Below are 141,849 nucleotides of genomic sequence, written 5' to 3'. Positions count from 1 at the left end.
GCAGCCTCTTTGGAAGTCAGATTCATGGTAACTGTTCTGAGGTGTCTCTTTGCTCTGTCATTGCTGATTACAGAGAGATTTGTGCATGAGAGAAGTGCTTTTATAATCTCAGTGGCTGCATGACTTGCTCACTGATGACACAGGCTGTTACTGGAGATTTGGGGCCTCTTGGAGTGAGTCTCTCAGGCAGAGGAAAGGAAGGATTCCAGCAGATGTTCAGAGATCCTGAGACTGGGCAAGGCCGACAGAGCTCTGAAAATATTTATGAAATGCAGGGGCTGCTAGCATAAAGTTCCTCTTAGGTTTCTTTTTTCCTCCCCCTTATACAGTTCTATTTTGAGTCTCTGTACTTGTTGGTCTGGGAAAGACTGAAAGCCACCACCCCGAAGGCCTTCTGATGCAGGGACTGGAGGGATGCACCTGCTGCCATTTTCCAGGCTGCTGGCTGGCCCCTCTTCCCAGGATGGAAGCTGTGAGGACAGAGCCAGGACAGCCTATCCACCAGTAGAAAAAGCCTGGTCTGCATGTTTTTGTAGTTGCCTGATCTGCATTTGGTTCTCAACCTACCACTCAGAATTGTGCTTACTTAACCCCACTGAGCCTCAGTTTCCCTGCCTGAATAGCTGCTGGAGTCACTTTTAGGGAGGTGAGTCATGTAGTAGATAATGAGGTTCGAGAGCAAACCTGGGTTTTTATGTAGATTTTACTGCTGAAATTTCTAAATCTACTTTGTTGTGTGAAAGTGAAGTATCTTGGTTCATAGGATTGCTGAGAGGATTAAATTGAAGCAGACACCAAGTCTGGTGTCTGGATAGTGTTACTTCATAAATAATAATAGTATCTTAGCACTTGTCTTAACCCATTTATTTTTCACACAACCCTATGAGGTAGGTACTATTAGTACTCAGTTTTACAAATGAGTGCTAATGATGCAGGACAGAAAACTCGACCTGTCACACAGTTACAGGTGTTTTTTGTTTCTTAAGTTTTTGTTATAGAAAATTTCTAAAACAAAAATAGAATATACAGTATACCTCATGTCCTCACTGACAGCTTCTGCAAATACCAACACATGGCCACCCCGCTATCTGTCTGATACTCCCACACAGGACATCCTGTAGGCACAAATGTGGTATTGAGGCCAAACAGGAGATGGGGTTTAAACCAGCCAGTCTAGATCCAGAGGCCATTCTCTTTATCATAAAAGTCTGTTGCTTTTCAATAAATGAGGATTTCCTTCTCCCTACGCTCCTAGTAAAGAAACCTTTACTGCCCAGATGTGTTTGACCTTCCTTACCTGGTAACAGTCACAGTGAACAACCTCAGATGCATCTTTAGACAAGTTTGGCCTTCCTTCCTGGTAACTAACGTGGGGCACAGTCTACTCTGTGGCTTGGAGAAGAGGAAACTTGTCCTTGTAGCCATTGAGGAGAGAGCTGTGTTTTGTGGGCTCCTTAAAACATTTCAGTGTTCTTGGCTTAGAGATTTTGAATAGGATTTGAAGAAAGCATGAGTTTTTTGAAGCAAAGACGTTTAGAACTCACTTTCTATCCAAATGACCTTAATCGGGCCCCATAAACTGAGCTGCAGGTGCCCTACATCTATCAAGTAAGGTTAATTTTACTATCTAGAGGATGTTGGGATGATAAATGGAAATGTGGAAAGGGCATAGCAGTGCGCCTAGTACATTGTAGGTGCTCAGTCAATGGCCATTTCCTTCTTTCTTGCCACTGTGTTCAAAATCTCACAGAACATAAACGTAGGCCTGCTGCCCAAGGCTTTACTTGGCAGAGTAACATAATACTACACTGTATAATACATCCGTTAGGTGCTTTTGAGTCTTCCTTTCATCACTGTTTTCCTCTTTCTTGTCCTTCGGGAGACCTAGTAGATTTGAACTGGATTTTCAAAAGGCAATTACTAGGCAGACTTGGTGAAGGCAGGCTGAAAATGGACTTTTAAAGTTAACACAACTTTGATGTGAGCCGCCACCTGGCAGGAATGAGATGCCAATTTACTGTGGACTTGCTGGGTGGAATTTTAACAATTCTCAAGGTAAATAGTACTCTCATGTGGGTGTAGTAGGTAATGATTTGAGACACTAGCTTCCAAATTATTCCCAGTTATTCAGTGGTTTCAAGGCAAAACGGAATGATTTATTAGGAGTTTCACAGAAAGTCATGCTGGGGTTTGTGCAGTAGGATTTGGGACTCTTGGCTTTCAGAGTCCTCATTACTGAGGTTAACATTTCTTGAGCATATTCCAAAAGAGAACTTGGGTTGGAAACAAATAGAAACCATTGTCATTGCTTTAGAAAGTGTTGTTCAATGTATTTTTAAAAAATCATAATTCTAAGATGTGTGCTTATTTGCCTATTCTCTGGCCAACCCAAATCTTTGTGATTCATCATTGTAGTCACTTGGGGTATGAGCCTTGGTGTGAAGAATCCAGACCCAGTCTGCCTGTTAGTGTGACATTGGTCAGTCTTCTCCTATGGGTATGTTGGACTAGATTCTCATAAGAGCTCTTGTATCTCAGAGAATCTGTGAATGCAGAGTTAACAAAGAATGGATGGCCTGTGTAGAGCTCAGAGAACCAGCAGCTCCTGGGAACAGGAAATCTGAGGATCTGAGTCTGAATCTGAGATAGCAGAGTTCAGTTTGACAGGCTCTGAGGCCACCAGCTATAATTCCTTCTCTGTTAGCTCAAAGGTAGAGGAGCATGCACCCACCCATCTTTCATACATCCTTCATGAGGTCATAGGAAGAAAATCTGCACCCAGACTCATCTGTAAATTGGAGATGCCAGCACTTACTGTCTGTTGTTGGGAAAATCAAATATGATTGTCCTTCTCTCCCCAAAGAATCTTATTATTTACTTACTAGAGGTAGAAAAATAAGTAGACCTCTTGAAATTGTAGCTCTTAGACTTCTTTGAAGAAGTCTACTGTCATATTTATGTGTACTTCCTACAGCTCTGCCTTGACACGTGTGTCTCCTGTTCATGTGCCTAAGAATAAATGAAGTTTCTTTTTTCAGGAACATGTCCAATTCTGTGTTCTCAGCAGTATTTGCCGCAGACTATTGCTTTAACATTAGAAACAAGGTACAGAATCTTTGGATCAGGGAAAATATGAGTCGCTTCTCCTAAGTCCTGGAATATAGGCACTAGAACTGAAGAAGGGTTTACATGTCCTTTGGGTTCTTGTCCCTGTATGCATGTGCTTCAAATATCAGGCGAGCAGCTGTGCACATGAGGTTTGCCTCACCCACTCTGTTGGGCTCTAGTTTTTTTCTTTTGGGTCTTTGGAGTTCAGTAGGCAGTTCTATTCTGAGTGTTTCCACATTATTGTTCATGGCAAGCATTTCTGATTTTGGTGTACTTCAGTGGGGTCATCTCTGTTATCGTCCTGCCTGCCTGTTCTTTAGAAAAGAGCCAGTCTCTTCAAAAAGCTTTTAATTTCCTGAGCTGTTGAATGATGGCTTGAGGAACGTAGAGCCAAGTAATATCATGGTTAAGGCTGTCCCCTGGCCTTGGCATTTACTCCCCCTAGTTTCATGAAGGTTGTCTGTGTTTGAACTCTGGTAGGAAACTTTTCTCCTTTTCTCCAATTTTTGAATATTCCTTTTCCAATTGAAACAGAGCACAACTGGTCCCGTGCTCATCATTTTAGCTCTTTTGGAAAGCATAGTAAGTCTTTTGGGATGAGTGAGCCCTAACTCCCAAGGCACCAACTAGTTTAGAATGGAATAAATTCAGACAGACCACTCTGAACTCCTTTGCAAAACCCTCCACCTTGAAGTACTTCTGCCTCCAACTGTATTACCGGTTCCTTTGAAGGCCTGCCCATGTTTGTTTCATTCATCTGGATTCTACAGACATTGCCTCACACAGTCCTCCCAGATTGGATTTTAAAAGACACTGCAACGTCTACAAAGACATATTTAAAGCAAAGGTGTACAAAAGATTGAAAATGAAAAGGTGGAAAAAGATATGGCAGGCAGATGTGAACAAAAGCCAGGGCAGCAGTTCTAACACTACAGAACAAGGTGCAAGGGGTGACACATGCTAGTAATGTAATTAAAAAAAACCATGGCTGTGGATATGCACGTTGATAATACGGCTTCAAAATACATAAAGTGAATGACTGGTGGCAGACCTATGGGGAAAATACATTGTTTAGCTGCAGTTTTTAAGATTCACCTTTCAGAAGTTGATAGATCAAGCCCCTGCAAGGAATAAACATGCCAAAGATTTGAATAATAAAAATTAGCAAGCTTGATCACATAAATACAGATCTGTTCACTCAACTTAGAAGGTACATTTTTTAAGAGCTCACATGGCACATTAAGAAAAGTTGGCTTAATTTTAAAATTTGATGAAAAATATAAATACACAGATTCAAGAAATTCAATGAGCTCTAAGAAGGATGAACAAAGAAAACCACATGTAGGCACCTCAGAGTCACATTTCTGAAAACCAAAAATAAATGAGTGAGTGTGGAAATAAGACAGGCTTCAAGCATTAGAAGAGCAACACCTACCACAAACTCAGAGAAAAAAACCCAGCTCAACAGCTCTTTTGCATTTCTCTTTCATTGTTTACTTTAGAGATATTTATGGTGCGGTAATATGTGCCAGGTACTGTTCTTGGCACTGGCATACACCAATGAGCAAACCACACAGTATTCCTCTATGTAGTGTACATACTGGCAGGGGATGTGAATATACAATAAGGTAAAAAGCATTTCTAAATCTGGAAAAATTAGGGACTATTTTTTTGTGAGTATTTTATAAGGAAATTAAGAGTATAAAACCAAATGAGATAAATGGAGCAACAACAGCAAAAGAATGTATTGTATGATTTAGAATGAACCCTTTTATGGTCATATTTCTGAAGTTAAGGTTTCAGAAATACTGTCAGAAGTTGGAGGTGACAAAAGATGGTAGAAGGTGGCAAAAATATTCTGATTTCTTACCCTTTTATTATCACATAAAATGTCTAATTTTGATTTCAACAATTAAACATGTTCACCATCACTAATCATTGGAGGCATGCAAATCAAACCACAATGAGATATAACCTCACACCTGTTACAGTGGATTTTATCGAAAAGATTAAGGATAAGTGCTGGAGAGGATGTGGAGAACAAATGGAACATTTGTACATGATTGTTGAGAAGTACAGGAATTGTGGAAAACAGTGTAGAGTTTCCTCGAAAAATTAAAACTATATGATCCAGCAGTCCTACTACTGGATATATATCCAAAGGAAATGAAATCATTCTGCCAAAGCGATGTTTGCACTCCCATGTTCACTGCAGCATTATTCAGAATTGCCAAGAAATGGAATCAAGTAGCCAATGGATAGAGAAAATATGGCTTATGTACAAAACAGAATACTATTCAGCTCTAAGAAATCCTGTCATTTGTGATAGCATGGGTGAACCTGGATGTTACTATGCCAAGTGAAATAAGCCAGGAACAGAAAGGCAGATGTTACAAGATCTCACTTATATGTGGCCTCTAACAAAATTGAACTCATAGAAGTAGAGTAGAATGGTGGTTATCAGGGTCTGGGGAGATGTTGGTTTAGGATAAAAAATTTCAGGAATAAGTTCAAGAGATCTGTTGTAAAAAATGGTGATAATATGTTGCAGGTTGGCAATATAGTTGACAATGTTATTCTTGAAAACTGCTGAGTATATTTTAAATGTTCTCACTGCAAAAGGTAAGTATGAGAGGCAATGCATATGTTAAGTAGCTCAATTTAGCCATTCCAAATGTATATGTAATTTAAAACAGCATGCACATGATAAATATATATATATATGTAATTTTATTTGTCACAACTAATAACCATAAGAATAAGACACAATAAAGGAAACACAAGTTCTGTACAGTCATACACACAAGTCGTGTGTGTGTGTGTGTGCTATATGTTATATATATATCACAAGCTATATACAGTCATGTGTTGCTTAACAAGGGGATCTGTTCTAAGAAATGTGTCATTAAGCCATTTTGTCCTTGTACAAACATCATAAAGTGAACTTACACAATCTAAGAGGACTATGACATCATGGAGGCAATGTAATCTTATGGGAACACTGTTATATGTGGCTCTTTCTTGACCAGACAAATGACAGAAACATCATTATGCAACCCATGACTCTTGTAATTTATTTTAAACCATTGATGGAAATAGTGTAATGTAACAGGATGAAAGAAACAAGACCAAACATAGCTATCGTACTTGTAAGTGTAAATACCCTGTACATACTTATTTAAAGAAAAAGTCAAATTGGATTATATTTAAAAAAAAAAACAGTATATGCCTTATAAAAAGATACACCTTAATGTGAATTGAAAATGAAAGAATGGGCAAAAATATATCTGTGATGATTTAGGGGGAAAATAGCATTAAAGGAGAGCTCAGAAGAAGATTCACAGCTTTATATACTTAAATCTGTAAACATGAAAAAAATGAAGTTGTCAAGAAAACAAAAATAAGCATGTCCTAACCCATCAGATAAAGTCGATTGGGAGCATAAGAGATAAAGGATAAAACATAAGAGATAAAGGATGCATTATGATGATAAAGTTATTCGTAATGCAGAGCTAAAAATTTTGAATGTGTGCCAGTGATAGAATTGTTCCTGAGAGAAGTTACAGGAAACACAAGGAGTGACAGAAACATATTAGTAAGGGGGACTTTATATCACCACTTTCTGTCCATTGACAGGGCAAGTGAATAAAACATAAGGGTTTAGAAGACTCAAACAATGTAATAAAATACATTTTGACTCATGTATCAAATTCTGTCCCCTAAAGCAAAGTCTGTATTTTTTCAAGTTCCAGAAACATCTACAAAAATTATGTTATTTGTATACTTATTTGATATTAGTCTACTTCCTCTAAATCTTGAGCTCCATGAGATGAGAATGTCTGTCTTGTGAACTCTGTTTGCCCAGGAACTAAAAGAAATGTCCAATAAATATTTTTGAATAAGCAAGGAATGGATAATTAACAAAGGAAAAATATGAATGACCTGTAAGATCCTGAAAAAAAAGCACAACTATATAAACAAAATTACTTTTGTTCAAATAACAATAAACTACTATTTTATCCATCAACTTGGCAAAAGTTTTAAGTAATAACATGCTTAAAACTCTTTGCTTTTTGTATAAAGAATATCTAAATTTTCAACTCTTCAAGGTGTAAAGAGGAACAGGAAATACAAATAGTTCTTTCCCCTTCGCATTCCCCGTCTTGCAAACATGCGAGGTAAGTCACAGCCTGTAAGGAACAGCACTACTTCATGTTATGTAAAATCCTAACTTCTGTATTTCAGTGGGTGGCATCTCGCTAGGCAGGCTGGCATACTCTCTTAATAGACCCACACAGAGGTCAACTGACTCCTGAACTGGGGTCCCAGGACCTCTGCTTAACTGCTCTTGTCCATCACTATCAGTCTGCCTGCCCCACTCTGCTACTATCCCCCAAAGGACTGTCTCCCCAAGGCTGGTATTTAATTTATTGCTGACATGTAAACTTGCTGCAAGGAACCAAGAGCATATTTTCATCTAGAAATGAAGGTGTATGTTTTGTAGTTAGAGTTCCAGACTACAAAAACCTATTCAAATTTTGGAAACAAAAAGATGGATAGAGAGAAACTGATTCAGTCTCCTACCTCTTCCTGTATCACCAGGATAGATTCAGATTACATATCCAGCATTAGGAGAGTATACAACTGAAGGAGGTAGGCTTCAGGTGCTGTGTTAAAAAACAGAACAAAGCAAACAAACAAACAAACAAAAACAAGATAAAAAGGATTTCAAGATTCTGCATCCAAATATAGACATCTTGTTTTTTCTCCAAGTTATGCTTGAAATTTGAACACCGTCTGATATTCTTTGACCTGGAGTACTGAAATGCACTCATCTCAGTTTCAATCAAATGGTGATTTGCCTCCATGTGCAAAAAGTATCCATGAGAGTGGAGCCCATATTCCAGCTCTTATTTGGCTAAGAATGATGAAAACCCACACGTCATGTTAAACTGTTACCGCCCCACTAATTCCCAATGCCTTGGCTCAGATTTATCATTATTTAAGATAAAGCCTGAATGAAGACCTCTGGTTAATGATGGTGGCTTGAATACATGCTCCCTCCTAATGGTAAAACAACAGTAAGAGGGGAAAGAGATATAAAATCTCACACTAAAGAGGAAGGGAGCCGAGGTAAGAGCTAAAACATTTGGGAAGATGAGTGAACATCGACTGAGCAGACCTGAGAACCCTGAATTATGAGCTGCAGCAGGGGCACCTACGAACCAATCCTCCTTTCACTGGAGACCCTCTAGGGCTCAGGAATTGATAGAAGCAGATTCTTTCAGAAGTGATTGTGAAGATGGAGCTAGAAGAAAGAAGATTGATGAAAAGTCAGTCTAAAATCTCATTAGAAGCCCAGATTCCTTCTCCAAACTTGGCAGAAGGCAGGTGATTCATACTCAGAGGGTAACACAGGGTCTTCTGACAGGGCACGAGGTATAGTTGGAGAAATCGGATTTGTACTAAAAATGTGAGGCTGAAGTGATATACATATCAAATACTGAGATCCCTAACATTTTTTTTTCTACACCTGGCTCTCAGAATGTGGCCAGGAGCCTTATACCCTCTGATGGAAAAGTAGAGGCATCTTCTCTGGGGAGCTTAACATCCCTAAGAAAAATGCCATAAAGACACTAACACTGAGGCTAACCAAAGAAATGATCTATTTGGATTAACCTATAGTAATGCCCCAGGTCAGTAAGTTCCACCAAGCTCACCTGTGAATACAGAGCCTTTCAGTGCCCTTAAAAACAAGCAGACAGGTAAGGATCACAATACACTTTTTAAACAACATAAGCCAAAATAAGGAAACTAAACAACAAGGAGAAGGAAATAGAGAACAGAATGAACAAGTGAATTATGATTGCTATGTTGGATCAAAGTAGATTTCCTAATGTGGATGTAAGTATATTTTAATATGGTTTAAAAATTTTCTTTTCTGCCACACTGGACAAAACAGGCTGTGACTGGAAGGGCTGAGAAAGTTAAAAACTAAATATATACAATTTAAATAGGATTCCTGTTCAAAGGACAATCATAGTTACTTGGCCCATTACAGACTGAATAAAACATGTACCATCTTCTGTGATATAGTGGGACTCCAGGATGCAGGAAAGCAATGTAGGAGAGGCACGCAACTGGAGATGAGCTTGCAGTGCTGATGCTAAAGCAACGGCATGATCCAGAGGATGGAAGATTCCAATCCCAAAGGAGGTTTCGCAGCCACTGCTCTTGCCCCTTCCAAGTTAGGCTTGGGAGTGGACATTGGCCCTCCAAGCATCACAGTAATTGTAAGAATGAGTGACTGTACACACATTTTAGTAGTTAGACTTTTGCATTTTTAAAGTATGTAAAACACCCTATTGAATGAACACATAGTGTTTCTTGTTTGCACTAAACTCTATAATTTAAACTACTAATTGCCTGTGGGCCAAATCCAGCCTGCCACCTGTTTTTGAACAGATGGGGAACTAAGAATAGTTATTTCTTTAAAATTAAACTTTTATTTTGCAATAACTGTAGATTTACATGAAGTTGTAGGGAATAATACAGAGATGTACCCCTCCCTTAGGATCCCCCCAAGATTAGTCTCTTTAAACTACAGTGCAAGATCCTAGAATACCCAGGACATTAGCACTGATGCAGTCAAGATGCACAGTTAATTATGCAGGGCCTCTCCGGGTCCCCTCCAGAGCCCCTGTACCCATGAATCTTGTCTCTATTTCTACGATGGTGTCATTTAAAGAACATTATTCCAATGGAACAGGACAGAATGTAACCTTTGGGATTGACTACTTTTTTTTCAGCATAATTCTTTGGACACTCCTCCCAGTCTTGCTCATCAGAAGTTTGGGGTTTTTCTATTGCCGAATAGAACTCTATTGTATAGCCACCGCACTTTGTTTTTTAACTATTCTCCCATTGAAGGATATCTAAGTTGTTTCTAGTTTTTGACTATATTCAATAAAACTGCTGTGAATATTCACATTTTTTTGTGAATATAGGTCTTCACCTCTCTGGGATAAATGATGAGGGGTACCAATGCTGAGCCATATGGTAGTTTCGTATTTTTAAGAACCCGAAAACTACTTTTCAGAGTAGTGACAGCACTGTACGTTTCACCAGCAACAGGATCCTGTTTCTCTGTGTTCTTGCCAGCATTTGGTATTATCACTACTTTTAAAATTTTTACCTGTCCTGGTAAATGTGTAGTGATATCTTACTACAGTTTAATTTGCATTTATCTAATGGCTGATAGTGTTGGACATCTTTCCATGTGCTTATTTGCCACCTGTATATTCTCTTCAGCAAAATGGGTCTTTACATTTTTTAACCATGTTCTAATAGGATTTATATATTTATTTATTTTGCTACTGAGTTTTGAGAGATCTTCATACATTCTAGATGCTACTCTTTTGTCAGATATACAGTTTGCAAACATTTTCTCCCACTAGGTTTTCTTGTCATCCTGTTATCAGGGATGTTAGCAGAGAAAATGTTTTTTATTTTGATAAGTACCAGTTTATCACTTTGCCTTTTTTAATGGATTGTGATTTTTTTCCCATGACATCTCAGAACTCCTTGCCTGACCCTACACCCCACAACTTTTATCCTGTGTTTTTGTCATAATTTTTTTTATAGTTTTATATTTACTGTGTAAAATATAGTGATAAAATGATCCATATATAACTAGCTAATTTTATGATTTGTTAGTTATACAAATGTTAATTTTTATATGCAGTATGAGACTTAAGTCAAGGTTCACATTTTTACCTACAGATGTTCAACTGCTCCAGCACAATTGATTGAAAGGTCATTACTCCTTCATTGAAGGTGTTTGTACTTTTGTAAAAAATCAGTTGGGCATATGTGTGTGCTTCTGTTTCTTAGCTCCTCATCGGTACCACACAATCTTGATTACTCTCCTTATACAGATGGTCTCTGTCTTACCATGATTCAAGTGATGATATTTCAACATGATGGTGCAAAAACATACCCATCACACTATTGTTTTTTATGTTCAGTACAATGTCTAATAACTTACATAAGATTATCAATACTTTATTATAGTACAGGTTTGTGTGAGGTGATTTTAATCAACTGTAGGCCAAGTATTTTGGGCATATACAAGGTAGACTATGCTAAGTTGTGAAGTTTGGTAGGTTTCTTTATTTCATACATTTTCAACTTAGGGTATTTCCTTCTGATTATAGGTTAGGGGCTAGAATAAAGTCCCATCGTAAATTAAGGAGCACCTGTATATTAAGTCTCAGAACTGGGTAGACTAGATCCATGTTCATGTTATTTCTTTATTTCCAAATTTTTTTTTAGCTATTTTAGTTCCTTTACTTTTCGATATAATCTTTAGAATAATCTTGTCTGTGTCAACCAAAAATCTTGCTGGGATTTTGATAGGAATTTTGTTAAACCTGTATATCAATTTCGGGAGAACTAAGATTGTTACTGTGTTAAGTTTTCCTTTCCATGGTATGTCTATTATTTTTTAAAAATCCTTGGTTTCTTTCATTAGTGTTTAAAAGTTTTATAATACCTAACACTGCACGTTTACACTGGGGAATTTAATTTATTTGAGTGGTTGTAAATGGATTATATTTTTAATTTCAATGTTCACATATTCATTGCTGGTATATAGAAATATAATTGATTTTGTATGATGTGGACTAGTAAGTTCATTTCTTAGTTCAAGGAATTTGTAAAAATAGATTCCTTGGGACTTTCTATTAAATAATCACATCATCAGCAAATAGAAAAAGTTTTGTTTCTCTTTCTGAGCTATGTATCTTTTATTGTTTTTTTCTTCCCTTATCATATTGGCTAGAATTTTAAACACTATGTTGAATAAGAGAGGTGATAATGTACATCCTTGCCTTATTTTTTGATTTTAGTAGGGAAACCATTGTGTCTTTCACCATTAAGCAAAACGTTATCTATAGGTTCTTTGTAAATATTCTTTATGAAATTTAGGGAGTTCCCTTCTGTTCCTATTTTTTCTGAGAGTTTTTATCACAAACAAGTTTAGTTTTATAAAATGCTTTTTCTGAATTAAATGATGTAATCATGTGATTTTTTTTCTTTTATAGTCTTTTCATATCTTTTGGTGAATTACATTGATTTTTGTAGTATTGAACCAGCCTTGTAGCTCTGGAATAAATCCCACCTAATCCTGGTACATAATGCTTTTGATATATTATTGAACCGTTTGTTAATATTTGTGTTAAGGATTTTTGCATCATATTATACTTGATCTTAGCCAAAAGGCCAAGAAGCAATGATTTTTGCATATGCATGAGAGATTTTGGTTGTGTGCACTCTCTCTCCTTATTGTCTTTGTCTGGTTTTGGTATCATGGTAATATTTTTTCATGAAATGAATTGGGAAGTTATGTTCTACTATTTTCTGGAAGAGGATATGTAGAATTTATGTTAATTCTTCTTTAAGCTTTTGTTAGAATTTTCTTGTGAACTATTTGGACCCAGGGATTTCTTTTTTGGTAATTAAGTTACAAATTAAATTTCCTCAATATTTTTAGAATTATTCAAATTATCTATTTCATATCGGGTGAGTTGTAGTAATTTGTGTTTTTCAAGGAGCTGACCCATTTCAACTAAGTTTCCAAACAGGTGATTGCGTTCACAGCATCCCTCGTCATCCTTTTGCCTTCTGCAGGGTCTGCAGTGAGAGTCCCTGTTTCACTCCTGACACTGGTAATTCATGCCGCCTTCTTTTTTTCTTTGTCAGTCTTAAAATTTGTCAATTTAATTAATGTTTTAAAAGAGACAGCTCTTTGTTTCATTGATTTTCTCTGTTTTTTCTGCTTTCAATTTCATTGATTTCTTCTCTTCATTATTTCCTTCCTTCTGCTTCCTTTGAGTTTATTTTGGTCTTTGCCAGTCCTAGATTCTTGAGATGGGAGCTTAGATGACTGGTTTGAGACTTCCAATTTTTTAAAATATACGCAGTTAGGGGGTAAATTTCCCTCTTAACGGCTTTAGCTAGGGGTATGGTAGGGGGTCCTCACCACTAAGCCAAGGTGGTTACCCTGACTCTCCACTAGGCTGCCTCTGGCCCCAACCTGGTGGAGAGGGGTGGGGTTACCTGTTACTATCCCCCAGGAACTCCCACTGGTCTCCTGGATGCCTCCTCACTGCCATGCTGGCCTCTCTCTGATGCCTCTGGTGGGTTGGGGAGAGAGAGGAAGTCCAGGTTCTACCTTAGCCTTTGAGGGTATGGGTGTGACCACAGCTTTTCCAGTGGAGTTTGTCTGGATTGCAGTGATTCTTATCTAACAGTTTCCTGTCTTTTTTGTCTTCACCTAGAAAGACGAATTTTCCTGAGGCTTTTTTGTTTGCACCTGTTGCCAGCTTTTCAGCTCCAGTTCTGGGATGTTTGGGTGTGTTAGTTGTAGGGAGGGTTGCTGTAACACAGCACTAAAAACGGAGGGACTTAAACAACACAAATTTATTGTCCCACGGTTCTGGAGGCTAGAAGTCTGAAATCAAGGTGTTGGCAGGGTTGGTTCCTTTTGAGTGTTGTAAGGAAGAGTCTGCTTCAGACTTATCTCCTTGCTGCTGATGGTTTGCTGGCAATGCTTGGCATTCCTTGCTCTGTAGAAGCATAGCCTTGATCTCTGCTTTCATCCTCTCATGAGACTCTCCTGGTGTGCATCAGTGTTCAAATTTCACCCTTTTAGCAAGGACATAATTATATTGGATTAAAGATCCATTGTATTTCAACATGATCTCATCTTAGCTAATTACATCTGTAATGACCCTGTTTCCATGTAAGGTCACATTCTGAGGGACTTGGAGTTAACACTTCAACATATCAATTCAATTTATGAATTTTAATCCATAATTATGAAGCAAAAAGAAAATCCAGGATTCTCTCTTCTAGTTTCCTGGGTCCTGAGGACTCTAGCCAGTCTGCCTTCTTTTTTGTCTACCTTTCAGTCATCTTGTGTGTATTTTTTATATAAGTCCAGAGGTTTTTCATTGTACTTAGCAGGTAGAATACATGTGAGGGAAAAACACAACTTGAGAATGTGTGGCCTAAGATGGAACAGAGAAATATAAAACAAAGGCACTTCTATTATGAGTCCCATGACATACACACATGGCTTCATTCATCTGGAAGGTTGCCTGCTTCCCAATCTCACTCTCTCCTCAGAAGGGGGTGCTTAACTTTCAGGGCCTAGTACAAGATGAAAACACAGTGTCCTTTCTTCAAAAAATGTTTAGGAAGCCTAAGAAAGCAATAGTAGAGAATTATACCAAGCATGGCCCTTCTAAGCACCAACCCTGTGTGACTGCACAGTCACACTCTTGTAAAGCCATCCCTGCCTGTCCTTCTACTTACTGCTCACTCCTACTCATCCTGGAAAACTCAGCTTAGATATTGCTTCCTTTAAGAGATTTTTGTGCATAACTCCCATTTTCCGCTCTTTCCCAACATACATACCCCCCAGGTAGGGTTATGATCTTCTTTTGAGTTTTCACAATGCTGTGCACATGCCTCCAATACTGCATGTGTTTTTAAATGATCTACTTACGTGTCTGATATGCATTTGAGAGCTCCTTGAGAGCAGGAGGTTCCTTGCTCAACTTCATACCTCCCAAACCTACTTTAAAGATGGATCAGTTTATCAGACAATCTGTAAATGCTTCTGAACTGACTGCTGAACTGAATGAAAAGAATGGCAAACTGGTGAGCTAGCTCTGCTCTCACTTCTCCCATCTCCTCCACCTCCATCTGGGTGGAAGTGTTCCTGCAATCTATGCAAAGCCAGACAATTTAGGTGTTAAGTCAGCTTTTTTTTGCTGCTGTGACAAAATGACCCGACCAGCACAATAGTAAAGGAGGAAGGGTTTATTTGAAGGCCGGCTCCATTCCTCAGGGCTCAAGGCGAGGTTGAATATCAAGGCGGAAGAATGTGGCAGAGGGAAGGAACTCACATCATGAGGAAACAGAGAGACTCCACTCTCCAGATACACAATATATACCCTATAGCCACGCCCCAATTCCTCGCCTCCTCCAGCCACACCCTACCACTTCAATTAATCCCATCAGGTATTAATGCACTGATTGGGTTAAGACTCTTACAACCCAATAATTTCTCCTCTGAACTTTCTTGCCTTCTCTCACATGTGAGCTTTTGGGGGACACCTCACATCCAAACCATAACATTAGGACATTCTTTAAAATTTATCTAAAAGTATTTGTCTTTCCAAGTGAAAGGAAGTCTAGTAAAGTACAGGAAGGGGAAGGGGAGAGGGGAGGAAGGAAGAGAGGGAAAAGGGGGGAATCATGAACTGAAATTGATTTCCAGAGTCAACTACTATATACATAGTAGTTGTCAGGATGAACCCAACTACTGTGTATAACCATAAAACTTTTTTTTTTTCTTTTTCTTGTGGTGCTGGGGATTGAACCCAGGGCCTCATGCATGCGAGGCAGGCACTCTATCAACTGAGCTATATCCCCAGCCCACCATAAAACTTTAATAATAATGAAAAATCATCTTTGTAAAAACAAAAACAACTGTGTTTGCTGGTATGTCAGTCAGTGAACATAAAATTGAAAAATGCCATCCATGTATATTATTCAGTACTGTGGGCTATTGTCTATTATCTGAGCCAGTGCCTGACACTGGCAGGGTCTCAGTGTCTGGAACGAATCACAAGTTAGGTAAAAGCACATGTAGGCATCTGCATACCTTTCTCCTCCTCTGTTCACCTCTTTTCGAAGTTATGGTGAGAACCGGTGAAGGTGAAAGTCTGGTTTCTACCGCAGCCTTTGAAAGTGTGAGTGTTGTGGGTGTGGCCACAGCTTTTTCAGTGGTGTATGGTCCAGTTGAAATACTGGTTTCTTGGTTAATCTTATCTCATTCAAAAAATTTTAATCACATTGGTCTTATGGCACTTTTTGGGGGGGCGGTTACCAGGAGCACTCAATCACTGAACCACATCCCCAGCCCTAATGTGTGTTTTATTTAGAGACAGGGTCTCACTGAGTTGCTTAGCACCTCACTGTTGCTAAGGCTGGCTTTGAACTTGAGATCCTCCTGCCTCAGCCTCCAGAGCCACTGGAATTACAGGCATGTGCCACCACACCCAGCTTATTGCACTTTTTTTCAGTTCTACCTAGTAGTATTCTAATTTATTTTGTCTTTTGGTTGTTTTCCTAGACTTTACTCTCCAATATATTTTATAAATCTTTATACAGCTGAAGTTTTATTTCCACAACATTTGGAGTACATTATAACATTTAATAGTATCTAATAAAATATATTAATTTTCTCCAAAATAAAGATATACTTGGGACAGTAAATCTTTTCTTTAGTACTTGTACTTTCAGCATTAAAGAGTGACTGAACTACTTATGTTTTCCAAGGTCTGATACTGTTCTTGACTCCTTTCTTATTATAATTATTTTCAGAGTTTTGTGTGTGTATCTGTATAGGTTTACGGATATGTATATGTACATGAATATACATACGTACACATGCATAGAATTATGTATTCGCTCCTTAAAAGTTCTTGGGTGCAATGCTTATTAGTATAAAAACTGTGGTTATAAACTAAGCTTTGTATATAGCAAACATATTTGAAGCCAAAGAATTGTTTTGGTTTGATTACTCATAATTTTATACATCGAAATCACTTGGGAGTGATTCATCAGATAATTTATTTCAGCCAAGAAATATGTTTGGGATTAGAAGAGGTTTGAGATCAATCAACACTGACTCTTGGAAGATTTTCTTCAAGCATGAAAAGGAGGAATTTCAAAGCTGTAATGGTCTTGTTTTCGAAAACAAATAAAACCAAAAAAATCAAACCAAATGGGAAGAGTAGTAGCTCAATACTTTTCTGCACTGTCATTTTAATTTTATAAAATTTTGAAACAAAAAGAGATTTGTTGTGCACATTTCAAGTACAACATGAAGTATACTTAATACAGGTCCCTTGATTCTTTTTTTAAAATATTTTTTAAAGATGTCAATGGTTCTTTTGTTTATATATATGCAGTGCTGAGTATCAAACCCAGGGCCTCACACATGCCAGGCAAGTACTCTACCACTGAGCCACAACTTCAGTCTGCATCCTATCTTATATAATAATTTTAGATAGGTATTGTCATCAGAATATTTGTGTTCCCCCACAATCACACATGGAACTCCAATCCCCAATGTAATAATATTAGGAGTTGGAGTGGTTAAGAGATGGCTATGTTACACATTGGAAGGGATTAGTGCCCTTGCAGAAGAGCCCCAAGGGCTTCTGCCATTGTGAAGACACATAACTGGTGCTGTCTATGAGGAACAGACCCTCATCAGATATCTAACATGCTGGTCCCTTGATTGTGGATTTCTCAGCCTCTGGGACTATGAGCAGTAAATATCTGTTGTTTATAAATTATCTGATGTAAGGTATTTTGTTTTTATTTGTTCTTTTTAGATATACTTGACAGTAGAGTGTATTTTGACATATTATACATACCTGGAGTAAAATTTATTCTAATTAAGATCCCATTCTGTGGTTGTACATGATGTGGAGTGTTATGGCTTGGATGTGAGGTATCCCCCAAAAGGTCATGTGTAAGACAATGCAAGAAGGTTTAGGGGAGAAATGATTGGGTTATGAGAGCCTTAACCCAATCAGTGAGCTATCCCCTGATGGGATTAACCTGGTGGTCACTGAAGGCAGGTGGGGTGTGGTGGGAGTAGGTGAGTCCCCGGGGGCATGCCTTTACAGTAGGCATTTCCTGTCTGGAGAGTGGAGTCTCTCTCTCTCCGCTTTGTGATCATTATGTGAGCTGCTTCCCTATGCCACACTCTTCTGCCCTGATGCTGTGCCTCACCTAGAATCCCCAGGAATGGAGCCTGCTGCTGATGGACTGAGACTTCTGAAATGGTGAACCCCCCAATAAACTTTTCATCCTCTGTAATTGTTCTTGTCAGGTCTTTTAGTCACAGAAGCAAAAAGGCTAAAACATGGAATTTCATTGATGGTGTATACATATATGAACATCGGAAAGTTATGTCTGATTCATTCTACTGTCTTTTCTATTTATCCCCTTTCCATTACCTTCACTCCCCTTTGTCTAATCCAGGGAACTTCTATTCTCCACACCTGCCTTCCCCAACCCCAGCCCCCTGCTTATTGTGCATTAGCATCCACATATCAGAGAGAATATCCGGCCTTTGGTTTTTTGGGGATTGCCTTATTTCATTTAGCATGATAGCCTCCAGTTCCATCCATTTACTGGCAAATGCCATAATTTTATTCTTCTTTATGACTGATTAATATTCCATTGTGTATATGTACCACATTTTCTTCATCTGTTGAGGGGCACCTCGGTTGGTTCCATAGATTAGCTATTGTGAATTGAGCAGCTATGAACATTGATGTAGCTGTATCTCTGTAGTGTGCTGATTTTAAGTCCTTTGGGTATATGCTGAGGAGTGGGATAGCTGGGTCAAATGGTGGCTCCATTCCAAGTTTTCTGAGGAATCTCCATACTGCTTTCCAGAGTAGTTGCACCAATTTGCAACTCTACCAGCAATGTATGAGTGTGTCTTTCCCCCCATATCCTCACCAACACTTACTGTTTCTTGTATTCTTTATAATTGCCATTCTGACTAGAGTGAGATGGAATCTCAGTGTAGTTTTAATTTGAGTTTCTTTAATTTTAGAGATGTTGAATATTTTTTCATTTATTTGTTGACCATTCATATTTCTTTTTCTGTGAAGTGTCTGTTCAGATCCTTAGCACGTTTATTGATTGGATTATTTGTCTTTTTGGTGTTAAAGTTCTTGAGTTCTTTGTATATCCTGGAGATGAATGCCCTATCTGAGGTACAGGTGGTAAATTTTTCTTCCGTTCTATAGGCTCTCTCTTCATATTCTTGATTATGTACTTAGCTTGAAGAAGTTTTTTTCATTTGATTCCATCCCATTTGCTGATTCTTGGTTTTACTTCTTGTGCTTTAGGAGTCTTGTTAAGGAAGACTGTTCTAAGTCAACATGATATAGATTTGGGCTACTCTTTCTTCTGTTAGGCACAGGGTCTCTGTTCTAGTGCCTCAGTCCTTGATCTACTTTGAGATGAGTTTTGTACAGGTTGAGAGATAGGGGTTTAAGTTCATTTTGTGACATATAGATTTCCAGTTTTCCCAGCACCATTTGTTGAAGAGGCTATCTTTTTTCCAATGTATGTTTATGGTGCCTTTGTCTGATATGAGATAACTGTATTTAGGTGGGTCTCGGTGTCTTCTATTCAGTACCATTGATCTACATGTCTGTTTTGGTGCCAATAGCATGCTGTTTTTGTTACTATAGCTCTGTAGTACAGTTTAAAGTCTGGTATTGTGATGCATCCTGCATTACTTTTCTCACTGAATATTACTTTGACTATTCTGGGCCTCTTATTTTTCCAATTGAATTTCATGATTGCCTTTTCTATTTGTATGAAGAATGTCATTGGGATTTTAATAGGAATTGCATTAAATCTTTGCTTTTGGTGGTATGGCCATTTTTATAATGCTAATTCTGCCTATCTAAGAACATGGGAGGTCTTCTGCAATTTCTTTCTTTAGTGTTCTGTTGTTTTTATTGTAGAGGTCTTTTACCTCTTTTGTTAGATTGATTCCAAAATATTGTTTTGAAGTTATTATGAATGGTATAGTTTTCCCGATTTCTCTTTCAGTGGTTTCACCGCTGATGTATAGGAATGCATTAGATTTATGGGTGTTGATTTTATATCCTGGTACTTTGCTGAATTCAGTTATTAGTTCTAGGAGTTTTCTGGTGCAGTTTTGTGGTCTTCTAAATATAGAATCATGTTGTCCGCAAATAGTAATAGTTTGAGTTCTTCTTTTCCTATTCATATCTCTTTAATTTCTTTCATCTGTCAATTGCTCTGGCTAGAATTTCAAGGATGATGTTGAATAAAAGTGATGAAAAAGGGTATCCTTGTCTTTTTCCAGTTCTTAGAGGGAATGCTTTCAATTTTTTTCTATGTAGAATGATGCTGGCCTTGTGTTTAGCATATATTGTTTTATAATGTTGAGGTTATATTCCTACTATCCCTAGGTTTTTTAGCATTTTGAACATGAAGGGGTGCTTTATTTTGTCAAATGCTCTTTCTGCATCTATTGAGATAATCATATGATTCTTGTCTTTAAATATACTGATGTGATGAATTATGTTTATGAATTTCTGTATTCTGAACCAATCTTGCATCCCAGGATGAACCCCACTTTTTGTATGCGATTTGGCAGAATTTTAGTGAGAATTTTTGCCTCTAAGCTCAGTAGGGATATTGGTCTGAAGTTTTCTTTCCTTTCCGCTTTTATCTGGTTTTGGTATCAGGGTGATACTTCATAGAATGAGTTTGGAAGGGTTCCCTCCTTTTCTATTTCATGGAATAATTTGAGGAATATTGGTGTTAATTCTTCTTTGAAGGTCTTGTAGAACTCAGCTGAGAATCCGTCTGGTCCTAGGCTTTTCTTAGTTGGTAGGCTTTTGATGGTGTCTTCTATTTTATTGCTTGAAATTGATCTGTTTAAATTGTGTCTGTCCTCCTGGTTCAATTTGGGTAGGTCATATGTCTCTAGAAATTTGTCAATGTCTTCAAGATTTTTCTCTTTTGATGTATAAATTTTCAAAGTAGTTTCTGATTATCTTCTGTATTTGTCGTGTCCGTCATGATATTTCCTTTTTCATCACAAATTTTAGTAATTTGAGTTCTCTCTCTCTCTTCTATTGCTTGGCTAAGGGTTTATCAGTTTTATTGATTTTTTTCAAAGAACCAACTTTTTGTTTTGTCATTTTTTTCAATTTTGTTCCTTTTGTTTCAATTTCATTGATTTCAGCTCTGATTTTAATTATTTCCTTCTTCTGTTTTTGGTGTTGATTTGTTCTTTTTCTAGGGCTTTGATATATAATGTTAGGTCATTTATTTGTTTGTTTGTTTGTTTGTTTATTATTTATTTTTATTTTTTACTTTCCTCTCAGTAGTACCTTCATAGTGTCCCAGAGATTTTGATATGTGTATCACTATTCTCATCTGCCTCTAACTATTTTTTTATTTCATCCCTAGTTTCTTCTGCTATCCATTGGTCATTCAATAGCATATCATTTAGTATTCAGGTGTTAGGGTAGATTCCATTTTTATTTTATTGTTGATTTCTAATTTCATTCCCCCATGATCTAATAAAATGCAGGGTATCATCTCTGTTTTTTTTTGTATTTGCTAAGAGTTGCTTTGTGACATAAGATATGGTCTATTTTAGAGAATGATCCACATGCTGCTGCAAAGAAGTGTATTCACTCATTGATGGATAAAATATTCTATATATGTCTGGTAAGTCTAAATTATTGACTGTATTATTTAGTTATATAGTTTGTTTAGTTTTTGTTTGGAGGATCTTTCTGGTGGTGAGAGAGGTGTGTTAAAGTCACCCAGTATTATTGTGTTGTGGTCTATTTTGATTTTTGAAATTGAGAAGGGTTTGTTTGATATACGTAGATGCTCCATTGTTTGGGGCATAAATATTTGTAGTTGTTATAACTTGCTGATGTATGATTTCCTTAAGCAGTATGAAATGTCCTTTTCCCTTCTGATTAGCTTCAACTTGAAGTCCACTTTATCTGATATGAGGATATAAACCCCTGCTTGTTTACATGATCCACATGAGTGATACGTTTTTTCCCATCCTTTCACATTTAGTCTGTTGATGTCTTTGCCTATGAGGTGAATCTCTTGGAGGCAGCATATTGTTGAATCCAGTCTACCAGTCTATGTCTTTTGATTGATGAGTTTAGGCCATTAATATTCAAGGATATTATTGAGAATCCCCAGTATTTTAAAAGAAATAGTCCTGTATAGCTTTCCAGAAATAGAGCAGTAAACTCCCAAATCCATTCTAAGAGGCAAGAATTGCCCTGATCTAAAGTGAAGTTATGATAAGAAAAGACCAATATTTGTCATGAATACAGACCCTGTAGTTCCTAGCAAACCACATGTAGCAACATATAGAAAGAACTGTACATCATTTCTGTGGCTTGAGTGTGTCTCCAAGGATTTGTGGGTTGGAAGCTTGATCCCCAATGTAGAATTAGCTCCAGCTAATGGGAGATAATTGGGCCAGTGGGTGGATGCCTTGCCCTTCGTAGTGAATAATGCTGGACTCAGGATAAGTTAGTTCTTGTGAGAGCAGGTTGTCCTCTGAATCCCTCTGGCTTCCTTTCTTGTCATGTGACTCCTTCCTCTTTCTCCTCTTGTGCTGCAAAATACATCATGCCATGCAATAACCAAGGGGGCCCTCACCAGAGCCAAGAAGGTAGAGACATCATGCTTTTGAACCTCCCAAACAGTGGGCTGAATAAACTTACTTTATAAAGTACTCAGCCTCAGGTATTTTGTTATAGTGATAGCAAATGAACTGATGAAATGATCAAGTAAGAGTTAACCCCAGGAATGCAATATTAGTTTGTCATTTTAAAAAGTTAATATAAATTCCATATTCATAAAGACAAACTCTTGATAGACACACAAAAAGCATTTGACAAAGGCATTTACCACCCAATCATAAAAACTTCCAACAAACTAAGAATAGGTAGGAACCTGAAAAAAAGCATCTCCAAAAAATCTATAGTTAACATCACACTTAATGGTGAAAGATTCAAAGCTTTCTTTTAAGATCAGGAACATGGCAAACACTTCTCACCACTTCCTTTTAACATTGTAATATTGTTTCTAGCTAGTGCAGTAGGTATTATAAAGAAATACAATGTACCCAGAATTTTAAAAACTGTATTTATAGACAACATGATCTAAATACGTAGACAATTCTAAAGAACACAGACAGACATATACACACATACCTACTAGAATAAATGAACTCAGCAGGATCACAAAATATAAGACCAATATACAAAAATCTAAAGTTGTGAAATTAATTCCATTTGTAATAGCACCAGATAGAATGATATATTTCCAATAAATTTAACAAAAGAAGCATAAGACTTACACCCTGAAAACTGTAAAACAATTCCAAGAGCAATTTAAAAATCTGACATAATGGAGAAATTTACAAATTGAAATACAATATTGTTAAGATAGCAACTCACCCCAAATTGGAATTCAATATAGGTCACTTTGAAGAGAATTGCCATCTTAATCCCTATCAAAATTGCAGCAGGCATTTTTATTTTTTGTAAAAAAATGACGAGCTAACAAACTGACCCTAAATCTTACATTGAAATGTAAAGCATTCAAAAACCAAAAATAACAAAATCATCTTGAAATAAGGAGGATTTTAATTTCTCAATATCAGAACTCACTGTAAAGCTATGGTAATTAAGACTGTGTGGCAATGGATAAGGAATACCATAAATCAATGGAACCGAAATGAGTCTAAAAATAAACATTTATTCTTTTTTTAAAAAATATTTTTTAGTTGTAGATGGACATAATATCTTTATTTATTTTACCTAGTGCCTTGCACATTCGGGGCAAGCACTCTACCACTGAGCTACAGCCCCAGCCTCAGCCCCAAACCTTTATTCTTGAGGTTGATTTTCAACAAAGGTGACAAAATAATTCAAGGAAGGAAAGAAAAGTGTTTTCAGCAGATGGTACTGAGATGATTGGATGCCCACTTGTAAAAAATTGAATCCAGATGTTTATAAAACACACAAGCATTAACTCAAAATGGGTTATAGACATAGTTTAAAACAGAACTAAAAAAGTTTTAGATGAAAATACATGGGAAAATCTTCATAACTTTGGTCAGGCAAATATTTCTTAGATATGAAGCCAAAAGCATGATCCATAAAAGAAAAATATTGATGAATTATATTTCCTCAAAATTAAAAATGTATGTGCTTCAAAAGATACCATTGAGAAAGTGAAAGAAATCAGAAACTGGAGAGAATATAGCAAATCATATGTCGAATAAAGGACTTTAAAAGGTATAAAAAATTTCTTCTAAGTTGACAAGAGAATTAAATTATAAAGTGGGCAAAAGACTTGAATGGCCATTTCACCAAAGAATATATGTGGATGGTCAATAAGCATATAAAAAGATATCATTAGTCATCAGAGAAATGCAAGTTTAAACTGGAATGAAATATTACTTCACTCACACTGAAATAGCTATAGTAAAAAAGTCAAGTTGGGTGCAGTGGTGTGCTTGGGAGGTTCAGGCAGGAGAATGGCAAGTTTGAGGCCAGCCTCTGCAACTTAACCAGACTCTGTTTCAAAATAAAAACTAAAAAGAACGGGGCGTAGCTCAGTGGTAGAGTGTTCCGAGGTGCATCCCCAGTATTATGGGGAATAGGGAAGACTAAATAACAAGCAAGGGAAAGGATTTGGAGAAACAGGAACCCTTACCATTGCTGGTGGGAATGTAAAATGGTACAGCTACTTTGGAAATAGTTTGATAGCTTTATTTTCAAAATTAAGCATAAATATACTATGAAACTCAAATTCTATTTCAAAGAAATTATTCAATAGAAATAAAAACATACAGTCATACAGAGACTTGTATGTCAATGTTCATAACAGTTTTATTTGTAATAGCCCTAAACTGAAAAGTCCATCAACTGATGAAATGGATAAAAAACACATGGTTTATTCATGTAGTGGAATACTATTGAACGATAAGAACAAAATACTGATGCATGCTACAATATGAACCACAAAAACATTATGGTGAGAGAAGCCAAGTATAAAAAGCCACTTATTACATGAATCCGTTTACATGAAATGTCCAGGTTAATCTCTATAGTTCAGTGGCTGCCTGGGGTTGGGCATGGGAATAGCAAGGGACTGCAAATGGTCCCTAGAGATCTTTCTTGGGGTGATGGGAATAATGTAAGTCATTTGTGGCAATGGTTACGCAACTCTTTAAACTTAGTAAAAATCATTGAATTATACCTTTGAAATGGATAAATTTTATGATATGTAACATAGTACTTAATAAAACTGTTAATGATTAAAGGACTTTAACATGTAGTGACATACTGTCCTCAAAAAATGATAGTATTCTTTGAAGATATATTTGATCTTCTGGGCCCAGACCTAATGCTGCAGAGGGAAGGATGGCACATGCTTAGGTACACTATACTAGGTACTCTGTGTAGATTGTCCCCTTTCATCCCCATAATTCTCCAACATGGGTAGTAGTATTATTCCTGTTTACAGACAAGAAATGGAAGCTTTATTAAGGTCATAGGGCCATGGCATGGGAAGCCTGTCTCCAACACATCTAACGTGTTCTGACGTACTGTCAGCCTTAAAGACCTAAACATTCCTACTCTGGTTCTGGGATCAGTGAGGAAGCTCTCAGGATTTCCTTAGTTCTATACTTGGCCTTGCTGACATCTTCCCTATTTGAAACTAAGCTGACTTGGCTTTTGTAACATGTAGGAAGTTAACATTATCCATGATATGGTTTCTGTGGGAAAATGTGTTCTGTGGTCAGGTCATAACAACCTTCCTATCAGTCCCTTCCATGATAGCATCCATGGAATCCCTTTGGCATACAGAGGGCAGGAGGCTAGAAGAGTGAGGGCAGTGATGAGCAGCAGGGCGCCCCATTCCCTTCCTTCTTTCAACATTCAACTAGAGGCACTTCCTTTTTATTTTGGTTATGTGTATGTTGGACTTGGGCATATGATTCATTTTGAACACTGAATCCTGCTGTTAAGCAAAAATCATGAAAACCACTGTTTTAAGAAAGCAGGTATTGAGTGGAATGTTGAACTGGTGACTTAAAATAAGCCTTTCTTTGGACTTAATGTAATAATCCACAAAGGCAAACTCAACATTAGTCCAGGATATACTCCACATTTGTGTTTTCTAAGACCTATGTAGCCTAGACCTTTATTTCAGAATTTTCAGCCGTGTCTTTATCCTGAAGAGACTGCTTAGACTTAGGGGATTACAAAGATCCATAGAATAGACATACTTTGCACTTTTTCATGGTTTCCATTTGCATAAGAGAAACAAAATTTTATTATTTGTTAAAGGAGTACTCTTTCCCTAAATACACTTTTTCTTCCCATCTTCTAAAGATAACACTGAAAAATGTTTTTTCTTTATGTCTAGACTAGAAATTACTAAGTTATTTAAAAAAGTACTACAAAATTCAATTCTTTTCCACATGTGGGGTTTTTGTGGGTACATTAGTGAATTTGTATGCTTTGGAAATTTTGTCATCAAGCATGGTTTTGTGGAAATAGCTCACCAATGCTTGCTTATAAGAAGTGGTACTGAGAAGTAGTGGAGCTGGGGCCAGGAACCAGAAAGCCAGCATTTCCTTTCTGAGCTTCTTTCTTACCATGATCCTGAGTACTTAACAGCTCTAGATCACAGGGGCAAGGACAGGAGCCCTATTGACTTCACAGGCTTGTTTTAAGTTTAAATGAAAAATGCTGTATGTAGTGTTATGGGCTGAGTGTTGGTTCCCCTCAAATTTGTGTGTTAAATCCTAACCTTTGATGTGATGGTATTAGGGGACGGGACCTTTAGGAAAAAATTAGTTCATGAGGGTGGCACCCCCATGAATAGAGTAGATTAGTGCTCTTAGTAGAACAGACATCGAAGTGATGATTTTTTTTTCTCCATCATGTGAGATTACAGCAAGTAAGAGGCTGTCCCTAAGCCAGAAACCGGGCTCTCACCAGACACCAGATCATCTGGTGCCTTGACCTTGAACTTTACAGCCTCTAGAGCAGTGAGAAATAAATATTTATCATTTAAGCCACACAGTCTGTGGTGTTTTTGTTAAAGCAGCCTTGAGTAAGGAGTGTTTTTGGAAACACTAGGAGCTACACAAATAGCATGGTCATGTCACCTAAAGTGAATAATGCTCTGCATTTTTAACATGAAAAGGACATTTGTTATCTATGGACATTTCAACTTCTCTTTCAGTATGTTGAGATTGTTTCTTTGAAAAGAAAGAAAACCATAAAAGCTATAGGACTTATCTTGAATTTTCTTTCTCTATATAGTAGGATAGATAAAGCTAGAACAGATAGATATATATCCAATTTTTTAAGTAAAAAATAGAATATTGGACTATCTTTCTTATATATTTTATTGTTCATACCATGCTATTGCTGCATATTAAATAATTTAACAAGGTTAATGAGTTGGTATGGGAGGAGCTTATTATTATCTAGTACAAACTTGGCATTTATGTTTAAAGTCCATTGAATTTTGTATTTCTTTATTAATTAAAAACAGGTGATTGCAAAGAAGAATGTAGAAATAGTATTGATTTATTTTTGTTTTTTCTTATTCACATTTATGAAGTAATTAGTACTAACAGGAAAGCATTGATCTCTGACATATATTTTAAGTGTGTACACTGCATATTGTGTCCTTTATAGTATTAAACCAGACATTACAAAGGTAAGTGTAAAAACAATAAAGCCATGACTTTTTTTTTCCTAAAAGAAATCTTAGGATGTTACATAGTTCAAAATATTTAAATATTCTTCATTTAAAAAAAAAAAATCCTTGAGTATACACCTAGTACAACTGAGCTGTACTTGATTCACTGATAGTTGCAATACAGCACTTCCTTTTCTCTCATTCTATGTTGTTACAGAGGAAATGGGTTTTTAGTATACATGATTCAAGTGGGAAAAATTGAATTTTTAATTCCAAACTATTCCTTAGACTAGAAAAAATTCTCTTTTGGAGTAGTCATGTTTATTTTATAGCAATTCTATAGCAGAACAATTTAGTATGTTAACGCAGAAATACAAACAGTTTTATCAAACAAAATGCTCTTTTCTAGCTGCCTTACAGAAATTATTTACTCAAGAAAATAGAACAAAATTTCTCAGCTTCAATACTCAACTTTGTAAATATTTTGCCAGAGCTTTTTTTCTTGGGGTAGGGGAGCAAATAAAAAAAGTTTAAAAGCTCATATATGTCTATTTTGTTTTAGTTTGGTGTATTTATTAAGAGTAAATTCTGTATGTCTTTGCAGTTCATCAATATGTGTATTTAGAAGTTTTTCAAGTTCTTTTGCTCGCTTCTCTTCTTCCAGAAGGAAATGCTGTGCAGCCAAAGAAGCAGGGAAGGAGATATCTGGGGGAGACTAAAGAGAGAAAGAAAGAAAAGTGAGACGAGGAACATAGAGCCTTTTAAAATCTTCATATTTCCAGGCATGCTTCATTCCTGACATGCTGTCAAACATTGCAGCTGGTAATGAACTAAGTCATGTTGAGCTAAACTCCTACCAGTGTAACATCACCACTCATGAATCCTCAAGGAACTAGGACACACATCGCAGTACCATTACCTTAAGAGCTCTAGAAATGAATGTTGTTGTATCCAGCTGCAAACGCAGGGGCAATGTAAACACCAGGGAATTGCCTAAAACTTGCTCTACTTATTTACAAAGCCAGTGATTCCCATCTGAAAATAGGTAACTCCAAAAACATGAAGATTATATAGCTGAACTGGATAAAGGTTTATGTAGAAAAATAAAAAGGATTGGCTTAACACAGGAACCAACTGATACTTGGAGTTAGCTAGTTGGGGAGGGCTGGCTGCCTGGCACTTCTCAGCAGTCAGAGTGGTTCCGTGTTAAGGAGGGCCATGGTGCTGGAATGTATCCTATCGGTCCTATGACAGGTGAGATGCTCCAATTCCATGCATCTTATAAATGTAGAAATGCTATTCAGTTGTTTTTGACTTGTTTAGTGCTTATTTACATAAAATGAAAAAAATGTATTTATGGAATAAAGGACAATATTAGATACTTTTATAATCCTTTATTATTAAAAAATAAAAAGTTAATTTTTTAAAAAAGTTGGAGAAATTTGAACTTTAATTTTCCAGTTTTGTGGTCCCTTCACTGTTCTTTGTTGTTATTTTATTAGGAAGAATGAGACTTTATGAAGTGTTTGAAAAGTCAACAATCTGTATGAAGTTGAACCTTGTCATAAGGGGAATTAGTTTACCAATCTGGTCCCTGCCCAGATGGGATCTTTGCAGGTGTTAGTGGAGTACTGAAAAGTTATCCAAGTTGTTGTCACAATTATAGCTGCTGTGTCAAGTACATTATCTTTACTAGAGCAGCACATTATAGCCTTGGGTGCAAGGCTGCTGTTGATCTGGCAAATGCATTCTTTCTAATATCAAATTTAAAAGAGGATCAGAAGCAATTAGCATTTGCATGGAATAGACAACAGTATACATCATAGCCTTTGCCCAAACTATGTTAATGATGTTGTCACAGTAAATTCTGAAGGGGCCTGGACCATCTGGACAGTCCAAAGACTATCACACAGAACACCTTATATTAACACTAACATCATATTAATAAGGCCTAATAAGAAGTGGCAAGTTTTTCAAAGACATGCATACTCCAGATGGTGAAAGACAAATCCCATACAAAATTCAGGGCCATCACATTGTTTTTAGGTGTCTAGCAGTATGGGGCATGTCAGGACATTTAAGTAAAGTACAAGTGAATCCACCATGAAAATGCTCTGCTTTTGGATGAAATAATCTGACCCATTTATTTAGTGACACAGAAAGCTGGTTCTGGTTTTTTGAGCATGCTTAGAACAAGAAAGGGCTCGTCAGTAGTTTCAGGATAGGGTATGGCAATCCTGCTACTTGCAACTTGTCAGTTCCCATACTAGAAAAAAATCCGTGGTAGAGAAAAATGCCATATGGAGTCTGGCAAGTTTCAGTGGAAAAGTTGCTCCTGCCATGCTGTTAAGTTGTGGCTGAGATAGAGAACTAGCAAGTGGACAGGATAATTTGATTCATATTTTGTCCTTGGGCCACCCCGCTGATAATTTTTTATGGTTGTCACGGCAAGGTTTCTCTTTCATCAAGAGTTACCTAACTTCTGTTGCTGTTCATCATCTCATCTGCTCACAGTAGAAAATGTAGGTGAGTTCCTGAGAGGCAGCACCAACCAGCCTCTTGGTGGCAACTTGATCACATAAAGCTGTGATCAAGCAATGTTTTTTGGAAACATTGGAAAAGGTAATGTTTTATCCTTACCAGAATTGACATACATTCTATGAGTTTGCCTTTCCTACCTGCAGGGTCTTTGCCAGCACCACTAACTGAGGGGTCACAGACTGAAGGGGTCCTGCTTAGTGGTAACGGAACCCACTGTACAGAAGACTAATGATGTCCAAATCCTAAACTCACTGGTTATTAGAATAATGGAGTAGTTAGTAGCTTATCACCTTTTTCTCTATTGCTGGGCTGGATAAATGCTTGCTTTAAATCATTAAAGATCAAAGTTTTTATTGGCACAGAAATTACAAAGTTCCCTTAGAGATTCCCATAATAAGGAAGTTTGTTTAGTTTACTTTATTAGTATGAAAGTCTTGTCTGTTTTGTCTTTTTATGTTTTTATGAACACCAAATGAGCATTTTGAGGTTTTAGAGATCTTAATGGCTTAAAGCTTTCTCTTTCTACTACAATTGGTTAACTCTTACTTCCAGCCTCTACCAGTGCAAGGTGACAGATTCCAGAAAAGTAGAAAAGTACTCATGAGATATAGTCTATTCAGTTTAAACATTTTCGGTTGTGTATTTATTTATTTGTAATTTGTATTCTATATTAGTATATCATGGAGAGTGCTAAAAATTACACAATATACTTTGAATACAAGGGAAGGTGATTACTAAAAGTACTATTTCAGTTTCAGAAAGGAAAAACTCTATACATCTTTATGTTCATATATTAAATCAAAAAATATAATTTCAGCAGAGAATTGGAAAATATAAAAAATCAAATGAAAATTTAAAAATTTAAAATATTAAAACTTAAATTGAGAATCTTCCCTCCCACTTGCTTTATGAGGTCTGCATAATCTGACACCCAAACCTAGGACCATCAAAGGAAAATTACAGGTCAATTTGTCTTGTGAACACCAAATAAAAATTCTAAACCAAATGTTAACAGACCAAATTTAGTGACTGAGTTAGGTTTATTCCAAGAATGCAAAGCTGGGTTAATCTAAAATCAAGATAAAATATTATATTATCCAAGCAAAGGAGAAAATCTATGGTCATTTTAATGGAGACAGAAAAGACATTTGATAAAACCTTGTATCTAGTCATGAAAAAATTTGCAATACAGGAATAAAAGATAATTTCCCTAATCTTTTAAAAGGAATCTACCAAATATCTACAAGAAATGTCATACACAATGGTGAAATGTTGAGAGCTTTTCTCTTGTAACAAGGCACAGGTGAAGCATGTTGCTAATACCATTTCCCAATATTACTGGAGGTACAAGTCAGTACAATAAGGGAAGGAAAAAGAAAAATGTATAAAACTGACATTATTTTGAGTGAGTACAGAAAATCTGAAAGAATCTATAGGACTGGAATAAGAGGCTAGGGTTAATTGAACATTTCAAAGGAAAAAGAGGTTGAGACTCTCCTGTATCATATGCAAAAATTAATTCCAGTTACATTATATATCTAAATTTGAAACACAAAGTTTCTAGAAGATAACAATACTTTCATAACCTTATGACAGTTTTAAATAGGAATTTTCAGAAAACTGAAAATAGAATATCAAATATATTAACTACAAAGGATAAGATTCATAAATTTGAGTATACTAAAATTAGGAACTTCTCATCAAAAGAGAATTAAGAGGCATGTAAGAGTAGAAGAAGGTGTTTGCAATATACATAACCAATGAAAGACTTCTATCCAGAATATATAAAGAATTCCTACTAATCAATAAGAATAAAGGCAATCAACAGAAAATTAGGCAAGGACATTTAACAGACATGCCACGAAGGAGTATCTAAAAATGGCCAATAAACATGTAACAAGATGCTCGACCTCATTTGTTAGTAGAGGAGTATGAATTAAAATCACAATATGATATTAACTATACACTGACCTTAAAGGCTAAAATAAAAAAAGACTAACAACTACAAGTGTTTGAAAGAACATAGAATAAGGAAAGCTCTCATACACTACTTTCTGGGGTATTCATTGGTTCAAATAGTAAAGTCTGTAAATATCTCCTAAAGCTGACCATAGCGATATCATATGAAATAGAAATGTGTATACATGTGCACCAAAAGATATGTTTTAGCAGCATTATTTGTAATAACCCCCAACTAGAAATAAATGCCCATCAAATTAATGCAGAATTAATTATAGCATCATTGTATATTTGTATACAATGGTATTCTATAGAAAAATGTGTAAATTACAGCTACATATAACAATGTGGATAATGATGAATCTCAGAAATGATGTTGAGCAAAATAAGCCAGACATAAGAATACAGCTGGGTGCAGTGGCACATGCTTGTAATTTCAGTGGCTCAGGAGGCTGAGGCAGGAGGATTGCAGGTTTGAAGCCAGCCTCAGCAACTTAGTGAGGCTGTAAGCAACCTAGTGAGACTGTCTCAAAATAAAAAATAAAAAAGGCAAGTGGGCTTTAAGGATATGAACAGACACTTCACAGAAGAAGATGTACAAGCAATCAACAAACATATGAAGAAAATGTTCACCATCTTTAGTAATAAGAGAAATGCAAATCAAAACTGCACTAAGATTCCATCTCACCCCAATTAGCACGGCGATTATCAAGAATACAAGCAACAATAGATGTTGGAGAGGATGTGGGGAAAAAGGTACACTCATACATTGCTGGTGGGGTTGCAAATTAGTGCAGCCACTCTGGAAAGCAGTGTGGAGATTCTTTAGAAAGCTTGGAATGGACCCACCATTTGACCCAGCTATCCCACTCCTCAGGCTATAACCAAAGGACTTAAAATCAGCATACCACAAAGATATAGCCACATCAATGTTCATAGCTGCTCAATTCACAATAGCCTGACTGTGGAACCAACCTAGATGTCCTTCAATTGATGAATGGATAAAGAAACTGTGGTATGTATGTATACACTGTGGTATATATATACACACACACACACACACACACACACACAATGGAATATTACTCAGTCATAAAGAATCATAAAATTATGGCATTTGCAGGCAAATTGGAGAATATCATGCTAAGTGAGATAAGCCAATCTCAAAAATCCAAAAGACAAATGATCTCATTGATAAGCGGATGATGACACGTAATGAGGGGGGAGGGGGCATGAATGGAGGAAGGAGGGACTGTATAGAGGGAAAAGAGGGGTGGGAGGGGTGGGGGGAGGAAAAAATAATGGAATGAATCAAACATCATTACCCTATGTAAATGTATGATTATGCAAATGGTATGCTGTTACTCCACGTAACATGTATCCCATTTGTTTACAATAATAATAAATTAAAAAAAAAAGAAGTAAAGGTTTGCCTTCTCCACCCCCCCAAAAAAATAAATAAAAATAAAAAATAAAAAATAAAAAAGGCTGGGGCTAAATGCCCTTGGGTTCAATTCCTAGTATAAAAAAAAAATACAGCATAGAGAATGATACACTTTCCATAAAATTTACAAATGGGCAAAACTGATGATGTTAAAGGTTAGGATAGTGGTTATCTTGGAAGCAAGAGGAAACGGACTGGAAAGGAAAGGGACACAGTGGGGCTTCTGATGCTGACAATACTCTGTGTATATATAGTAGTTATATCAATGTTTCCTTGCATGATTCAAGTTTCCTATTTAGGATTTGTATATGTATTTGCAAGTGTGTCAGAGTCAGTAAAAATATGCTTTTAAAAAGGCACAAAAGATCTTGGAATATCCGGGGTGAGTCCCAAACACTTGCATTTTGAAAGAGCATCACCAGTAATTCTGACCTGTACTAGAGGTTAATAACCATCGCCTGAAATACTCAATGAAATATTATGGGTCTCTTTTCCTTCCATAGATGTGTATGGCCAAATGACTCACAGACCCATCTTGTAGTCTATTCAAGAAGTGACTTTTTTTTTTAACTACTACATACATCAGCATATTGGTATCAGTGTAAAAGTCATTATCCCTTAAAGAAAAAAAAAAATCCAGCAAGCAGAAACTCACCAGCGGGAATACTTCATCATCACTAACCAAAGGACTTGCCATTTCTTTGGTTCGAAATGTCAGAGGTGGCATAGGAGGCGTGGCACTTCTATTTGGTTCATGATCTTGGCTAAGTCTAAAAGAGAAGGAATAGTTGTCCTTATTGCTACCAAGGGTACATGTTTGTTATGTTGTGAAGGATTTTAATGTTCTGATGTCCAGCTAGGGGAAAACATAACAAAATGTTTAGTCTTTGAAAATGTTTTCTATGAATAATTTCTACTGCACTGAATAGGGTTAGGGATGGGAATCAGTGGTAGAGATCTTGTTTAAAAAAGACTTAGAAGTACTAATAATGATGCAGAAAACCAAAAAATTCCTAAAGACATTCTGCAATCTTTGTTGCCTATATTGCTCGTCTTTCTGTCTTCTGCTTTTGTATTTCTTGGTCATTTAAATAACTGAAGCTTTCTGAGAGAAATCTCAAACACCACTGCCATGGACATTTCTAAACAGACACTCTTTTTTTATTCTCTATTATACTTGACCTTGCTGGTTTTCTTAATAGAACTCTATATATTTTACTGATAAAACAAGTCTCTGTGTAGCAGTAACTCTAATTTCAATAGGGTTTAATAATCTATAACACGTTTTCAGTTTACATATCTCCTAAGCTCCTCCATTTACTAGTTTTGTGTTTCTGAGGAAATGACTTTATCTTGCTGTGACTTTAATTTTCTCACTTAAAAGTTAGGGTTGCTATGACAGTTAAATGATGAATACATGTAAAATACCTAGACCACAATGCCTGGCATATATAAAATACACAACAAAGATTGAATGCTTTTATTTTAAACTCATTTGATCTTCAAAATAATCCTATAGGGCGAACACTATCCACAGAAGAGGAAACAAAAATTTAGAAACTATATCCTTTATCTAATAGTTTATTTTAAAATCAGATTAAATTGCTAGGAAGTGATGATTTGGGATTTTTGACTCAACTCCATGTTCACCTGACATTAAACTCCACAATTTAATAAAAAGCATAGTATGCTTTAATTTAATAAAAAGCTTATGCCAAAATACAGGGTAGAAGATGAGACTGAAAAATACTAGTGAGATTTTAAATTTTGGTCTGCTAACCAGATAAATGAGTAATAAAACAAAGTAACAGATCAGTTTACCCTGAAATTTTATTGAAAAAGTCCCAACAATATGTGTTATTTAGGATTAAATTGCTATCTTTCATGATAATGGGGTTTAAATTTAATAATCAAAGACCATGAAAATATAAAAATCTATCCAATTTAAAATTATTTAGTTTTACTAACATCCAAGTTTCCCATAGGTATTAACCATTTTCATAGCCTTCATATTTTAATTTGACATAGTTAAAAAATCCACATTATATTTCTCTTTTCTTATCCAAAGACCAATCTATCTAGATTTGTTTCTTATTATGCAAACATTTCAAAGCTATGCATACAAATAGCAATAAAAGTTAAGTGAGGCATCTGTAAATTAGTACATAAAAACAAACACAACATGTTTCCCATTTTTACTTATCTTGACATAAATCTTTTCCCCCATTCTCCAAAACCATAATTACCATGGAAACAGAACAGCAAATTAACTGAAATAACACGGTTTATGATGTGCACAATAAGATGAAACATCTCACAATTCAAACAGAATGATAACAGTTGCATAGTACATCTGCATTTAATTTTTGCCTGAACCTTTTAATTTGAGTAAAACTACCATCTATACTTCAGAGCACAGTGGAAAAAACAAGATAATCATAGAAATGATTCAAGAAATATATATATATATATCTGTATTCTCAATTACACAGAGATTTCAGGCAAAGTATTATTTGTTCTAAAGTATCTAAATAATTATCTCAATTATCCATTTTGCTATGGATGTATAGATACAGTTTTATGATGTTAATTACTAAAATTTATGTGGGAACATTCTTTTTATAGTAAGATCAATAAAATGTAAGATCAAAAGGAAAGACTACATTATGAAGTAAAGTGCTTCTGTTTTAAATCAACTTTATATCTGACAAGCTCTTCTTCTAGAATATAGCTATTCAAATACTTCATAAAACCACCCTGCATAAAATGCTACATATATCAATTTAAAAGCTATCTTAAAAATTATTTCAGATGGCTTTTAATATCCCCTCACAAGCTGATCTGTTCAATTAACTTTTCCATGGATCCTATTCCAAGGCCCCTGCACAATTCTGATAGGACCAGTTGTGCTGGGGAGCAGAACTCTTATCTACTGGAGTGTTGAGTCAGCTTTGCAATTTTTAGTCCTCTACGTGTACTGACACCCCTCCCTCCAGTGTTTTCCCTCTAGGATAGGGGATCAACTCCTCAGCATAAAACAAGACCCCATCATAAACTATGCAAGTGTTTTCCAGCCTCACCTAAAACTCCACACAGGCTCCTGATTCTATGAACTGCTCATTGTTTCCTGGCCTAAAACCATTCAGCTGTCTTGCTTCTTTTTGAGTAACACGATGGTATATAATTTTCTCAACTTAGTTTTGGCTTCTAGGTGACTATTCACTCCTTGACAGGGAAACTTGAAAGTGGTAATGACCAATCTGCTGACTTTGTGACTTTTTAGTATTTGAAACGTTTAATTTATTAGCTAGGATTGAAGTCATTTTAATGATTAATGTTTGTGATTATTAAAATCTTTCCTGTACATGATACAACTTTTAAAATCATAAATTCACTTTTAAGTACATATCTCATATAGAGACAAGCTCCATTTATTATAAAACTGATTTATCATTAAAATTAGTTATATATTAATAGTTCTGGATACCACTATGTCAAATTTGCTTGTAAGTAATTGAAACTTTAAAACTTTTAACTGTTAAGGACAATACTCAGAACACCCTAACCAAATTCAACTACGTCTCATAATTTTTTAAAAAGTGCTGAGTAACTATCGTATTGGAAAGTAAATGCTTTGGAATATCCTAAGGTGCTTCGAATTTTAAGTGAGTGAACATTAAAAACATCACTTTGAAGAGGAGTGAAAAACGCAAAAGTTGGGTTAAGTGTGAATAAAAGATTACTTAGTGTACAAATCTTCAGTTAAAAGCAAGAATTTCCCTACACTAGATTTAAAATTTTTGTGGCATGTTATCTTCATAAACCTTTGTCTAAAATATTTTTCCTTCCTAAAATACTCAATAAGAACCTACTGCATTAGTTATTGATATGTAACAGTGACATATATTTTCTGATTATATATTATTGACTATCTGACTTCACGAAGCTGTGTTTCGAGGGAAAGAAATATTTCATTTTTCACTTGCTAAAATTAATAGAGAGGTTTCTGCTTTATAGTTCTCCACTGGTGAGTTCACAGTGTCCTTGCGTCTCAACAACTCTTCCCCATAGTGGGTTCTACATGTAATAATTTATTCAGAACATTTGAAATGCTGTTTCTTTTAAAAACCAGGTCACTGGAGAACACTGAAATCAGATGAGGCATTAAAACAAATTTAATGAAACTTTCAACAAATGAAACTAGCAGGACACAAGGCTTTACAGCGGGAACAGTCGTCCAAACTGCTTATTAAGATAATCTCCTGCTGAGCATTTTACCTCTTATGTTGCTTTCTCTGTCCCCTACTGTCTTGTTTTTGTTAGGCACTTTTAACACATTCTGTACTGTCTGACAAAGAGAAAAAAAGGGGCACTTGAAACAAGAAAAATACTTTTTACAAATAATAAAAGTCACAGTAACTGTCTTTTTTTCTAAATTATAACACCTGGCACCCTCATTTAAGGCTTTCAAAGTTATTTCCACAAGAAAGTATAGGCAGCAGCGTGCTGCACCCAATGGGTGATCACTACAGTGACTGATGATTACACAGGAAGACTCTTTATGGTATATTTAGGGATCTTGTCTACCTTACCTGGGAGTTATTGTTTGACCTACAGAGAACTGAAAGTCGGGAAGCACTTTGTAAAGCGTTTATTTAATATTAGAAAATATATTCTTCTACCCAAATCAAGATGAGGTTCTTTGAATGGGTTTTCAGATATGCTGGACAACACACACGAGCATGTTCACCAGAGAAATGGCTGTGGCCAGTGGCCTCTTCCATCCTCTCTCTACTGCTTTTATAATGCTGCCGCCGCCTTGCCTCCACAACACCCCACCACTGATGCTTTTTTGGGGGTAGTGGTCAATCACCTGAAGAGGGGTTATTAATTTGGCACTTTTGAATGGTTGCTATTTCATGTAGCAGGTGAGTGTCTGTCCTTCTAATACATACATATAGGGCTGGCATGGTGAAAGGAGAGAACTGTGCTACACCTGTGAGAATCTTGAACAGTAACATTTTTTAAATGTCCTGTTAACTTTTGGATTTATCTCCTGTAGATATGCATAGTTAACAAGATAAGCCAAGCACACCTGTCCCCCACAGGAGTATATTTGAGGAAATATCAGATCCAGCTATTAGTCTATTCACCAAAACATACATTTTAGGTCCTATGAGTTACTAGAGAAGCATTACTATTATTATAAATACAATTTTTTAGTAATAATATCAGTAATAATGGCTAAACAACTACTCTTTATCTTAGTCCCAAGACCAAGAAGCAATAATGGCTAAATAACTTAAGAGAAAGAACATAAAGTTATAAAATAAATTAATTGAAGATAATGTCAATAAATGTTTTTAAACTTATGTCCTTATATAATGGAGCTGGCATACCTATCTTCATTTTTTTCCATTTTTATTTGGTTTTGATAGGAGTATCTTCCTGTTTCTTCATAGGAATTTTGATTAGACCATGCTGATTTTCCATTGACATGAAGTTTTGCAAGATCACTTCGGAGCCTTTCATTCTCATATTCCAGTTTGTTAATGGATGTATGCCTTGAATATTCCCTGTTAGTGAAGTCCATGCTCTAGAGAATGAAATAAACTATCATTGAATAAATTGGTCCTTATAAATGATGCATATTTTCTGTGTGTTTGGACACATGGGCTTTATGGTCCTTTCATTTGAGCCAAGAAATGTGGTGTTATTTTGCTCACTTCCTAAATGCTCCTCCTCCCTTCTCCTCACAAGAAGCAGATACTCAGTGACAACAGCTGCTGAACACATTCCCAAGAAAAGCAGGGCACACAGTACTGTCTGTGCTCTAACACAGAAAAGGTTTATCATTCTCCAGAACAAATTGGCCAGAGTTAAAGCTTATGAGTTTATAGGTCTACCTCCTACTGTTGATTAATAATGGAAACAACATATGTTTCAACTTTAAAGGAATATTTTTTCTGATTAAAATAATTCATATCCTTATAGAATCTATGGGATGATATTAAGAAATAAATATTCCATACTATCACCACTCAGTGATAACTGCTAATATTCATCTTTATAGTCTTTTTTTCTATCAATAGGAAATACATATACTCAACAAAAATGTCATTAATTATAATGTATGGATACTTATAAAATTATAATAATCATTACAAAATTATAATATACAAAGAGCAATAAAGTTTTGGAGACTGTTTTTTCCCTTTGAAAATTATATATACTTCAAAAATAAGATTTTTAATGACTGCATCAAAGATGTATAAATGAATTTATTTAACTGTCCCTGATACTGAAGTTTTAGTTTGCCTTCAAAATTATAAATTTGATTTCCTCATGCATAAATCTTAATATGTCTTTAGACAGATTCCAAAGAGTGGGGATCACTAGGATAAATTATATGAATATTTCTGAGGAACTTGATTAAGAAGTGTCATTTTCCCCCTGTAAGTTGGAGAAATTCGAAGTATAGTTTCATATCAATTAAGGGGTCTGTTTTATCACACTAACAATAATTTATTATTATTAACTTTTAAAATGTGCGACCTTGATACATGACATAGTAACTTTATTCATGAAGTTGGGAATATTTTCACATTTTTTTTCTGGCAATATTTACTCCATCTTTATTCAGTTGCCTATTTGTGTTCTTTGCTCATTTTTCCATTAGGGTGTTTGTGTTTTACTATTTTGAAACAATTTTCTAACATTAGGGATAGTAATCCATTGTTTTTTCAGTTGTTCCAAAGTATGTTTTCCATGTGATTTTTATTGTATGATGTGTTTTATCTAGAAAGTTTTTTTTAAGTGAAATCTCTTAGTCTTTTTCTTTTGTGACTTCTTCACTTTTAAATTTCAATTTTCTTTTTATCGTAAAAGCTATTAAATGTTCAATTGCACTCTCTTCTGTTTGTTTTATAATTTTATTCTTTTAATTATTTGGCTTATTCATAATTATTTTTGTTATGAGATTAAAAATAATAAATTATTCCAATTATTCAAACATCCATTTAATCATCAGTGGCTTATACTAAATCCATATAGAGTGGGGTTTGATTCAGGATCATTTTATCCTGCTGATCCTACAGATGAGATTGTGCCAGCATCACACAGTTTTGAGCAATGTAGCATCATAATTAAATTTTACTATCTAGTATGGGATACTCAATTTTAATGCATCCTCAAAATAGAAAGTGAGTATGTTTAAATCACAAAATGAGAGTTTTAGAGTAAGAATAGAGATTTCTGAGTCTTTTAAATTAAATGTTACATGAAATTTCCTAGGGAGTGTCTAAATTTTACTTCTCACAAAGTTTTACAAGATAGTTTATATTCTCAAAATGAAAACTCATAAAAATGCTTCATATGATTCTATGTTGTCCTCCTTATCCTATGATTTGCAATGTCCATGAGTTGCACAGCAGCTGATTAAATAATTGTTTTCTGATTTCAGAGGGTAATATTCTAGCACGAAAAGCATAACTTAAGAAAGCATCTTTTTGACATTCCCAATGTCTGAGGTTCAAAGTCCATAAGCCTATAATGATTATAGCTTAGATCTTTCTTTTTGAAGTTCCTAAATATAAAGTTTTGAGTGCCATTCCTACAGGCTGCCACCCTGTAAAAATCATTTTAAATTTTCTAAAGTTTTTGACTAACTGCACATTGAAAATTATCCACATAGTCTCTTATTAATATCAAGGCTGATAATTTAGTGTAGAAATGTATACATATTATGTATTAAATATGTTTGCCTATTTTTAAAAAAATTTTTATTCAAAGGGCCAAGTCAGCTTACTATACTTTCTTTTACTGCCTAATGCATTATGGAACTTTAGTAAATATGTAAGAAGACCTCATTATTGAATGGAAGAAAATGCTCCAGGAGAGCAAACTGTAAAACGTTTTTACTAGTACATTATAGTTATACATAACACTGGAGTTCATTTTGACATAATCATACATGCCTGGATAATAATTTGCTCTACTTCAGTCCCCAGTACTTCCCTTTTCCCTCTCCTCCTCGCTTCCCCTGTTCCTTTTCCTCTTCTCCACTGGTCTTCCTTCTATTTATTTGTAGTTCTTGAAAAAAATGGTGCTTTATATATATATATATATAAATATATAAATATAAACACATATAGATATGTGTAACATATCTATATATATCTATAAAAGTGAGATTCACTGTGGTATATTCACATATGTACATAGCATAATTTAGTTGATTTCATTCCACTGTTCCTCCCTTTTCTTTTCTGTCCCTCCTCCCTCTTCTTATATCCCCTCCTCTACTCCACTGATCTCCCTTTTATTTCACAAAACAATCCTGGGTGGGTTACATGCTTCTTAATCTTGAAACAAGGTGGTCCTTGAAAAAAGAGCCCTTGGAGGTATTTCCATTAGGCCTTTGCCTTTAGAATTTCTCAGTATTTACTCTTCTGAGACACCATGTAAAAGAACCATCATCTATAATCTTTTGCTTTACAGGAAGGAGGATTGCTCATTCTAAAATTAGAGTAGATTTGCAATAAACAAAGAAGCAGAATCTTATAAAATTTTGCCCTTCAACAGGAAAAATATTAATAAAGGCAAATCTGGGTGAAAAGTTAGACCAGAAACTTATCTTTGGATGAGATTCAAAATATGACTCCAGATATCTGTCACAAGATACATAATTTTAATCGTTTGTTGCTCAATTGAAATTATATTCAAGATTTTTCTAAAAAATTAGATTTTATCTATGACTATTTCGAGTTCAGTGTTGGCTTACAGCAATTAAGAATAATAGTAATGATTTTTAAAAGCCCTTCAATTTTCTAAATATACCATAATTAAATAAGTGTTATGAAAATGATCTAAAAGAATTACACAGGTAATGTATTTGTTTTATATTTAAGAGCATATGCCATTGTTCTTGACAATAGCCTTTTTGAGTTCTCTTGTTTTGTGTTTTTCTTAAATACTCTTTTAGTTATTTCATAACTATATCCCCATGAGGTGTTTATCATTTGAAAATTCACATTAATTAAACTACATCTGTATTTCTTTCTCCATCCTCCCCTGCCCATCCCACTCCCCACCCCTGCTTTTGTGGTAGTACTGGGGATCTAATCCAGGACTTCATGCATGCAAGACAAGTGAGACCAGTATTCTTCCACTGAGCCCCACAGGGCTACCTATGTGTTTCTGATGGGTTCTTTTATTTAGACCTATTATCTGATTCTTATTTCTTTCAAAATTTTAGAGTTCCATAGTTTTAATTCATTTCTTTGTTTTTAGAATGGTAAAATCACCTGGTTACTTACTTGGAAAGGTTAGAATGAGGCCAGTTGAATTACTGAAATGCCTGAATTTTAGCGTTATACATGTAGTGTTTTTCTTTTTAGTTATGTATATTATAGTTTGGAAGCTCATGTGAGAGATAACAAGAAAGTTCAAAGGAGAAATGATTGGGTTATGAGAGCCTTAACCCAAATAGTGAATTAATCCCCTGATGGTGACTGAAGGTGGTGGGGTGGGACTTTGGGGTATATACGTTTTATCTGTGGAGTGGCGTCTCTCTCTCTGCTTTCTGATCATCATGTGGGCTGCTTACTTCCACCACGCTCTTCCACCATGATGCTGTGCCTCACCTTGAGCCCCTGCTGCCTATGAACGGAGACCCCCCAAACCGTGAGTCCCTAAATAAACTGTCCTCCTCTCCAGTTGTTCTGGTCAGACCTTTTAGTCACAGCAGCAAAATAGGTGACTAAAACAATATTCAATAATAATAATAACAAATATTTCTATAGAAAGAAAGATTTTAGTCATACTTTATGGTTAGCATGTTAGTTTATAGTATGTAAATGTAATAATCATTGGGAGGGTGCTGATTTTTATGCCACTGCTTTATTTAGCTAACTTTATGGATATTGAAAAGCAAATTAGTTTTCTTAAAAATTGCCATAAATTCTGAGGTATAATTAATTCAGTAAAAATTGTTACAGTTCTCTTAAAGTAAAATTAATAAGTACAATGATAGGACCAAGTCAATATAGAATCAAAGAAAACTGTCATGATAAACTTGATTATTTGTTAGATACCCAGGAGAAGAATAAAAGAAAACCCCTGTTTTTTCTATGCAGTCAGATTTCAACACAAACTCAATGAAAATATCTCTTGCCAAGCCAGGAGCCTCTTGCTAGTTTTCAGATACTCTTCTAAGTATCTCACGGAGATAGACACCAGGTGATTGTCCCAGCAGAACATTCCCTGCATGAAAACAGGAACTGCGTTGCCTGGTCCATACACTGGTGGCAACTGAGTGAAGACCACCTGCTCCTTCCATCGAATGGGTCCCTTTGATAAACTGTCTCCCCATAAGTGAAAATGAGCAGGGAGCTTCACAGTTAGTAATGCAGAAATATTCTCAAAGCTACAGCTATTTAAATATGACTAATTAGAAGATCAGTAATTTTGATGTCTACAAAGGAAAAGGAAATTATTGTTTTAATGTTATCCAAATATCACAAGTGTTAGAAGGCTTAAAAATAATGATGTAAATATTTTGTTTCTTATTGCCTGAGGTGAAATTTCAGTACCAATTGTTTAAACCTGTGTTTATTTATCCTTTCCAACTATTTCAGAAATAATTACCTTATTATGGGATTTTTTTCCCCCACTTATGGAATTTTAACACAAAACAGAAATGAGTTTTTATCATTTTTAAGAAACTAGCAAAAGTACAACAAAATAAAACAAACCAGGAAAAAGAAATTGATTGATAAAAGTAAAAAATAAATGAAGTGGGTAAAAAAATAGATCCAAAAGCCAATGCTTTTAAATAATAATAAAATAAATAAAACTCTTATGACTCAGAATTAAAACAAAGAAAGAAATAAATGTTCAGCTTTAACATTAGGAATAAGAAAGGGAATATAAAAAGAATATAAAAATGATGAAAAGATTATAGGCTATTATTAATTCATAACAAGGAAAGAAATTGAAATGGGTAGAGTTCCTAGAAAAATACAAATTACCAAAATGAACTAAGAAGTAGTGAAATGTTAATATGCCAAAGAAAAGATAAATGAAATTTACCAGATCTGGATGGTTTTACAGCTAAATACTTTTTAACCTTTACGGGACTGATAATTTCCATATTGTTTAAACTACTCCAGACTACTTATAAAACTAGAGAGCTCCCAATTTATATTAAAAAGCCAGCTTTGAAAAAGGGAAAACTATATACAAATCCCATATATACACACAGATCTTAGTTTCTAAATAAAATATTAACACAGAGAATTCAGGAGTATATCAAAATTCCTAAAATATGACTCTTATGGGTTGAATTTGTGCTTCTAGAAAAGATATCCCCAGTCCCTCATAACATGACTTTATTTGTGGCATAGTGGCTTTACAAAGGTAACAGAGTTAAAATGAGGTCATAACGTGGGCCTTAATCCAACGTGACTACTGCTATAAAAAAGGAAAATTTGAATACATAAGCAGACACACATGGAGAGAAGACAACATGAAGAAACACAGGAAGTGGATGCCCTTGTGAAGATAGAGATACAGAAAGAACACTATGCCAGGAAAGGATTGAAAGTGACACATCTGCAAGCCAAGGAACACCAAAGGCTGCTGGCAAACCATCAGAAACTAGGAAGAGGCAAGGAAGAATTCTCCCATACGGATTTCAGATGGAGCACAGCCCTGATGACTCCTTAATTTTGGACTTCAAGCCTCCAGAATTCTGAAAAATTAAATTTCTGTTGTTTTAAAGCCACCCTGTTCATGGTACTTTGTTATGGCAGTCCTATCAAACTAATACAATAACTAAAGATTTACTCTAGGAATTCTAATTTGGGTCAATATCAGGAAAATCTATTAACCAGTCTATTACACATCAACAAATAAAAGAACAAAACCCACACTATGTTATCCATGCTGATAAAACTGGCAGCAATTCTTAATAAAAACTCTAAGTAAAGCCGGAATTGAATGATTTAAATATTAAATCAGGAACAAATGTTACACTAAGCAAAAATGTAAATTTAAAATCAGAAACAAGAAAATTTGCCAGTGCACACTATTATTACTTAATACTTTCTTGCAGGTTTTAGCAAAATAGTATGAACAAAAACTGTTATGAACAGTGGGGAAAAAAGTGATACAGCTATTTTTGTTGGTAAGATTATATATCTTAAAAACATAAACACCTCTAGTAAAAATCCTACTAGAATTAATAAAATAATTTGGATTTTTTTCTATATTGGAATAGGTTCCTAGATATGGAAAAAGGAAAATTTTCCATTTACAATAGTAACAAGAATTTTTAAATACCTGGGAATAAATTTAAAAAGAAAGGCACAGAACCAGTACAGAGAAAAATTGTAAAATAGTTTAAAAATATAAAATATGAAGAAACAGATGGAAAAACTTACTATAATAAAAATAATAAAAATTCCAGCTGAGTACAATGGTACATGCCTGTAATCCCAGAAATCCAGAAGGCTGAGGCAAGAGGATCTCAAGAATGAGATCAGTCACAGCAATTTAGACCCTAAGCAACTAAGCAACACCGTATCTCAAAATAAAAGATAACAAAGGACTAGAGATAGGCTTCAGTGGTCAGTCACCCCTGGGTTCAATCCCCATGCCCCTGCCAAAAAAGATTAAATAAATAAAAATTAAAATGCCAGATCTTTCTTTTTTTCTTTTCTTTTTTTTTTTTTTTTTTTTTTTTGTGGTGCTGGGGATCAAACCCAGCGCCTTGTGCTTGCAAGGCAAGCACTCTACCAACTGAGCTATCTCCCCAGCCCAAAATGCCAGATCTTTAAAAATTAATATATGAATTTAATTCAATTCTAAATGTAATACAAAAGGAAGTTATGAGGAGAAACTGGATATACTGAACTTAATGTTCATATAAAAATTTAAATTTTGCTCCTATTTTATATTAATTCAAAATTATACTCAAATAGATTGAAGAATTGGATAAAAAATACAAAAATCTTTGAAAAAAACCTCTAAAGATTACGTATTCATGCAGAAGTTGGGAAAATCCTGTTGTTCAAGGAAAGAAATTCCAAAGCTATAAAGCAAGAAATATACATTTTGGACAAATAAATGTTTAAAACTTCATGATGGCAAAAACATATCATAAGCAAACTTATAATCAATAATTAGAAAATTGTTGTTAAAAATTGGAAATAAAAAGACAAATAACCCAAAAGAAAAATGAGGAAAGACTATATCTATTTCATATTAATACAAATTGCCAATAAATGAACAAAACTATGCTTATCTGTACTCAGAGAAATGAAAATTAAAGTCTATTGAGAAATTATAACCATCATACTGACCATGTTAGTCAGCTTTGCATCCATGATTAAAATACCTGATGACAACTCCTTAGAGGAGGGAAATTTATTTTAGATAACTTTTGGAGATTTAGTCAATAGTTGGCCTACTCCATTGCTCTAGGCCCAAGAAAAGGCCATCATTGGTGGAAATGTGTGGTGGAGAGAAGCTTCTCACCTCATGGCAGGCAAGAAGCAGGAAGAGAAAGGGGAAAGGGCCACAGGAAAGATGAACACTTGCAGAGTATAATCCCAGTGACCCATCTAGGGTAGCCACACCCTACCTACCTACAGTTACCACCCAGTTATTCCATTCAAAGTAGGATGTATTGATTAGATCACAATTCTCATAATCTAATCATTTTACTTCTCAATATTTCTGCATTAACACAAGCTTTGAGGGACACTTCATTTCTAAACCATAACACTGACAAAAACTAAAAAGAATAATAATACCTATTGCTGGCAAGGATGAAAGAGACAAAGGTGGAAATATGATTTGATAACAGCTATTAAAATTAAAACATAACCTGTGAATCATCAAAACCACTTCTAGGAAGCCATTCCAAAACTATATGTAGACACCCACACACACGTGTGTGTTTAATAATATTATTCGTTTAGACAAACCTGAAAACAGAGTTAAAATAATTATGAAAAATGTTTAATAAATTTTGATACATTCATATCATGGAATATAATCAAATATAAATAATGAAAAAGACTTGAAGCAGTTGATTTGGAAGAATTTCAAGGGATATACATTTTTTATTAGTGAATAGTAATTATATAGAATAGTGGGTCTGATTGTGGCATATTAATACATGCCTATAACATACTTTCATCAATTTCATTCCCTAGTACTTCCCTTGCCCTCCCCTCCTCCACTCTCTGGCTTCCTCTTCTCTACCCTACTGCTGTGTCTTCTATTTTCATGAGATCCTCCCTGTGCCACATACCTTGTTTTCTTTCTAGCTTCCACATAGAAGAAAAGACATATGACCCTTGACTTTCTGAGTCTAGCTTATTTCATTTAACATGATGCTGCAATATTGGAATAAAAACAAGACACACAGAAGTATGTGATCCTTATTTTTAAAAATGATAAAATCCCTAAATAGGTCTATGACAACACACACACACACACACACACACACACATACAACACACACACACATTAATGGGTGAGTGGGGTATGATATGAATAGAGGAATGGAGGAAAGGGGAAGGGGCAGAAGCAAGCAAAAAGTAACTGCTGAAATTATTAGTACATAAGTTATGAATGAATTTATAAAAATTATATGTATTATACATGAGTATAACTTTTTTCTAGAAAATACGGAAAAACAAAAATATGTCTACTGTCATGTAAAAATATCTATGTATACAGTCAGAGGCAGTTTTGAGTAATGCATATATTATATATTTATATCTCTAAAAGAGCATCCAACTCACCTTTCAAAGAGAAAAGTGATAGAATTCTACACACTGCTTTGTTAGTACTGGATATCTCTGGTGTTCCAGCTGGTATTGAGAATAGACGTGTGGGTAATTACCTGCTTCTTTATATATCTTTGTATGTTTTATTTCTTAAAAAAAAAATGAACAAAACCAAATGCCTATAGGAACCAGAGTGAAGCAGACTCAGAGGGCTGTGATGACCTAGAAAAAACACCTAAAGACATTCAGATGGAGTTTTAAAAATAATACAAATACTATTTTGTGATTTTAAAAATACACCCATGGAGCCAGGACCTTACTTAACTTTTTATGTATCCAGGGTTTAGAAATGAAACATCTTAGGTGATAAGCAGAGTTTTTCATGTACCAGATAAGGAAACCATATATGTCTTACTTTTTACCCATTTATACTCCAATTACAGGATCTCTAACCATACTAAGAGAAGATGACAGAATGCTTCTAGAGGCGTCTACTCGGCTAGAATATGGATTATTATGAGAATAAGTACATAAAATTGCAGGAATATAGTACCATGACTTAAGAAGAGACTGTGGAGTATGACTAATCCAGCTCCTTCACTTTATCACTGAAGAAACTGAGGCCAGGTTAAGCAATAACAATACTCATATCTTATCCTCTTCATTCTTGACTGAAAATCATTTTAAAACTTCTCTCAGGGCAAATATATAATAAACATGGAACACTAGTATTTTGTTAGTACAATGAATTAAAAATTTTCATATAAAAAAAATCAACCACCAACTGTTTCCTAAAACAATGAAATTGAGACACAGAACCTGCTTAAGTTGCCTTGTGCAAATCTGTAAATTCATTCATTCATGTCTCTTTTAATTCAACCAATGTATATCAAAGACTTACTCTACATCTGATATTGGGAGGTGCTGGTGATACAAACAGTAGGACATGATCCCTGATTGCCCTCCAGGGACAAGCTACAAAACAAGTCACACCAAAACACAAACCAAGTGTTGAAATAATTCATTCTAACTCGGGTTTGGGGAGTGGCTTCATTGAGGGGAAGATTGACATTTAAATCCGGCATGTAGGGTATAGAATTTCAAGGCAACAATTTGAGCAAAAGCAAGGAAATATCATGTTTGGCATGTCTGAGAAATGATCAGAATTGAGGCCAACTCAAAAAAAGAAGAAGGGAGAAAACTAGAAATGAAAATGTTCCAGCCTGAAGATAAAAATGAATTCAACTAAAGTGCAAGACAATTTGCCACTCCAACCCTTGCATGCCTCATACGTGGGAAGTGCTCAATAAATGACGTCTGGGTACATTCTGACCACTATGTAATCTCTTGTTCAATTTATTGAATGAATTCAGCATATTACCATATACTGTCCAGGATCTAAATCTCCCATCATTCCTTTTAGATGTGTGTTTTCTGTTCTGATAGCTTTATATCTCATATCTGAGACCTGAAAAGTGAGTAGATAAAAGGTACATGTAAAGTTCATAATGAAAACTCATAATCCTATTAAAGATAAGGGTGCATACAAATATTTTCTAGTTGTGGTGAAGGGAAACACTTCTCCTTAAGTTTATCAACTGTGTACTCTTATTCACCTCTTGTATCTTTGGCCAGCCCCACTGTAAACTCCTCTTATAAATTAAAACCACATACTTATGATAATGATTCACTTACATTTTCCCTTCCAATTCCCAAATTCCATTTCTTATTGCTATTTTCTATTGTATACAAATTATCACCACAGAAATAGTTTAAAAACACACTTAAAATAACACCATTCATTACATTTCTTTAAGTTTTAAGTATTAAAACTTTTAAGTTTTCCAATATATTACACATAGCTTTCATATTTAATTTGTTCTTTCTGCCAAGTTTCCTTCTTTGTTTGTGTCTCCTTCATTTTGTCTTCTAATTTTTTTTCTTTCCCTGATGTTTTCTTCTTGAAAATACTTAGGATTTGGTATCTGTCCTTTTATCTAGGGCTCATTTCTATATAAAACACTGCCTTAAAGACTTACTTTTGTTAATTACCAAAAATATGCTCATTGACAGCATCCAGAAAATACTTAAGAAGATAAAATTGAAAACAAGAATCATTTATAATCCAACTACCCAGATCATTATAACCAGCTTTACATATTCCTTTTCCACACAGGTACCACTGATGCTATTATCCTGCTGGTTCTGTTTTCCTGTGTCTTGTATATGTTAATTACAGTTTAAAGCTTATAACTGGACAAAGGCTGAGTCTCTTCTGTTTTTATAATACACAGGATTTAATAGTCACACTATTTGTGAAGTGATCTTTGTATGCCTAGAAAGTTATTTAAATTTTTTTCAATAAATGTTTTGTGTTCTGCAAACATGTAGATTTGGAGTAGAGAGGCAGATACATTTTGTGTTCTCAATAGCAGACTATCAATTTGATTATGAATAAGAGATTGAAGGAATTTAAAAAGTAAATAGAAAGGAAGGAGGAAAGGTAGGCAGGCTGGCTGAGAGGGAGGGAGGTAGAGAGAAAATAGAAGTTGCTTGTGACATTTCAGCAGTAAGGTACTGTTGCTGTTTTTCCTCAAGCACTAGACTGTGTATTAAGTGAATGTTCAGTAAATACAAACTGATTTTCATGTTAGAGCATCCATTTTTAAATCCGTAAAGGAATTCTTATACATAAAATGATGGGTGGGAAATGTCCCAGAAAAACTGGAATAGAGTTTTGTTTTTTAAATAAAAATGTTAGTGAATATGACATATAGAAAACAACTGAGAAGGAAAAATTTGATCAGCATGTATGTGGTAGGTGCTCAAAATATGGTTACAAGATAATGGTAGGATGAGATTTAGTGACATTACCTTGCACTGTTGCTTACTTCCCTAATTGTTTTTGAGGAAACTTTATGATATCTCACAAAGGTTTTCGTGACCCTACAAAGTATGTTGTACAAGCATTTCTGTGATGCCAAGTCCCAGAAACAATACTAAGCAATGCAATGCTTTTATCAGTCAATAAGGAAGGCCTTCATGAGCACCAAACAAGAACGTGCCCTGGCAAAGAGCTTTCTTCTTGCCTGCATACCTGTTGCTTTGCTAACATTTTTTCTTTTATTTCTAACTCCATCTTTAGCTGTCTTTCCAGAAGGGCAGCTTTCTTCATGACAGTTGCTATAGTGATCTCCTTCTGATGAAGTTCATCTGTTAAGTCAGAGATTTCATTCCTCATTCTTTCCTGCTCAGAGTTGTGGAACTCTTCCTCTGGATAGAGCTGGCTTCTTATCTGCAGCAGATAGTACCAGAAAACATGAGTGAATCCATTTATTTGTAGAGCAGCTCAAAGCTTTTATTGGCCATGTTCAGTTTTCCTATCCTAAAACTTGAAGAGGACCCACTGTACCTTCCTTTTCTGATCTATGCTAAATTTAAAAAAGGCACTTAGGGCTTGGGTTTTAGCTCAGTGGTAGAGCGCTTCCCTAGCATGTGTGAGGCACTGGGTTTGATTCTCAGCACCACATATAAATAAATGTCAATCGACAACTAAAAAAAATTTTTTTAAACCCAAATAAAACAGGTACTAATATGATTCATTTATTTTTTTCTTTCCAATTTCAAAATTTCATTTCTCATTTCTATTCCCTATTATATACAAATCATCATCTACTACTGACTTGACTTTGGAAGGAATACAAAGTATTGTCAAGCACTTTTTAATGGAGAAAAAAGTTGGCTTAAAGATTTTAAATGACCTGCTTAAAATCATAAAACTAGTAGCTTTAGTCTTTAAATTTGGTGTTTTTTTATTTTTAAACTAAATTATGCTGTACTGTTTGTCACAAACTGCTATGATGTTCAGAACCAATTTATGATACATTTTAAGATTAATGTGTCTACGAAAATGGCATTATCTCCTCCCAGTGAACTCTCTTATTATCCTTAATCTTCGCTATCTTTCCATGGTAGGACCCTTTTGATCATCTGGAACTTCTCTCCTTTGTTCTTCCAAATCTAGGCAGGCAGTAAATTCTGTCCGTTCTTTTTCAACCTCTCTTAAATCTTGCCTCTGGCTCTCCATTCCTACTGCTAATATCTTGACCCAGCCTCCTAGCATATTTCTAGAAACCACTCATGGTTTCTAATTCTTGAGATTCAGAGGTAAAATACATAATCACCAATCTCCACCCACCCCCCAAAATCATCGTATATGGGGGAAATAGAAAAATAAATAGGTAATTCTAGCACAGTGCAATAATCAGTATTAGCAGTATGTAGTTGATGGTGCTTAACCCAGCCTGGGGATGAATTCAAAATAGGGTTCCCAGCGGAGAGGGCATCAGACCAATACTGATGAATGAATGGAAACCAGTCAGAAGAGAGAGATGGAGAAGGAGTCCCAGAAAACATGTAGTAAAACGGGGGGGCGGGGGGGGGGGTGAGTGAGCAATGCACAATCAGTGGACTAAAAGGAGTTGGAGTGGCTAGACCAAGTACCTTATGAAGAATAAGGCTGGAGGGGCTAAGTAGATTCCACTCACAAAGAGATTTGCATGAATTTACCCCAAGGCATTTACTTTTAAAAGTTATTTTTTTCATTTCATCTTGAAACTTTTTAGTTTATAACCTCTAAAAAAATAGGAACTGTGTCTCCCCTCTCTTAACATAGCTAGAAAACATAATAATGTCTAAAAATTTAAATAATTCCTCCATATCATCAAATATCCATGAAGAATTCAAATTTAAAATTGTATTAAAAATGTAACAAATGTTCTTTAAGTTCGTTTAATTGAATTAGGCTCTAATTATGGTCCACCCCTTGAAACTGGTGCATATATCTTTTTAAAGCCTCTCTTTATATGTATTCTAAGTACTTTTCATGCTTCATTTTGTTCAATTGCTACAATCTTTTTCTGGTTTGTAAATAAAAACAACAGGTGCATAACTTTTTAGTCACATTCCTGGTGAAAGACAGTTGACTCCCAGACCTGTGATGTGCCCCTTGTGCTCTGCAGCATCTTATGAAAAGGGCTTATAAGATGGTTCATATGTTGGAAAAAACTGGATTTCAGGGAATAATACCTAGAGTAGAATGACCTAATGTGGACAGTACACATGTCCAGAGGTAAATCTAACACTTCACCAGCCTTTATAACACCCCTCTGGTTTTAGTCAGCTTTTGTGCAGCTATGATTAAAAGACCAAAATGAGAACAATTTTTGAGGAGAAAAAGTTTATTTGGGGTTGACAATTTCAGAGGTCTCAGTCCATAGACAGCTGGCTCCATTCCTTGGTACAAGAGGTGAGGCAGAACATCATGGCGGAAGAGTGTGGTAGAGGAAAGCAGCTCAGTACATTACCAGGAAGCAGAGACAAGCCAACTAGAGGCCACATGGGCTGCAACCAGAAAAGCCATAGGGATGGAACTACACAAGCCCTCTGGAGAGCATTATAATGCCATATGTTCCAGATACAGGATGTGGAGCTACAAGGTTTGTTTGCCTAGCTGTATTTAGGTCTTGCTTTAGTCCCATTCCTTCTTTCTGTGCCCCAAATTCTCCTTGATGGGATGGAAGTGTTTACTCTATACCTGTATATATTGGATATATGTAACTTGCTTTTGATTTTTACAGGGGCTCACACTTAAGAGTTTGCCTTGAGTCTCAGTGGAGACTTTGGATTTGGACTTTTGGGCATTCCTGGAACTGTTCAGACCATGGGACTCTTAGAACTATACTAAATGTATTTTCCATTGTGAGATGAGTGTGAGCTTTTGGGGGTCAGGGACAGAATGTTATAGTTTGGATGTGAGATATCCCCCAAAAGCTCATGTGTAAGACAATGCAAGAAAGTTTAGAGGTGAAATGATTGGGTTATAAAAGCCTTAATCCAATCAGTGAATTTATTTTCTGAGAGGGATTAACTGTGGCTGGAAGAGATGGCTCATTGGGGGTGTGTGCCTTTGGGGTATATATTTTGTATCTGGTGCATGGAGTCTCTCTTCTTTCTGATCATCATCATGTCTTGATCTGTCTCCCTCCACCACAGCATTCCACCGTGATGTTCTGTCTCATCTGGAGCCCCGAGGAAGGCAGCCAGCTGTCTATGGACTGAGACCTCTGAAACCATGAGCCCCAGAATAAACTTTTCCTTCTCTAAAATTGTTCCTGTCAAGTCTTTTAGTCTCAGCTGTGAAAAAGCTGATGAAAACACATCTCTTTTCTGATTCTATTCTTATTAATAACATTTTTAGGGTTTCAAAGTTGGATGTGACCTTAGAAATCACACAGTCTTAACCATATCATTTAACAGATGGTAAAGAAAAAAAGACTCAAAGGGAAGAAAACTGACTGGGCCTAAGTTATGCAGTTCCTAAAAGCAAATAAGGAGAGTAGGAGACTGGAGTACAAACATGCCAACCCCAGGACAATGTAACAAGTCTCTTTTCATTTCTGTCTTCAATTTTCTTCCCTTACAGTTTATTTGATGAAACAACAGCATTATTCTGGTGTTTGTCCCTATTTGGATTTTGCTGAGTGCATCCCTGTGGTATAGTTTAACATGTTCTCCTTAAAATGGAACTTTGGAAATGGGAAAAAAAGAATACATTATTATGAAAAAGCAGTGAACTTTTTATTATTTTACAATGTTTAGATATTAAAACAACATACAATACTGCAAAACTTCTTTCTAAACAAGATTAATTTACCTGAATTTCAAATGACTTTTGGCTTTATTAAAAATGTGAAATTTATCACAAAACAAATGACTAAAAATAGTTTTGTACTGGAAAAAGAAAACACTTGCAGGATTCATAATACATGGCTCTTATTGGTTTTATTGCAAGAGAATGAAAATGCTCTCCACAAACACTTCCTAGAAGCTATAGCTATTTATATACAATTCATTTGTTATCTTTTCAGCACAGTATTGAACTATGTAGTGGTCTCCAAGAGCTCATAAAGAGATCTGTGCCTCATATTCTCTTCTTCCATGTCAAAATTGTGTGAAAACAGTAGGTTCTTTATATTATTGAAAATTTTATTACTATCAAATAATCTATGTTAAGAATGGTATAACTATACAAGGCTTTAGTCAATTTTTTATCACAATGCATTAACTGGGAACATCAGTGAAGAACAGTTTCTTATATTTTTCAAAGCAACAAAATCTGCTTCATGGGATTATTTGTCATTAAGTATGAAAAATATAAGAGAAATGATCATTAATTTGTAACACTTTCACTGTACTTAGTTTATATTTGTTCTCTAATAGTCAACTCTTTGTCAGACAGGATCTGTCTTTCACATCACTATGTTTTGTACAAATTAGTAGAATGGTTACAGTCCTACTACATACTCAAAAAAAGGCTGACTGCATACAAACAGCAACTGTATTTATGGCTTTATGCAATTATAACGTAGTCTTAGTTTTAGTTAATTCATTCTCTAAAGGTTTACTTTCATTTATTATGTGTCAAGCCACGTGCAGAGCCACTAGATAATAGTTCTAAACCATGCTTACATTTGTTTGTTTAACTTTTGACAATTGTTTAGATTTTATAGTATTGTATGTTCTGTCTGAACCTCAACTCTAAAGACAAGAGAAATGAATAGTAGCTATGATAAATTCATGGAAAGAAAGGCACTACTAAATCTTACTAGAATAATAGAAGAGGAGGACAGGCTTTTTGTAGGAGAGTAGAGAACGACATACCCTAAGAACAATGCCCAGACTTTCTTCATCTTGTGTAAGAGTGCTTGACACACACACATACACCAGGCACTCAGTGAAAAATGTGGGTGTAACCAAAAACCCTAGCAGCCAACATTTTATGCTTTCTCTGAGTTAGGCCCTTGTTCTAAGCACTTTACAGGCATTATCTCATGGATTTTAACTTAAGGTAAGAGTATGGATTCTAGATGCAAGTTGCCTAGATTCAAATTGAGTCTCTGCTACTTATTAGCTGTGCAAAGTTGGGGAAAGTTACTTCTCTGTGTCAAATGTAAAAAGGGGATAATTTTAGGACCTACTAGATAAGATAGTTGTGAAGAATAAATGAAATAGGATTTGTTAAATCCTCAGAACAGTTGCTGGCAGTAAGGGCAATAAGTAGTAGTTGTTATTGGCTTATTCTATCCCCATCACATACATCTCCTTATGATAAGGTACAAACCATTCCCATTCTAGAAATGAGAATCTTTTTTTTCCTTCAATTATCTTTTTATTATTGAATTATAAGTTATTTTTTTTCTTTTTTTTTATTTTAATTAAAAATCATAAATATACATAGGGCAATGTTGTTTAATTCATTCTGTTATTTTTTCCCTTCCCCCCTCCCCTCCCACCCCTCTTTTCCCTCTATACATTCCTTTCTTCCTCCATTCTTACCACCCTCCTTATCCCTAACCCCAAACCTAACCCTAACCTTAACACTAACCCCTCCTACCGCCCCCATATGTCCTCATCCGCTTATCAGCGAGATCATTCGTCCATTAGTTTTTTGAGATTGGCTTATCTCACGTAGCATGATATCCTCCAATTTCATCCATTTGCCTGCGAATGCCATAATTTTGTCATTCCTCATGGCGGAGTAATATTCCATTGTATATATATGCCACAGTTTCTTTATCCATTCATCAACTGAAGGGCATCTGGGTTGGTTCCACAATCTGGCTATAGTGAATTGAGCAGCTATGAACATTGATGTGGCTGTATCTCTGTAGTATGCTGATTTTAAGTCCTTTGAGTATAGGCCAAGGAGTGGGATAGCTGGATCAAATGGTGGTTCCATTCCAAGCTTTCTGAGGAATCTCCATACTGCATTCCAGAGTGGCTGTACTAGTTTGCAACCCCACCAGCAATGTATGAGTGTACCTTTTTCCCCACACCCTCGCCAACACCTATTGTTGCTTATGTTCTTGATAATCGCCATTCTAATTGGGGTGAGATGAAATCTTAGGGTAGTTTTGATTTGCATATCTCTTATTACTAGAGATGTTGAACATTTTTTCATATATCTGTTGATTGCTTGTACATCTTCTTCTGTGAAGTGTCTGTTCATTTCCTTAGCCCATTTGTTGATTGGATTATTTGTGTTCTTGGTGTAGAGTTTTTTGAGTTCTTTATAGATTCGGGATATTAGCACTCTATCTGAAGTATGAGTGGCAAAGATATTCTCCCACTCTGTAGGCTCTCTCTTCACATTACTGATAGTTTCCTTTGCTGAGAGAAAGCTTTTTAGTTTGAATCTATCCCAGTTGTTGATTCTTGCTTTTATTTCTTGGGCTATGGGAGTCCTGTTAAGGAAGTCTGCTCCTAAGCCAACAAGTTGAAGGTTTGGACCTACTTTTTCTTCAATAAGACGCAGGGTCTCTGGTCTGATTCTGAGGTCCTTGATCCATTGTGAGTTGAGTTTTGTGCAGGATGAGAGATAGGGGTTTAATTTCATTCTGCTGCATATGGTTTTCCAGTTTTCCCAGCACCATTTGTTGAAGAGGCTATCTTTTCTCCATGGCATATTTTTGGCCCCTTTGTCTAGTATGAGAAAATTGTATTTATTTGGGTTTGTGTCCGTGTCCTCTATTCTGTACCATTGATCTACCTGTCTATTTTGGTATCAATACCATGCCGTTTTTGTTACTATTGCTTTGTAATAGAGTTGAAGATCTGGTATTGTGATATCCCCTGCTTCGCTGTTTCTACTGAGGATTGCTTTAGCTATTCTGGGTTTCTTATTCTTCCAGATGAATTTCATAATTGCTTGCTCTATTTCTGTAAGGTACATCATTGGGATTTTAATTGGAATTGCATTGAATCTATATAGCACTTTTGGTAGTATGGCCATTTTGACAATATTAATTCTTCCTATCCATGAACGTGGGAGATCTTTCCATCTTCTAAGGTTTTCTTTAATTTCTTTCTTTAGTGTTCTGTAGTTCTCATTGTAGAGGTCTTTCACCTCTTTTGTGAGATTGATTCCCAAGTATTTTATTTTTTTCGATGCTATTGTGAATGGGGTAGTTTTCCTAATTTCTCTTTCTGAAGATTCATCACTTATGTATAAAAATGCATTGGATTTATGAGCATTGATCTTGTAACCTGCTACTTTACTGAATTCACTTATGAGTTCTAAGAGTTTTCTGGTGGAATTTCCAGGTTCCTCTAAATATATAATCATGTCATCAGCGAACAGGGATAGTTTGAGTTCCTCTTTTCCAATTCGTATCCCTTTAATTTCTTTGGTTTGTCTAATTGCTCTGGCTAGAGTCTCAAGGACAATGTTGAATAGAAGTGGTGAAAGAGGGCATCCCTGCCTTGTTCCAGTTTTTAGAGGGAATGCTTTCAGTTTTTCACCATTTAGAATGATATTGGCCATGGGCTCAGCATAGATGGCCTTCACAATGTTAAGGAATGTTCCCACTACCCCAATTTTTTCTAGTGTTTTGAGCATGAAGGGATGCTGTATTCTATCGAATGCTTTTTCTGCATCTATGGAAATAATCATGTGATTCTTAACTTTTAGTCTGTTGATATGGTGAATGACATTTATTGATTTCCGGATGTTGAACCAACCTTGCATCCCTGGGATAAAACCCACTTGATCGTGGTACAATATCATTTTAATATATTTTTGTATGCGATTTGCTAAAATTTTGTTGAGAATTTTTGTGTCGATGTTCATTAAGGATATTGGTCTGAAATTTTCTTTCCTCGATGTGTTTCTGTCTGGTTTAGGTATCAGGGTGATATTGGCTTCATAGAATGAGTTTGGGAGGGTTCCCTCCTCTTCTATTTTATGGAATACTTTGAGAAGTATTGGAATGAGCTCTTCTTTAAAGGTTTTGTAGAACTCGGCTGAGAACCCATCTGGTCCCGGACTTTTCTTTGTTGGTAGGCTTTTGATGACTTCTTCTATTTCATTGCTTGAAATTGATTTATTTAAGTTGTGTAAGTCTTCCTTGTTCAGTTTAGGTAATTCATATGTCTCTAGAAACTTGTTGTCTTCGAGGTTTTCTGTTTTGTTGGAGTATAGATTTTCAAAAAAGCTTCTAATTATGTTTTGTATTTTACTCGTGTCTGTTGTGATATTTCCTTGTTCATTCCGAATTTTAGTAATTTTTCTCCCTCTTTCTCTTTGTTAGCGTGGCTAAGGGTTTATCAATTTTGTTTATTTTTTCAAAGAACCAACTCTTTATTTTGTTAATTTTTCCGATTGTTTCTTTTGTTTCAATTTCGTTGATTTCGGCTCTGATTTTAACTATTTCCTGTCTTCTACTACTTTTGGTGCTGGTCTGCTCTTCTTTTTCTAGGGCTTTGAGCTGTAGTGTTAAGTCGTTTATTTGTTGATTTCTACTTCTTTTGTTGAATGCGCCCCATGAAATAAATCTTCCTCTCAGTACTGCTTTCATAGTGTCCCAGAGATTTTGATATGATGTGTCTTTGTTCTCATTTACTTCTAAGAATTTTTCAATTTCCCTCCTGATGTCTTCTGTTATCCATTCATCGTATAATAGTGTATTATTTAATCTCCAAGTATTGGAGAAGTTTCTGTTTTTAAATCTGTCATTTATTTCTAATTTCAGTCCATTATGATCTGATAGAGTACAAGGTAGTATCTCTGTCTTCTTGTATTTGCTAACAGTAGCTTTGTGGCATAAAACATGGTCTATTTTAGAGAAGGATCCATGTGCTGCTGAGAAGAAAGTGTATTCATTCTTTGTTGGGTGGTATATTCTATATAAGTCGGTTAAGTCTAAATTGTTGATTGTGTTATTGAGATCTATGGTTTCTTTATTCAATTTTTGTTTGGACGATCTATCCAGTGGTGAGAGAGGTGTGTTAAAATCACCTAGTATTATTGTGTTGTGGTCTATTTGATTTCTGGAATTGAGAAGGATTTGTTTGACGTACATGGATGAGCCAATGTTCGGGGTATAGATATTTATGATTGTTATGTCTTGCTGATTTATGCTTCCCTTAAGCAGTATGTAATGTCCTTCTCTTTATCCCTTCTGACAAGTTTTGGCTTGAAGTCCACATTATCTGAAATGAGGATGGATACTCCAGCTTTTTTGCTGTGTCCGTGTGCATGGTATGTTTTTTTCCCATCCTTTCACCTTTAGTCTATGGGTATCTCTTTCTATGAGATGGGTCTCTTGCAGGCAGCATATTGTTGGATTTTTCTTTTTAATCCAATCTGCCAGTCTATGTCTTTTGATTGTTGAGTTCAGGCCATTAACATTAACAGTTATTATTGTGATATGATTTGTATTCCTAGTCATTGGACTCATTTTTGTTTTTTGACATGATTTGGTTTCTCCTTTATTTGGCTATTCCTTTAGGGTAGTTCCTCCCTTTGCTGATTTACATCGTTGTTTTTCATCTCTTCCTCATGGAATATTTTGCTGAGAATGTTCTGTAATGCCAGCTTTCTTTTAGTAAATTCCTTTAGCTTTTGTTTATCATGGAAGGATTTTATCTCATCGTCAAATCTGAAAGTAAGTTTTGCTGGGTATAAAATTCTTTGTTGGCATCCATATTCTTTCAGGGCTTGGTAAATGTTGTTCCAGGCCCTTCTAGCCTTTAGGGTCTGGATTGAAAAATCTGCTGATATTCTTATTGGTTTCCCCCTGAATGTAATCTGATTCTTTTCTCTTGCGGCCTTTAAAATTCTGTCTTTATTTCGAATGTTAGGTATTTTCATTATAATGTGCCTTGGTGTGGGTCTGTTGTAATTTTGTGTATTTGGAGTCCTATAAGCCTCTTGAACTTGATTTTCCATTTCATTCTTCAGATTTGGGAAATTTTCTGATATTATTTCATTGAATAGATTGTTCATTCCTTTGGTTTGTTTCTCCAAGCCTTCCTCAATCCCAATAATTCTTAAATTTGGCCTCTTCATGATATCCCATAATTCTTGTAGATTCTGTTCATGATTTCTTACCATCTTCTCTGTTTGGTCAACCTTGTTTTCAAGATTAAATATTTTGTCTTCAATATCTGAGGTTCTGTCTTCCAGGTGATCTATCCTATTGTTTATGCTTTCTATGGCGTTTTTAACTTGGTTTATTGTTTCCTTCATTTCAAGGATTTCCGTTTGGTTTTTTTTCAGTATCTCTCACTCTTTATTGAAATGCTCTTTTGCTTCCCCTATTTGCTCTTTTAACTGTTGATTAGTGCGTTCATTTAGTGCCTGCATTTGTTCTTTCATCTCCTCATTTGCTTCCCTGATTGTTTTAATTATGTACATTCTGAACTCCCTTTCGGACATTTCTTCTGCTGTGCTGTCATTGGGTTTTATTGATATAGTATCTAGGTTTGTTTCGGACATTTTCTTCCCTTGTTTTCTCATATTGGTCAGATGTCAATGGGACTCTGTGATGTTGTAGATTTCCTCTATTGGCTTATAGTGACCCTGTAGATTTCCAGTGTATCACCTACCAGCCTTCAGTAGCCAGAAGTCTTGGATTAATTTGATAATGCAGTGCTTCCGAAGAACGCTGCCCCTAGCCCACTACTGGTTCCAGGGAGAGAGACCTGGAGAGGTCTCTTGTTGCCCAGCCCTGGTCCCAGAGGCTGGTTGTAGGTTGGAAGTCTCCACTGGCTTGGGGACTTGTGGCTGGCTCTGTGTAGACCGGCTCTCACTGGGCGGTTTGCCCCGAGAAGCTAGCCTAGAGAGGCGCTTCCCGCCGGAGGGGGACTGGGCTGCTTGGGGAAGTCCCTGGCGCCCTGTGCTGGTCACTGAAGCAACCTGCGGGTGGGCCGGAGCTAGCCAGGGCGGGCCAGAGCTGGCCGCGCTGCTTCTGTGCAGAAGGGCTCTCACTGGGGGGCCTGTTCCGAGAGGCTGGAGGATCTGTCCCTGTGGGAGGAGCCCACTGCCAGACTGCACAGAGCTGCCTGGGGGAGACGCTATCTGCCCTGTCCTACTCTAATAAGCCACTCGAATCCTGGCCTGCCACCCAGCTGAGCTTCGCTGGGTGGGGGAGACTCACCCTGTGGTTCTATCTTAGTCCGAGTCTCTCAATGCCTCCCCTTCTTGAATCCTGGGTTCTGGGGCGACTAGAGATGCAGTCACCCTCTAGTCCGCCATCTTGGATCGCCCCATGGAAAAAGCCTGCAGCTGGAGGGGGACAATGCTGCCTGGAGAGGTCTCTGGCTGCCCAGCCCTGGTCCCAGAAGCTGCTTGCATGTCGAATGTCTCCGCTGGCTTGGGGACTTGTGGCTGGCTCTGCGTCGAGAGGCTCTCACTGGGCGGTCTGCCCCGAGAAGCTAGCCTAGAGAGGCGCTTCCCGCCGGAGGGGGCTGGGCTGCTTGGGGGAGTCCCTGGCTCCCTGTACTGGTCTCTGAAGCAACCTCTTTAAGTTATTTTTATATCCTAGATATAAATCCCTAACTGATAGACAACTTGCAAATATTTTCTCCCATTATGTAGGTTATCTTTTCACATTTTTTTTACTTTTTAAAAATTTATTTATTTATTTTATTGTAAACAAATGGGATACATCTTGTTTCTCTATTTGTACATGAAGTCAAGGCATACCATTTGTGTAATCATAAATTTACATAGGATAATGTTGTTTGATTCATTCTGTTATTTTTTTTCCCTTTCCCCCCACCTCTCCCACCCCTCTTTTCCCTCTATACAGTCCTTCCTTCCTCCATTCTTACCACCCTCCTTATCCCTAACCCTAGCAGTGTGCATAGGCAGCCTCCTTAGGCTTGTACACATGGCTGAGCAACAGTCTGTGCTAGAAACCTTCTTGCTATAAACCATGTCTCACAGAGCCACTAACCCTTTACATTTCATGGGTAATCTCTCACTGGCAGAGTGACACCCCAAGGTTTGTGTTCACACAGAATCATGTCAGAATTATCAGGATGGCAGATTATTAACTTAGGAGAAAATACTTCTACTTGGAAGAATGGAGCTCATTAGTTTCCATACCTTACTTAATTCTTTTTCATGATTCGGTTGGTCTGGCACCACTGAGAACAGTTCTCTCCTTTTCCTTTCTGGATCTTTAGCAGAAGGTGAATAAGATGATTCAAGTCTACAAATTAAAAATAACAAGCAAAAATTAAGCTTAACTGGCCGAGCATGGTGGCAGATGCTTTTACTCCCATGAATCAGGAGGCTCAGACAGGAGGATTGCAAGTCTGAGGACAGCTTCAGCAATTTAGCAAGGTCCTGTCTCAAAATATGAAATAAAAAGGGCTGGGAGATGTACTTCAGTGATAAAGCACCCATGGGTCCAAACCCCAGACCTCCCCTCAAAAAAATTAAGCTCAACTTAATAAGTTGTTATGTTAATTTAGACCACTGTAGGCTGCATAGATAGATAAATCATTATTGTTGGAAACATTTCTAGTTATAGAAATTGCAAGTGCTAATACATTCAGATCCCATAAGTATTTACATCTTTAACTGAATGCAAATAGTTTTAACAGGGAACAAGGGTAGTAATTAATATGAAATTTCAATTATTCATTAGAATTGCCATGTAGAATTGCTTATGTAGATAAGATTTTTGGATAAGAAGAAAAGCCTGCTTCCTGTAATAAAACAGCCAGGGAACCCATTCTAAAAAAGGAAATAACCCAACTTGCTAATGCATTGCAGGGAGCATCTATGTCATGAGTAGAAGGAGGGGAACAACTACTCCATAAATATGCTTAAAAATGATTACAGATGGCAGTCAGATAAAAGGCAACACCCTTTGATGGCTCATTTATAAAATGGAATTGTAACCATATATTAATACTAGAGAGGAGAAGCAGAAACTAGTATAAAAAGGACGATACCCAAAAGAAAGGTTGGAAAAGTACAAGCAAACACTGTTCACTTCCATGTAAGGCACATTGGTAAAATAAAAACCAGCACAACAAAAAACAAAGATAACCAGGTGGGGAAAGCATCAGCTTTCTATTAGAAGTCATACTTGATTATTCCTTTGGAGTTTGGTGTTTGAGGAATATACCCATTTGTAAGTAAAATTTTATATTGCCTGAGTTTTTGGAAAGGTTCCACACATTAAAAACAAAAACCACACAAATAAAACAGAAAACCAAAATCTGAGTAATGATGGAGAAATAACTAATTTAAAGATTAAAAATAAAGGTTCTCTCAAAAGGTAAAAATTGTTAGTGATATCCCTGCAGGATTCATCAATTCTTTCTGATTATGTGTGTGTGTGCATGTGCATGTGCGTTCATTCCACACAGTGTAGAAAACAGAGCATATGAGAATATCATATAAGGTTATCATCTAAGAGAAACCATTGCAAGCATTTTTGGGTATTTTTTTTATATATGTGTAAATAAATATACATTTCTCCTACAATTAGAATACACTGTATACATTAATTTTCAGTTTCCTTTTGCTTTACACTTAGTAATATATTGTGAGCATTTTCCATTTTGTCTGATGTTCTTCTAAAAGATTATTTCAGGATTAAATTTTTAATCCTGAATTATTAAATTTTTCTTATTTGCTATGATTTGGAAAAAGTGAAAAATGAAATTCCCTTTCTCCATTCTTCCTCTGCAATTTCAGGGAAAGCAATGCTGAACTGAATGCTAAAAATCTCATGGTAAACTTGCAAAGTTCATTAGTACGGGTAAAAAATGTCAAACTCCAATTTAGACAGGGGATATAAAACAATAATTATGCTAATATAAGATGCTAATATGAATATATAAAAGAACTATCATTTGTCATGTAGGAAAAGGATGTTTAAATTATTTTAACAACTCAAAATATATCAACCCAAGGTGCTCCTACAACTAAGAAAAGGAAAAGCTAATGAAAATCAGCATTATTGATTAAGGTTTTGAAAAAGGAATGAAGACATTACTGTACTACTTCTATAAAGCTACTGTGCATTTACTCTAATAAACTGGGTTGCTTCACCTTAATACAGACACAAAGAGGAAACAGAGTCCAAATAAGAAACCAAAACAATAAAACAGAGCAACATTCCCATGAGAATAAACTAGAAGGATTCAAAACTTGTAGTGGGAAGGATGAAGATTGATCAGTCCAAAATACAAAGGTAACTATGGAAATTTAAACACATATCATTTCATCAAATTTCAGAATACTAAAAATGAGGTACATCCTCCAAATGATAAAGATGTGGCTTGAAGACCAAAATAAATACCAAATTAAATGGAGGATAGCAAAGCAGAGCAAAAGTTTGTATTTACCAAATATGTGAATAAGTGCAAGAGTTCGGATCAAATCATGTCTTGAAGAAAAGCTGGCAATATTTGGAATTCACCATTGGCCTTGTAAGAGTGCCACACAAAGTGTCTACAATATTCTTCACAAAACCAGAGATAGATACTGGTTGAATGGTGTACTCTTCTACAAAATTTCTTATGTTTCTGGGCATATACATTTGTTTCTTTGTGTGAAGACATTTCTCACTGACTCACCACACTGGAACAGCAGCTTACACATAATAAATAGCCAATAGATTTATATAGTCATCAGTGATGATGATGTATAGCTTGTATACAGCACACTCAATAATGCTGACTGGCTAATAGGCATTCTGCCATCCGTGGTGAGGCATACAATAGGTCACTTTGGAGGATCTTAATTTGCCATTAGTTGTTAAGGACAGACTTCAAAGAAGTGCTAACATGACCCACAACTTTGAAGACATAATTATTGCCTAAAAAACAATAATTATATTTCAATAAAATATCCTTCACCACTTTGCTATTCAATTTTTAAAATCCTATCACTGGTCTAGCATTAGTTTTTTGATTACGAGGAATAAAGTTCTATGCCAATGAACTATTGAAGCAGTCAAACCATCTATTCATAAGCAAAAACACTTAATAATCCTCAGCAGTCCCATTTTCTTTGTGATTATGGAGTTCACAATATCTTATTTCAAAGAGGAAAAATACCTGTTTTAATAAGAACCTTAATGGAATTGAGAAGGTGGTGAACGTGGAGGCAAAATAACTACAGCATTTACAAGTGAGAAAGCTAACATCAGGCTTATGGGCAATAGAAATGAAAAGCATTTGAAAAATAAGGAAAAAAACTTATTCTCTGTAAATATGTAATTGAGTACCAGCTCTATACTATTGGTTTTTATTAGTGCATTTTATTATATGAATGTTTTATTATGGCATATTCATACATGTATATAAGCATACTAAATGTGATACTATAATCATATTTACCCCCATTACTTTCTCTTACGTACTATTGTTTTTATGATATGTATATTTTTTCTTGGTACTAGGGATAGAACCCAGGAGTACTTAACCACTGAGCCACACCCCAGTCCTTTTTATTTTTTGAGACTGGGTCTCACTAAGTTGCTTAGGGCCTTTCGAAGTTGCTGAGGCTGACTCTGATTTTGCAATTCTCTCGCCTCAAGCCTCCCAAGTTGCTGGGATTACAGGAGGGAGCCACAGCGCCCAGCTACGACATACTGAAGAACAAAAGTTCTAAGCAAATTCCTGACTCAATGTGACAAATGTATTCACAGATCAGATCAGAACATGATATATGTTTCTGGGTAAGGAAAACTTTGAATATAAAATAGCCATTTTTTAATTTTAATATTTAATATCATCTACTAATGAACAGTATGTTAATTAAAAATAAATTTGTTATTCTAATTACAAATATAAAACTTAAAAATAAACATGATGTTTTGAATAGTTTCTCTCAGAGTATCAGATATAAAAACTATACCTTTTTTTATTTTCTTGAGCATTTTGGCATTCTCCTATTTTTAATAATTCTCTGTGCAACTGCAATCGTTCCATTTCTATAATTCTCAGGAGATCATCACGTGACTGTAACTCATTTTTCACTTCTGAGAGTCCTGCTTCCATGGCCTGAATAAAACATAAAAATTTTCGATGCCTACTTTTCATTGGTGCATTATTGTTATACATGATAGTAGAGTTAATTTTGACCTATTCATAAATGCATATAACATAGTTTGTTCTATTTCAATCCTCAATACTTTCTCTTTCCCTCCACCCCTCCCTCCCTCTGCTCCTCTCCCTCTGGTCTATTAACTTTCCTTTATTTATAATTGGTGCATTATAGATGTATAAAATTAAAATACATTGTGATATATTCACATATGCACATAGCATAATTTGGTGAACTTCATTCCCTAGTTTTTCTCCTTTCTCTCTCTTCCTGACAAGCAACCTCAATTCCTGTGGTTCCCTGCTTCTACTCTACCGATTTCCTTTCTATTTTTGTGAGGTTCTCTTTCTTTATTTTTTTTTTTCCTCTCTAGCTTCTGCATATGAGAGTAAACATTTGACCCTTGACTTTTTTTTAAATTTTTTTTTATTGTAAACAAATGGGATACATGTTGTTTCTCTGTACATGGAGTCAAGGCATACCATTTGTGTAATCATAAATTTACATAAGGTAATGTTGTTTGATTCATTCTGTTATTTTTTCCCTTCCCCCCACCCCTCCCACCCCTCTTTTCCCTGTATACAGTCCTTCCTCCATTCTTGCCTCCCTCCCTAACCCTAACTCTAACCCTAACACTAACCCCTCCCACCCTCCATTATGTGTCATCATGCACTTATCAGTGAGATCATTCGTCCTTTGGTTTTTTAAGATTGGCTTATCTCACTTACCATGATATTCTCCAATTTCATCCATTTGCCTGCAAGTGCCATAATTTTATCATTCTTTATGGCTGAGTAATATTCCATTGTATATATATACACAGTTTCTTTATCCATTCATCAACTGAAGGGCATCTAGGTTGGTTCCACAGTCTGGCTATTGTGAATTGAGCAGCTATGAACACTGATGTGGCTGTATCTCTGTAGTATGCTGATTTTAAGTCCTTTGGGTATAGGCCAAGGAGTGGGATAGCTGGGTCAAATGGTGGTTCCATTCCAAGTTTTCTGAGAAATCATTCCTTAACATTGTAAAGGCCATCTACGCTAAGCCCATGGCCAATATCATTCCAAATGGTGAAAAACTGAAAACATTCCCCCTAAAAACTAGAACAAGGCAGGGATGCCCTCTTTCACCACTTCTATTCAATATCGTCCTTGAAACTCTAGCCAGAGCAATTAGACAGACCAAAGAAATTAAAGGGATACGAACAGGAAAAGAAGAACTCAAACTATCCCTATTTGCTGATATGATTATATACTTAGAGGAACCAGGAAATTCCACCAGAAAACTTTTAGAACTCATAAGTGAATTCAGTAAGGTAGCAGGTTACAAGATCAATGCTCATAAATCCAATGCATTTTTATACATAAGTGATGAATCTTCAGAAAGAGAAATTAGGAAAACTACCCCATACACAATAGTCTCGAAAAAAAAATAAAATACTTGGGAATCAATCTCACAAAAGAGGTGAAAGACCTCTACAATGAGAACTACAGACCACTAAAGAAAGAAATTAAAGAAAACCTTAGAAGATGGAAAGATCTTCCATGTTCTTGAATAGAAAGAATATTGTCAAAATGGCCATACTACCAAAAGTGCTATATAGATTCAATGCAATTCCATTTAAAATCCCAATGATGTGATGTACCTTACAGAAATAGAGCAAGCAATTATGAAATTCATCTGGAAGAATAAGAAACCTAGAATAGCTAAAGCAATCCTTAGCAGAAAGAGCGAAGCAGGGGGTATCGCAATACCAGATCTTCAACTCTACTACAAAGCAATAGTAACAAAAACAGCATGGTATTGGTACCAAAATAGAAAGGTAGATCAATGATACAGAATAGAGGACACGAACACAAACCCAAATAAATACAATTTTCTCATACCAGACAAAGGTGCCAAAAATATGACCCTTGAGTTTTTGAGTCTGGTTTATTTCCCTTAGCATGATGTTCTCCAGTTCCACCCATTTACCAGAAAATGCCATAATTTCATCCTTCATTATCGCTGTGCAGAACTACATGGTGTAAATATACCACATTTTCTTCATCAATTCCTCTTTTGATGGATTCCATAACTTAGCTATTAGGGGTTGTGCTGCTGTAAACATTGGTGTACATGTATTGCAACAGTATGCTGATCTTAGTTCTTTTGGATTAAACCAATTAATGGGATAGATGGGTCATATTGTGTTTCCATTCCTGTAATTGCAGTGACTCGGGAGACTAAGGCAGGATCAGAATTTCAAGGTCAGCCACAGCAACTTAAGATAGGCCCTCACAACTTAGTAAGACCCTGTCTCAAAATAAGAAAATAGAAAGGACAGGGGATGTAGCTCAGTGGTAAAGTACCTTTGAGTTCAATGTCTAGTACCAAAAACAAAAAAAGTAAAACCCATAATTGACCTTTGAAGAGTAGGTTGTATACTCTCCATATCCAGTGGTTGATGCTCATTTTATATGTCATGATATAAATATTTAAAAATCGTTAACATCTATAAATCAGCCTACTTTTAAACAAACTGATATTTAGTCCTTTGTTTGCTCCATTCCATCATTCATTTATTCAATAAATGTTTACAGAGCTCTTATTATTTGCTTTTGGGATTCAGACACAAAATGTCCTCAATGAGCTTGCTACCTAGTGATAAAGACAATAATATTCATACTTTTAATCAGTAACTAGAAATAACAGCAATCCTGTCGGTCCAATGTTTTCTATTGCTAAAGGGAGAGCCTTGCACAACTGCAAAATCTATTGAGAAGGATCCAGGGCTGGGGATCCAGTTAGTAGATCCAGTTAGTAGAGTGCCTGCATGGCATGCACAGGCCCTGGGTTCAATCCCCAGCACACACACAAAAAAAAAAAAAAAAGAAAAAAAAGAAAGAAAAAAGGATCCAGTTAGGAAAAAAGGTGGAGTCAGGGCAATAATAATGGTGTCACATTCCTGAGCAGGTAGTGGGATGAGTCCCAAAGTTCATCAGGCAAGTAGAAGAAATGCCTGAAACAAAGGATAGTCCTTCCTCTCTTGTAACAGGAAGGAAAGAATAGGAAAATGGAATATAAACAGGTTTATGCATTTGGATACAGGAGATTAAGACTGGTTATCTGTTGGCTTCTATTTTTCTCTGTGAAGTAAAAGGTAACATGATGTGCTGACAGTGGAAGGGAGGTAGAGGTCAGGTATGGGAGTGATTCAGAGTGAAGGTCTGAAATAGTTTACAGTGGAAATGGGAGCATTAGATTGGAGAAACAGTAGGATAGCTAGGCAGTGTTGAGTACCTATTTCAGGTTTATGATCATGGCCTATTGATTGATTTTCTGCAGAAGTGTTAGGCTGTTCTCTAGGAGAATACAAATGGTATCATTCAATATATGGCTTTTGTGATTGTGGCTGCTTTTACTTAGCATAGTATTTTCAAGGTTCATACATATTATAGAACATATCAGTGAATAATATACAATAATATGGATATACCACATTTTCTATTCATCAGTTAATGGATATTTGAGTTGTTCTTACTTTTGGTCTATAATGAATAATTCTGCAATGAAAATTAACACACAAGATTTTAATAGACTTTTAATAGACTTTAATATGTTTTCTTATTCATTAATTCTTATCCCCCAATTCACAATGTCTAGAAGAATAATTATGCAGGTGGTATAGGACATAATAAATTCCCAGATGATTTTCTTTTTTTCCAAAACCTGGAGTATACACAGTTTTCCAAGAGTTCTAAAGGTTTGGGTTCAGTAAAGGGTCTAGTATTAAGCCCCAGAAATTACTGTTGATTTGGAAATAAATATAAAAACAGATTCAAAATGGTGCTTTAAGAGACTTGTTTGGAAAAGTCTGTTTTGAATAGTGGGTATTTTCAGAAGGGGCTAAAATTTGAAAAATGAAAAGAGATGTGAAACAACAGATTATGTAGTAAACAAGCAATTCCATTTGTTGTCAATGTCACCCATTACTATATAATTGAAGAAGGTAGAATTGGGCTCCCTGGTTTACAAATTTCCACCAGGGAATAGGAAACTGCGATAGAAAGTGGGCCTACTTTACTTGAGGGAGGGAGGTGTATAAATAGTTCTAATTCCAGGTCAATAAAATGTAGTTTCGCCATGGGCCACAGTCAACTTAAACTCTGAAATGTGACCATAAAAGAGTCTATTAGTTTATTACTAGTAGTACATAATATCTATGAGTTATCATTTTTAGAAAATAATATTTATGATGAAGTCATCATTTATGAGGGGAAAAGCTCATTAGTGACTTAAATATACAAGTACAATAATGTATATGTTGAAATTGAAACTTTTTATAATATAAATTGACAATAATGATTTGACAGATGAATGAATATACATAACATTTTAATTATAACAGGTAATATTATGTAAATTGGATGTGAAAATGTAAGAAAAATTTGAATGATTTGTCAACATTGATACATTTAGTTGTTTGCTTTTTGTTGTTGGTACTAGGGATTGAACCCAGAGGAATTTTACCACTGAGCTATAACCCTGGGCCTTTTTATTTTTTATTTTGAGACAGGGTCTCACTAAGCTGCTTAGGGCTTTGCTGAGTTGCTGAGGCTGGCCTTGAACTCATGATCTTCCTGCCTCAGCCTAGCAATTCACTGGGATTACAGGCATGTAAGACCATGTCTGGTTAGAATTGTTTTTTACTTTGAATTTAATGTTAATAAACTGTTGATATAAGAATTAATTTTTTAAAACTGGGATGTAGTTTTGAAATTGATGTGATTTTCGTACCAAAGCTAAATTGATTGTCAATTTGTCAAATATTCAGGAAAATGATTAGTTGGTACTTGATTCAGTTACTAGAATACTTCAAGTTAGGTTGTAACAACAAAAGTATGTAAATCTACTCCTTTTCTTTTAAATTTTTGAGACAGGGTCTTGCTATGTTGCTGCGAATGGCCTCCAACTTGTGATCCTCCTGCCTCAACCTTCTGAGTAGCTGAGATTACAAGCATGCACCACCATTCCCAGCTGTAAGTCTTTTTAACTGTAAAATTTTGTAAAATTTAAATATAGAACAGGTATTTCCAATGAATACTTAGCATCTAAATTTGAATAAGTTGTAAGTATAAAGTATATACCAGATATTGAAGGAGTATAATGAAAAATGTCAATATATCATTAGTAATTGTACAGGTTGATTACATGTTGAAATGATAACAGTTTGGATCTATATATTGGAGTGAATATATCACTATTATATTAATTTCACTCATTTCTCTTTACTTCTTTAATGTGACTGACAGGAAAATTTAAATTTTATTTATGGCTTACATGATATTTTTCTTGGACAATGTTGTTCTCATATCTTAATGACACATTAACAAGCAAACAAAAAAAGGTTAACTTTTCTGGCATGAAAATTGAAAAATGCATAAAATTTATTTTTGTCATTAACCTGAAATAGGAAATACTACATGTTAACAAACATGAATGTAGTGTAGCATAGCAAATAAATATACACAATTGAATTAATATGTATACTGATACGTTTCAAGGTTGTAGAAAGAGGAGATGTGATTCATGTGACCATTCAGATGCATCTGGCATTGAAATGTATTATAAACAAAAGAGAATTTTATATATAATAAATGACAGTAATTCAAATTGAAATGGTTGCCTTTTTGCATTTATATGCAAGATATGGAATATTCTGTCATGACAGTTTTGCAAAAGAGAAGATAAATTTCTTTCCAAATATATATTCTGGTTGCGGTATTATTTACCTCTAATTATTCCCATTTGGTAAAATATAAATTTTGTAAAACAAGTTTAAGGCCCATCTGTTTAATTAGGAATTTGCCTAATGATTTGAGAAGAATGGTGATCTTACACCTTCAAATTAACTAACAAATATAAATAATTGATATTTTCTCAGTTAGTATGTATCCTAAAGCATAAAGATGAAACATTAGCAAAATCTGGAAATAAAATGGGGAAAAAGTCTAAATAAAAATATCATTTTCAGCATTTTTTTTAACTACATAAAAAATACAATTTTCCTGGGAGCAAAAATCTTTTAGAAATCTTTAATATTTTTAACAGAATTACTTTTCAAAATTCTTTGCATTAGAACTATAAGAAATAGTCCTGATATATAACATATATATCATGCTCCAGAATAATCTTGTTTTCTTTGCAATATGCACAATTCTTTTGAAAAATATAAAATGGAGATTCTGTGTTTAAATTTAATATTGTCCCTATATCCAAGGATAAATTATTTTTAAATGAATAAAAATTTGTAAAAATATAATATAGAAAAATTTCATCATAGAAATCAGTATAAACATCAGTCACATTAAATTTTATGGAAAACAGCCAACAAGTACCACTAGAGAATTACTGGTGAAGAATATAAAAAAAACAATATTTGCAAAATTTGAAGAAGCATGTCTCAACCTCAGCACTACTGACAGTTTGGGTTGGGGAATTCCTTGTTGTAGAGCTATCTTGTGCATTGTAGGAGGTTTAGCAGCATCTTTGGCCTCTACTCACTCGATGCTGGTAGCACCCTTCCCTTTGTTCTAGCAAGCAAAATAGAATCAGGCCTGGCCAAATGTCATCTGGAGAGCAAAATAATACCAATAAAAAGCCACTGACTTACAGGGAAGTCATAAAAATTAGGCAAAAAATACTGTTGCTTTGCAAACTTTGGGATAAATATTAATAAAAATATTTCATAATTATATTGACTTCTATTGATAACTGGGTTTTAATTTTATTCACATATATTCAGGAATATTAATAAATTATTAAGTACATTAAAATATGCATACATAAGGAAAAATCGAAGCGGGTAGCATGGACTTTTCCTTCATCTGTGCAACCTAGAGAGACCTTTCAGGAGTGTGTGCAAGCTTCTTGAAGTTTATAAAATTTTTGGTGGGTGTAGGTGAAGTCTGTGGACTTGAGTTAGGATAAGCCAGATACGGTAAAGGATAGGCTGACTGGCCAGCAGCTGGTTCACGTCTCCTAACTTCCTGCTACATCTCCAGACTCGCAGGTTTCATGCTTGCTCTCTTCTTGCCAGCAGGAGTGTGATAAGTTAGAAACACAGACAGACATTTATGTGAGAGAGGGCAGAAGTGGTGATTTGAACTAGGAATATTAATTTATTAATGTTCCTTAATGAACACTCTTCCTCTATTTGCAAGTTTTTTTTTTTTTCCTCTTTTAACAGAATTATTTTTCCTCCTTAGATAAAGTTCTGAGAAGGAGAAAGGTGAGGCTGTCAAGGAAATAATTTTGGAAAGTCAGCCATCTGTCAAGAAAGGGAAACACAGGTTATTTTTGTCCTAGAATGTAGGTGCAAGAACAGCCATTAAATATGCCCCTATTCCACACCTGAGCCCAAGAGAAAGGCTGAACTTCAGCTCATAGAAGATGATGCTCTTGGACACTGTAAAGAGAACCAAACAATTCTTTAGGGAAGATTATAGATAATTCAGGTTGGTAAAGAAGCCAAATCTTACTGAAGAAGAGAACCAGACTTGATGGCTGGTCTTGATAATGACATATGTTTCAGACAAAGTAAACAGAACAGAGAAAGACCTGCACAGAGTAGATTTATAGGGACCAGAGCCAAAAAGAACTCGAGACAGAGCAGAGTATTCTTCAGTCTGTGCAGAATAAATTGAAGCCCACAGAAGAATATTTGTGAAGTATCTAGAAACATAATCTCCTCATTCACTGAATGTGAGTCTCCAGCAATACCAAGACAGTATAAAATGCAAGTTTAAGTTGTCTTTAAACAGAAGGCAGGCCAGTTGTTCTATACCCAGGGAAATGAATGGAAAGTAGCCACTAAAAGAGGAGAACACAGATCACACAGAACAGGGTGGGCTGAGGAGCAAACTAAACTCTAGAAGGTCTCCCTGGACAACCTCAGAGCAAAAAAGAAAAGTAAGGACTAATAATACCTCTTCTATTTCTAGAAAATTCTGGCTTCCTCAATGTTAAATATTTGTAGTTTAGCTTCATTTATTTGTTTACATCTATATTTTAATTTGTATTAGAATAATGCCACCTTTCTCAAATAATGCTGGCGTTTGAGATAGGGGAGAAATGTAACTAAGAGAAGCTGGGAGCCTTGTGTTTCCATTCCCTCTCAAATGTGGGGAAAGAGGAACACAGGAGAAGAGCAGATGCTGATAGACAAAGAAATTACAGAACAATTCAACATATAATCCCACATATAATGCAGCAGGGTAGAGGAATGAGTTGGCCCAGAACTAAAAATTGATTCTGGAATTTAAGTGGCAGAAAATACTGGCATGGAATATTTTAGGGAAGAAGTAGTCTGCTCAGATAGTGACTTCAGAAAGTGTATTTTAGGATGGGAAGGGAATACAATGTAGAGATAGACCAATTACATGAAGGAAATGGTAGAAAGTAGCCGAATGTTTACAGATCAGAGACAAAACCAAATAATGTTTCACCTAGCTGGATATTTGTGAATAAGAAATGCACATTTAGTAAGAAAATTGGTAATAATAAATTTTGATGAATGCTATATAATGATTGCAAGAAGAAGAAAAGACAGAAGATCAAAAAGATTGTTAGATTAAGAAAGATCCACCAATGTGGAAGTTACTTCTTTGGTAAATGGTTATGATAAGGTGCTATAGTTAGGATGTTGAAAGTCCCACATACAGGTTTGGTCCCCAGGGTGGCACTATGGGGAGGTGGTTAAAACTTCAAAAAGTGGTGCCTGGTGGGAGACTCTTAAATCATGTGAGGTGTGTCCTTGAAATGTATTGTGGGATCCTGACCCTTTCCTCCCTCTTTTGCTTCCTGACTATGAAATGAGTGGTTTTGCTCTACCATGCAGTCCCACCATGATATTCTACCTCATCACAGGCCCAAAGAGACAGGGTCAACCATTTGTTGCCTGGAACCTCCAAAACTATCAGCCAAAACAGACCTTGTCACTTTATAAGTTGATTGTCTCAGGTATTTTGTCATGGTGACAGAAAGTTCACTAATACTTCAAGTCAACAGTGATAAGTCTCAAGGAATAACTACCATGTCTCTCACTGAGGTTTACCAAATCATTTAACCTTTCATGATCTCCTATGTCTCTAATCCAGGATTCCTGTCAAAGAGGCACAGGTTCAGAGAAAATAATGGGGACAGAGGGTGGTACATGACTAATGGGCCATGTGTTTTAGGCACAGAGGTCTTTAAGGGACCACTGTTATATGCACTGGTAATACATTCTTGGCAGAACCAACATACACTCCAGTGGGGTAAGTACCTCTAGGATAATTAAGTGATAATTAATTACTAGGAGGAAATATGAACTGAATTTTATATGTAACAGAAGACTAGCTTTCTAATTCGTATTCCTGTTGAGTCACCATGTACACAACTCAAAGGCAATATTAGTTGGAAAATGAAAAAATAAATCCTCACCTGGCACTGTCTTTGGTACATTTTCAGTTCTTGTAAGAGCTTCTGATTTTCATCTTGTAACTTATTCCTGCTTAATGCTATTTCACTCACAGCTGATTTTAATTTTTCAATAATGAATTCATCTCTTTCATTGGTTTCACAACTGGAATCTGATTCACATAACAAGTGAGGGCTTTCAGAGCTGCTGTCTTCTACACTCAGTTTTTTACCATTTAGTTGAGTTTGATAATTTTGTGCCTGTTTCTGAAAAACATGAAAACAGTAAATTAAGTGAAGAATATTGTATTTAAGTTTACATAAATATTAAAGAGTGAAAGAAAAGAACTAGTAAAATATCTTTAAATACATTACTACATAAGTGATGCTTGGCTTGTATAATGCCATTATGGTGGTTCTAAAATCTCAGTTTCAGACAGTATATAGAGAAAATACATTTGCATAACCGTGGGACAAAGTTGTAGAGTAGGGAAGGAGCTAGAGGTAGAGAACTCTTAAGCAAGAAAGAAACAAAACATTTTATAGAATAAAATTACCAATGCATATAACAAAGTTTAACAATCTCTAATGAATAAAATTCTATACATTAATAAGAAAAAGACAACACGAAAGAAAAATGAACCAAGCAATTCCCAGAAGAGAAAATGAAAACAGTTATGATATAAATGAAGAGCTGCTCAGCCTTACAAGTACTTAGGGAAATGCAAAACAAATCATACGGTTTTAGATACTTTTAAGTACCTGCCAATAGGCATTCAAAGAGACACCATTTAATGACATAAATAACATAAATGGAATTTTTAAAACGTATTTTACACCTTTATTTTATTTATTTATTTTTATGTGGTGCTGAGGATTGAGCCCAGTGTCTCACACATGCTAGGCAAGCACACTACCGCTGAGCTACAACCTCAGCCCCATAAATGGAATTTTTAAGAGCATCATCCTTTCAGACAAATAGACTACACTCACTATTATAGCTAGTTCATGTCCTGTGGCTGTAGTCATCATTATATCTAATCTGGTTATTTCCCTTTGGTTCTATAAGTAGATTACATGTTGAATGGCACAGGTACCAAGAGTTAGTCTCTAATTTATTCTAATTTAGAGAATTTACCTGAAATTGATTACACTTCTCAGATAATAATTTTTGTTGAGCATCTAAAGAAACGAGATGTGTCTGATACAGTATCTCTTGCTTGTCCCATTCTCTTGACTTTGCTCTAAATTCCTTTTAAAAAAAGGTAGGGGAACAATCATAAATTGATTCATTTGTAGCACAATGAGTAGGGCTTCTGTCATTTGTACATCTTTATTCTGAGGAAAAAAAGTTAAAAAGTTAAGTCTGCTCTTTGCCTACTAGGAAAACAATTTTAAAAAGTACCAAATCATTGATGTTGGATTTTATTATAGGTTAAGTATTCCTTTTCTGAAAACACTTGGAACCAGTGTGTTTCAGATTTCAGATTTTGGAATATTTGCATATGTTCAAAGTGATACATTGGGGATGGGACACAGATGGAAACACAAAATTCATTTGTTTCATATATTCCTTATATACGTAGACCGAGGGCAATTTAATACAATACTTTCAGCATGCCTATGCTTTGCAACTTATCCTAAGAGATCAGGTGTGGAAGTTTCCACTTGTGACATCATGGTGGTGCTCATAAAGTTTTGAGTTTTAGAGCATTGAGATTTCAAATTTTCAGATTGGGGATATTCAACCTATATCTTCTAATTTTTGCTAAGAAAATATGTAATCTGTAACAATCCTAGTGTAAAAATATTAAACATTTTATTTATTAAAATATAAATCTGATAACAAATGATTCTTTTTTATTAAAAATCATAAATTTACATAGGGCAATGTTGTTTGATTCATTGTTATTTTTTATCCCTTCCCCCCACCCCTCCCACCTCTCTTTTCCCTCTATACAGTCCTTCCTTCCTCCATTCTTACCACCCTCCTTATCCCTAACCCTAAACCTAACCCTAACCCTAACGCTAACCCCTCCTACCCCCCATTATATGTCCTCATCCGCTTATCAGCGAGATCATTCATCCTTTAGTTTTTTGAGATTGGCTTATCTCACTTAGCATGATATTCTCCAATTTCATCCATTTGCCTGCAAATGCCATAATTTTATCATTCTTTATGGCTGAGTAATATTCCATTGTATATATATATACACCATAGTTTCTTTATCCATTCATCAACTGAAGGGCATCTAGGTTGGTTCCACAATCTGGCTATGGTGAATTGAGCAGCTATGAACATTGATGTGGCTGTATCTCTGTAGTATGCTGATTTTAAGTCCTTTGGGTATAGGCCAAGGAGTAGGATAGCTGGGTCAAATGGTGGGTCCATTCCAAGCTTTCTGAGGAATCTCCATACTGCTTTCCAGAGTGGCTGCACTAATTTGCAACCCCACCAGCAATGTATGAGTGTACCTTTTTCCCCACATCCTTGCCAACATCTGTTGTTGCTTGTATTCTTGATAATCGCCATTCTAATTGGGGTGAGATGAAATCTTAGGGTAGTTTTGATTTGCATATCTCTTATTACTAGAGATGTTGAACATTTTTTCATATATCTGTTGATTGCTTGTACATCTTCTTCTGTGAAGTGTCTGTTCATTTCCTTAGCCCATTTGTTGATTGGATTATTTGTATTCTTGGTGTAGAGTTTTTGAGTTCTTTATAGATTCTGGAAATTAGCGCTCTATCTGAAGTATGAGTGGCAAAGATATTCTCCCACTCTGTAGGCTCTCTCTTCACATTACTGATAGTTTCCTTTGCTGAGAGAAAGCTTTTTAGTTTGAATCTATCCCAGTTGTTGATTCTTGCTTTTATTTCTTGGGCTATGGGAATCCTGTTAAGGAAGTCTGATCCTAAGCCGACAAGTTGAAGGTTTGGATGTACTTTTTCTTCTATAAGATGCAGGGTCTCTGGTCTGATTCCGAGGTCCTTAATCCATTTTGAGTTGATTTTTGTGCAGGATGAGAGATAGGGGTTTAATTTCATTCTGCTGCATATGGTTTTCCAGTTTTCCCAGCACCATTTGTTGAAGAGGCTATCTTTTCTCCATTGCATATTTTTGGCCCCTTTGTCTAGTATGAGAAAATTGTATTTATTTGGGTTTGTGTCCATGCCTCCACTCTGTACCATTGATCTACCTGTCTATTTTGGTACCAATACCATGCCATTTTTGTTACTATTGCTTTGCAATAGAGTTGAAGATCTGGTATTGTGATACCTCCTGCTTTGCTCTTTCTACTGAGGATTGCTTTAGCTACAAATGATTCTTAATAAGGGTGTTTTCAACAACTTTTTGCATCAACTAGTACTTTGTGACAGCAAGTTTTTTCCCTTCTTTCATCCCCTAAGCTCAGTCACCAAATGAACCTTGTTGTTTAACAATATAGTGTTTGGGCTTAGTGACTACCATGGACTGAATGTTTGTGTCCTTAAGTCTATATGTTAAAGCCCAATGTGCAATGTAATGAAAAGTGGAGAGGGAGGTTTATGGAGGTAATTAACTTACGATGTTGAAGTCAACATGAATGGGATTCATTTCCCATTCATAAAAGATATGAAAGAGCTTCCTCCCTTTCCTCCTTCTGCTTTGTAAGGATACACCAGCAGAAAGCCATTTCTGAACCACAAGGAGGGCCTGCACCAGAATCTGACCATGCTAGCACTCTGACCTTGGGCTTCCAACTTTCAAGAACTGAGAAATAGGTTTGCTGTTAGTGTATTATAGCAGCTTGAACTAATACTGCGACTTTATCCCTTTGTAACTTCCAAATCTACTATCCAAGGAGAAGCCAAAATCAACTCATTCCTGGGGACAGAAAAAGCATTTCAGACTTTAAACAATACCAACTGGGTTACCTGGGAAGGAATACTGGAACTACTTTGATAAAGCATGCTTGGTTCTTCAAGTTTTTGTTCAAGTAATGTAGCCACAGAACGTAATTATCTGTTCACAACTTAATAACATGAGTAAAGGATAAGGCTTTGGAGGTATCATGGCTTTTCACTTTTGCCTAGGAATGGTCATTATATCTTATCTTTCTTTCTAGCTTTCAAGCAACTTAAGGCTAAGGACTATTTATTTTATTACTTTTATGCTTCTCACAGTGCCAGGTACCATTTATATTCCACAATATATAAACAAAAATACAGTATTAGCATTTCCTAGAATTAAACATTTCTCACTAAGAGTTGCAAAGAAAATTACATGGTTGGAAACAAACTCTAGAACTACTAAGTCCATGGCTATATAATTTTGCATATATACATCATGAGTATATTGATGTTTCCAACCACCAATTCAGTAATATTTGTTAAGCACCTAATGTCTACCAGGTACTGTAGAGAGAGGAGAACGTGGAAATGTTTTATGATTAAGTTTTTTATTTTTGAAGAAAAAAGTCAAGAAATGGTAAGGTAGGAAAATGTACACATAAGCAAGTGATTTTACAAATGACAAGTACAATTAATATTGTCACATAAAAGCAATACCCTAATATGTCAAATTGGAACATAGCTCATTTAGCCATACTGATCTGTAATGTTCTAAAGATAGCTGAAATTACTGGCTTGGCTATGCTGGAAAATTTCAAGAATGAAAGTTACATCTTACTGAAAATAAGAATATGGCAATTCATATTTTTCTATACAGAAATTATTTAAAAGAACATTTGGGGACATTTTTATTTTACAAATTCAAAAGGCCCAAAACAATTAGTTAAGGAAACCTATAAATTAGGAAGCTTTTACAACAGTTATAGGTAATCTGAAATTAAGTGATCATATAAGGCCTGAGAAATATGGATACCCCATTCTAAATACGTAGAAATGCCTTATGAGCATAGATTGTCTTTACTAGGTTAATGGGAAACAGTTTATTTAAAGCTTTTGACTTTGATTCTGACACATGGTATAAAAATTCAGTTCAGGAAAACAGTCTTCAGTAATAGTGACCAATTTCCAAAATTAGGCTCTAGTAGAAAAAGGTTGCATTTTCAAATCAATGCAATCTAGATTTAAAATTTTTTTTCTTGGTTTTAACTTTTGAAGCTTTGGGGGGTAACCTTTGCTCAAGGTTGACTTAAGCAGTAAATATCTTTTAGATAATACAAAGACAACATGACATACCCAATCTCAGCTAATCTTGAGAATAAATATTCCTCAACATGCTTTAGGGAGAGGCAGAAGCATTAACTTTCATTCCTTATGATTAGTATTTTTGGCAGAAATGAGGTCAAGAATTGCTAGAAATATTATCTTACTGATGTATCAGCTGGCTTCCCTTCTCATACAGATGTGTTGCCTTCAACACTAGTTAGCCAGTACAATATAAACAATAGTGTAAAATCATGCAGAACCCTAGAGAACTTCCTCCAGGTTTTTGTAGAGACTGGAGATGCTGGTGTAGGCTTAAGAACATCTGTAGCCTTGACTTAGACCTCCGGGGTAAGTTTTCCAAGACTGGAAAGCCTTTTCTGGATCTTTGTGGTTGAGAATGGGTCAGGGTCATTAAATTAGTTTCTAGAGTTTGCTATGTTATTACATTCTTTTAAAGCCCTCTATGAGATCGTTTTTAGTGATTACTAGTTGTCAGGGACTCTATAACCTCAATCTGTAAGATGGTTTTTACCTTATATTAGATTTTTTCTTTATACTGGGGGTTGAATCCAGGGGCACTCAACTACCAAGCCACATCCCCAGCCCTTTCTAAATAGTTTATTTTGAGAGAGGGTATCACTAAATTGCTTAGGGCCTTGTTAAGTTGCTAAAGCTGGCTTTGAACTCATGATCATCCTGCCTCAGTCTCCCAAGCCACTGGGATTATAGGCATGTGCCCCCACACTACGCAAGGAAAATTTTCATCCTTACATAAAAGAGTAAAAAGCAAACTACTTTGTAGTCTTCACCCAGCTTAACTACCACCAACTTAATTTATATTTCTATGACTCTAATACAGGTATAACCTCATTTCTATCTTTTCCTTGTGTTTTCAGGCAACTTTCTGACCTCATGTATTTTAACCCCTAAATGTTTCAGTGTGCCTCTAAATATATATACATATATATTTATGTTTATATTTATATGTATATATATATATGCATATATATATATTTTGCAATGACCACAATATTGCCTATCATGTAATTTTAAGCCTCATTTGCTAATGAAACAATAGAATCTCTGTGAGGCAAATAACTCGTGAGCTTACAGGTGAATAAATGAGTTGGTCAGGCACGATTTAAATTATAAACTTAATATATTCTTCCACTATTGCTGCTCTCTATTGCTATTACTATAGCAGTATATAAATGTTTATCCTAAAGGAAAAACAGATTTACTGTAGAATAAAACTGGAATAGCCCATATCCTACATGTTAAATTTTCAAATGGCCATTAGTAAAAACAGTTACATGAACTGTTTCTATAATTATGTAAGTTAAACTATATCTACATAGTGTGCTTAAAATTTATTTATTTATTTATTTATTTATTTATTTATTTATTTATTTTTGCTGTGCTGGGGATCGAACCCAGGGCCTTGTGCTTACAAGGCGAGCACTCTACTGATTGAGCTATCTCCCCAGCCCTTAAAATTTTTATATAAGTATAAATATATCAGAAGATATTCTGCTATTAATTTCCACTATCATTTCACGAGATTTAGCTTACATAGTCTAGTAAATGTAAAATGTGCACACACAGAGTACTTTAGGGAGATATTAATGTAAGGCTTTTTTTGTCAAAATAATAAGAATGTAGTTCTCTACCAAAAGCCCATGAAAAATCAATCAAATGAATAATCAGTGACTTTATCTTCATATTCAGTGAAAGAATATATGTATTAAGGAGCAATCTTCAGGTATCTTCTAGGATAATTCTGAGGTCAAGTGGTTATACCTGTATTAGAGTCAGAGAGTAAGTACTACATCGTGAATTTTCCTAGAGGGCTAATTTACTTAGTGATAGTCATTTGTATTTGAAGAACTGTATATTATCCAGTAAGATATAAAATTTGCAGGAATTCTAAGGATAATATCCAGAACTTCCTACAAAGTTCTTGCAACAGGCAAGGTTTTTCGGGCTATGATTTACAGACCTTATTTTTCTTTGCTCTTTAAAATACTTTGGAGGAGATTCAAGATGGTGGTTTAGAGGAAGACTGCATTCCTAGTTGTTCCATGGCTTAGGATTCAAGCAGCAGGAGTAATGCTCCTTGGTAAGGTAGGTTAAAGAGAGATTGGACAGAGTATCTTAGAGAATCCAACATTTGGGTATATTAAACAAAGAACAAAAAATACATTAGAGTCAAGCTGATTATAACATTGGCAGCTGCAGGAGTACTGGTTCACCACAGAGAGAGGGAGAATACAGAAACACAGATTTGGTACATAAAAACCTGACACCAGAAAAGAGGCCTGCACTTAGCAGACTTAGAGGCTATACTGTATCCTGGTGCCTGAAAAGTGTTCTGTTTCCCAACTGGCTGTGGAGAGTGAGGTGGGAGACATCTTGAAGCAGCCACACTGCAGCTGCTGCTGCTGTGGGGACAGGGCCATCCTAGCAAACATTATCATATTATCCTGGCAAGTGCCTGACATGTGGCCTAAGGTGTACCTAGCAAAAACAGGAGTCAAATAGGCACAGAGATTATACCCAGGTAGATTCAAGTTGGAAAAGTGAAGGGGAACTCAGTTGGTTTCTCCTTTGAGTCTGGCAGTTCATGAGACTGGGTGAAGTAGGTTGGGAATCTGAATAGGTGGGTTTGAATACTCTCAGGGACCAAGTTCAGGAAGGCTGCATTCCTGGGCAGCAGAGTGTGTGGAGGATTGGCTCCCCTGCTGCAAGTGTGGAATTCTTGGGAGGCTCTTAGGATTCAGACCTCTGACAGAGATTTGCAACTGCCATGCCCTAGGAGTGTATTGATTTAATGTCTCCAGAGCAGATACCACCCAACAACACCCTCCCTCGAGAAAGCCTGATTAGGCCTAAGCACCAGCCACTGGAACTCCCTTATAGACCTCTGTAGCAGCTCCACCCTAGGAATGTACCAATCTAGTCTGTGCAGACAAAACTCCAATTGGTAATACATTCCACTTCATTCTACTTCATACTGATGAGAAGGGAATCTGAGAATTATTTCAACCAGTTTCAGGCTTAGGTCACTCCAACTGGCAGCTCAGAGAGCAACACAGAAAGGGGAAGAGGTTAACAACCCCTAGCCCCTGCTCTCACTCTCACAGCTCAAGAAGAAACAAAAAGACAATTGGGCACAGACATGGACCATCCATTCTCATCAACAATGTTGGCCATTCTCAGTGGAGACGATGCTATCATTTTTCATTAAGAATCTTTCTTTTATTCTTCCTTTTGCTTTTTTTTTTTTTTTTTCTTTCTTTTCCCTGCTTTGTTTTGTTTGTTTTGGGGTGAGAGAGAAAGAGAGAAAGTTCTTGATGGGCTGATTGGTGGACATGTGTGTATATATATGTGTGTGTGTGTGTGTGTGTGTGTATACATATATGTATATTTCTTTTTCTCATTTTTAGCAGTTTTTAATGTAGTTATTTTTCCTTGCCTTGTCTTTTGAGGGTTAGGATTTTTGGTTCATATATTTTAGTTTTGTTTTATATTGTTTTTATTTGTTTGCTTCTCTTGTTTCTCCTCCTTCTCATGCAAACAACCAAATTCTATTGTTCTTTCTTTCTCCCTTTACTTTGTTTATTCTATTTTTTTCTCCTCCTTCCTTATAACCATTACCTGCTACATCTACATCTCTTCTGCATTCTCTCTGTTCACTTTTTGAAATTGTAAACTCATACCATGCTAGCACATTTTCTTTTCCCTTAATTAACTATATCTTTACAATCTTGGTTTATATTACTCTTGCCCCTACTATTAATGCTGATGAAATTATTACTGTGGATGATATAGTTGACACTTGTTGTTTACTTTAAAGCCAGATAAATTCATGGTTATTGTTTTGACTGTTGACAACTGATGACCCCACCATTCCTATTTTCTGTGATAATTAATGTTGATGTCATAGTAGAAACTGGGTGTTTATTTTAATGTTTATTGTTTGCATCAGTTGTTGCTAGTATTTGTTTTGCGCTATTTTGGAGGTAATAGGAACCTTCTCTGGGACAAGTTCACAGGGTAGAGACTCTGCTATTGAGCCAAACTCAACCAAAAGACAGTGCACCTTGATCCACACACAAATTAATCACACTTAATATTCAGGTGTATTTTGATATAAAGAATTCAAGTGACAAAAATCCAAACTAATGAGTAGGCCCCAAGTAGAAACATATAGGTGTGGACACTCAGATTCTACCTATGCAAACATCCACTGCCAAGGCAAAAAGAGAATTAGAACAAAGGCCAAGGGTGCCTATGAGGCAGGGGTCTCAATCTAGATCACTCTAGGAAACTTGAGCAAGTGAAGACTGTAACCTAAAAAGGCTCATACAGAGCATATGAGAAATACCTCCAAAAGGATGCATAAAACTCAACATAGAAATACAAGAAATATAAAAAAAGAAGGTAACATGACATCTCCCAAGGTAGGAGCCAGCAACTGACCCCAAAGATATTGAAGTTGATGAGATATCAGATAGAGAATGCAAAAGAATAACTATAAAAATGATCAATGAATTTCAAGAGAAGAGAGAAAACTGAATGGATGATAGAATCAGTACAGGATAGGAATGAAAAATTCAATAAGGAAATAGAAAAACTGAAAAAGAACCAAACAGAAATCTTGGACATGAAAGACACAATAAATCAAATTAACTGTTCAGTTGAAAGTCTCTCTAATAAAGTACATCATGTTGAAGACAGAATCTCAGAGATGTAAGACAAAGTGGCTGAACCTGAACATTCAGACAATATGAAAGAAAATAAGTAACCATGGTGAGAATATACAAGAATTCTTAGATAACATTAAGAGACTAAATTTAAGAATCATTGGAATGGAGAAGGGTTGTGAGATGCAGGCCAAGGGAATTGATAATTTCTTCAGGGAAATAACAGAAAAATTTCCAAAACTTGAAAACAAGATACAGAAGGCACTGAGAACCCTAAATAGGCAAGATTAAAGAAGAACCTCTCCATGACACATTATAATTAAAATGCCTAATATATATGAGAAGGATAGAATTTTAAAAGTCTCAAGAGAAGAATATGAAGTCACATTTAGAGGTAATCCTATCAGAATCACTTCCAATTTCTTAGCACAAACTCTAAAAGCCAGAGGGACTTGGAATGATGTGTTCCAAGTCCTGAAAGAAAAAAACTGTCAATCAAGATTGCTATTTCCAGCAAAGCTATCCTTCAAATTCAAGAGGAAATGAAAAACTTCCAAGATAAGCAGAAACTATAAGAATTCATGACAAACTGACACTACAGAATTAACTTAAAAAAATACTCCACAAAGAAATAGAAAACAAACTCTATAGTTCACAAATGAATGAATCTTATTTTAAGAGCACCTCAGAAAATGAGGAAGAGGATCAAATTAAACATTATATCAAAAAGGAAGGAATTAACATCTCTTTGTACTACCATCGAATGTAAATGATCTGAACTCTCCAATTAAAATACATAGGCTGGCAGACTGGATTAAAAAACAAAACTCAACTATATGTTGTTTGCAAAAGACACACCTTGCAGGCAAAGACGACTAGTCATAGGCTGAATGGATGGAAACTGATATACAATGTGAATGAAACATGAAAACAAGCAGGAGTAGTTACTCTTATATCTGACAAAGCAGACCAAAATTAATTGGAAGAGACAAAGAAGGGTGCAAGTAATTACATTAAAGAGACACTACTCCAATCAAAGCCTCAGATAGACCCTAGTAAAATAATACTGGGTGATTTTAGCACACCTCTTTCACCATTAGATAAATCATTCAGACATACACTCAGTAAAGACTTCTTCAGACCTAAACATTTATTATAAATCAAATGGGATATAAAAGCTGTCTATAGAATATTTAATCCAGCAACAGCTGACTACACATTCTTCTCAGTGACTAATGGAGCCTTTTCCAAAATAGAACATATTTTAGGTCACAAAGCAACTCTTAGTAAATAAAAAAAGATATGATTTCATCATATCATAATGGTACAAAATTAGAAATTAACATGACAAAACCCTATAGAAACTATATAAACATGTGAAGATTGAATAGTATACTTTTCACTTTAAAAAAATTTGTTCTTTTTAGATATATATGACAGTAGAGTGTATTTTGACATATACATGCATCAAGGATAACTTTTTCTAAATAGGCTCTCATTCTTGTGATTATACATGATAGGGAATTTAACTGGTCATATATTCATAAATGAACATAGGAAAATTATGGACATAATTTCATTTTACTATCTTTCTTATTCCCATCCCTCCTTCCTCCCCTTCATTCCCTTTTGACTAATCCAACAAACTTCTATTTTTCACCCCCCTGCCCCTTATGTGTGTTAGCATCCACACATCAAAGAGAACATTTGGCTTTTGGTTTTTTGGAATTGTCTTATTTCGCTTAGCATGATAGTCCTCATTTCCATCCATTTACCAGCAAATGCTATAACTTCATTCTTCTTTATGGCTGAGCAGTGTTCCATTGTGTACATATACCACATTTTCTTTATCTGTTGAAGGGCACCTAGGTTGGTTCCATAGCTTGGCTATTATGAATTGAACTGCTACAAACATTGATGTGGCTGTGTCACTATAGTATGCTGATTTCAAGTCCTTTGGGGATAAACCAAGGAGTGAGATAACTGGGTCAAAGGATGGTTCCACTTCAAGTTTTCTGAGGAATCTCCACACTGCTTTCCATAGTGGTCGTACCAAATTGCATTCCCACCAGCAATATATGAGTGTACCTTTTTCCCCACATCCTTACCAACATTTACTGTTATTTGTGAATAATACAGTTTTGAAAGATGAATGGGTGATAGAGGAAATCAAGGGAGAAATTTAACAATTCTTTGACTCAAATGAGAACAGAGATACAACCTACAAGAATTTCTGGGACACTATGAAGGCAGTTCTACGAGAAAGGTTTATAGTATGAGTGCCTACATAAGAAAATCAGAAAGATTCCAAATGATTAATATGATGATGCATCTCAAGACCCTTGACAAGAGAAACAAACCAATTCCACAAAAGGAAGGAAATAATTAAGATCAGAGCCAAAATAAATGAAATTGAGAATAAAAAAATATAAAGGGTTGATGAAACAGTTTTTTAATGAAAAGATAAACAAGATTGATAAGCATTTAGCCAAACTAACCAAAAGAAAAAGAGAGAAAACCCAAATCAGTAAAATTAGAGATGAAAAATGAGAAATCACCACAGATATCATAGAAATCCAGTGGATCACTAGGAAATATTTTGAAAATTTATACTTCAATAAATTGGAAAACCTAAAGACATGTATGCATTTCTAGACAAATATGATCTGACAAAACTGAATCAAGAAGACATAGAAAGTGAAATAGACCAATAACTAATAATGATATAGAAGCAGCAATAAAAAGTCTTCCAACACAGAAAAGCCCAGGACCAGATGGATTCTCAGCTGAGTTCTACCAAACCTTTAAAGAAGAACTGATGCCAATACTCCTCAAATTATTCTATGAAATAGAAAAGGATGGAACACTTCCAAACTCATTCTGTGAAGCCAGAATCACACTCATACCAAACCAGATAAGGACACATCAAGGAAAAAAAGTATAGACCAATATTCCTGATGAACTTAGATGCAAAAGAACTTGATAAAATATTAGCAACAACATACTAAGAAGATTATATACCATGACCAAGTTGGTTTTATTCCAGAGATGCAAGAATGGCATAATAAATGCAAATTAATAAATGAAATTCATCACATAAATAGAATTTAGGACAAAAATCACTTAGTCATTTGCCTTTTACAAAATTCAGCACCCATTCATGATAAGAACACTGAAGAAATTAGGGGTAGAAGGAGCCTACCTCAACATCATAAAGGCTAAATATGAAAAACCCAAAGCAAATCTTGTAGTAAATGGGGGGAGGAAAACTAAAAGCATTTCCTTTAAAATCTAGGATAAGACAAGGATGTTTACTCTCACCACTCCTACTTACTATAGTGCTAGAAATTCTAGACAGAGCAATTAGGCAAGAGAAGGAAATGAATACAAATAGGAAAGGAATAAGTCAAATTATTACTATTTGCAAATGATATGATCTTATACCTAGAAGATCAAAAAACTCCACCAAAATACTGCTAGAGCTAATAAACAAATTTGATAAAGTAGCAGGTTACAAAATCAGCATGCAAAAATATTTAGCTTCCTACATATCAATAATGAAGTTGCTGAAAAAGAAATCTGAAAGACAATTCCATTCATACTAGCATTAAAAACAAACACACAAACAAACAAAAAACCCAAAACAAAAAACAAAAACAAACTAACCAAGGAGGTGAAAGACCTCTATAATGAAAACTATAGAACATTTAAAAATGAAATTGAAGAAGACCTCAGATGATGGAAAGACCTCCCATGTTCATAGATAGGCAGAATTAATGTTGTTAAAAATGGCCAGACTACCAAAAGCAATATACAGGTTCAATACAATTCCCATCAAAATACCAATGACATTCTTCGAAGAACTAGAAAAAACAGTACTAAAATTCATTTGGAAGAATAAAAGACCAAGAAATAGCCAAAACAATTCTGAGTCAAAAAAAATAATAATAATAATGCTAAGGCTAAGCTACAGAGTTACAGTAACAAAAACTGCATGGTACTGGCATAAAAACAGACACATAGACTAATACTACAGAACAGATGACACAGAGACAAACCCACACATCTTCAGTCATCTGATTCTTGACGAAGATATCAGAAACATACATTGAAAAAAAGACAGCCTTTTTAGCAAATGGTGCTGGGAAAATGGTTATCCATATGTAGAAAAATAAAACTAGACCCTCATCTCTCACCCCACACAAAAATGAACTCAAAATGGATTAAAGACCTAGGGATTAGACCAGAAACTATACAATTCCTAGAAGAAAGTGTAGAATCAACACTCCAGCATGTAGGCACAGGCAACATTTTCTAAGTAGGACCCTTAAAGCTCAGGAAATAATGCCAAGAGTTAATAAATGGGATGCATCAAATTCAAATGCTTCTTCACAGCAAAGGAAACAACAAGGAATATGAAGAGAGAACCTACAGAGAGGGAGAAAATCTTTTCTAGTTACTCTTCTGACAGAGAATTAATCTTTAGAGTATATAAAGATCTCAAAAAACTTCACGCCAAAAATCAAATAACTCAATTAATAAAAGGACACACAAACTAGACATTTTTCAAAAGAAAAATTACAAATTGCCCACAAATATATGAAAAAACATTCAACATTATTAGCAATTAGTGAAATGCAAATCAAAACTATCACATCAGTCAAAATTTCAGTCATCAATATTAAATATAATAAATGCTGAAGATGATATGGAGAAAAAGGGACACTTTTACACTGTTAGTGGGATTATAAATTAGTACAACCACTATGGAAATCAGTATGGAGGTTCCTCAAAAGGCTAAGCATTGAACTACCACATGACCCAGCTATACCACTCTTCAGTATTTATCCTAAAGAATTAGAGTCATCATACAACAGTGATACATACATACCCACATTTATAGCAGCACAATTCACACTAGCCAAACTATGGAACCAGTCTAGGTACCCATCAACAGATGAATGGATAAAGAAATTATTGTATATATACACAATGGAGTTTTATTTAGCCATAAAATGAATTTGTCATTTTCAGGAAAATGAATGGAACTAGAGATTATTATGTTAAGCAAAATAAGTCAAACTCAGAAGTCAAGAGTTGTATGTTTTCTCTTATAAGCAGAAGCAAGAGAGGAAAAGGAAAAGAATGATGGGGGCAGATCTCAAGAAAATCAAAGGGAGATGATTAGAGGAAAGGGACCAAGGGGTCAGAGGTGGAGAAGGAAGGGGAAAGTGCTGGGGGGGGTGATATTGGCCAAATTAAATTGTTATATTGTATATTGTGTGCATGTACAAATACATGACAACAAATCCCATCAACATGTACAATTATAATGCACCAATACAAACGTGGGGGGGAAGATATTTTGGAACAGAAGGATTGTTAAATTAAGGGTAAGATGATGGCTTATGAAACAGGGCAATGACAACAAGATAGGAAGAAAGGCAAGAGGGGGCATGTGTGGACTAAATTGTGAAAAATAAAGAGAAAGGCAACGACAAGAGATTCCAAAAAGTTACCTACCCTTGGTGATTGGGAGGTACAGAATCATTATCAATCAATGAATTGGAAAATGAGATCATTGGCTGAGGGTGTGGATGCTTGGGTTTAGGACTTGGGAAGAATGAAAGAAACTGAATGGAATAATGTAAGGGTCAGCTTGAGTCCATTCAAAATAACTGAGCAGCACCGGGAACGCAGCTAAGGTCATATAACAGAAATATGTAGCGGAAGCTATGTGCTGTTACATGACTGGTAGCAGGAACACTTCAGGAACATAGAGATGCAAAGAGCTGGTTTGTCTTTTTAAGGCTGGAAAGCTGAAAGAATGAGAACAAGTGCATCGGTGACATCGTGAGCCATTTGGGACTGATATTCTAGAAGTCCTGGGTGACACAGAGTGACTAAATTGGAGTGGGGCTTTACCTTTAAAGAAAAAACCCTGAAACTTCAAGCCCTGCTCTGAAACTGTTTTGAGGTTTTAGTGGGATTTAAGTACCTAATAGTTAAATGGCCACTAAAAGATTTATTAGATATTCGCTTTAACTGACCCCAGGGGTGTCCTTCAATTTCACTCAACCGCTGCAGTTCCTTTGAACTTTTTTCCTTTTTTGGCTCTCCCAAAATGCTGATCTGTATAAATGATGTATAAATCAAAATGATGTTTTAATTCACTAAGTGCTTGAGGGGAAGGTGCACTAAAAAAATCTCCTCCATGAGAGGCTGATCCGTTACCACAGCTGTCTATGCCGCTGTGTGTACCACACACAGCCTCAGTGGGAATCCATCTTTAACACACACAGGGAAACAAAGAAAACATCTTACCTCTAATTTTTGGTTTAAATTGCTCAGTTCAAAGGGCATTTCTTCTTTGTGAGGTAGTTCTTTTCGGTGAACTTTGTTTTGTTTCATCTGATGTAATCTCAGTTTTTCAAAGCTATTTGTTAGTTTGGAAAACTGTAAATTATAGAGAATACAAACATTTTACTATTAACAGTTATTTCTAGATTGATTTCACAACATTTCTTTTCTTGTGTACCTCTTCAAAAATTTAAGTCATGATTTGAAAGTGCAGTAAAGCTTAAATGTTCCAATTAGTGGAGATAGAACCAGTTATTAAAACTCAATTATTGAAGCTGAACATGATTCAGCTTTCATGTAAATTTGGGACTTCATTAACTGCACAGTTAAACAATGATTCACTTGATAAATGTTTTCTTCAGATTTGTTTTAACTGTATGTAGCAAAGCCCACAATTTTGAAAAACTTTTTTCTTACTTTTATTTAGTGCCATCTTGTGTTGACAATTTTATTTCAATGACTCAATCTATAAAATAAACAGCGTATCTTTCATTTATGAAAACCTAACATTAAAGATAAGACTTCCTATAAGCAGCACAGTTTATCAACATCTGTGAGGAAATTTCTATTAAAAAAATTTTTTTTTGTTTATACTTTTTGGGTTGAAATAATTACAGGTTCACAGTTAGTTGCAAAGTTATTAGAGAGAGGTTTTGGGTTTGAAAACTCTTTCACCTAGTTTATCCCAATATTTACATTTTCTTGAACTATAATAAAACATCAATCTCAGGAAGTTGAAATTGGTCCAATATATATGTATAATTTCATGCCATTTTATCACACGTGTAGATTTGAGAGACCACAAGTACAAACAAGATTCAGAACTATGATTTAAGGGTGTAGCTCAGTGGATTGCACATGTGCTTAGCTTTTCTGAAATCCTGGATTCAACCCCAGAACCAAAAAAAAAACAAAAAAAAAAAAAAGGAAAACAAAAACTCTTTAATCACTGCAATGATCTCCTTCATGGTACCCTTTAGAGGCTCACTTATCTCCCTCATCTCCTACCCTGCCAACCACTAATTTGTTCTCTATCTCTATAATTTTGTCACTTTGAGTTTATTATAAAATGAAATCATACAGCATATGACCTATTGAGATTAGATTTTTTCACTCAGTTAATATCCTTGATCTCCATGTATATTTCAATAGATCTTTCCTTTTCGTTGCTAAGTAGTATTCTATGATATGAATTTCACAGTTTGTTTAACCATTCACATATTGAGACTTTTTATATTTTCCATTTTTGGGTTGGTACAAATAAAAATGTGAACAACTATGTCTATATTATCTGATATTGAAGTAACCATTTTTGCTTTTTTCTCACAAAATTCTACTGAGATATATTTCAACTATAACAAAATTCACCTGAATAATATCCTGTTACAAAGCTATAACCCATTTTGTTTACCCTTCTTCAACTGATGGACATTTGAGTTAGTTTTACTTTTGAATATTATGAACAATGCTTCTATGAACATTTGTATGTAAGTTTTTGTGTGGATATATGTTTTCATTTCTCTTGGGTGTATACTTAGGAGTGAAACTGCTGCATCCTATAGTAACTCTAAGCTTAACTTTTTGAGGAATAGCCAAACAGTTTTCCAAAGTGGCTGCAACATTTTCCATTCTCACTCATAATGTATAGGGCTCTTATTTCTCCATATCTTCACCAATACTTGTTATTGTCTGTTTTTATTATTAACATTATTATTATTATTATTATTATTTCTAGTCATGTGAAGGGGTACCTTATTGTGGGTATTCTTTGTATTTTTAGATATATATGACAGCAGAGTGTATTCTGACATATAATACATACATGGAGTTTAACTTTATTCAAATTAGGATCCCAATCTTGTGGTTATACCTGATTGAGAGTTACATTGATTGTGTATTCATATATAAGGATAGGAATTAATTATGCTCTTTTTTTAAATTCCCATCCCTCCTTCCTTCCTTTCATTCCATTTTGTCTAATCAAATGAACTTCTAATCTTCCCCTTCCTACCCTCCCTTGTTGTGAGTTGGCATCCATATATCAGAGTGAACATTTGACCTTTGGTTTTTTGGGATTGCCTTATTTCACTTAGCATGATAGTCTCCAGTTCCATCCATTTACCAGTAAATGCCATAATTTCATTCTTCTTTATGCCTGAGTAATATTCCACTGTGTATATATGCACCACATTTTCTTTATCCATTCATCTGTTGAAGGGCACCTAGGTTGGTTCTATAGCTTGGCTACTGTGAATTGAGCTCCTATAAGCATTAATGTGACTGCTTTACTATATATGCTGATTTTAAGACTTTTGGGTATATGCTGAGGAGTGGGAAAACTAGGTCAAATGGTGGTTCCATTCCAAGTTTTTGAGGAATCTCTGTACTGCTTTCCATAGTGATTGCACGGATTTGCAGTCCCACCACAGCAATGTAGAATGAACCGTTTTCCCCACATTCTCACCAACATCTATTGTTGCTTGTATTCTTGATAATTCCCATTCTGTTATTGGAGTGAGATGGAATCGGTGTAGTTTTAATCTGCATTTCTCTAATTGCTAGAGATGTTGAACTTTTTTACATATTTGTTGACCATTCATATTTCTTTTTTGGTGAAGTGTCTGTTCAGTTCTTTAGCTCATTTATTGATTGAGGTTTTTTTTTTTTTTTTTTTTTGCATTAAGGTTTTGGAGTTCTTTATATATCCTAAAGATTAATGCTTTATCTGTGGTACCCGTGGTAAAGATTTTCTCCCAATCTTTAGGCTCTCTATTCACATTATTGTTTCTTTTGCTGTGAAGAAGTTTAGTTTGCCATTTATTGATTCTTGATTTTATTTCCTGTGTTTTATGAGTCTCATCAAGGAATTTGGTTCCTAAGCTGACATGGTGGAGAGTTGGTCTACTTTTTCTTCTAGTAGGTGCAGGGTCACTGGTCTAATGCCTATGTCCTTGATCTACTTTGAGTTAACTTTTGCACATGGTGAGAATATGAGTTCAATTTCATTCTACTACATATGGATTTCCAGTTTTCTCAGCACCATTTGTTGAAGAGGCTATCTTCTCTCCAATGTATGTTTATGGTGACTTTGTCTACTATGAGGGAACTGTATTTATGTGGGTGTGTCTCTGTAGCTCCTATTCTGTTCCATTGGTCTTCATTCTGTTTTTATGCCGATACCATGTTGCTTTTTGTTACTATAGCTCTGTAGTATAGTTTAAGGTCTGGTATTGTGATGCCTCCTGCTTCACTTTTCTTGCTTTGGACTGCTAGGATTGCTTTGGCTATTCTGGGTCTCTTATTTTTCCAAATGAATTTCATGACTGCTTTCTCTATTTCTATGAATATTATTGGATCCTTTATAAGAATTGCATTGAATCTGTATAACACTTTTGGTAGTATGACCATTTTGACAATATTAATTCTGCCTATCCAAGAACATGGGAGATCTTTCCATTTTCTAAGGTCTTTAATTTCTTTCTTTAGTGTTCTGTAGTTTTCATTGTAGAGCTCTTTCACCTCCTTGGTTAGATTTATTCCTCGGTATTTTTTTTTTTTTTCATGCTATTGTGAATGCAATTGTTTTCCTGATTTCTTTCTCAGCATCTTTATTTTTGGCATATAGGAAGTTAATAATTTTTACATATTAATTTTGTAATCTGTTACTTTGCCAAATTTGTTTATTAGCTATAGCAGTTTTTTGGGGGAGTTTTTTGACTGACATTTTCTTAATGTCTAATGATGTTGAACATTTGTTCATGTGCTTACTGGTCATTTGTCTATATTCTTTGGAGCAATGTTTATTCAAATCTTTGTCCACTTTAAAATTTTGCCATTTATCTTTTTATTGTTGACTAGTACTACGGGGTGGATATGGTCTGAGTGTGTCCCCCAAAGGTTCATGTGCTGAAAACTGGTCCCTGGCATGATGATGTTGACAGGTGATGGAACCTTTAAGAGATGATGCCTAGCAGAAAGTGATTAGGTTGTTGGGGGACCCTGCTTAGTTCCTAATAGAAAGAATTATTATAAAAAGAGCAAGTCTAGCTTCTGAATCTCTCTGGCTTTCTATCCTGCCATATGATCAGTCTCAGGCATGCCATCCATCATGTTTTGATACATCCAAGGAAGTCCTTACCAGAGGTCAAAAGAGGGGCAATGGGATTGCTTGATCCTGGATTTTCAGTTTCTAAAACTGAACTACATAACTCACTTATAAAATTCCCAGTCTCAGTTGTTTTGTTATAGCAACAGATAATAAAATAATACAACTGATAGAGAAATAATAAAACATTATGTTCCTTTGCCCCATTTACAATATAATTATCTTAATTGTTTTCTCTGTTTCAAGAAATGTCTTAAACATTGCTATAACTTTTTATTATCCAACAAGAGAAAACTCAAGAGAAAAAAAATATATTGCCATTTACCCATGTTTTTCTTCTTCCAGTGTTTTCCCTTCCTGATGTCTTCATAATTCTTTATTATTTTTCTTCTGGAAAGAGAAAACCCTTAAATCATTCTTTTAGGATAGGTCTACTGATGACAAATGCTCTGAGTTTTCCTTCATTTGACAAAGTCTTGATCTCCCCTTCATTCCTGAAGGATATTTTCACCGAGCATACAATTCTGTGTTTATATTTCTGTTCTTTCAGCATTTGAAATAAGTTGTCCCAACTTGCTTCTGGCCTCCATAATTCTGATGAGAAATCTATTATATGAATTTGTTTTAAGGTGTCATTTCTCTTGTTGCTTCCAAATTTGCGTTGTTTGTTTGTTTCTCTTATGGTTTTCAGAACTTCGACTATCATATGTCTTGCCACAGATTTCTTTGGGTTTATCCTGTTTGATGTTTACTCAACTTGAATGTGTTTGTTGAATTTTGGAATTTTCCAAGTATTATTTTCTTAAAAATACTTTTCCTCCCTAAACCTCTTTTTTCTCTCCTTCTGAAATTCTGATGACATACATGAATTTTCAATCTTTTGTTATAATATTGCATATCCTCTAAGGGCTTATTTTCTTTTAGTCTTTCTGTTGTTCAGATGGGGTAATTTCTATTGTACTACCTACTGATCATTCCCTTTGTCTTCACCATTCTGAACCCCTCCACTGACATTTTTAGTTTATTTTTCATTTGTAAAATTTCTAATTAGTTCTTTAGATTTCAGTTTATTTTCTACAACTTTCTAATTTTTTATTCATTTCAAGCTTGTTTGCAATTGCTCATTGAAGCATTTTTAATAGCGGCTTTAAAATCCTTGTCAGATAATTCTAACGTCTGTGTGATCTTGACATGGGCATCTGTTGATTGTCTTTTGTCATTCAAGTGGAGATCTTTTTTGCTATCATGAGGCATTTTCTATTGAAACTTGGAAATTTTGAGTATTGTGCTATAAGACTCTGAATTTTATTTAAATATTGTGTTTTAGCAGTTCTGGTCTGACAGTGTTACTGCAGGGGTAATGGGGGACCACCTTGTTATTGCCAGGTGGTATTGGAAGTCCAGGTCTTAAGTTAGCTTCCACTGGTACCTGGGGGAGATGCTCCTTATTCCTGCTGAGTGGGAGTGGGAGTTTAGGGCTCCCTCTAGTCTTTCACTGATAACCCTCTGACTGGAGGATCATGAGTGCCCTGTTGCTGCTTCTCATATGGCCATCAGTGCAGTGATACTGTAGTGGTGGTGGTGGGGGATGGGTTTGTTAGCTCTAAGTGGTGACTGCTCACAAGGCTTCTGGTGATATCAAGAGAATGAGGAGGAGGGATGCCATATTACCATGAAGTGGGTGTAAAAACTTGACTCCATGTGGTTTCCACCGTCGTGATTGGTTCAGGAAGGCCTTGTTAACACTGCTGGTTATGAAAATCCTGGCTTCCCTCTCAGTCTGCTCTGACACCTCCCAGGCAGGGGGCTTAGACTACTTTGTTAAAGCCTGGAGAGGGTGGAAGTCTAGGATTTCCACTTAGCATTTGTTGGTGGGGGTGGTGCTGTTTTACCTGTGTTATTTGGCTGGAGTAGAGCAATAAATATATGAGTGTTTGATCTTGTTATGCTGTCTCCTTCCTGGCCTACTGACTAGAGACAACAGGTTTCTGATAGGGGCTTGTTTGTTTGCACCCATTGGTGTGTCTAGGTTGCTGGCTTCTCTGTTACCTAGTCTGCTGGTATATAAGGCAAAAACAAATCCTAGGGAATTCATTGCTGTGTCATTCTTTGGGTCCCAGGGTTTCCAACCAATCTATCTCTTCTCCCTACTTCTCAGAGTCTTATTGTTTTTTAAACTAATGCCCAAGATTTTTAACTGTATTCAGGAAGATAGGGAAAAGTACATGTAGGCTATCTTTCCAGAAACAGAATTCTCAAATAATTTATATACACAGAATAATTATAGTGTTTTAATGTTTATGTTGTTATGTTTATACAAAAAAAACACAGTTGATTTAGTTAAGGTTTAAATGCTTAGGGTTTCAGCTAGGAAAAACTATGTGTAATTTCATAATCCAAACACCAGTTATGGGGCTGTTACTTAAGTTATAGACAAAATGTCTAGGTAGATTAGGATAGTCTTGTAAGAGCATACCAGTTAAATGGCATCAAACTGTTTAATATTCCAGTTTTAATTGCCAAATCCCCTCCCTGAAAAAGGTACTACGGAGAAGCATTTACTACTTGGGCTCCATTGACTAGATTATCACATATGAAATCTTTGCACTCCAAGAAAAGTTAGTTATAAAGTGAAATTTCACAATCAAACCATATTTCCTATTGATTCATTTCCTAGTTTAAGAAAGGACCATATCTGCTGGATATGAGATGCCCAGAGGACTTCTGCCCTATGTGCTACTATTTGCTAGTACAATGGGAAGATTTAAGAAAGAATTTGGTATCCCTCTCATGACACATGAAGAAGCATTATCACTTATGAAACAGCCTTACCAATAATAAGGTAATGAAGACCAGTTTTAGTCTTTCAATTTCATAATAGTAAGTTTCCACTTTGCAAATTTCCATAGAATTTAAGACTTCCCTATTAGGTAGAAATAACCATGAAAGATAATTTTGGTTTTGTTAATAATTCTAATTTAATTAATCAACAAGCCTCTGAAGACCTAGAAAGCTATTTGTTTAGCCCTGTGCTAACAGTTAAAGGAGTACAGAAGGTATAAAAAACTGATAATTTAGTAAAAGTGACAAAATCAGTATATATAAAACAATGACAGGGGCAAACATGTAATTAAAATATAAGAACTTTTGTTTATATTAAAAACAATCAACTTTAATAAAATTAACAGTTTTATAGGAAAAACATATCAGAGTGATATTGCCAAATTATATTGTTATATTAAATGCATACACGAATAAATAACAACAAATCCCATCATTATATACAATTATACCAATAAAATGTGGAAAAAAAACATATCAAAATATATAACACTAAACTGGAACAAATTTTCTTACTTGAGCTTTTAGGGTTTGTAGTTGTCCTTCATAATTCTGAGTCATTGCTAAATTACATTTTTCCAGACTGTCCAACTTCTGTCGAAGTAACCCCACCTGCATTAAAAATAAATTTTAATTTTGCTTTCTCTAAATTTTGCCTGACAAAATCAGAAAATATACAAAAGAGAAGCAGAATTTAAATAAAACTGCTGCATCAAACCAAGAATAAATATTTGTACTGCAGTTCTTACAGTATCTATTAATAATTAAATTCACAAAAACCAAACATTGCCAGCACTATTCCACTAGGTATACATTATGATAGTGCAGTATGGATATTTAACAAAAGATCCTTATCACCATCACATTTTAAATTAAGATTTAGAACTTACTTACTTTGCATTGTCTTTTTGGGAAACTGTATCATCAATACTCAGGCAAAACCTCTACTAGCATAATTCATTTTTTTCTCCTCCATTGCCTGAAATGTGAGCTCTGCTTTAATGGTCTATTAACAGCTGTTACATTTTTATAAGAACTAACATATTAAAAAGAAAAAGGGCTAAGGACAGTTGTTAAGGATCTGACTTATTAAATTTGTTTGTTTACAATGTAGGTAAGGCACTTCTTTACATATTTGTGTCCTTTCAGGTAAAGAAGTAAGAGAATAATGCCTTGCATATGCCAGGCCTGATAACTTCCTCTAAGGTGAAGGGAAACTAGATCCCCAAAACTAAGGTAACCATGCCAAACAAAAACATAGTTAACTAAGCAAATAACTAGATCCATTGAAAAGCCAATAAAAGTAGAAAAATAGCTGATGAATAAGTTAACTGTTAAAGTTTTAATACATGATTATTAAACATTTCTCTTATGCTTTATCCACTAACCCTCACCACCAAATCCAGACACACACAAGTCAGTGTCAGGTAAGGCATATGGTTTTCCTGAACTTCTCAGGCCTGAGAGTTTTCTCACATTCTGTGACAAGCAGCTTGGCAATGAGTAGCCCAGCAGGGTCTGAGGGAGCTCCTCCAGGGTGGGTGTCTTAGGTGTACACCATACCCAATTCTTCTTTGTCCTACCAAAATCAATTCCTATACCTAATTTTCAGGAAATATTTTTCTCACAGATTTAGAAGAGACAAATGCTCTTGATCTCTGCCTGGAAGAAAGACAGTTTTGATAGCCAATTCTTTGTTTCTATAGCAGCAAGCATTTACATCTTTGTTTGAAGAAATGTTTATTTTACATATTCAGTAAATATTTACTTTTATAGAATGCATTGACACTATATGTCCATCTTCATCAGTGAATATCTATGGATTTATTCTCTATGCTTATTTCATAGTGTATATCAAGTATACTATTTGTTGGCAGAATTTTAAGTAATAAATGCTATAACAGATGCATAAGTAAAAGTATCTATAATGAAAAATGTTATGATAGAATAAATGCTATTTGTAAGAGTCTGATGAATCATGATTAATACATGCATTAAGTACCTCTTGACCTTTCTGATCCAAACAAGTTTGTGCATTTGCCAATTCTTGATCCCGAAGATCTAATCGTGTCTCCAAAGCCCTCATCTTTCTTTCCCAATCCAATTTCTTGTTGCTTACCATGATGTCTATTTGTTCCATTAATTCCTGAAGCTCAGCCTCACAAGGAGAAGCTCTGGCAGTTGTAGAAAAGTAAAGTACACTTTAAAAGACTGAATTGTGGGGGTAAGAAAAAGTACTAATTACTTAACCTAGTTTGATCATTTCTTCAAATTATTCAATTATTTAAAAAGGAAGAAGTCCAAAAACTAGAGATTAATTTTTTACATTAAAATTAAAAGTTAATTTTGGAGCTAGCAGTACATATACACTTAATTTTTTAAAATAACATTTTTTAGAGTGGACTAATTATGAAAAATCCTTAAGGATTGTTACATGTAAGTATATATATATGTACTTCTGTCTCACATGTAAGTATATATATGTACCTCTGTCTACCATACCTTGGGAAGATTTTAGAGGCAAACTGAGACATCAATCATGCTTTCCAGGAATAGAAGAGGAAACCTGAGCTAGAAAGGACCAGATGCACAAGTACTAACTATGCTATCATGCTGCTCCTCAAAGAGAGGGAACTGGGGCATGATGTCTGGAAGAAATTTGTCAGACAGGTGTGGACAGTGTAGCAGAAATCTTTAGATAATGGGAACACTACAAGTGACATAGGTGGCATTATCTTGGGTCTAGAAAGGTCTATTGAGGTTGAAACAAGAGCCTTGGTAACAGTGAGGATTATAGACACTAAAATCTCGTAAGAAGACAGATTGCTAGGTCTTCTAAGTACTGGACACTTTTTCTAGGAAACTGAAGCTTTCCAGAGAGTTCAGTCACTTAGACTGGATAAACAGGTGGATATTGAGACCTCAATTTTAGTCAAGGGTCACAAAAATATCCAGATTAAGAAAGTGAATTATTTCAACATTCATTCCAATGGTGTTGATCAGGCTTCTAAATACATTGTTGCAGCTGAGAGAAGGGCAAGAGGAGAGGCAAGTGCAAAATAATATTTCCTCCATTTAGTTTAATCAAATAAAAAATTTAGGGCTAATTTAGGATTGTGTAGCATTTTGGGGGAAGAGGAAAAAAAAAAAAAAAAAGACCCACAGAGGCCCAAGGTCACACAGCTTATTATTCAAAGAGCTCCCAACTTCCATGCATTCATGTATATCACACAGCAGAAGATGTGGTGTTATGAACAAGAACATGCTTGAAAAATATAGCAGAAATTCATTCCATTGCAGTAGGGTTAGAAACAGGTATTGGAACCTAATGAATTCAGAATTTCCAAAATAATTTCCTAAAATGCCCATATTCACCCTGTTTTATTTAACAATGTGTTTACTGATTTTGATATCAGAGAGGTTGTAAGTACAAAGTACCATTTTGAAGTCTCATAGTAGTCCTAGAATAAGGTCCTAAAGCCTTTTCAACTTTTACTTAAAACCTGAACCAAATCTGAGGAAATACAGTATACTAATTCCTCTATAAATATGTTGATTTATTTGAATTAAAATTATGATGTAGAGAAAAAGAACAGAACTGGCCTGGTGTTCTCAAAACTTTTTTTTTTTTTTTTCTCATATCAGGTGTGACCCTTTCCTACCCATACATTTTGTCTATTTCTTCTACTAGTTTAAGCTCTGGAAAAAGGGGACTTTATCAACCTTGTTCCTCTCTGTCTCACAAGAGCCTTAGCACATAGTAGATAGCAGACCTGAAGCCTCCCCCACCCCCTTTTTTCTGCTGTAAAGCTTTCTCATTTCCCTGCCTTCCTTTGAGTATCTGCCAAATGCCAAATGATGGTGGATGATTCCCTTGGTGGTATAGCAAGCTCTGAATAAATAGCCTTTGCTTGTTCTCATTTGGGTTATCATTACTTATCCCCAAAATACCTTTGTTTCCTTTGATTGACGCTAGAGGTTTTTCTCTACTGTTCTATACTCTTTACCCAGTTGCCTGAAAAATACTAGATATATAATATATGTTTTTTAAATTAATGAAAACAATGAATGACTACTGTAATATTTTCAGACTTTTCAAAATCCTGGTGTCTCGGCTTTGAACAAGTTCTTATTTTTTGATATTCTACTTGAAATGTACCACTCAAGACTTTAACATAACACAATAGATATGGTCTTATCAGCTCAGAGAGAGATTTACATTCATTGTTTTAGGTATCATATACTTTGATTCAACTAGGTAAGAGGCCACAATAGTTTTGAATTTTGGAGGAGAAAAGAAAAAGTGATATAATACTATTATAAGGTGCTTTTATTCTTTTTTAAATATATTTTTTAGTTGTAGTGGACATAATACCTTTATTTATTTAGTTTTATGTGGTGCTGAGGATCTAACCTAGTGCCTCACACATGCCAGGCAAGTGTTCTACCACTGAGCCACAACCCCAGCCCAAGGTGAGTTTATTCTTGTCTAAAATCTTTATTTCTTTTTTCATGCATGCTATGAATAAGTCACTTATTCACTCTCTTGTGCTCGTTTAGTTTCTTAAGGGGGAATCCAAGGGCAGGGCTTTACAGTCATCCCTATTAAATTTCAGCTTCACAGTTTCAGGCTTTCCGCATGGGTCACTGGTTCATTAACCAGTGTATGAGGTACTGGGAAAATGGACACAAGACCAACTGCTGCCTCCACATAGAAAGGGACATCCAAGGAAGGCAGAAGAAAAGACTGATGAATACATTCAGGTGTCTTAGAAAGGAGGAGTCCTGAACACAGACCCAGAACAGAAATTGGGTTATCTCAGGAGTCCTAAACAAGGTAACATCTGACTTTATATTTGGAATTCTGTTTCATGAGAGAATGTCTTTATTAAACCACCCAGTTTTGTGTCAGGTACAGATCTGAGAAGCATTATCTGTTTTATACAGAGAGATATTTACAGAACTTACATATTAACAAAATATGGATATGTAAAATATATACTATATACATATAAAATATATTTCATGTACTAAGTGTGTATATATAAGTTATTGATAAAATGCCATGAAGGATAAAATGAAGGACAGAGTTTTATGGTATTCTATCAAGCCTCCAGTGATTACTTATTTTATTATAATCAGATACAAATCCATTTAATAACTTTGCAACTTTTTCTCTTTCCCACAAAAATATCATGTAAAGCCCTGTAAAATATGATGGAAAAACTCAAATACAAAGCAAACTGCCCACATTCCATCTATTCCACTGACAGTGTACACCCACCAGCACCCACCATGACCACCGTTCAGCAGCTGGAAGGAAGATGGCACTGGTGGACAGCAAAGGCTCTGACGACTACATAAGGGAATAAAGTGGAACTCACTATGAGAAAAATGGGTGCAATGGCTAAACCATATTGTACCATCACTCTTGAAGACCAGAAGTTCAACACAGAAACTGAAAGCACCTTGAAAACAACATAGTGTTCTTGTACCGTGGGAAAGAAGTCTGAAGAAACTACAGCTGATGGCATGAAAACAGATGGTCTGCAGTGTTGTATGCAGTATGTTGGTTCAACATCAGGAGTGGGATGGGAAGGAAAGAACAATCACAAGAAAATTGAAAGATGGGGGATTAGTGGTAGAGTGTGTCATGAAAAATGTCACCTGTACTTGGTTCTATGAAAAAGCAGACAAAAATTCTATCATCACTATAGATAGGGATTAACTGTAAGAATGAAGCTCAGTTCAATGAGCAAATCTCCCTACTACTGCTGCTATTTTTCATTGCTGTGTTCAATTATCTCTTTATCATAAATATTTTACATGCAACTTTCAAAGTGTTGGTTTAACTAGGGTGATCCTTTCAGTTAGTGAGTATAAATGTATTTATGGTAAATAAATAAAAATAAAAATAAAAAAATTCACATACAACTGTTTCTTGAGGTGCCAGCATATTAATCCTATTGACTGGGGCTGGTCTAGTGTGTGTGGGGAGTGGGGACATATATACTCAGTACTAGCAGCCTCTACTATTCCTTCCAGTATGTGACCTAAGATTTAGTCAAACTCAGTTTTACATCAAACTCAGCTTTTCATCAAATTTAATATTGCCTTTTGAACTTACAGTTTTTCAACCTTCTAGTGTGTCTTCTGTTCTTTAGTTTTTCAGAGACAATTTCTAGCAGTTCAGTTGTCTCATTATCATTAAAATCTGCTCCTATGTCTAGTGAAACTTTATAATAAAAATTAAAAGATTTGATTTAACCTCCTTCACATAGCTGCACATTAATGTTGTTCTTTATTTATATATTCATTACTTCCTTTAGTCAAATGCTAAAACTCTCTAAGTATTTTCCTGTATTTCCTCTCATGGATCTTTACAACATCCCTGTAAAGTATGTATTATTTTTTCAGTTTTAGAAAAGTTGAAGAGCTAAAGAAAAAAGAATATCTTCTGAGTCTTCCAGCTTTGGAGACTGGGTGGACCAAGTCTACTTAAGGCACATCAACCTTAGTCCTCATTATTGAGTTGATTCTTAGGAGAAATTCACAAGAGAAGCCTAGGTTCAGGCCAGATTCTTCTGCATTAATCTTTTAATACATTAAGCCAGGAGAGAGGTAGTACCTGAGACCTGCAGGGTGACGGACCAGGATATCAGGATATAAAATTTGGAAATTAAGAGGGATTAAAATAGAAAACTGATTATATCAATGGTGGTAGTCTTGGCAAGTATGTTGAGAAGGTGCTATAGAATGGAAAAGAGTTACATTTGGAATAAAAAGGTTTTTTGCTTATTTAAAAATTGGGTTATTTGGGTTTTATGGGGGTTTTTGCTATTAAGTTTTGAATTTCTTATATATTCTGGATATTAAACTGTTGACAAATGTATACTTTATAAATATTTTCTCCTATAGGTTGTCTCTTGACTCTTGATTATTTCCTTTTTGGTAAAGAAACTTATTTAGTTTGATATAGTCTCATTTGTTAATTTTTGTTTTTGTTAACTGTGTATTCAGTGTCAAATAATAATTGAATGAATAAATGAATAAATAAATAAATCGTCATTGCCCAGACCAATGTCCTGAAGTATTTTTCCTGTGTTTTCTTATAGTAGTTTCAATGTTTTGGTCTTATATTTAATTATTTAATTAATTTTAAATTGATATTTATAACTGGTGAGATAAGGGTCCAGTTTTGTTCCTCCACAAGTGGATATCCAGTTTCCCAAGCACCATTTATTGACGACTGCCCTTTCTCCATTGTACACTCCTTTGTCAAAAATCAGTTGGCTGAAAGTAATGCTTTGCTGTCTTGTTTATTGTTGTCTTTGCATGAACCCTGCCCTACATATACCTTGTCCAGTCACCTGCCACCTGCCAATGTGGACCTCTGGACTGCTCTGATGTTGAATGTCCTTAACTGTCCACACCCCCACCTGACAGAAAACAAGGACTTAGGGTTATTTCCCCCAATTTCACCCACTTTTAGCAGTAAGCAGCTGGGAGATGTTGTCGTCCATTTTCCCACAGAAATAAAATGTAGAAATTGACAGTGTGAAAATATAACAGTGGTCCATTTTATGCTTTGAATATAGCACTTACTTCTCTGCCACTGCAGTTTATTTTTAAAATGGATGTTTCTTTCTCTTACTCTCTCCTTGCTCCTCCCTAATCTCTCCCACTCCCTTCTCAGGGGAAGCAGGATTACCTTTCTTCCCCATCCTAGGCAGATTTATTTGTTCATGAGTACACACCCACCATAGGAATGAAATAATCCAAATGGTACCAGAAGATCTCAGAAATGACTATCTCCCAAATTAACAAGTGAATTACAAATCCAACAGAAAACATACGAATGAAGCCTTTGAATGGCCTTTTTAAAAGCCCACTGTTCCTGCTGATGGGCAGAATCACAGTCTCTGGGAGAGGAATCCCCTGTGTTTCTCCTTTGCTAGCAAAGCAATACGATTTTTTCCTTTTTCTCAAAAAATAAAAAAAAGTTGGCTGTAAATGTGCAGGGTTATCTCTGGGCTCTTTATTCTGTTCCACTGGTCTGTGTGTCTTTATGCCAATATATGCTGTTTTGATTGCTCTAGTTTTGTAGTATATTTTGAAGTGAGTTGGTATATTGCCTCTTGATTTTTTTTCCTCAGCATTGCATTGGTTATTCAGAATCTCACTGCAGTGAGAATGGCTATTTTCAAAAAGCAAATAAAAAGTGCTGGCAAGGATATGGAGAAAGACAAACCCTTTATAATGTTGCTGAGAATTTAGTAATTACTGAATCATGGAGATCATTATGGAGTCATCATGGAGATCAGTATGGAAATGTGTTTATCTAAATCCTGAAAAGAGAATACCATATAATCCAGCAGTCCCACTGCTAGGTATGTACACAATGGGAATGAACTTGTTGAAAAGACACGTGCAATCCCGTATTTATTACTATTCACAATAACCAGGATATATCAACTAAATGTCTACCAGCTGATGAATGGATAAAGAAAATGTGGTATATACATAATAGAATTCTATTCAGTCACAAAAAGCATGAACTCTTGTCATTAGCCACAACATGGATGGACCTGGAGGACATTGCAAAGCAAAATAAGTATAGAAATATAAGCACAATATGATCTCTCATGTAGAATCTAAAAAGGTTGATCTCAGAGCAGTAAACAGCAGAATGGTGGTTTCCAGAGACTGGAGGAGCAGTGAGGAATATGAAGAGGAGAGATTAATCCCAGAGCACAATGCTATTGTTATTTGATAGGAAGAATACACTTTATTTTTCTTTTTAGATATGCATGACAGTAGAAGATATTTTGACATATTGTAAATACATGGAATATACTTTATTCTAAGTAGGATCCCATTCATGTGGTTGTACATGATGTGGTATATTCATATACTAACATAGGAAAGTTCTGTCTGATTAATTCTATTGTCTTTCCTATTCCTATCCCCCACCCTTCCCTTCTTTCTGTTTTGTCTAATCCACTGAATTTCAATTCTCCCCCACCCCTTGTTGTCTGTTAGCATCCACATATCAGAGAGAACATTTAATCTTTGGTTTTGGGGGATTGGCCTATTTCACTTAGAATTTCCAGATTCATCCATTTTCATCCAGCAAAAGTCACAAAGTCATTCTTTCTTATGGCTAATATTCCATTATGTATTTATACCACATTTTCTTTATCCATTAATCTATTGAAGGGCACCTAAGTTGGTCCCATAGTTTAGCTATTATGAGTTGAGCTCCTGTAAACATTGATGTGGCTATGTCACTAAAGTATGCTGATTTTAACCCCTTTGGATGTATAATGAGGAGTGGTATAACTGGGTCAAATGGTGGTTCCATTCCTAGTTTTTTTGAGGAATCTCCATACTGCTTTCCAGAGTGGTGGCACCAATTTATAGTCCCACCAGCAATGTATGAGTATATCTTTTCCTCCACATCAGGAGAAATAAGTTTTGGTATTCCAGGGCACAGTGGGTGAATATGATCAACAATAAACATTATATATCTTAAAATAGAGGAGAGGAATTTAAAGGTACTCCTCATAAAGAAATGATAAAAGTTTAAGATGATAGATATGTTAATTACTTGAGTTGATCACTATCTGATGAGTATATGAATCAAAACATAACATTATACCTCATAAATATGTAAAAACATTATGTGCAGATAAAAAAAAAATTAGTAACCTTTAAAAAAAAAAAGTGCCAGGGTAAGATTCATGGACATGTATGGAGGTACCCCAGAGTAGTTTTGTGGCTGGTGGGCTCTTTACTAAAATCCTTTCAAATATGGGCTTATATACTGACTCTTAAAAAGGCAGACCCTCAACAGATAGACTGCTACAATGACTGTATGGCTTGTTATCCAAACCAAGATTATTTTGAATGTGAGAAGTAATAATTATGCTAGGATACCAGGTGGAAACAGTGATTATTCTGGGCAATCTGGAATGTAAGGTCATCCTACCACTTACAGATCTGGAAAATGAAGGTGGAAAGACAGGTTTATAAAATAGAAAAAAGAAAATAGAGAGTGAATTCAGTTTGGGATATGTGAATAGAAATGAGTCTAGAGCTTAGGAAAGACAAATATGAAAATCATCATGAAAGGAAGGAAGGAGGCAGGAGGTGTAGAGAAAAGAGAATAGACTATTTCATGAAATATGGAATGGTCTAAGAAATGAGTTTCCAAAGGGACTGATAAGCAAATTTTATTAGTTCTTAACTTTTTCAAAATCTTTTTAATGAAACTCATTCTAATATATTACATTTATTTGTCTAAGCTAATAGGCTGTACTAAATATAATTTAACTTTTCCATGGTGACTCACAGACCCTGTTCTGTACATCAAATACTGTACCACACCAGAGACATTAATAAGACCAAGTGGGAGAGACTCCAGGAGAAGTCCCAGAACCCACCTTCATAGACATTTCTGTGATGTCAATCTGTTCTTTAGTCGATTGTCTCTCCTACAACAGTAAAGTGAAAGATTTGTTATTTTAGGACTTTTAGGTCATAGTTTCATGGTTACCCTTCTTCAAAATTAATTATTGAATAATAGATAAAAATAACTTTTCCTCAAGAACTTTTCTTGTCATCCAAAAAATGTTATTTACTGTCATCGTTAGTGTTTGCTGAGTTAGCAGCAATAAAATGCCTATTTTTACTGCTTAATTGAGATGGTGGCTCATATTCAGTCCATTCTTTTCTCTCATTTGCAAGAAGCTTAATGCTGTGATGTGGAGGAGGCATAAACCTCATTATTAAAAAAAATGGGTGCTTAAATATATTTATAAAGACCTCATTCTAAAGCCTTTATCATGACAATAAAGGGAGGCATTAAGAGAAATAAAATGCAATGCCATATCCTTCAAGTCCCTATCAATGTTTTATCAGAATTCTAGAATATACACATTTAAAATCTCATTTTTTATGTTCTAAACAGAGAGAAATACCTACACTAAAGATGAATTTTTTTGGTAATAATTTTTCACATTTCAAGTAACTTCTTGGTGACCAATGGAAGAAAGTAAGAAGACAGTGATAGTGAAATATTGGTGGCACCACCTTCACCTTCAGGTGATTCTTGATGATTATTTGAAAGTATAAATAGCATCACTGTCTTCATAAACTTATGTATCCAAATAATTACTTCACAGTAATATATACAAATATATGATACAATTAATAAAAAAATGATTATTTATACATGTATCACTTGGGCTCTGTAAGCCAATATCTAAGACAATTAAATTTTCTCTTGAAAGAAAGCCTATTTGATAAGACACCAGTGTCAGTACATATGAGGATAGTCATTTATTCTTTGCTATTTAAAAAAATTGGAGCTCTTTCACTAGATCCCAACAGGGAAGAACTAGATAAGAAATGATAAAAACTGTTTTTCCAATACCAGACAATTTTTTGTTTTTTTTTTTTTTTTTTGGTATTGGAGATTGAACTCGGGGTCCTTAACCACAAAGCTACATCCCCGTGTCCTTTTAAAATTTTGATACAGGGTCTGACTAAGTTGCTTACAGCCTTGCTAAATTGCTGAGGCTGGCCTTGATTTTGCCTCAGCCTCTGGAGGTACTGGGATTATAAGCATGCGCCACCATTGTACCTGGCTGAATGTTGGAAATTTCTAATGATCCTCTCGTGCTAGCTGCTTGTGATAATTTCTTAATGTGTTTTTGTAGCCTGAACTCCTGAGGTCCAGATTTCTATATCTATCTACCTATTCAACATTGACATTTCCATAGGGTGTCTAGTTGCCTCTCAAACATCATGCATTCAAAACAAAGCATTTGACTCTCTGCACCAGAGACTTGTTACCAGTCCAGGCCTCTCTTACTGGCACAAAGGCTACCAGTTGCTCAAGATAAAAATTCTTAATGATTCCAGATTTGTTTTTTCCTCAAACCCCCCAATAACAGTATGTCCTACTGGTGCTACTTCCAGTATACATACTAAGCCCTAACCACTTTTTACCATATGATAAAGCCTGGTATAGATTATCCTTATCTCTTGTCAGCTGCTGTAGTTTGGAGATGGCTGGACTGTTTCCCCCAAAGGTTCATGTGCTAAAAGCTTGGTGCCTACTGTGGTGATGTTGAAAAGTGATGGAATCTTTTAGAGGTGTGGTCTAGTGAGAGATAATCAGGTCATTGGAAGTTAGTTCCCATGAGGGAGAGTTATAAAAAGAGAGAGCCTGGCCACTGAATCTTTTTGACTTCTTATCTAACGTGTGATCTCTTCTGTACCAGCTCCCGCCATCATGATGCCATCTGCCATGAGGCCCTCCTACAGAGCTTCCTGATCTTGGACTTTCAGCCTTCAAAACTGTGAGGTAAATATATACCTTTTCTTTATAAAGTGCCCAACATTAAGTGTTTTGTTAGTGTAACAGAAGATGAAATAATAACTACCTTAGATATCCATCTTTCCTTACTTTGATACTAACAGTGCTCTGATGTTATTCAGAGTAGAAATGTACACAGTTAAGAAACATTACATTTCTCAGTGTTCCTTTGAGATAGATATGGCCATGTAACAAAATCTGGCCTGTGAAATGTAAGAAACATTGTCATAAAGTTTTTTGAAAGAGAACTGCTGCAGATGTTGTCAGTGCTCTATACATCCTCATGTTTGCCACTTTGAGACACAGGCCTGATTTTCTGTGGATAAATCCCTTTGGCTGGGTACCTTCCATGGCTACTGGTGTCTTGTCACCTGTGTGATCATAAGAGCTTTTGCCTAGCTTGTCTTTGTTTTCTATCCTTGCCCCCCTATAATCTATTCTTCCCAAGGCAATCAGAAAGAACATTTGAATACAAAAAATGTCATGCAGAATGAGAATTTTAAACAGAAAATGTCACACCTTTGCTCTAAGTTCTCCAGTGACTTTTTACAGTGAAATCCAAAGTCTTTACCCAGGTCTACAATGTCCTGTAGGATCTGGCCCTATTTGCCTCTCTGACTTCACCTCTTACCAATTTCCCCTTGCTTGCTTCTTTCTAATCTAATTGGCCTCCTTTCTGTTCCTTGAAAACATCAGGTATGTTACTGCCTCAGAAGCTTGGCTTTTGCTTACTCCTTTATGTGTAATACTGATTCTCAGCACATCCATGTGTCTATTCTCTCATATTCTTCAGGTCTTTCCAAATGCCTCCTTCAGATTTATTCTGTAACTCTTTATTCCCACAATTTGCTTATTTTTTCTTTGTAGCAGCTAGTACCATGGCTTCTAGTATAAAGAAAATCTTATATACATAAAATCTGCTATAATACGCATCCTCCCACAGATGATAAGCCCCATGAGGTTCCTGAAATCATTGTGTAGCCACAGTATCAGCCTTGATCTACCAACCGTAAGAAAAATACAAATACTAATTTATTTGGGCATTGAATTATAATACTCTGGACTTGACTTAAAATTTGTGTTATAGTAGGCCTCTTCTGACATTGCTCCATCAGGAGAATGGGATGCAGCCTTATTACTATCAGTCAGTGGTGAAAGTTCAGGTTCTTGATTCAGTCTACTGTCACTTGGAGGGAGAGTCCTCAGTACTGCTAGGTGGAGTGGGCACGAAGCTTCCCAATGGCTCTTTACTGATATCACCTTGGTTGGGAAGGGCAGGGGTGCCTCGTTACTCACCATCACATGGCCTCTATTGACACTGAGGTTGTGGCCTCATTACCATTACTGCTCAAAGTGTCTTGCTTTCCTTTACCATCATAAGTATGTATCTCCCTTGAGATAGTCTGATTTGAGGAAAGACTTGGTTATTCCTGAGTTCATGGGTTACAACACCAATGTCTTATATCCCACCTAAGTTTCTATTAAGATACTCTGATCAGCTATTCTCTATAAGTTAATTGTTCTGCTGATCCACCAATTACTTCCAATTCTTGAGTCATTTTAAGTAGCATATAACTTGAAAATTATAAAATTAGAATAAAGGTATTTGCATTTCTCCTTTCTTAGAGAAAATTTAGAAGGCATTTTATAGTGTACCTGGCTCTGTCCTCTTATACACATTAGCATTTGTATAGTTTAAGGTTAGTTACTCCACTCACGATGGCTTGGCTAGTGAATTTCCCCAAGGGCAGTTATGCTGCATGTTTGTACTTGAGTATGGCATGTATGAAATGTGTTTTTCCTCATTCTATAACACTTCCTATTGTAAGAAACAATAACAACTTAATTGCCTTTAGAATAAAATGTGAATAACCAAATATTCCTATTAATTTCAGGATATAATCTAATTTAAGTAACATTAACAGCAATGAAAGCAATGTTAGTATGTTAGTATGTTACCTTCAGAGACTCCACAAAAGCATACCCTAGTCTGCCCTGTCTCTGGCCACGAAGCCATTCTTACATAACCATGTTCCACACAATCCCCAAGTAAAAGGTAAACACCCTCAATACCCCAAAAGGATCTCCAAAACATTTCCAGCATTCTAGTCACTCTTTCATACCCTGCTTTCATATAACTCCACTTCTAATTCTGAACTCTTGATTCACTTTTCTCTGGCCCTTTGGATGTTGTATATATAGTTGATCTCCCTGTTGTTTGACACTATTCCCCATAATAGGTTCTTGTTCTTTCAGTCCATTCACTCATTCACATATGCTGACTGCATACCCACATTGGGCCAGGCACTGTGCTGGACCCTGGGGGAGAAGATTAACACTGCTGAATACAACTGGGGCTCCTGGAATCCACTGAACTACAGTGTTGCTGAATTGGCTTCCTGTTCCTACTGCCACTACTGCTCTTGCCTACTTTCCTATTTTTGTCTCTATTTTTTCCCTTTCTGATTCATTAGTTTAGTTTAAGAAGGATACAGCTTTTACACTAACTACTGTTCAAAGAGTCTGCTTCTTTCTTCTAGGGTGATGATCAGTGGTATGCTCATATGTCTGTAACCTTCATGTGTTTGGCACTTCTCTGGTTCATGAATGTTCTTATAGAAGTTCACAAATATTCCAGGTGGTTTTAAGGTGCCAGAAAACTGAGCACCACAGAACACCAGGTCAGGTGAACTGTACCTAACCTCTAATATGCAAACACAGGTTTATATGTATCAGGCCTTTTTCTTCTTCCTGTCCTCCTTCCTCTCCTCCCTTCTCCTATTCCTCCCCCTTCTTACATAACTACTAAACCATGCAACAAATCTTACTGTTCTGCAAAAGTCACATGCAAATGTATCTGCACAGTGGTGTTGTTTTCATCTTTCCCTAAACTTAGCAGGAGCTTAGTCAGTCTCCCAAAGGAATCTTAACTTCTTTATTTTTTTCCTCCCTCTCTCTCTCCTTTCTGAATTTCCTTTCAAAATCATTCACTGAGTTCCTACAATCACTTAGCATTGTGCTAGTGTTTCAGACTCTACCTTCAAGTTAGATGTCCAGATTTTTACCCCAGGTCTACTTCACTTTAATTTTTCACTGGGGAAGTAAGAAATTAGAAGAACTTGTCAAATTTGATTACTCTGGAGAGTAAATGTGTGTAAAGGGTGGAGGGTAAAGTATGATGGGGGGAGAACAGCGTGTGTCATCCGGAAATCAACAGAATCAATCAATGTGCAAGAATAATAATATTATAATTTATTAAAGTTGCAATATGTTGACTTATATTAGAAATATGAGCTTTTACAAACTAAAACTGTATTAAACACATCAAGAAACAGGTAAGTAAAGCTGGAATTCTGAATGAATATATCTCACAGAGAAAGGGTACTTTAAAGGGTTAAGAAAGATGTACACATTAGAAAACCAGGGTTTTAAAGGACCTTTCTGAATTTAGATGTGAAAAAGCTAAGCTTTAATATTCATCTGTTTTGGTTCTTTGAAAATACGACTCTTGTAGCAAATAAGAATTTTGTGGATCATGTAGCAGTATTTAGATTTTTAGGAAGCATCTGACAAAAGTTCTATGAAAGAGATCAATGGCTAAGGTACAAGTTACAAAATAAAAAAAGAGAGAGCAAAAGATTCAGTGGACAATCATAAGACTTTTGGTTAAAGATGGATGAACACACACATTTTGCTCCCTTCTCAAATCCTACTAAAACAAAACAAAGGGATATTTTTAACATACAAGGTTAAGTCTACAAGGACAAAAATAATGGGAATAACGAGAACTAGTGGTGGGGAATAACGAGAGCTAGTGGTGGAGAATAACAAGAAGCAAGCCAAGTAGGTACTTCTGGAAGCAGGAGGTGAGTATAAACCTGAAGTTATGAGGAATGACTAAGAAGTTGGGCTCCTAGGTCCTCTTGCTGGCATTACACTCAAGGCATATTCTCTGGCAGAAGGTAAAACACAGAGGCTCTGGAATGAGGGAATACTGGCCCAGCAGGGACAGGGCCACTATGCTGGAAACTGGGGGAGAGGGTTAAGTTAAAGTCACACAGTGTAAGTCTAAATTCCCAGCCTCCTCCTCTTCCTCAGTTCCCAGAATGCTAGCAACCCAACGTACATCCTCTCGGAAGAAGGATGATGATCTGATCAGCCTGAAACAGCAGACTGAAAGAATGACATCAAATCCTACAAGCAATAGCCTACCCTAATGACCACACAATGAAGACCACTGTCATTAAGCTTCTCTGTAAATACCTGCTTTCTTTCTACCTGCTTTCTACTCTACTACTCTACCATTCTTAAATAGGAGAAAGCAGTTAGGGATCCCAGGGCTATATGAAGAAAGTTGCTCACCTAACAATGAAGGTAGTTCAAATACAAACAGACATTTTTGAAAATACATAACCTGTATCTTAGTCCTTAATGTCATCATCATACCAGGAAGCCAACATATAATTGATCCAGAATCCTAATTTGGCTTTGCTGTGGATCCTAGACAGTGTTCCTTGCATCTCATTGCCATTCATTTCCAACACAGGAGGGAATCAGAGCCAGATATATCTGAATTCAAATCCTAACTCCTGCAGTAACCAACTGTATATTCCGGGGGGAAATCTGTATTTTCTGTTTCTGAGCCTCAGTGTGGCAGAGGCTGCTATTTATTCAGTAATATCCATTCTTCTTCTTATACAGATGATCCTTGACTTAAAATGGGGTTATATCTGGATATGCTGAAAATATCATAAGTTGAAAATGTATTTGATACACTAACCTATTGAACATTGTAGCTTAGCAACAGAGTGCACTGGAGTATCAGTGTCTACTCTCTAGCTGCTGCGGTCCAGCATTGTTGAAGAAAATCATACCACATATTACTAACCCAGGAAGAGATCCAGACTCCAAATTTGAAGTATGGTTTCTATTGAATGTGTATCTCTTCTGTAACCCTCATGAAGCTGATCATAAGTCAAACCATCATGAGTAGGGGATGGTCTATATTACATAACTTCTAAGTTTTATCTGGACATATGGCTGCCTAGTAAGAGACCAAATTTCCTGGTGTTCTTGCCTCTACCTGGGACCGAGTTTTGACCAATGGATAATAAAACCTAAGTGAGGCCTTCCACTTCCAGGTCACAGTACAAAAGGAAAGGTCTTGCTCTCTCCTCTTGCCCTTCCCCTTCTCTCTATTAAGAGCACAGTCAAGAAGGTGGGAGCTGAAGCAATCACTGTGGGTCCAGAGATAGAAATCAGGTAGTGAGATGACAAAGCTGCCCTACCAGTCCTGGTCTGCTTATCTCAGACTACTGTATAAAATAGAAGTAAAATGTAATCTTACTTAAGGCACTATATTTTGGGAGTCTCTGTTATAAGAACTCAAGATTACACAATAATATATTCCATTTTTTTACTATAAAATGAGAATGATACCTAGCAGGACTGTTTTAAGGAGAAGGAAGGGAAAGAGTGATAGTTGTTACTATCCACTATCCAGAGTTGTGAAGCTTTTCTTCAGCAGTCTGATGTCAAAGTCATGATCTGAGCAGAATCACTGAAAGTGAGACACCTGGAGTAGTGTGACTAGTGCCAAAGTCCTTCACAATGAAGACTAGGTGCTATAGTACAACCTCACCTCCCAGATCTGAGGTCAGTTACGGGCAAGTTAGCTAACAAAATGAAAGAAAGAGAAAACTTTGTGACACTGGGGGCCAGGAAAGGGTGGGGAAACATTTATGAAAAAAAAAAGGATTCATTTTGTAAGACATTTCTTCTTGAAACTTTTGGTAAAACAGCCAGTTATTACTGTTTGGGCAGCTGGATCTATTTCAACACTGTGTTTATGTGTTGAATTTAATTTTAAAAGCAAAAGTAGAGGTAAACTAGGGACACTCAATGCAGTTAGAAAGGAGCAAGCTATCTAGGAGGTGCTGCACTGTGGAAATGGAAGAGCATCTCAGGCCAGCCTGCACATCAAAACCCTAAGATCCTGGACAAAGTCATTAAAAGTTGGAAAATAGTGATTTTCCAGTACAAGTCTCACTGAGTCAAAACTGGAAAGATTCACACTAATGAATTTTAATAAGTTTCTTGAAATTTCCCCAAGTCTCCTTACCAAAAATAACTGGCGCATCCTTCTATTAGTAATAAATTTCAAAATTCATGTTTAATCAAGGTGTTGTGGCATAATCAAATGTCAATTTGTTAAATAGAAAATTTTTAGCACTTACCCCACTGTATTCTGGGCTTGGTTCTCCATGTCAAGAAACTGCTACATCTGGTTTATATTTCTTGGTTTTGGATCTGTTGGGGAAAAATGATCTAGATTCCTAAAATGCTTACATTTATTAATCTACAAAACATGAAAATTTGCTATTGGCAAATCATTTAGTGTTAGTTTTTCTGAGTATGGTAGTTCTTGGTTTTATAAAATGTAGGAACTGGGATTTCTTTTTCTTTCTTCTTTTTTAGAGTTTTCATGCATTTATGATGGGTGTTACTGACAGAAATGTGCATTAATTTACTATTGAATGACCAACAGCTTGGTACCAGGTCTTTTTTCAAAGCACGCAGTACAGGTTGATGAGTAAAACAGAATTCCTATTTCAGAGTTGTTACAAGCTTTTCATCCTAGTGGATCCAGGAAAGCTTTCCCTTTATTTGAATACCACCTTTCTTTATTCCTTTCTGCGTTTTGTTAGACTGTATCATGAGACAGGACAAAAAGTCTAAGAAATGCCTCAAGATAGAAAGAAAATGGATTTAAAAATAGAACAAAACGAATTCTGTGGGTACCAGCTTACCTCTTGCCTAAAGTAAAATATTTGTCCCAGTAACAAAGTTTTAGTTAAAAAATAGTCCATGAGGATACATGGACAAAGTATTGAAAGACACTTCAACTCCTCTGAATCAATTAAATAGTATTTGGGGTGGTAGAGGAGGAAGAGCATTTGGGGTTCCTATGACATCAAAGGAATTAGACCTGGAGTTGTGTGAAACTGTGGGGAGCCGGCCAAGGACGGTGAATGAAAACCTGACCAAACCGAGAGCTGAGTAAGCAATCCTGCAGGTTCTCCTGGAAGCAGGCCTGAGGAGGCAGGTGGGCTGCCCAGGTCCACCCTCCAGCGGGGCAGAATCTGCGCTCGGGACTCCGCAAGGCGGGTCCCCGCCTCCCGGTCGCCGTCCCCCCGCCGCGCGCCGCGTCCCCCAGAGCAGGGGTGCAGCGGCCTCCTGCGGGGCGACGGCGCGGTTGGGCCCCGGCGAGGCCGAGGCCGAGGGCGCCGCGGAGCCCGGGGCGGGTTACCTGCGCTGCGCCGCGCTCGCCCGAGAAGTCTGAAGCCCCGGGAGCAGGACCGCCGGGGTCAGCGCCGCCCGCCCGGCCCGCCCCGTGGGGCCCCGCCACCCGCCTTCAGCCGCCAGCCGCCGCGCTCCCGCCGCTCCTGCCCGCCTACTGCGGCCCGGCGGTTAGGGCCTCTCGCTCCCCGCCCGCCGCCACGGGTTGCCATGGCGACGCGGCCCCAGCTCGCCGCCGCGGGGAGGGGGAGGGGCCGGCGGGCGCGGCGCCGCTTTCCGCGGGCTCCGGGCCGCCGCAGATTTCCCCAGCAGCAGCGCCGCTCTTTCTCCCTCTGTGCGCCTGGTGTCTGCCCACTGGACAGAGCAGACCGCCTTCGGGTCCTTTCTTTTTGTAGTCCAACCACCAAGGGCGCCCTAGAAATATTTGAGAGACTGAACCAAGGAGCTAACCAAAGAACGGAGTAAAGGTCTGGGAAATTCTGCACCCAAGTTCCTTAAACCCCCCGGCCCTCTTCCCTCCTGAGACTGGGTTAAAGAGGTCTGCCTTTCTTTTTTCACCAGTGTCTTCCAGCTGGGAAGAGCTGGGTTTCTCTTAATGGCTCAGTCCTCACTTATTCCCATGGTGCTAACAGCAGCATCTGTACCTGTCTTTCCCAGAGGGTACATTGATTGGGTCCCTGGAAATCTGCCAGTTAGGGAAAAGGAAATAGCTTCTCAGTGGGGGAACCGGGACGGAACTGGTGACTGATTCCAAATTCTTTACTTTTCCCCCCAGATTCCAAGACTAATTGATGACAGAATCTGCTTCATCCTCTTGATTCACAGAGAAAATGACACGGGAGATGTGTGTGTGTGTGTTTCACTCCTACTGGTATCTACAGCGATATTTTTTGTAGCTAGCACTTGAATTTTTGTGTTTGAGAAACATCGTTGCACTTACTTTAAGAACAGAATTTCTTCCCAGTACATTCAATTAATTTCTAATACTTAAAATCTTTTATTTGCAATTCTACTTGCATGATTTTAACATCAATTTGCTACTTTTATATGGCTCTCAATTTTAAACCACCTTATATCCCTCCATCTAGATTCCATATGAATTTCATAAAACCATTTTCTGTTTCTTGATAAGTCAGTTTTCATAGATGAATTGTGTATGGTTGCTCTAAGTACTGCTTCAAAGCGTTCATATTAGGACTGAATGAAGAGAGTGATTATTTCACTCTACCTTGAGAACTTCCATCATTCTGAAAACCTTAGTCATGTTCATTTTTGTCTAAATTGAATGGATCAGTGTATATTTCCTGACTCAGGAAGGGAAAATGAACTGGGAAGGAAATTTAATAAAGTTTCAGGATGGCCAAGATCATTTATACTGTGTAGTAGTTTACCATTGGTAAGGACTTTCATTATTTCAGGCTCTCAAAAATACCCTCAGGCAAGTGTAACATGTGACACTAATAGTTCCTTTTAGTAGAGTAGGAAACCCAGGCCCAGAGAGAATAAAGGATTTGTCCAAGATGACACATCTAGTTTAAGTACAACTAAGATATGAACCTAGGCCATCTTACTCCAAACCCAGTGCTCTTCAAATTCCATCCAAATATTAGAGTTTGAATAGGTTTCTTCAAGTCTTATAGAATTCACATTTTCAGGAGAAAGAATAGATGTGGAAAGGCTAGCTTAAACCTGTGAGAAGACGCAGAGTATAATGGATTTTAGGAAAATTTAAATATAAACAAGACCCCTGTCATGGTTTGCATCTGGAATGTCCCCTGAAAGCCTCATGTTCTGGAAACATGATACTCAGTGCTATGGTATGATTCAGTTGTAGGACTTTTAGGCAATGATGAGAGCTGTAACTTTATCAATGAATCCATTTGATAGATTAATAATTTGAATGGGTGGCAACCATGGGCAGGTGGGGCATGGTAGGAGGAATTAGGTCACTAGCGTGCCTTTGGGGTCTCCATCCCCCCACCCCACTCCTTGAGTTCTCTCTCCCTCTTGCTCCAGGCTGATAGCTTTCCTCCTTCATAGTCTTCCATCATGAGGTGCTGCCTTACCTCAGCTCCAGAACAATGGAGTCTGTGGATCATAGACTGAACTTCTGAAACTATGAGCCTGAAATAAACTTTTCTTCCTTTAAGTTGTTCTGTCAGGTATTTTGGTCACAGTAGCAAAAAGCTGATGAATACAACTTCCTTTCCATTTGATTTAATAGTATAAAGATTTTCACTTCAGAATGAGCATTAAGACTTAAAATACAAAGACTGGTCCCTAACTTAGTCCCACCTCTCAGTGCAAAAACTTGAATTTGCACTGAAATGTACCTATTATTGGATCTTTTCACATGAATTTATTTTGAAAGGAGTGATGAGATTAGGAAGGCTTCAGAGTAAAGGAGAGGAAGAGTTTGCTGAGCACAGAAAACTTTCCAAAGGCAACTAATAAGAGGTGGGAAAAGAACTTGGTCCTGAAAGAGTACTAGAGGACACAAACCAGAGTATGGTATAATATATAGCCAGAATGTTCAGAAGAGGAGGCAATGGCTGAAGAACAAGGATGAACTATGGAGAAGAGCTAAAGGCCCAATTATAGAAATACACTGAATTTTAACAATTGAAAACCTTCTTAACAAAACCATTTTCACAGAAAAATTTACAATGGAAATATAGAAAATAAATGTGCATGCGGTATAGAATAACTTGATGTGGGTTTTGTATCTACAAGTGAAATATAGGTTTATTGTGATCTTGTTTTTGAAAGCAAGTTCAGAAATTATATGAGAAGATATTCATATATAAACTAAATTTATCTTATGCATGGAAAATAATTTAGAAAAAGGCTTAATAATATCAAATAATCATATAATTGTATAGAGGGGATATAACCTAATTTCTTCATTTTACTTAAGGAAACTCAGGCCCAAAGACTAATAATTATTTGACTAGTCTCACTGCTAGCTCATAGCAAGAATAAAAATTATAAACCAGATTTTTTCTTATTATATCATACTACTAAAATGGAACCAAGTTTAGGGAATTTTTATGAAAATGCTTCAATATATATTTAAGAAAGTAAGCATTCAGCAGAAGGAGATTTAGCATTCAGAACCAAGATAACCCTAAAGCTATGATGTCTAACAGAAAAATAATGCAAGTCAATTTTGTAATTTTTAAATATCCTAGTAGTCAAAAAGGTTAAAAAATCCAGATGAAGTTAATTGTAATAATAGATTTAACCCAATATGTCTAAAATGTCATTTCAACATATAGTCAGAATAAAAGTCATTGAGATATTTTATTCATCAAAGTCTCATATATAGTTCATATTTACGACTCAGTCATTTCAAACATGTTCAAGTCCTCAATAATCACACATGACTAGTGTCTAACATGACTCATGGCTAACATATTAGGCAGGAAAGCCCAAGAATTTTGGAGTCTGGTCAATGTACTACAGTCCTTTGTTAAATGTGAATGGCCCTACAAGAAGAAAGATTATAAATTATTTGAGTGTGATTTGGGATGAAAGTATTCCATCTCAAAATCCTCACTAAACTCTTCTAGATTGCGAGAGTGATTGAATATCTAAAGATAAATGTATCAATTGGTACCCTTAGCCAGCAGAGTGAGACGTTTTATTGTATCATGTCTGTTGATCTATTTCTTGTCTCTATTCAGGGGTGCTTCTCAGAGAGAATTCAGACTAGATTGGAGGACCTTACCTCTTGGTCTTCATTGCCCAGGGACTTACATACCAAGGGAACATGTCCTTCTGATAGGAATTAGAAACACCCGGTCTCATTTCACGTTCAGAAAACAAAAAGTTTGGAAAAATGGCTATTGTGACTTTTCCTCCCTACACTTTTCCTTTTTATGGATCCATAGTGTTGTGTTACTGTGCTTTTGAAAATGCAGTCCTCTCCTGAATATTAGGGGAAATGAGAGAGAGACTTTTATGCAACTATAAGCTAAAGTTTTATATATATAACACGTAATATGGCATGGACATTGATGAAGTGAAAGTTCCCTAGTGAGGACAATAGATTTGTAACTCGCAAGGAAGTTGTGCTTGTCTGTTTTTGTTTGTTTGTTTGTTTGTTTTGGCATATATCATAATTTATTGAAGAATTTGTTCACTGATTTAAAATGTCACTTTGAAATTCTAGATAGATCGAAGATGACAGAACAGAGGTCACATTCCTGTCTGCTCTGTGGTGCGAAACCAAGAAAACAGGCAGCTTCTCCTCAAGGTGGTGAACAACAACAACAACAACAAAAAATGGGAGGGAAGTTTACTGGAATTTAAAACTGGACATTCAGGGCTGGGGTTGTGGCTCAGTGATAGAGTGCTTGCCTAGCATGTGGGAGGCACTGGATTCAATCCTTAGCATCACATAAAAATAAATAAGTAAAATAAAGGAATTGTGTTTATCTATAAATAAAAATATCATTAAATATTAAAATACTAAATATATTAAATATATAATATTAAAAATATTTTTTAAAAATTAAAAAAATAAAACTGGACATTTCAAAGCAGATTGGAGACAAAGGAGGTTGGATGTAATAAAATAAGGAAAATATCCCCAAAGCATATCTGCTACTGGAAGCACCAGCCAGAGTGATCCTTCCATAAGCATAGTAGAGAGATAAGGGAATTAAAGGAACCTGCATTTGGGGGAGGCCTGAGATGTACCTGGGTATACAGCATTTAGAGACCAAGGACATTGCCCAACAACCTGAAAGACATACTGCATGATATCTGTATGTGGGGAAAGAAGTCGTCATCTCTCCAGGTGTCTTTTGAAAGACAAAGGAAGGACCCATTTGTGCCACTGTGCAGGGACCAGCAGCTGATGCAGCCAATTCCTGCCAAAATACAGGCCAAGTAACAGACTGCATGACATAAAATGTGCTTAAGTGACCAGGAGAAAAATCAAATGTGGAGAGGTTTATACTGTGGACAACTGGTAGAGGAAACTCACCTGGCTCTACTCCTCCTCCTTCAATCTGACTGCTTGCAGGACCTGCTGGGAGAGACACATCTGGCTAAGAACTTGGAAGAAGGTCAGGGCAGGAGAGAATGGAGACTGAACCCGAGACCAGGAAATGTGGGGTCTGCAGGTGATATAGAGAACTAAGAATTGACTCCCCCGCCACATGAATGGAACCCAGGGGAGAGCCCTGGGGTAAAGTCTTGCAGTGTGGACCAACAAGTAATGGGTGCTGCAGGTGAGCTGATTTAAAATTTCCATACATATTGGCATTCAGCAAAGAATCTGGAGCCCACCTAAGCCTAATCCCTGCATCCAGGAATTCCACCTTTGGGATTACTTTTCTCAATGCTAGAAATCCAGAGAGGGTGGAGGAACAGCATGCTTCAGATGACCCCACCAAAAACTGCTGAGAAGAGAAGTTGAGAATATGTTGAACTGCAATGGAAAGAATTCTTTAACTTTTCATCAAGTTTTTCATCCTTTCTCTTTTTTTATTCTTTTTCTGTGTTTAATTATGACCTTCTTGGTATATGGACATTTATACATTTTCATATATTTCTTCTAATCTAGCATTTTTGATGCCAGTTTTTTGAAAAATTTATCTATTTTGATTCATCGTAAACAAATAGGGTAAAACTTATTTCTCTGGTTGTACATGAAGTAGAGTCATACCATTTGTGTAATGATACATGTACATAGGGTAATGATGTTTGTTTCAATCTGTTACTTTTCCCTTCCCTCACCCCTCCCACTCCTCTTTCTTCTATACAATCCATCCTTCCTCCATTCTTGCCTCCCTCCAACCCCCCATTATGTATCATCATCCACTTATCAGAGAGATCATTCAGCCTTTGATTTTTTGGGATTGGCTTATTTCACTTAGCATGATATTCTCGAACTTCATCCATTTACCAGCAAATGCCATAATTTTATTATTATTTATGGCTGAATAATATTCCATTGTGTATATATACCAAAGTTTCTTTATCCATTCATCAATTGAAGGGCATCTAGGTTGGTTCCACAATCTAGCTATTGTGAACGGAGCTGCTATAAACATTCATGTGGCTGTGTTACTGATGTGGCTGTGTACTGATTTTAAGTCCTTTGGGTATAAACTGAGGAGTGGGATAACTGGGTCAAAAGGTGGATCCATTCCAAGTTTTCTGAAGATTCTTCACACTGCTTTACAGAGTGGCTGCACCAATTTGCAACTCCAGCAATGTAAAAGTGTGCCTTTTTCCCCACATCCAAGCCAAAATCTTTTATTGTTTGTGTTCTTAATAATAGCCATTCTAATTGGAATAAGATGAAATCTTAGAGTTGTTTTAATTTGCATTTCTCTAATTACTAGAGATATTGAACACTTTTTCATATATTTATTAATTGCCTGTATGTCTTCTTCTGTAAAGTGTCCAGTTCCTTGGCCCACTTATTGATTGGGTTCTTTGTATTTTTGGTGTAAAGTTTTGTAAGTTCTTTATAAATTTTGAAGATAAGTGCTCTATCTGAAGTGTGTGTGGAAAAGATTTTCTTCCATTCTGTAGGGTCTCTCTTCATGTTGATTGTATCCTTTGTTGAGAAAAAGCTTTTCAGTTTGAGTCCATCCCGTTTATTGATTCTTGCTTTGATTTCTTATGCTTTGGGAGTCTCGTTGAAGAAGTCTGATCCTAAGCCAACATGATGAAGATTTGGGCCTACTTTGTCTTCTGTTAGATGCAGGGTCTCTGGCCTAATTCCTATGTCCTTAATCCATTTTGAGTTGAGTTTTGTGCAGGGTGAGAGATAGAGGTTTAATTTCATTTTACTGCATATGGATTTCCAGTTTTGCCAGCATCATTTGTTGAACAGGCTATCTTTTCTCCATTGTATGTTTTTGGCACCTTTCTCTAGTATGAGGTGACTGTATTTATGTGGTTTTGTCTCTGTGTCTTCTATTCTGTACCATTGGTCTGCCTGTCTATTTAGTACCAATAACATGCCATTTTTGTTACTATTGCTCTGTAGTGTAGTTTAAGGTCTGGTAATGTGATACCTGCTGTTTCACTTTTTTTTACTCAGTATTGTTTTGGCTATTCCAGGTCTCTTGTTCTTCCAGATGAAATTCATGATTGCTTTCTCTATTTCTATGAGGAATGTCAGTGGAATTTTAATTAGAATTGCATTTACTCTGTATAGCACCTTTGGTAGAATGACCATTTTGACAATGTTAATTCTGCCTATCCAAGAACATGGGAGATCTTTCTATCTTCTAAGGTTTTCTTCAATTTCTTTCGTTAATGTTCTGTAGTTTTCATTGCAGAGTTCTTTCACCTCTTTTGTTAGATTAATTCCCAAGTATTTTATTTTTCTGAGGCAATTGTGAATGGAGTGGTTTTCCTAATTTCTCTTTCAGAGGATTGATCATTATGAATAGAAATGCATTAGATTTATGTGTATTGATTTTATATCCTGCTACTTTGCTGAATTCATTTATTCTGGAAGTTTTCTAGCGGAGTTTTTTGGATCTTCTAAATATAGGATCATGTCATCAGCAAATAGTGACAGCTTAAGTTCTTTTTCTATTTTTATCCCTTTAATTTCTTTGGTCTGGCTAATTGCTCTGGCAAGTGTTTTAAGGATGATGTTGAATAGAAGTGGTGAAAGAAGGCATCCCTGTCTTGTTCCAGTTTTTAGAGGGAATGCTTTCAATTCTTCTCCATTAAGAATGATGTTGGCCATGAGCTTAGCATAGATAGCCTTTAAAATGTTGAGGTATGTTCCTACTATTCCTATTTTTTCTAGTGTTTTAAGCATGAAGGGGTGCTGTATTTTATCAAATGCTTTCTCAGCATCTATTCAAATAATCATGTGATTCTTAAATTTAAGTCTACTGATGTGATGAATTACATTTATTGATTTCTGGATGTTGAACCAACCTTGCATCCCTGGGATAAACCCCACTTGATCATGATGCACTATCTTTTTAATATATTTTTGTATGTGATTTGCCAGTATTTTGTTAAGGATTTTTGCATCTATGTTCATCAGGGATATTAATCTAAAGTTTTCCTTCCTTGATGAGTCTTTGTTTGGTTTTGGTATCAGAGTGATACTAGCCTCATAGAATGAATTTGAAAGGGTTCCCTCCTTTTCTATTTCATGGAATACTTTGAGGAGTGTTGGTATTAGTTCTTCTTTAAAGGTCTTGTAGAATTCAGCTCAGAATCCATCTGGTCCTGAACTTTTCTTGGTTGGTAGGCATTTGATGGCTTCTTCTATTTTGGTGCTTGAAATTAATCTGTTTAGATTGTGTACGTCTTCCTGATTCAGTGTAGGAGGGTCATATGTCTCTAAAAATTTGTCAATGTCTTCAATATTTTCTATTTTGTTGGAATATAGATTTTCAAAGTAGCTTCTAACTATGTTATGTATTTCAATGATGTCTGTTGTGATCTTTCCTTTTTCATCATGAATTCTAGTAATTTGTGTTTTCTTTCTCCTATTCTTCGATAGTGTGGCTAGGAGTTTATCAATTTTGTTTACTTTTTCAAAGAATCAATTTTTTGTTTTGTCAATTTTTTGAATTGTTTCTTTTGTTTCAATTTCATTGATTTCAGCTCTGATTTTAATTATTTCTGGTCTTCTGCTGTTTTTGGCATTGATATGTTCTTCCTTTTCTAGGGCTTCGAGATGTAATGTTAGGACATTTAGTTGTTGACTTTTAATTTTTTTAGTGTATGAGCTCAATGCTATGAACTTTCCTCCTAGTGCTGTTTTCAGTGTATCCCAGAGATTTTTATATATTGTCATTGTTCTCATTTACCTCTAAGAATTTTTAAAATTTCTTTCCTGATGTCTTCTGTTATCATTACAGCATTCAATAATAGCATATTATTTAGTCTTCAGGTGTATGAGTAGTTTTTGTTTGTTATTTTATCATTCATTTCTAATTGCATTCCATTATGCTCTGATAGGACATAGGGTAGGATCTCTATTGTTTTTGTGTTTGCTAATGGCTTCTTTGTTGCATAGCATATGGTCTGTTTTGGAGAAGGATCCATGAGCTGCTGAGAAGAAAGTATATTCATTTGATGATGGATGAAATACTCTGTAAATGTCCATTAAGTCTATATCATTGATTGTATTATTTAGTTCTATAGTCTCTTTGTTCAGTTTTTGTTTGGAGGATCTATCCAGTGGTGAGAGTGGTGTGTTAAAGTCCCCTACTATTAATGTGTTTTGGTCTATTTGATTCTTAAAATTGAGAAGGGTTGTTTGATATACATAGATGCTCTATTGTTTGGGGCATAAATATCTAAAATTGTTATGTCTTGCTGTTTTATGCTTCCCATAAGCAGTATGAAATGTCCTTCTTTTTTAAATTTTTTTTTATTGTAAACAAATGGGATACATGTTGTTTCTCTGTTTGTACATGGCGTAAAGGCATACCATTTGTGTAATCATAAATTTACATAGAGTAATGTTTGATTCATTCTGTTATTTTTTCCCTTCCCCCCACCCCTCCCACCCCTCTTTTCCCTCTATACAGTGCTTCCCTCCTCCATTCATGCCCCTCTCCCTAACCCTAACTCTAACCCTAACACTAACCCCTCCCTCCATTATGTGTCATCATCCACTTATCAGCGAGATCATTCGTCCTTTGGTTTTTTGAGATTGGCTTATCTCACTTAGCATGATATTCTCCAATTTCATCCATTTGCCTGCAAATGCCATAATTTTATCATTCTTTATGGCTGAGTAATATTCCATTGTGTGTGTATATATATATATATATATATATATATATATATATATATATACACACACATCATACACCCCACAGTTTCTTGATCCATTCATCAATTGAAGGACATCTAGGCTGGTTCCACAATCTGGCTATTGTGAATTGAGCAGCAATGAACATTGATGTGGCTGTATCTCTGTAGTATGCTGATTTTAAGTCCTTTGGGTATAGGCCAAGGAGTGGGATAGCTGGGTCAAATGGTGGTTCCATTCCAAGTTTTCTAAGGAATCTCCACACTGCTTTCCAGAGTGGCTGCACTAATTTGCAGCCCCACCAGCAATGTATGAGTGTACCTTTCTCCCCACATCCTCGCCAACACCTGTTGTTGCTTGTATTCTTGATAATCGCCATTCTAATTGGGGTGAGATGGAATCTTAGGGTGGTTTTGATTTGCATTTCTCTTATTACTAGAGATGTTGAACATTTTTCCATATGTTTGTTGATTGCTTGTACATCTTCTTCTGTGAAGTGTCTATTCATTTCCTTACTCCATTTGTTGGTTGGATTATTTGTATTCTTTCTGTAGAGTTCTTCGAGTTCTTTATAGATTCTGGAGATTAGTGCTCTATCAGAAGTATGATTGGCAAAGATTTTCTCCCATTCTGTAGGCTCTTTCTTCGCATTGCTGATAGTTTCCTTTGCTTAGAGAAAGCTTTTTAGTTTGAATCTATCCCAGTTGTTGATTCAATTATTTCTTGTGCTATGGGAGTCCTGTTGAGGAAGTCTGGTCCTAAGCTGATATGTTGAAGATCTGGACCTACTTTTTCTTCTATAATCTGCACGGTGTCTGGTCTGATTCTGAGGTCCTTAATCCATTTTGAGTTTAGTTTCATGCATGGTGAGAGATATGGGTTTAGTTTCATTCTGTTGCATATGGATTTCCAATTCTCCCAGCACCATTTATTGAAGAGGCTATCTTTTCTCCATTGCATATTTTTGGCCCCTTTGTCTAGTATGAGAAAATTGTATTTATTTGGGTTTGTGTCCGTGTCCTCTATTCTGTACCATTGATCTACCTGTCTATTTTGGTACCAATACCATGCTGTTTTTGTTACTATTGCTTTGTAGTAGAGTTGAAGATCTGGTATTGAGATACCCCCTGTTTCACTCTTCTTGCTAAGGATTGCTTTAGCTATTCTAGGTTTCTTATTCTTCCAGATGAATTTCATAATTGCTTGCTCTATTTCTGTAAGGTATGTCACTGGGATTTTAATTGGAATTGCATTGAATCTGTATAGCACTTTTGGTAGTATGGCCATTTTTGACAATATTAATTCTTCCTATCCAAGAACATGGAAGATCTTTCCATCTTCTAAGGTTTTCTTTAATTTCTTTCTTTAGTGTTGTATAGTTCTCATTGTAGAGGTCTTTCACCTCTTTTGTGAGATTGATTCCCAAGTATTTTATTTTTTTCGATGCTATTGTGAATGGGGTAGTTTTCCTGATTATTCTTTCCAAAGATTCATCACTTATATATAAAAATGCATTAGATTTATGGGCATCGATCTTATATCCCGCTACTTTACTGAATTCACTTATGAGTTCTAAAAGTTTTCTCGTGGAATTTCCTAGTTCCTCTAAGTATATAATCATATCATCAGCAAATAGGGATAGTTTGAGTTCTTCTTTTCCTATTCATATCCCTTTAATTTCTTTGGTTTGTCTAATTGCTCTGGCTAGAGTTTCAAGGATAATATTGAAAGTGATGAAAGAGGGCATCCCTGCCTTGTTCCAGTTTGTAGGGGTAATGCTTTCAGTTTTTCACCATTTAGAATGATATTAGCCATGGGCTTAGCATAAATGGTCTTTACAATGTTAAGGAATGTTCCCACTATCCCTATTTTTTCTAGTGTTTTGAGCATGAAGGGTGCTGTATTTTATCAAATGCTCTTTCTGCATCTATTGAAATAATCATGTGATTCTTGACTTTAAGTCTATTGATATGGTGAATTACGTTTATTGATTTCTCGATGTTGAACCAACCATGCATCCTTGGGATGAAACCCACTTGATCATGGTGCACTATCTTTTTAATATGTTTTTTATGCGATTTGCTAAAATTTTGTTGACAATTTTTGCATCGATGTTCATTAAGGATATTGGTCTGAAATTTTCTTTCCTTGATGTGTCTCTGTCTGGTTTAGGTATCAGAGTGATATTGGCATCATAGAAAGAGTTTGGGAGGGTTCCCTCCTCTTCTGTTTTATGGAATAGTTTGAGAAGTATTGGAATGAGCTCTTCTTTAAAGGTTTTGTAGAAGTCGGCTGAGAACCCATCTGGTCCCGGACTTTTCTTTGTTGGTAGGCTTTTGATGACTTCTTCTATTTCAGTACTTGAAATTGGTCTATTTAAATTGTGTATGTCCTCCTCCTTCAGTTTAGGCAATTCATACGTCTCTAGAAACCTGTTGATGTCTTCGAAATTTTCTATTTTGTTGGAGTATAGATTTTCAAAATAGCTTCTAATTATGTTTTGTATTTCAGTCGTGTCTGTTGTGATATTTCCTTGTTCATTCCGAATTTTAGTGATTTGGGTTTTCTCTCGTCTTCTCTTTGTTAGTGTGGCTAAAGGTTTATCAATTTTGTTTATTTTTTCAAAGAACCAGCTATTTATTTTGTCAATTTTTTTGTATTGTTTCTTTTGTTTCAATTTCATTGATTTCAGCTCTGAGTTTAACTATTTCCTGTCTTCTACTACTTTTGGTGCTGGTCTGTTCTTCTTTGTCTAGGGCTTTGAGCTGTAGTGTTAGTTCATTTATTTGTTGAGTTTTACTTCTTTTATTAAATGCACTCCAAGAAATAAATTTTCCCCTAAGTACTGCTTTCATAGTGTCCCAGAGATTTTGATATGATGTTTCTTTGTTCTCATTTACCTCTAAGAATTTTTTAATTTCCTTCCTAATATCTTCTGTTATCCATTCATCATATAATAGCATATTGTTTAATCTCCAGATGTTGGAATAGTTTCTGTGTTTTACTCTTTCATTTATTTCTAACTTCAATCCATTATGATCTGATAGAATACATGCTAGTGTGTCTATCTTCTTGTATTTGCTAACATTAGCTTTGTGGCATAATATATGGTCTATTTTAGAGAAGGATCCATGTGCTGCTGAGAAGAAAGTGTATTCACTCTTGGATGGATGGTATATTCTATAAATGTCCATTATGTCTAAATTATTGATTGTGTTATTGAGATCTATGGTTTCTTTGTTCAATTTTTGTTTGGAAGATCTGTCCAGAGGTGAGAGAGGCGTGTTAAAATCACCTAGTATTATTGTGTTATGGTCTATTTGGTTTCTGAAATTGAGAAGGATTTGTTTGACATACATGGATGAGCCACTGTTTGGGGCATAGATGTTTATGATTGTTATATCTTGCTGATTTATGCTTCCCTTAAGCAGTATGAAATGACCTTCTTTATCCCTTCTGACTAACTTTGGTTTGAAGTCCACATTATCTGAAATGAGGATGGATACTCCAGCTTTTTTGCTGAGTCCATGTGCATGGTATGTTTTTCCCCATCCTTTCACCTTTAGTCTATGTGTATCTTTTTCTATGAGGTGAGTCTCTTGCAGGCAACATATTTTTGGATCTTTCTTTTTAATCCAATCTGCCAGTTTGTGTCTTTTGATTGATGAATTCAGGCCATTAACATTCAGGGTTATTTTTGAGATATGATTTGGTTTCCTGGTCTTCTGGTTCATTTTTTAAATTTTGCTTATTTGTTTGACATAACTTGTTTCCTCCTTTATTTGACAATTCCTTTAGGATAATTCCTCCCTTTGCGGATTTGCTTCTTTGTTTTTCATCTCTTCCTCATGGAATATTTTGCTGAGAATGTTCTGTAATGCTGGCTTTCTTTTTGTAAATTCTTTTAGCTTTTGTTTATCCTGGAAGGATTTTATTTCATCGTTAAATTATGAAGGTAAGTTTTGCTGGGTATAAGATTCTTGGTTGGCAACCATTTTCTTTCAGGGCTTGAAAATGTTTTTCCAGGTCCTTCTAGCTTTTAGGGTCTGGATTGAAAAATCTGTTGATATCCGAATTGGTTTCCCCCTGAATGTAATTTGGTTCTTTTCTCTCACAGCCTTTAAAATTCTGTCTTTATTTTGTATGTTAGGTATTTTCATTATAATATGCCTTGGTGTGGGTCTGTTGTAATTTTGTGTATTTGGAGTCCTATAAGCCTCTTGAAGTTGTTTTTCCATTTCATTCTTCAGATTTGGGAAATTTTCTGCTACTATTTCATTGAATAGATTGTTCATTCCTTTGGTTTGTTTCTCTAAGCCTTCCTCAATCCCAGTAATTCTTAAATTTGGCCTTTTCATGATATCCCATAGTTCTTGTAGATTCTGTTCATGATTTCTAACCATCTCTCTGTTTGTTCAACTTTGTTTTCAAGGTTAAATATTTTGTCTTCAATGTCTGAGGCTCTGTCTTCCAGGTGTTCTATCCTACAGGATATGCTTTCTATGGAGTTCTTAATTTGGTTTATTGTTTCCTTCATGTCAAGGATTTCTGTTTGTTTTTTTTTTTTCAATATCTCTAACTCTTTATTGAAATGATCTTTTGCTTCCTGTATTTGCTCTTTTAACTGTCGATTGGTGCGATCATTCAATGCCTGCATTTACTCTTTCATCTCATCGTTTGCTTCCCTGATCATTTTAATTATGTACAATCTGAACTCCTTTTCTGTCATTTCTTCTGCCATGCTGTCATTGGGTTTTATTGATGTAACATCTAGATTTGTTTGCAGCATTTTCTTTCCTTGTTTTCTCATATTGTGCAGGTATCAGTTGACCGCTGTGATATTGCAGATTTCCTCTATTGACTTACAATGTCCCTGAAGATTTCTATATATATCCCCTCTTAGCCTTCAGTAAACTGAAGTCTTGGAGGAAGTTGATAATGCGGTGCTCCACAAGGAATCTGCCTCTCTAGGAGTGATGGCCTTCAGGTGGGGTATATTCCCTGCTAGTGGGCAGAGGTGCCTCCACTTGTTGATCAATGGTCATCCAAAGGGGAACTAGGCTGCGGGCTGAGGCAAGGCCTGTTTGGGCCTGTGTCTCTGGTTTTACCGTCCTTGTGGGGAAACCTCACCCGGCAGAGAAGACTCACCTGGTGGGGAGGTCTCGCTGGTCAGTTCCCTCCTAGAGGTTCCCCTCAATTTACAGCTACCGCCTGGGCTGTGCTGCCTTCCTCTGCAGCATTCCCAGGGGCCCGGCCCTACCTCCTGGGCCTGGGAGCCTCACCCTTCGCAGATGAATCTCCTTAGGCTGCCCCTCTTCAGAGAATCTGCCTGCAGTCCTGGAACCTTCGCTCCGCCCCTAAGCCTGTCTCTGTGCGGCTCTTCCACCAAGAAGCCTCCTAGATCCTGGGACCCTGCTGTGCACCTCATCGCCTGGCTATGCGGCCCCTGAGCAGCCACCTGGAGCCCCGTACAGTCACTCTGAGTCCCAGAGACTCACCACACGCCTCTTCCTCCAGTCAGCTACCCAGTATTCTGGTGAGGTCACTGGGAGTCCAAGGAACTCACTGCGTGCCTCCTCCCACCAACCACCCGTAGCCCGGCGCAATCAATCACTCCGAGTCGAAATGACCCTCCCTGTTCCTCCTCCTCCTCCAGGTAAACCCCCGGGTGTTCAGGAGTGGTCACTCTGAGTGGCTCTGAATCCATGTGACCCGCTGCATGCATCCTCTGGGCAACCGCCCGGAGCTCTGGTGCGGCCACTGGAGACCAAGCGACCCACCACGCTCTTCCTCCAGGCAGCCCCCCTGTGTTCAGGAGTGGTTGCTTTAAGTCCAAACAACTCACCAATCCCCTCCTCCTCTGAGCAGCCGCCTGGAGCTCTAATGCAGTCACTGCGAGTCCACACGACCCACCACGCTTCTCCTCCTCCTCCTCCTCCTCCTCAGGGCAGGCCCCTGTGTTCAGAAGTGGTCTGAGTCCAAACAGCTTGCCACACAGCCCCTCCTCTGGCAACCTCCTGTAGCTCTGGTATAGCCACTCTGAATCCAAGCGGCCGTGCTCCTCCTCCTCTTCGTCCTCAGGGCAGGCCCCGGGGTTCAGAAGCGTCGCTCTAAGTCCAAACAGCTCACCACGCGGCTTCTCCTCTGGCAACTGCCTGTAGCTCTGGTATAGCCACTCCGAATCCAAGCGGCCACGCTCCTCCTCCTCCTCCTCAGGGCAGGCCCCGGTGTCCTGAGTCCACACAGCTCTCCTCGCCGCTCCTCCCCTGGGCAGCCACCGGAGCCCCAGTAGTTGCTCCAAGTCCCAGCGCTGTGCTGAGCGGCCTCCTTTACGGCGCTCCCAGTTGTCCGAGTTCACTGCTCCAGCGGGGGGAGGGGCGTCTTGCCGGCAGCTCTACTTCACAAGTTCCCTGCGTTCCGGGACCACCGTCCCATCCAGGACGCCTCCCCAATGGGAGAGACTTACCCGGCTGCTTTGAGTTGGTCCCAAGTCTCTCACTTTCTCCTCTTTTGAATTCTGAGTCCTGGAGCAACATGAAATGCAGCCACCCTCTAGGCCGCCATCTTGAAACTCCCCGACATACACAATTTAAAGAGATCAATTTGAAGCATTGAAATAGAAGACACCATCACAAGCCTAACAACTAAGAAAAGTCCAGAACCAGATGAATTCTCAACTGAGTCCTACAAGATCTTCAAAGAAGAATTAACACCAATACTCTTTAAATTATTCCATGAAAAAGAAAAGGATGGAACCTTCCAAACTCATTCTATGAAGCCAGTATCACCCCAATATCTAAACCAAAGACACATCAAGGAAAGAAAACTTTGGACCAATATCCCTGATGAGCTTAGAGACAAAAATTCTCACTAAAATTCTGGCAAATCACATACAAAACCTATTTAAAAACTCACCTTGGGTGAGTCCGGGCTTTTGTGCCTGTTGCTTCATAAAACTACCAAAACAGCTGCTCAGTTGTGCAGCTACTACTTCCTGAGCATTAAAAGCCATGAAGGCAAAAAAAAAAAAAAAAAAAACAAAAACAAAAAAAACAAAAAAAACAAACCAAAAACAGAAAGGCAGCATTAAATGCCAGGCTTACTTGTCTAAGTTCTTGACTTTTTCTAGATTTTGACCCAACAATTTTTCTCTCTCATGTTACCTGGGAACCTGGAATGTTTTAACAAAGATGATCTCTTGGAAGAAACTGACCCAAATGAAGAGAGGTCATTAACCAGACACAGATGTAAAAGTGGAATTTTATTTTATTTTTTTATTTGTCCTAATTAGTTACACATGACAGCAGAATGCATTTTGACACATTGTACACAAATGAAGTATAACTTCTCATTCTTCTGGTTGTTCATGATGTACAGTTACACAGGTCCTGTAATCATGTATGCACATAGGGTAATAATGTCTGATTCATTCTCCTGTTCTTCCTACCACCATACCCCTCTCCATACCCTTCACTTCCCTATGTCTAGACCAAAATATCTCTATTCTTCCCCGCCCTGCTTATAGCTCACCCAAGGTTGTGGGTCAATAAATAAAATTCTGTCTTCAATCAGGGATCCCAAAGGACGTTTCCTTCAGGAAAATAGTGAAGTAAAAATAACTGAATATTTTAATTGTTTGCAGTTCATGTTTGGATCACCTAGCTAATTTGGAACAACCTTAATCATTAAACTTGAAGTAGGTGGTTCTGGACTGGTAGATTAAGAGCAGATTAAGAATCAAACAAAAATTTTCTCTTGTGAAGGTAAAACCTTTCTTGGTCTCAGAATAATTTATTTTTCTTCCTAAAAATAAATTTTCAAATCTGATGACCAGAATAAATTTGTAATACTGGACCAGAAATTGAGACACCGTTAGGGAAAACCAGTAGAACAACAGATCACAGAAACAGAACCACAAAAGCTTTAGATACTGGAATCAGACAGATTATTTTTAAATGTGGATATTTAAAGAACTAAAAGACAAGATTGAAGAAAACCAGGGAATATTGAATGTAAAAAGTGACTTAGTATATTTGAAAGGAAACTGAATAGAAATACTGAAACTAAAAATTTATTAATAGCAAAATAATAAGAACATAACATATATATGTACATACATATAAAGGTAGATTTTATATAGATGAAGGGGAATTTGTGAAATGGAAAATAGATCAGAAGTAAGTATTCAGATTGTAGGTAAAGAAATATAATGAAAAAATATTTTCATTAAGGGTTTAGAAAACTAGTATTTATTAATAAAAATATATATTGTCATTAAAATAAAAATAAATAATATATTGGGAAGTATTTGATACAAGTCCTGGCATGTAGGGAGTACCCAAGAAGTACTTGTTTTAAAATAATTAATTTGGTTATTTTGCAAATCATCTGTATCATTTCTTATAATTTCCATTTTTCTGTCAAAATGGTCAACTTCTTTTAATTTCTAAATTCTAATTTTGAAACATATGAATAATAGGCATATTCTGTTTTGTTTCTTATAATCCCAAACTCTGAAATATTTTGGTGCTATCATTGTTAGCTCTCACTTGTACTATCTTGTTTTCTTGTGTGTTTTCTAGGTTTTGACTGTGAGATACTCCACTAAGGGAACCTTATTTTAGGGACAACTTAGAGGGCAGGATTAAGGTTCAATTCTTCCAGAGAGGATTTACATTTTGAGAGTTGCCTGGGGGTATGAACAACTCCATACCACCTCATTATATTAAAATTTTCATATGAGGATTTTCAGACAGCACAGATAATATGAATGAATGAAAAACAAATGTTAAACTCATTTTATGATGCAGATTTCCAAGGATTTTTCCCCTTCCTTTTCATTGTTTTCCTCTTACCTAGTGCTATAATCAAGATGGGTATAATTTTGCTGTTTCATTTTTGGGCCTTTTTTTTTTTTAAATGAACTTCTTACTTTAGAAGAGTTTTACATTTACAGAAAAATTGGAAATAGTACAGAGAGTTACCATATATTTTACATCCAATAGCTACTATTATTAACATCTTATATTAATGTGGCTTATTTATTCCAACTAGTCACCTGAAAATTATTTATTACTATCAATTAAAGTCTATGCTTTATTCAGATTTCCTTAGTTTTTACCTAATATCCTTTCTGTTATGGGATCCTGTATCTACATTTAGTCATCATGTGACAGTTTCCAAGAATTTATTTTTTAAAATGATTTTGATGATGTTTTTGATGATCTTGACAGTTTTGAAGAGTGTTAGCTAGGTATTTATAGACTCTCCCTCAATTGGAATTTGTGTATTTTCTCATAATTAGACTGGGAAGAAGACAGAAATAAATGGTTATTTTCAATCATGTTGATCACTTGCACCTACTATCAACATAATTTATTCTTGTTGATGTTGACTTTGGTCATCTGTTCAGAACTATGTTCATCATGTCTCTCACTGTGAAGTTACTCATTTTTCCCTCCTTCCAAAATATATTCTTTAGATGGTAGCCATTATGTACAGCCCACATGTAAGGAGTAGGAGGTCATGCTCTAAAATTTAAACAGTTTCTCCATAAATTATTTGGAATGCTTCTGCATTCAAGATTTGTCTCTTTACCTCCATTTGTTTATATCAATATGGACTCATGGATATTTATTGTGTGCTTTAAATTAAGATCCAAAAGTAGTTTTTTTGTCTCTCAAGAGAGCTCTTGCAGTTGCTCCTTTATTGTGTTTACATACCTACATCATTGTGAAAATTTTGTTTTTGCTCGGAAGTTTTTTAAAAAATTGTTTTGGAGAACTTCAATATTTTCTACATTATAAGATATTCCAGAATCACAATAAATATGTATATGCTCTATTCCAGTCCTAGAATCATCTATTTCTCCAAGAATCCCTGGTTCCTTTAATCAAGAATGTGATTAGAAAACAATATCTGGCACTAAATGTGCCCAGTGGCATAAAAATGTGCCAAGACTAGATGTGTGTCATTGCTTCTATGCCTTCTCAGATGACAGAGCAAGGAAATATTTGCATAATGCTAACCATTTTATATACAAATATCTGTGAGTATTTCCATATGTAACCATCTGTATTGAGCTAAACATGAGCATACATGGATATCTCCATTTCTGTTATTTACATGGATCACTCTAGCCTCTTCTTACTTATCTGTAAACTATTCCAACAGTGAAAGCTTGGCTCCCATCATTTTCCATGCATTTATTTAATTGTGCAACTGTAGCATATATGTATAACAATACCAGAATCGTTAACTGGTATTTTATGAGGAACAGTTTTATCAGAATACAGTGCTATGTACAGTTAATCTTGCCTGTGGTCTTACAGATTCCCCTCATTTCCAAAGATACTTAGATTAGTACCCTTTCCCTCCACTTCTTTCAATGAAGTTCCTTCACACATTTGTAATATAATTAGATTGTTTTGTGACTATGACTGTGTTTGTGACTGTGTTTATGCGTTCTATCCTGGGATCTTCCAACTCCTAAATATTTTTAAACTATTTGCATACATTAAGGCCCACCATTTGTGTCTCACTTATTTCTGTTGTGGAGGTGGTCTTTTGCAATCCCAATTTTATGCAGAAGTCTTGTATTGAAGTTATCACCTAGGCAGATCCTGTACTTTATGTTTTATTGTCCTTCTTCATGTAGATATCACATCTGGGTAAGCAGAGTACACAGGAAAAAGGCTACTCTTAGCACACACTCCTTTGTTAGGGTTTCTGTTTTCACTCAGTTTTGTTTGTTTGTTGTTTTTTTGGTGAATTACATTTGTACATAATAGTTGGTTTCATTTTGACATAATCATACATGCTTGGAATTCAATATACTCTGTCTCAATCCCCATCGTTCCTGCTTTCCCTCGCCACCTTCCTTCCCCTGTTCCCCATCTACTCTACTGGTCTACCTTCCACTCATTAGTATATTTTTAATTGGTACTTTATAGATATATGTAAAGGTGGAATTCACTGTGGTGTGTTTATACATGCACGTAGTTTAATTTTGTCAGATTCATTCTGCACTTCCTCCCCTTTCCCATCCTTCCTTCCTCCCTCTCAATCTTTCTTTATGGGGCTGCTGCTGATCTTCCCTCTAACTTGATGATATCTGACACCCCCCATCCCTCCTACTTTGCTCTAGCTTCTGCATATGAGAATCTTCGACCCTTGATTTTATTAGTTTAGCTTTTGAAATCTATAGATTTCATTTTTTCATTCAACTAAGCAATACATTTGTATTTTATATATTATTTCATTTGTTTCAATCAGGAGGGTTTTTCAAGGAACTAATCCAACATGCTACCAGAAATAAAGGTTTTCTGTACATATTTTAAAAAATTTTTAATGTTTTATTACATATAAATGTCTTTTAAGTTTCCTCTGCTTTTTATTTTTGGAAGCAGGGAGGTAAAATTGTGCATGAGTTAAATAATGATTCGAGATCAGGCTCCATTTGTTATGAATAGCAATGTTAGAGGAAAAAACTAAAGAATACAATGTATTAGTTATAAAATGAGAGAATATGTCTTTACAATATATTTAGTACATAGAATTTTGTATTAGGAAATCCATTTCTTTTGTTGCAATTTGATTTTATTGAGATGATTTCCATGAATCAAGGATAACTTTCTTTGTATCTCCAAATGTTGTGTTTTCTGGTTTCCCTGTAAATAATGGTTAACATGCAGCTGGCTGAATAAAACTGAGCTAGAGATACATGAGCAAGTCCTTCAAGAAATATTAATGAATAAACATTCTGTCGTTACCAGGAGAGGCTGCAGCACCTGTTTTAGAGAGATACCAGTGTTTTATCCATTTTAGTGTCACCCTTCACAGGAAGCAACACACAGGCTGGAAAAAAATGATGCCCTGCACCTCATCTCTTAGGTTTGCGCTGCCAGACTCCTCATGGTGCTCTCACCGTTATGCCTCTTTTTGTTCCTCTTTTTGTCTCTGGTTCCAGCATCATTGTTGTTGCTGCTGCAGCGGCTGAATATGGGTTGTTATGCCTATAATAAAACATTATTCTAGGACACATCTGAGTTCAGCATTGTGGGAACGAGTTCGCTACATTCAAAAGGAAAAAAGAAAACAGCAACAATTTTCTTTTGTCCTTTTTCTGGACTAAATTTATGAAAACCCTTAGACACGTCTCTGAAAAGGAAGCGGAGAAATGCTCAAACACGAAATCAAATTCACAGTGCGCTCCTGTAGGGGCCCGCTTACTCTCTACTTGGTTGCATTTCATCATGCTATGATTCTGTTAGAAAACAACTTCTGACAATTAGGGGAGTTATCTCCTCTACAAAATAAATTTACCTGATTCTGATGGAACATTTTAGAACTTCACCTGAAGTATGTACTCACCTTCAGTCTGTGGTGACCTCAACATCCAGAAACCAAAAATATCTCTGAAAGTTTGCAAATTGCTTTTCCAAGAAAGAACCAGTCTCATTTTCATGGCATTGTGTTAAAATTCATTATTCAGACTTATTTCTAATCTAACTTGGGAGAATTTTCACAGCTTGACATAAATCCTTAAATGGTAAAGACTGATCATTGTGAGAAGAAACCACATTTTCT

The 141,849-nt window shown here is 36.0% G+C and overlaps 1 protein-coding gene and 1 pseudogene across 9 annotated transcripts; one reads left to right on the top strand and one right to left on the bottom strand.

Moving 5' to 3' along the window:
- Positions 1 to 22,519: 22,519 nt before the first annotated feature.
- DEUP1 (deuterosome assembly protein 1) lies at positions 22,520 to 119,660 on the bottom strand. Of its 8 annotated transcripts, none has more exons than XM_079103630.1 (14): positions 119,509 to 119,611; positions 118,436 to 118,508; positions 101,934 to 101,988; positions 100,331 to 100,426; positions 92,833 to 92,964; positions 77,784 to 77,897; positions 76,670 to 76,912; positions 67,013 to 67,158; positions 63,236 to 63,341; positions 51,380 to 51,577; positions 49,664 to 49,750; positions 38,881 to 39,077; positions 34,137 to 34,251; positions 22,521 to 28,252 (listed from the first exon to the last, which is right to left on the bottom strand). In XM_079103630.1, the coding sequence occupies exons 2-14, from the start codon at positions 118,462 to 118,464 to the stop codon at positions 28,076 to 28,078; spliced, it is 1,695 nt and encodes a 564-aa protein (XP_078959756.1). In that variant the 5' UTR covers positions 118,465 to 118,508; positions 119,509 to 119,611; the 3' UTR covers positions 22,521 to 28,075. The 8 variants fall into 8 exon arrangements, with proteins under 8 accessions (XP_078959757.1, XP_078959758.1, XP_078959756.1 ...); XM_079103626.1 differs by lacking the exon at positions 119,509 to 119,611 and adding an exon at positions 119,612 to 119,660 and having other exon boundaries at positions 22,525 to 28,252; positions 101,817 to 101,988; XM_079103625.1 differs by having other exon boundaries at positions 22,525 to 28,252; positions 101,817 to 101,988.
- LOC306639946 (fatty acid-binding protein 5-like) lies at positions 99,775 to 107,556 on the top strand (annotated as a pseudogene). The gene is made up of 2 exons (XR_013766814.1): positions 99,775 to 99,815; positions 105,018 to 107,556. The product of XR_013766814.1 is annotated as a fatty acid-binding protein 5-like (transcript).
- Positions 119,661 to 141,849: the final 22,189 nt, after the last annotated feature.

The sequence above is a fragment of the Sciurus vulgaris genome, assembly GCF_902686455.1.
Source record: "Sciurus vulgaris genome assembly, chromosome: 11".
Taxonomy (NCBI): domain Eukaryota; kingdom Metazoa; phylum Chordata; class Mammalia; order Rodentia; family Sciuridae; genus Sciurus; species Sciurus vulgaris.
This window is presented reverse-complemented; position numbering and strand designations above follow the sequence as displayed.

Bases quoted from the DNA above. Each gene is read 5' to 3' on its own strand.
- DEUP1 (XM_079103626.1), bottom strand. From the start codon at position 118,464: ATGGAGAACCAAGCCCAGAATACAGTGGG. The intron at 101,989-118,435 runs GTAAGTGCTAAA...TACAACTGCCAG, and splicing joins CAAGCCCAGAATACAGTGGG to AGCTTCTCCTTGTGAGGCTG. The intron at 28,253-34,136 runs GTGAGTTTCTGC...TTCTCTCTTTAG, and splicing joins ATGATGAAGTATTCCCGCTG to TCTCCCCCAGATATCTCCTT.